Source organism: Cibotium barometz, chromosome 2, assembly GCF_041138505.1.
Source record: "Cibotium barometz isolate CiBa-2024 chromosome 2, ASM4113850v1, whole genome shotgun sequence".
Taxonomy (NCBI): Eukaryota; Viridiplantae; Streptophyta; class Polypodiopsida; order Cyatheales; family Cibotiaceae; genus Cibotium; species Cibotium barometz.
The window spans coordinates 25,833,384-25,977,562 of record NC_141047.1 but is presented as its reverse complement, the minus strand read 5'-3'; the positions used below and the strand labels follow the sequence as shown (position 1 = coordinate 25,977,562).

The window sequence follows — 144,179 nt, the reverse complement described above, 5'->3', positions numbered from 1 at the left end:
AGAGAAAGAAATGGCAAGGAAGAATCCAAAATTCCTTAATCCAAACACGACAAGATAAACTCATTGAACTCTAAAGAAAAAGATATCAACAAGTGAAAATGCCGATGAGATTACACTCATCAAAACATGCAAGCTATAGATAAAAGAAGTTTATCTAGAGAATGACTACACTACAACTTCAAGTGAAGTCAAAAAAATGAAATTGTCTTTGAATGTTGAGGTCAACATGCCAAGTAATGTTAACAAGGCAATAATCTTGAGCCCAAATTATCTGATAAAATAATATATGCGAGGAATCGCTAGCGTCCCATACCACCATGATACCACCCATACATTCCTTACCAATTTGGAACTCCCTGGTATGTCGTCTAGGAAATATGAATAAAATCCTACATGAAAGGAATGAGATGGACTTATCCTAGACTTTCACATACTAAAACATGTCTCTATATACTTGAGACCACATCAAGGAATAACTCTTTCCGAGTACATCATTAGAAAACAATTTGAATTATTGGTGCCTTTCTAATGATAACTACCCAATAAGCATAATAAAGCTAGGGTAGAAAAATAACAATTCACCTAGATACATAAGCAACTAAGTATCTAAGTTGGAATATGTACAAGAGTACAAGGAACATACTCCAAAATTACGTGAAAAAATGAAGGCAAACCCTACCTTCAAAGCACATGATATTATCTAAAAGATCAAAAGATCCTCATAAAACCATGGATAGAAGCATAGAAGCACCTCGAATCCATGAAAATCATAGTTGATCAATAAAAATCAATGCATGCCAACTAATGGTCAGTAATTATGCCAAAAGAAGCATTAAAATTGGTGGGGCCAACTCATCAATCCGGAGTATATGAAGGTGGTGTTCAAACAAAACTCCAAAGTAAGAAAGTGAAACACATGTGTGTAGCACTCATTCAAAACCCCTAGACACAATTGATCTAGGCAGAACCTGATGAGTCCATATAAACTTGGAAATCATCCAATAAAATCCACCAAAACAACTAGATCAACTAACCCATGATAGAATTTGTCTTAGGCTTAGGAAATTAAGCATAGACCACACTTAAACATTCCACCAAACCTATCTTATGGCATTCCAAACCTATATTTTTTCCAAAAAAATTTAGCAAATAAAATTTCCAAAATACCATTGATATTCTAAAAATACCAATTTCTAGGATCTCTAAAAATATTTTCTAGAATATTCCTAATTTCTCCTGAGAATCCCATCGTTCACAAAATTTCCAATTCTGCTTGACAATTCTCAAATCCAATAAAAAATTATAATTTTAATGGATTTTCTAAATTTTTGGGTAAAAAATAGATTTATAAAGGAATTTGAATGATCACTGGTGCCCAAATGGACACACCACATGCCAATCACCAATCCCAGATTTTCCAAAAAAATTTAAAAAACCTTTGTCAAATTTTCTACTAATTTCCAAGAATTTTTTTAAAAAAATTAATTTACCTCAAACTCATTAGAATGCGAATGGTCCAAAAATTTCAAAATCCCAATGGTCTTCCCAGAATATGGAAAGCCAACATTTTTGGGAAAATGAAAAGACAAAAAAAAAATCAGAATGTGAAAGGTCAAAAGTTTTCAGAATCCGAAAGGTCAAAAGATCCCCGAAATTCGGAAGGTCAATAGGTTTCATAGAAATCAAAAAGCCAAAAGACCCCAAGAGAAAAAAAAATCAAAAAATTTCAGAGAAGATTTTTTTTTTAATCTCTTATTTTCTCTTTTTTCCCAAGATTTTTTGAAAAACTTTGAAAGGCTTTTTTTAAATTAAAAAACTCTTTTAAAAAAAAATCAAAAGCTTTAATAAAAGTTTTTTAAAGCTTTAAATTCAAAGCCTATAAAAGAAATTTAATGGGGGGTGGCTTTCTTTTGCCAGGCGGCCAGCAAGCCCCCCCTCCCCGTGTTGCGAAAAGCGTGAGAGAGAGGAGGAGAGCTCCCCTCTCCTCCTCTTCTTCTCCATTCCAACCTTCTCTCTCTCTCCACCCCCTCCTTCTCTATTAAAAGAGAGGAGGATTAAGCTTTAATTGATTTTTAAATCATAATTAAAACTTAATTATGATTAACATTAATCAAAATATGCCTTTTAAGAGGTGTTCACACATGCGTGAGAGAAAAATAGATAAAAATTTCAGTTTTGAGAGGAGAAAAGAATCCCACACACACGGGAGAGAACTCAATGCATCAATTGGCTGCCCCACACTGCATTTCAGCAGAAATTTGGCAGAAATTTTGATAATATCTCCACGGAAATCTCGCCAAAATGTATAAAAATATATATTTTTACCATAAAAATGCTCTAAAGATTTCTAAATAATTAGGAGAAATTCCTAAAAATTATAAAAACTCAGGGAATTCATTCTACCAAAAATATCCGCAATAAAATGTGCGGTATTTTGGTAAAAATTCCATAAATGCTTATTTTAAGCCAAATAATTTAGGAAAAATAGCATTGAACTAATGGAATTCCCCCGCAATGTCAATTCGTCCATTGAATAGAAGAAACACATGTTCCAACTGCCATATCGACAATCCACATGCGTAATCACCAAAATGAAGTAACAAAATAACATTATTATTTAGTAAATATTAAAATCTACTTTAAAGAATGCTAAAAATTGGAATAAGAAAGAAAAAACAACAACAATTAACTAGAGATTGCTCTGATACCATTGTTAAAACCCTAAGATCTCTCTAGATAATTGTCATGCATAAACATGCATAAACCAGGCATAAACTCATCCATGCTCACAAGCCTAATGTGGGTTAGCCTCCTAGTATATGCACATAACAAGAAGGAAGAAGGCAGGCACGAAGATCATAGCGAGAGCTCACTATGCAGCTCACGCAAGTAGTCGAAGGAAAGACCTCCTCAATCATCAGCAGAAGCAGTAGCACATTAGCGAGTGAGATCAGAGAAGAAGCCGTAGACCACATAAAATTTTAGAGATAAGGTTTAGTTTTATCTTTGGTGTAAAGGAGCCCTCCTTAAGAGGCTATTCACATGGACACCATTGAAGCCATCGTCAAACAAAGATTTTGTACATGTACCAACATGGACATCATCTGCATCATGTGGATCATAATCTTTGACATTGACATCATCATCATGTGTGCTGGCACAAACATCACCAATGAAATCTTCATCTCGATAAAAATTATTCTAATAAAAAATGTATAACTCTTGTAAAAGTGGCTAATATGAGCATGCAAGTGGAAGTCTGAAACTAAAGAGAAAAGTCTTTATAAAAACACCGCAACCAAATGAGTATGCGAGTGTGCATAAGCAAAAAAATAAAAGGGAGCATCAAGCAAACATCAACAAAGCAACAAAGAAGCTTCCAACCACTACCCATCTCTTAAACAAAAATTTGTTTAAAAAAAGAATCCTACTTCCTACAAAAAGTTCTTGTAACTACCCTTTGGCACTGATGATGTAGCCAAGGTAGAAGAAATAGCCAAATTTTGTAATCCTACCATGGACGGGAAGCTAGGTCCTCCACACTCCATCGACCGCCGTCACCGTCGGTGCCCTCTGATGACTCTGACTGCCCTCACCGCCAATGTGCTCTGACCACTACGACCGCTAGTGCCCTCCGACCACTCCGACCGCTAGTGCCCTCTGACCTGACCGTCGGTGTCCTCCGACCACTCTGACCACTAGTGCCCTCCAATGACTTCAATATTAAGATATAGGCCTTGGAGCCTTAGTGAACAAGGGTGTAGAAGGTGTGTGGGTGTGAATGGTCCTCCTAAGGGAGCCACCTAACCCTAGGCCACTAGCAAGTCTATTTAAAGGCACATGCCAAAGGCATTTGCAAGGAGCAAGAAGCTTAGCTATATTTTGAGTAACTTAATAAGCAAGATCTTTTCTTGTATTTTGTGAGTCTCTCTCCTCCACATATTTGATCTAGCATAAGCACCACAAAATTCTAACATGGTATCTAGAGCTTGGCAAGATTAGGTCATTTTTTGTGGTGTAGAATAGGTCAACTTTATTCTCTTTTTCTTTGTGGAGCTGAACCTCCTGCCAGTGGAGCAGCTCTAGCAGCTTGTGGAGGCAAGAACTTGGCGTGCTCTCAATTGGGAAAGAGTAGAAGAGATCCGGGCGCTCAGGAGCATACAGCTAATTAGACGATTTCTCTTCTCTTGGCCACGGCATTGCACCTGGTTCAAAGATGGTGCCCGTTTCTGTAGCGCAGTATTTCGTACAGCCATACGCCGTGTGTAGGCGATTGTAGGCTAAGGGGGCTTAGGGCTTTTGAAGCCCATGGTCTCAAGAGTCTACAGTCAGGATCTCAGCCCTAATGGCGGCCTGACGTGCACACTACAGCAAAAAAACCAAGCTGCTCCTGTGAGGAAGCCATGGAAGCTTGCATAAAAGAGTCACAATAATGCTTTCTTTCACTAATCTCCTCTTCTTAGCTTCAAATTTCTTAAGTTCTTCTTGAAGTGTTTTGCTCCAGATTCTCTGATGTTGTGGGCATACACCATGGGGTATTCATAAGCCTCATTGCCATCAAGCTTCATCAACATCTTCAAGTGCACAAAGCTTCTCAAAGTGTGCTTATAAGCACTAATAGTGTTGCTTAACACTAATAATGGTCATAACCATCAAAGGAGGAGGTCTTTAACACTAAGGAGGCTCTTCTTCATCAATATTGGAGGCCGGACACACACCATAAGTGCCACATTATAAGTCTTCATCATCAACCCACTTCTATGCTTACCTTGGCAAGCTTCCAAGGAGAAATGGTGCAACCATAAACCATTGTCTTCATCCCATATAAGCCAAAGAGGTTGAAGTTTTCTGGTTTTTCATCAACAAACTCAGTTCCTTGAGTGGTTTAAAGTTAGGCACATGTAAACTAAGTGCTCATCTTTAATGGTTTTGTGTATCACCCTTGAGGCTCTTGTTTGTAAGAGGCATAGACATGTCATAAGCCATATGCTCTCATTTCCCAAGCCCAAGGCATGTTATTCCGTTGCATATTCAACATTTTCATCTTCTAAGATGAGTTTTAAGGTTGAGCATAGCATCACTAAGTGCTCTACCTTGTTGTTTGTCATGTTTTTAAGCATCTCTTGGCATTGTCTTTGTAAGAGGCATAGGCAACATTATGAGCCATGCCCTCACCTTCTTGAGCCAAGAATGATGTACCTTATTGGTTTGAGCATTTACCTCAACCACTTACTCACTTTCATTAAGCTTGTACATTCAAACCCTAATGGGTATCATGTAACCAACATGCAAAAAAAGTTTTTGTTGTAATCAAGGAGTAGACACTGCCCTTGATCAATCTCTAAGGCAAGTAAGTCAAATTTAGGAATTTTGGGAAATATGCACAATTTTGGGACAATTCTTTGTTAGATCCAATACAATGTTTACTGTGCGATATGCAAGATTTATTATTGGATGTTCTCAACAAGCATTCTTCGTTGTTAGATCCAATACAATGTTTACTGTACGATCTGCAAGATTTATTATTGGATGTTCTCAACAAGCATTTGAATAATGCGATATGATTTATATACTATTGTACATTTGTAACAAGTGTATATGATGTTGGTGGTGGGATGTAAATTTGCCTGCACACCAGGAATTAAGCTTGTTTATATCACATAGCCTCCAGTTGACCATCAAATACAGAAATTTTAACAAAGAAAGGATATTCAATGTAACTTTAAGTTGTAAGAAAGTCTAGGTGATAGAATTAAAAAGATCACCATCTGTATTGAATCAAAATTCTTGAACAATGGGTGAACCATAAATCTAAAAGCTTAAGAAAGCCTTACAATCTGAATAATGATCGAACTATGAGTTTGGTAGCTTCATACAACATTGCTAAAAGATTACAAAGCTAGTTGCCCATATGCTAACAAATTATTCTTGCTCAACTGCACTGACATGTTGATTCAATTGATTCTGTTTGGCCTTCAGTATTATAGCCTTTGGAATCTTGATTTTCTCTGGAAGTCGTCCACCCTTGGGCTTCCATGCCCAAATGATGCAGCTAGTATCTTCCCAGCGCTGAGGATCATTTCGTTCTCTCGCCAATACTTGTTCCAGCAATCCTTATAAACCTCCACATCACTTGCATTCTTCTTCTTTGAAATTGGTGCCCAATATTGTATCTGAACTTGTAGGTAGTTTATCGAGTTGTTGTTTTGATCAACATCACTTGTTGTCACTCCCAACCATATTGGGTAATTTGCATCACAAGGTTGTACAAGCGCAAAATCTCCTTTAGACACATCAAGAGTCGGGTTGAACTCTTCAGCAGGTTTGTTGCGCATTGGACCACAATAATGGTCCTCATTTACATCAAACCCTTCATCTACATTATCCTCCACTTGAAGGTTAAGAGTCTCAGCTTTTTTGCATACACTCCTTGGCCAAAAGTCATAAAATCCAATGTCTTCCCTTGCACTAGGGGTTTGCATGTTTAGCATAAGATTCTCCCAATAGGCAAGGACCGGATTGATCCACTTAGCATAATCACTTTGGTCTCCTTTCTCTTGCAAGTGCTCTTTCCACCAATTGACATGTTTTTAAGGCCCTCCACAACCTTCTCATTTTCCTTAACATACTCAAAGGGTGGCAATACTTTTGGAAAACCTTCAGGAAGCTTGGGTCCTCCCTGGTCATTGCTCTTCCATAACTCTATACCGCTTTCTGGTAACCAGTCAACATTTTTGGGGTGTACTTTGTATTGCATCAAAGGTATTCCATCACTCATATAAAACCTGAATTGCAATGGCTTTGAATGTCCAATCAAGCTATCGGCTCCATCATGTAAGCATCCCTTGACAAAGCCTTTGAAGTCTGCCACCTTTTGTAGGAGAAAGGGTGCTGGATGCATGCTAACACACTCATTAAAGATCTTCATCAAATGTGGAAATGTGAAAATGGTTTGTTTCCTTAACTTCTCAGAGAAGCGACTGAACAATGCATCAATATCTTCATGAGTATGACCAACCATAAGAAAACCGAGCTGCACCATGTCAAACACTCCTCGTGCAACCAATAGGGATAGATAGGCAAATACATAACGGTTCTTATTTTCAGAACCACAATTGTCAAGTTGCAACAACAACGTCCTTGGCAATCTCTTTAAAAATGTCCTTGAATTTGATGGCATTAAACTTGACGCATTTCCATTGCCCCTATCTTGCACATGTGTGTTAGTATGAAAGACTGACTGCATATGTGAAGAACAATTTCCCTCTATATCCACATTTGTTTCTGTCTCTGCATCTGCATCCTCAATGCTCTGCTTGCAATATGCATTTCTCTCCTTCAGTACTTCCATATGCTGATACAGGGCCATAGTAGACAAAACACAATCAAAAAGATCTGTTCGTGGTTCAGCATCTGAGTTTTGTGAGCTCAAGTCACCATACATGTGTTGCTCTCCTCTTTCTAAGTTTCTTAAACATTTTGAGAGAGATGAAATTGTGAAGTTGGGATCACTTGGCCATAACCCCAAGGCAAAGTGACCATAAGCTGTTTGTCCATGTCCATGAGTGAGCATTCCTGTTAAGGATACTGGAAGCCTCTCAACCCCATTGAGAGATTTAGGAACTGGTTTAATTTGTGGTATGGCAGTCTTGCTCTGGTCCATCTTATCATGTATAATACACAAATACCTGTTTGGGTTCATTTCAGAAGAGCTCCTCCAAGCATAGTATAGATTTCTACAACTCATTTGTTTCAACATGTGTGCCCTTCTTTGTGCCATGTATCTGGCACGCTCCTCTTGATTTTTTATGTATCTGGAATGAATAACCCCGCGTGCCTTCCTTGCAGAACCATCAATGAGAAACACTGAAGCACCTTGTTTTAGACCCTCCAATCCTTGAAAAAATCAAAATCTCAATAAGAAAGACTGAAGTGATGTTTTTGCGGTAGTACACAAAACTATAAATGTAATTCAATCTCAACATGAGTTCAGGCTCCAACCAAAGTTTGAATCTCACCTATCAATGCTAATTTGCTAAGAGGCTAGGCTCCATCTAAAGCTTGAGCCTTTGCCTACATATACTTAGTAGGAGGCTCCATGAGGCTCACCATCATATGTTAGTTTGCTACTAGGAGGCTCCAGTTAAAGTTATCATCCTCACTTGCATCATATATTAGTTTGCATATGTTAGCTAGAATGGTAGGCTCCTCCAACAAAAGTTAAAGCCTCACCTGCGGATGCTAGTTCGCTTCTAGGAAGCTGCAAGTAAAGTTTGAACCTGACCCACAGATGCTAGTTTGCTTGGAGGCTCCAACCAAAGTTTGAGCCTCACCTTCATATGCTAGTTTGCTATTAAGAGGTCCCAATTGAAATGATAATCCTCACCTCATGTATATGCTAGTTTCCCAAGAGGTAGGCTTCATCACCCTTTGCATCTGGCCACACCGTTTCATTTTGGGATATTGAGTCAAGATATGGTGTCAATTAGCCATCAATGTTTCATAGCTACAAAAGGCAAAGGTGAGTGGTTACAACAGCAACAAAGGCAAAGAGAAAGCAATAGAGAGAAACTATATGCTAGTGAAGAGAATGTGACATGGAAATGAGCAAATGGACATTGGATTTGAGACTCTTCTCCTTCGTGAGACTCAAACTCAAGTTTGAGCCATTGTGCATTATATAGATTTTAGTTGAATTTTTAATCGCATAGTTCATAAGTATATTTAGGTGTATGGGGAAAGAGGGAAGAAAACAAGAAATCTCAAGCTCAAGGCTCGAACTTGAGTTTGAGCCTTGTCTATTACATAAGTAAGTAGGAATAGAGAGGGAAGCTAGGATAATCCAATAGAACAAGTGGGGTGTGGGTGAAGATGGGTATATAACCAAAAGTGAAAGTAACTATAATCAAAAGACCTGGGACCTGGGCCTGGGCTTGGGCTTGGGCTTGGGGAATGAGCCATTGTGCATTATATAGATTTTAGTTGAATTTTTAATCGCATAGTTTATAAGTATATTTGGGTGTATGAGAAAAATAGGAAAGAAAACAAGAAATCTCAAGTTCAAGGTCAAGCTCAAGGCTCGAACTTGAGTTTGAGCCTTGTCTATTACACAAGTGGGGAAACTAGCCTAATCGCATAGAACAAGTGGGGTGTGGATGAAGATGAGTATATAAGTATATTGGGTGTATGGGAAAAATAGGGAAGAAAACAAGAAATCTCAAGCTCAAGGCTCGAACTTGAGTTCGAGCCTTGTCTATTACACAAGTGGGGAAACTAGCCTAATCCCATAGAACAAGTGGGGTGTGGATGAAGATGAGTATATAAGTATATTGGGTGTATGGGAAAAATAGGGAAGAAAACAAGAAATCTCAAGCTCAAGGCTCGAACTTGAGTTCGAGCCTTGTCTATTACACAAGTGGGGAAACTAGCCTAATCCCATAGAACAAGTGGGGTGTGGATGAAGATGAGTATATAAGTATATTGGGTGTATGGGAAAAATAGGGAAGAAAACAAGAAATCTCAAGCTCAAGGCTCGAACTTGAGTTCGAGCCTTGTCTATTGCACAAGTGGGGAAACTAGCCTAATCCCATAGAACAAGTGGGGTGTGGATGAAGATGAGTATATAACTAAAAGTGAAAGTAACTATTATCAAAAGACCTGGGACCTGGGGCCTGGGCTTGGGCTTGGGCTTGGGCTTGGGCTTGGGCTTGGGGAATGAAACCGAAACCGAAACCAGCTTTCTGCCGGGCCAACCCGGCGCTCCTCCGTCCTCCTCGCATCCGGAGCCGAGTCCGCGCAAATCGAATCTCTCGGCAGCGGCGCAAACTCTGTTCGAACAGCCAGCCTCCGTCGGCGCAAACTCCTCTCGGCGGCGGCGCAAATCGAGCAGCTCCCCCTCCCTTCCTCCGTCGGTGGCGAGCACACCCCCACCTCTCGGCGCAACCAGCTCCCTTCCTCCGTCGGCGGCGAGCACACCCCCCCCTCTCGGCGCAACCAGCTCCCCCTCCTCCGCTGCAGCCACCCTATCTCCCCCTCCCCCCTTCCTCCTCCGTCGGCGCGCACAGAACCCCCCCTCCCTTCCTCCGTTGCAGCCACCCTCTCTCCCCCCCGTTCCTCCTCCGTCGGCGCGCGCAAAACCCCCCCCTCCCTTCCTCCGCTGCAGCCACCCTCTCTCCCCCCTTCCTCCTCTGACGGCGCGGCGCACAGAACCCCCCTCTCCCGGCGCAGCCAGCCTCCCTGACAGCCGCCCCCCCCCCCCCAAAATTCGAATTCAAAAATCCCCCCCCAAAATTCGAATTCAAAAATCCCCCCCAAATTCGAATTCAAAAATTCCCCCCCCAACGAAATTCGAAATTCCCTAAAATTTTTTCGCCTTCTCTCTCTCGGAAAAAATTTCGCCTTTCGCCTTCCCCTTCCCTCGCAAACAACCAGAATCGTCCGACCTCGCCAAAAAAAACCTGCGCACCCGCCTTCATCTTCCCTCATAGAAAAAACGGCCGACCTCTCGTTTCACCCATACAAGAAAACTGCGCGCCCGGGAGCAGCAAAAACTCTCCGCTCCCTGCGTTTCCAGCGCACCCTCTGCAGAGCTTCGTTTCAAACGCACCTTGGAGCAGATCCAGCCCTGCGTTTTCAAGCGCACCTTGGAGCAGATCAAGCCCTGCGTTTCAAGCGCACCCTGGAGCAGATCTCCCTGCAGCCCTGTGTTTCTAGCGGTTTTCTTTCCTCGGATACCTCAAGCATCCGTCAAGATCAAGACTGTGCAACATCGGAGACTTCAGAAAGTAAGTCCTTCTTTAAATGATTGTCTACACTAATATAAACGCTTACTTGAAGTGTGTCATTTGTCGATTGTTGCTCGTCGTAGATTGTTTGCACCACTTGCTGTTCTCTTTTGTATCTTCACATATGTCGAGAACCTGTAAAACTGATCCAAGATAGACTCCACAACTTGGATATAGACTCCACCTTAAGGCTCGAACTTGAGTTGGAGCCTTGGCTCTCGATGCTAGTGTACACCGGCGGCCTTAAGGCTCGAACTTGAGTTGGAGCCTTTGTTCTCCAATCTAGGCCTTAAGGCTCGAACTTGAGTTGGAGCCTTGGCTCTCGATGCTAGTGTACACCGGCATCGAGAGCCAAGGCTCCAACTCAAGTTCGAGCCTTAAGGCCGGTGTACACTAGCATCGAGAGCCAAGGCTCCAACTCAAGTTCGAGCCTTAAGGCCGGTGTACACTAGTAGATTGGAGAACAAAGGCTCCAACTCAAGTTCGAGCCTTAAGGCCGGTGTACACTATAGATTGGAGAACAAAGGCTCCAACTCAAGTTCGAGCCTTAAGGCCGGTGTACACTAGCATCGAGAGCCAAGGCTCGAACTCAAGTTCGAGCCTTAAGGCCGGTGTACACTAGCATCGAGAGCTAGTGTACACCGGCCTTAAGGCTCGAACTTGAGTTGGAGCCTTGGCTCTCGATGCTAGTGTACACCGGCCTTAAGGCTCGAACTTGAGTTGGAGCCTTTGTTCTCCAATCTAGTGTACACCGGCCTTAAGGCTCGAACTTGAGTTGGAGCCTTTGTTCTCCAATCTACTAGTGTACACCGGCCTTAAGGCTCGAACTTGAGTTGGAGCCTTGGCTCTCGATGCTAGTGTACACCGGCCTTAAGGCTCGAACTTGAGTTGGAGCCTTGGCTCTCGATGCTAGTGTACACCGGCATCGAGAGCCAAGGCTCCAACTCAAGTTCGAGCCTTAAGGCCGGTGTACACTAGCATCGAGAGCCAAGGCTCCAACTCAAGTTCGAGCCTTAAGGCCGGTGTACACTAGATTGGAGAACAAAGGCTCCAACTCAAGTTCGAGCCTTAAGGCCGGTGTACACTAGATTGGAGAACAAAGGCTCCAACTCAAGTTCGAGCCTTATGGCCGGTGTACACTAGCATCGAGAGCCAAGGCTCCAACTCAAGTTCGAGCCGTAAGGCCGGTGTACACTAGCGACACCGGCCTTAAGGCTCGAACTTGAGTTGGAGCCTTGATTCTCCAATCTAGTGTACACCGGGGCCTTAAGGCTCGAACTTGAGTTGGAGCCTTGGCTCTCGATGCTAGTGTACACCGGCCTTAAGGCTCGAACTTGAGTTGGAGCCTTTGTTCTCCAATCTAGTGTACACCGGCCTTAAGGCTCGAACTTGAGTTGGAGCCTTGGCTCTCGATGCTAGTGTACACCGGCCTTAAGGCTCGAACTTGAGTTGGAGCCTTTGTTCTCCAATCTAGTGTACACCGGCCTTAAGGCGGCTCGAACTTGAGTTGGAGCCTTGGCTCTCGATGCTAGTGTACACCGGCATCGAGAGCCAAGGCTCCAACTCAAGTTCGAGCCTTAAGGCCGGTGTACACTAGCATCGAGAGCCAAGGCTCCAACTCAAGTTCGAGCCTTAAGGCCGGTGTACACTAGATTGGAGAACAAAGGCTCCAACTCAAGTTCGAGCCTTAAGGCCGGTGTACACTAGTAGATTGGAGAACAAAGGCTCCAACTCAAGTTCGAGCCTTAAGGCCGGTGTACACTAGCATCGAGAGCCAAGGCTCCAACTCAAGTTCGAGCCTTAAGGCCGGTGTACAACTGTTATTCTTTTCATCAGCAAGGTTGACAAGTTTGAGGCCATTGATAAGGTTCTCACAAAAAATGTATTCATCTTAGGATCTAGTGGCCAAAATAGAGAATTCATCGACACAGGCTTTATTGATGGTCTCATCACAGGGTTTTGTCCTGAACAGAGCTATGTTGTAGAGATATATTGTGGTGGAGTTGTGCTAGAGGAGAGCTTGCTAAAGAAGAGACGATGTATTGCTTTATGCAAAGATGATTTGGAAGCGATGGCATTAGAATCAAAGTGCTCTGCTCTTTTAGATGGTCACTCGTCCTTGCAAGAGTGGTGTGGTGCAAGTGGCGGCACAAAAAAGCAAACACTAGATGATGCAGAAAAAGAGAACCTTCAAAATCTTCACATTGATGACCCACCAAGTACAGAGGACGAAGAGGAAGGTGATGATATTGACAACAAAAATGACACAGATGATGATAAAGAAGTTGGGGATGCTACAGACTTTGAAGATGCAGGGCAAAGGAATGAAGAGGACCAAGGGAATGATGCTCTATTCAATGAGGATGCCGAAGACAATTTTGAAGATATTGGAAGGCATGAAAATGATGATGAAGGTGGGAATGGTGACGATATATTGGATTCTGCAAAAGCCATGGAAGCTACAAATGTTGGGGTTGCTATGGCCGTTGAGAAGATTGGGGATACAGATGTCAACAAGGCTTTCCATGCTCATAGCCCATCAAGCTCTCAACCAAAGAAAGGTAGAAAAGTGCATTGATAGTGCTTATTATGAATGTACAACGAATGGTGATCATTGAAAGGAGCTTATCAACAACTAATATTAGCATAGGTTTTGTTCAAAGTGTGGATTTGTTGAAATAATTATTTGTCTTTTAATTAATACATTGGCTTTTTATCCTTTATTTCATGCCAACGTCTAGTACAAATGATGATGCACACTTACTATTAAGAAATTACTCCATATCCTAGTGTAGCAGTGAGGCTCAAAATTAAGTTTGAGCCTAATACAAATGATGACTCACACTTACTATTAAGAAATTACACTTACTCCATATCCTAGTGTAGCGGTGAGGCTCAAACTTAAGTTTCAACCGTACCTCCACTTATGTCCAACCTTGGGGATGTCTTCCAACACAAGGCACAATCTCAAGTTGAGCGATCTTTACGTTGCCCTTGTAAGTGAGGCTCAAACTCAAGTTTGACTCTTATGTTATGGTTCCTAATTCATTATGGTACATCAGTCGAAGTTTAGTAATCTAAGTTTGGATACAAAGTATATGTGTAGATATAAAAATGACTAGTATTGTATTAGCCTTGGTGTATTATTTAAATCCTAAAAGTAATAGCATTTTATTTTAATCTTACAGATATATACAAAGAAGGGAAAGACGAAGATAACATTGCTCAACTAGAACATCATCATGAAAGCCCTACTAGAGAGATCAACTCTCATGATTTAAATGCTAGAAATAATGAAGACAACATGGTGGAGGTAGATCACATCGATGATTCAGCTTTGCAAACATCTTCAAGGCCTTCAAGTGATAGGACTAAAGAGACTAAGGACATTCCTAATTTGCAAGTTAATGTTGAGGTTAGTGAGAATAAAGATAAAGTTAATGAAGAGCTTCAAGAGACTTCTGCAACCAAGGAGAGACAAGAAGAGATTGTTGGACAAATGGTTGAGGCTACATATGCTACAAATAAAGGGAAAATAGTTGAAATCAAGGACTCTGTGGGGGCAGAGGGTGTTGAAGAAATTGATGAGGCTACATATGCTACGAATAAAGAGAGAATAGTTGAAATCAAGGACTCTGTGGTGGCAGAGGGTGCCAAGAAACCTAAAGGTATATCTTTTTCAATAGGATGTTATTTAAGATGATTTATTCAGCAATTTTGTGTGTTAAAAAGTATGTTTCTCAGCGAGAGTTGTTTTTGCAGGTATAGCTACTTCTAACAATCACAAGTTAAGTACGCAAGAAATAGAGCAACGTGTTGAGGAGCTACGTTCCGATACACAAAAGAGTAGGCCTCTAGGAAGTTTATATTCTTTTGAGAGAGATGGAGATAGATTAGTATTTCCATCTTCACCAATCAATAGGGAAATGCAATCAAGTCTAGGAGCCATCGTCATAGATGAGTATGGGAGCATGAAACGAAAGTAAACTTGTGGATGTTTTGTTGTAATTAGCTCTCATTGATAATATAGGATCACTTGTTTTAATATTGTTAAGTATGTAAACACATTAAAGTGTTATCATTCTTCTGTATTGTATGCAGAAAATATTCCTCGTGCAATCACCATAAAGAAACATGCACTTATACTTGATCTTAATGGAGCTTTACTCAACAAGGAAGAGAAGAGGCATCCACAAACAAATTGTATTCGAATTGATATTGGTCGCACCACAGTTGTTATTCGCCCCGGGTGTTTTGAATTTTTGGATGAGATTTGCCAGTACTTTCATGTTGGTATTTGGTCCACCATGCTACACAAGAATGTTTGTGCCTATGTAAACACTCTTGAACAGTATGCACATAAGAAATATCATTTCTTTATGGTGTGGGGACAAGAAGAATGTTATATCCATAATCTTCGAAAAGTGTATAGGCCAGATAAGCCTACTGTTGAGGCTATGTTTAAACCTTTACTCAAGGTTTGGAATCAGTTCCAAGATATTTGTAATAAGAAGAATACATTGCTTATTGATGATAGCCCTTTCAAGGGATGTGTTAATCCAAAAGACAACTGTCTCTTCCCTGAAAGTTTTCAAGGAGGGCACGACTACGTACTGTGCAATGACCTTCTACCCTACCTTTTAAATCTAAATAATACAAATGACATTAGGTCTATTATTTTGCTTAATCGGCTAGGTCAATCTCCTATCACACATGGCCATAATTTATTTATCGATTTTCAAGATGTACTGGAAGAATGGCTCCAATTCACCTCCCTATTTTTGCGAGAAGAAGTGGAAAACTCATCTTCTGCATCTTCACACTTACCATTATATGGTGATAAGCTAAAGTATGTCCAATCAAGAGGGGAAAAAAGAGAAGTAGAATCTATAAGCAAGGATCTAGCAATGTTGGCATCCAAAGCTGGAGTACCATTACTATCCAAAGACCAGCTAAGCTTGTTAAAAGTGTGTTACAAAAGAAGGATTTTGAGTGATCAACACGCTATATGCTACTCGCTTGGGATATGATCGTGGTCATCTCATAAGTGGAGTTGCAGCAAAAACATACATATCAAGGCTACAAAAGGCTTACTTGAGCTTATGGGTAGGATAATGTCTGGTTTCATTAAACATTGAGTGACAGTATAATCAGATTCCAACCTAACCCAAACTAGTTGTTGCTGCAGGTCAAAGGAAACCATTTCTGAGGTCTAAACGTGCAGTTTGAAGTATGGGATCTGCACAAATATCAAGACTTGTTGGGTGCAGAATGTTTGGAGCCAATTTGTATCTAAAAGCCCATAAGATAGACTTAGGCTTTGGCCAAAACAATGTGCTTAGATGGGTTTAATTTTTGGATTGTACGAGCCAAATCTTTACACTATTGTATCAAGAAATCAAATGCCTTCAAACTGACTGTCATTTGATTATCTCTTTTGTCAATATTTGCAATTCGATTGCAATAAAGATGTGTTTGTTTTTTATTGAATATATTGCCTTGTCAAGGTGTAAGGCTATGAATATCATAATAATTTAATTTGGATAGACTCAATTATCTCAATAGTGAAAATCTTTTATACATCATATTCAATAAATTTGATGAAATTTAGCATTGACAATATACTCGCTCTTTTATTTTTTTGGTTGAACTAATGAGGTATTGGAGCATTTGTCTATGAAGGTTTAAGACCATCCATATCATGGATGAATTTATGTTGTTGGTACATAATATATTTATTCAAAATTTTGAATGTACATTAACCAAACATTTTGTTTTCAACAGGATATGTTGAAGCATATAGCTTTGATTTCAAGTGTACAGAAAACTTACTATTGAGGTGGCACCAATCATTGGTGACTTATGTACCTAGAGGCAAAAGAGTTCCACCACCCCCAGATACAATAAGGAAACAAAGAAGAGTATTGATACTTGAACTCAATGGTGTTTTACTTAAGACCATTGAGATGCAACATGGTGATGTATGTCCAGACTGGGCCAAACATATGCATTTTGTGGAAGAGAATACAAGTGTTTGACATTTGATTCGCAAAGATGCATTCACTTTCCTTGATTTTTGTATGCAATGGTTTGAGGTATGGATCTGGAGTACTAATAGACTACAAAGGACTCGATGCATTCTTGAGTTGTGCTTTCCTCGGCACCATCAAAAGTTTAAGGTCGTTAGCAGGGCATGCAGCATGTCAAAAGACGGATCTTCTTATTGGATATCGATTTGTATACCACAAAAACTTAGATGTAGCATGGAGAATTTTTCATGACCTGGATGGAAATAACACACTAATTTTTGATGATACCCTCTACAATGTAATGTGGAATATGCCCGGAACCTACTTGATTTTTCCAAAGATGTGGAATCAAAATATAGAGGAGCTTCAAAGTTTTTTGGGGACAACAATCAGCGCATGGTTACTTGGTTGGATTTATGCAAAGAACAAACGGGAGTATACTTGCAACACTTTAGTAAATGAAGCAGCTTATGATAGAGAAACTTTGTATGTATTGGAGCAATACATGAGAAAACGCTATGTTTGAGATACAATTTGTACTCAATTATTATCTTGACGAAGGGTTTTTGTCTTCGGATAAATTGTAAACTTGAATGTAATAATCTCATTGAATGTAACAAGTGTTCTTTGGCATTATCATCCCATGTTTTTACTTCAATGTCCCTCAAATTTGAGCATATATATCATGATTTATAATCTTGATATAGTGTCTAAGATGGGTTTTTATCTGTGGATCAATCGTAAACTTAGCATATTGTTATTGTCATTGAGATTTACTTTTTGTTTTGTTGTTTCTAACACCACACCCTTTAGAGATCTCTCCTTTCTAAGGTTCCTTTTTATAATGATATTTAGAATTCTTTTGGCAAATTAAATAAACCCCATGTTTTTACTTCAATGTCTCAAAGTGGAGATAGTATTTAACATTATCTTCTTCATATGAAAGGTGTTGTATAATCTCAATTAAGTTTAGTGTCACGTATGTATCTATACAACTACAAACAAATACGCCAAATAGTTGTGTCAAGATATAATTTATTGGCACAAAGAGTGCACCAACAAATAGATGTTAGCTCAAACTACACAAAAATACCGAGTTTCCAACCAATCCTATAAGAAATGGGACTCGAATAATTCCCAAAATTCCTAAATTTGTCTTAAGTGGTAAGACCCTCCCTTTCCCTTTCCCATATAAATCTACCTCATAACCATTACTCTAAAGAAGACCCACATTGCCCATGGAGGAGGTATGGTATGCAGAAAAGCATCAAGCATGTTGAAGGAACATCTATGTGCAAACCACTTAAGCAAGGGTGGCAGCCTTGTTTTGATCATTGTGTGAGAATGGTCAAGGTGGAAAGCATGTGGAAGCAATGGCATGTATGTCCAAAGCATGTCAACTACTACAAGAGGTCAAGCAAGCACAAAGAGTGGGGTGCACCATCATTAAGGTGTACATCTTCATCGTCGACATCAAATAAAGACTTAGATGGTATCATTGTATTAGCCTCTAAGGCTCTAAAAACATAGTTGTAAGTCCTAGATAACCACACCACCATGAACATTCTTGTAAGCCTAATGTTATAAAGGCACATTTTTTTTTCTTTCCATATGTCCAATACCACCCATTCCAAGCACATTTTTTTCATGGTGGCTGGTATTGAGGGGGGGTATTAAGATATAGGCCTTGGAGCCTTAGTGAACAAGGGTGTAGAAGGTGTGTGGGTGTGAATGGTCCTAAGGGAGCCACCTAACCCTAGGCCACTAGTAGCAAGTCTATTTTAAAGGCACATGCCAAAGGCATTTGCAAGGAGCAAGAAGCTTAGTTTTATTTTGAGCAACTTAATAAGCAAGATCTTTTCTTGTATTTTGTGAGTCTCTCTCCTCCACATATTTGATCTAGCATGAGCACCACGAAATTCTAACATTCAACCACCATCACCGCCAGTGTCCTCCGACTACTCCGACCGCCATCACCGTCTTTGCCCTCCAACCGCCAGTGTTCTTCGACCCCTCTGACCGCTGGTCCCCTTCGACATCTCATACATGCATGGACAACTCCGATGGCACTCATGGAGGCAACACCCCTCTCCATTTCCCAAGGTAGGGAGAGATCCTCTTCGAGATCCTGAGCTCCATCTTCCTTTCCCCTCTCCCTTTCCCAAGGCAGGGAGAGATCCTCTTGAGCACCACCCGAGGAGGAGGACACCCACCAAGGAGGAGTTAAGGGGAGCACTCTCTCGACATCATATACACAGTCTCGGACACACTCTCGTAGGGGATGATGCTCTTTGGTGTATCACCTTCATGCTAGCACATTCATTCATTGGAGCCGAGTCTCCCTTGTATCATTCCTTTTGGTATTGTGATTGTAGTGTTGCGCTCTATTGGTGTTTTGTCTATCTCTTTGTGTGAGCAAGGTGAGTGAGGTGTGAGTGGTGTGTGTGGTGTGAGTGAGCCCTGTAGGGGTACTACAGTGCTAGGTGGTGGTTGAAGAGCACGGTAGACAGTGTAGAGCGTAGGTCTTGCATGTCTAGCCAATGAGGTTGACTCATCCTGGCAGGTATACTTCCCTGAGAGGATCCACGCTCCCTTCTCCCCCAACCATAGTGTTTGTGTCGGCTGTCCTCGAGATCCCTAGCGAGAGGACCGGCCGAGTCATCCACACCTACTCTTAGAAGAGACCTCTAGACACCAAAGATAGGTCAAGTCTCTATCAAGGGGGGGACCTCACTCTTAGAGATGACATCTAGGCCTCAAAGATAGGTTACCATTAAGGGGAGGAAGTGCTAAAGTATCACATGAGGCAAAGTTTCTCAAAGCACATAGGGGAATTTAGAAAGTAAAAATTCAAACAACATTTTGTAAAACCTCGTATCCAACCACCTTGAGTAGCCCAAAGCCAAGGCGGGGTGTTAAGAAATATGGTGCCATGGAGCACAAGGAAAGTATCGAGTGAGTGTAAGAAGGCACATCACCAAGTGAGAATTATCCCACATGCAAGAGAAAAGCTAAGTTGTACTCTCCTCATATAAAAGGAAGACATTTCAAGCAATGAAATATAAACACAACATCTCAAGTCTTTTTATGAGTACAAGTTTCTATCTTGTAACCTAACTGAACTTGAGTCTAAACTTAATTAGCACACGCTCATCACAATGAGTCTCCTTCATTTCTATCCACCTTAGATTAGCAATGTCATTAGATCATATTAGTGTGTGATTAGGATGTGTAGTTAGGAGAGCTCAATCCATAGTTTCAACATGGTATTAGAGCTTAGGTCTAGCTCTTCTAATCTACTTCAGTTCATTAGCATTGGATTAAGCTTAAGTTTAAAGAGAGTACGTTAGAGGGTTCCAGTCCTTTTTTCATCATAGCTCCCCTCCTTACTACCTTTGAGATTAGAGAAAGAGTTTCCCATCTGCACATTCTCAAGCTATGGCACTAACTTGGTGTAGCTTCAAGCCATATCATAGTGGAATCTCTTTAGAAATTAGGGAGGTAGAAAGAGAGAGAGAGATAAGGAGAGAGTTGAGGAGGATTTTTGTTCAATGTACCATTCGGTGCATCAACTTTCTCTCCCACCTAATGTAGCAGCAAAAGAACACTATCAAGTGGGTGCAAGCAGCGCACTAAAGAAAACTGTGAGTAGCTGTGCCTCTATAGCATGCAAAAAGAGTAGATCCGAGAGACAAGTCGACAGCAAAGCAACTAAACAAGCAGTAGGAAACTACCATCGCAAGACTCGGATAGCCTGTTAATCGCCTACTAGTAGGCAATGCGACATAGTATAGCATACCAAGCAAGGGGAAGAAACATGGCTGATGGGCACCAGAGAGATGCAATAGCTCATGCACAACAGAATTGACGAGCGAAGAGAGTAGCTCTGATGCACTGTGAGTAGCATCGCGGATAGACACACAGTAGCCCTACAACAAGAAGGAAGAAAGCAAGCGCGATGATGTTAGAGAGAGCTCACTGTGCAGCTCACGCACGTAGTCTAAGGGAAGACCTCCTCTCATCAGCAGAAGCAGCAGCACATTAGCGGGCGACATTAGAGAAGAAGCAATAGACCACATAAAATTTTAGAGATAAGGTTTATTTTTATCTTTGGTGTAAAGGAGCCCTCCTTAAGGGGCTATTCACATGGACACCATTGAAGCCATCGTCAAACAAAAATTTTGTACATGCACCAACATGGACATCATCGGCATCAAGTGGATCACAATCTTTGACACCGACATCATCATCAACATGTGTGTTGGCACGAAAATCACCAATGCAATGTTCTCATCAAAAAATTATAACTCTTGTGAAAGTGGCCAATATGAGCACGCAAGAGGAAGTATGAAACTGAAGAGAAAAGTCTGTAAAAACACCACAACCAAATGAGTATGCGAGTTTGCATAAACAAAAAAAAAGGAGCATCGAGTAAACATCAACGAAGCAATAAACAAGCTTCCAACCACTACCCATCTCTTAAACAAAAATTTGTTTATAAAAAGAATCCTACTTCCCACAAAAAGTGCTTTCTTGTAACTACCCTCTGGCACTAATGATGTAGCCAAGGTAGAAGAAATAGCCAAAATTTGTAGTCCTACTCTTAGAAGAGACCTCTAGATGTCAAAGATAGGTCAAGTCTCTATCAAGGGGGGACCTCACTCTTAGAGATGACCTCTAGGCCTCAAAGATAGGTCAAGTCACCACCATCAAGGGGAGGAAGTGCTAAGGTATCACATGAGGCAAAGTTGCTCTAGCACATAGGGGAATGTAGAAAGTAAAAAGTCAAACAACATTTTGTAAAACCTCACATCCGACCACCTTGAGTAGCCCAAAGACTTGGCACCAAGGAGGGGTGTTGAGAAATATGGTGCCATGGAGCACAAGGAAAGTATGGAGTGAGTGTGAGAAGCACATCACCAAGTGAGAATTATCCCACATGCAAGAGAAAAGCTAGGTTGTACTCTCCTCATATAAAAGGAGGACATTTCAAGCAATGGAATACAAGCACAACATCTCAACTCTTTTTAAGAGTACAAGTTTCCCTCTTGTAACCTAACTGAACTTGAGTCTAAACTTAATTGCACACACTTATCACAATAAGTCTCCTTCATTTCTATCCACCTTAAATTACCATAGTTTCAATAAGAATGAGATTGATACATCCATATGTAGCTCTCATCCACATGTTCTATGTGCACGCTTATGCCATCCATGTCTTCATAAATGCTCACATGCTTTGTGCACGCTTGCACCTTCCATGTGCATATTTTTTGACCATTGACCACCTTTTACATTCATCCATTCACATCCCAAATAACCTTAGCTTGCATCCATTCCAATTTCATAGTAGCCTAAGATTCTTCTACCTTACTCTCACATATATGTACCCCATACATGACATGAGGGGTACAATATTTCAGCACCCCCCCTTGGTGCCCAAATGGGTTTCATCCCAGAAAGGTAATGTGACATACATAGACATGACATTTTCCCCCCAAGAAGGTAATGTGACATACATAGACATGAAATTTCCCCCCCCCCCCTTAATGGAGACACACACATATCACTTAGCCTACGTCATCAGTGTCTAGAGGTGATTATATCAACATAGACATGACATAAAAACATCATCACACATAGAAAACGTGTTCATGTGGAGAATACTCATGAGTTGCCTCCACCATCAAGTTGCTTTGATTCTTCTCCTTGACCAATAATTCTTCTCAAGGTGGCCTACCATGCCACATGTATCACATAGAAGCTTGGGCTTGTTTCGATGATGACATAGGCCATTACATGCCCTATCCTTCCACAATGGTTACATTTGACATTGGATTTGTTAAAGAAAGTAGTCTACATACTGTTTGTTGAGCTTTGTTGTGTACCTTTTAGTTTCTTATCATCTTCAAACAAGGAGGATTCAACACCTTCAAGCATAATATTTGGAAGATAAGTAAGAGTTGTTACCACCCGAAGAAAACTCTTGAGGCATGCTTTTGATTAAGACCGCAATTGCATCTTTCTCATCCTCCACGGGTGCCTTCATACTTGCAAGTTGCATCATAATGCTCTTCATCTTATCTACATGCTCCACAAGTGAGTCTTTGATCTCCATATCAAACCCATAGAACTATATTTTCTTATTTATTTGTTGTGAGTTTTTTTCCCTAGCTCCAAATACTTTCTTTACTCATCCCATGCTTATTTGGCATACTCTTTATTGTTGATGTGATGAATGAAATGACACCAAGACTTAACCCAATGATGGCCATGGCTTTTCTATCTTTATTTATCCATGCTTTGACCTCAACATCACTCCCTTCCTTGAGCTCATCTCCATTTACTAACCCCCAAAGTTCCTTTTGCATGAGTAGGTACATGACTTTTCTTTGCCATGTATGGAATCTTGTATGGAATCCTTTACCTTTAAACTTAAATCCACTAAGATATGAGTAGCCATGGCTCAATGAGAAAGGTCTAATACTCTTACATAGATTTGAACTTGATTTGTGTGCTAATCAACATAAATAACACTAATGATAAATTAACCCTCAAAAATAGTGAGCTAGGAGTAAGGTAGAAGAAGCGTAGGATGTTATTAAATTAGAATGGATGCAAGCTAAGGTTATTTGGGATGTGAATGGATAAATGTAAAAGATGGTCAATGGTCAAAAATTAGGCACATGGAAGTTGCAAGGGTGCATAAGGCATGTGAGCATTTATGAACACATGGATGGCACAAGTGTGCATAGAACATGTGGATGAGACCTCTGGATGTATCAAGGTCATTCTCATCATGAGTATATGATTAGCCTTGATTCATGTCTTGATTATCTTCATTAGTGTTAATAATATGCTCTAACTATGTCTTTTTCCATCTTCCATCCACCATAGCTCTCACTTCTCATGTTTATGCGCCTAATAATCTCATCAAATTCACATCTTTCAACATGGTATCAGAGAAAATGCACCATATCTCATCCCTAGACATCCCAATTGACATTTGATTAGTAGAGAAATTAGTGTTAATCACTTTTTAATTACCCACTAATTACTTTATCCACAAATAAATGGCCAAGAACCACCCTATCGGGGACGACCTGCTATACTGATGATTTGCTTAGCCATTTGCCAAGCCATTTTAGGGTTATATACAGAACATCAAGATGTTAGAACTCATCAGAGGATTTAGAAGAAAATGATGTTGATTGACTGAGAGAAATCAAGGTTGCAATTGAAGCTAGTTGAATTGGGGGAAATCATCATAACTGCTCACTTGATTTGATTCGAAGCAATTCCATTGAGCTCCAGGGGTTTTTGATAGCTCCAAATTGATCTTTAACTTCAAATTGAGCTAAAAATGTAACCTTCTACCTCATTTAGGCATGGATGCTTCTTTCTATTATGGTTAATTAATCTATGATTAAGCTCACTAATCTCCATTATCAATGGCTTATAATCAATCCTATTTGTAGCTATTTCAAATCCTAAAGCTCCTCAAGTTAGAATGAGAAGCCCTCTCATCTTAATTAACCCATACATGTGCCCCACACATCACATGACAGGCACCATATTTTAACAACCTGCGTGTGCATGTCGAAGAAAGAGAGAGGGGGGTAGGAAATAAAATTTCCATTGATTGATAGAGAGAGAGAGAGAGAGAGAGAGAGAGAGAGAGAGAGAGAGAGAGAGAGAGAGAATTTTAACATCGTAGGAACAATTGCAAGATACCGAAATGATCTATCCGAGACGGCGGGAAGTGAAATTCAAACACAATACGTGCTGAATATCAACTGAACTAACCACTTCTGCCACATTCGAGTGGTGGAAGGGTTAGTCCATTTTTGTTTAAAGAGAGAGAGAGAGAGAGAGAGAGAGAGAGAGAGAGAGAGAGAGAGAGAGAGAGAGAGAGAGAGAGAGAGAGAGAGAGAGAGATGCATAGCCATTCTGTGGATGCTTATAGGCCATTATTGGGAAAGGCTCCTCTTAAGGTTAACCAGAATTTCTTAGAGCATACTGTTTCCCATCAATTTATGTTGCAGGTGTTACAAAACTTTTGAGGCCATTTAATCTCTATTGGGGTGTCAGCTTGGGAGTGTTGTATGTTCAATATTCAAAATCATGCTTGCAAGTATGGGATTCATAATGCATCATATTTTAGGGAGAAGTTGTGAAACCTAGAATCGTTGTTGGTTGATTTTCAAAACATGTGGTTCAAGAGGATGGTTCTGCAATCCCTTTAACCAAGACCAAGCTACATTTCTAACAAGCTGTATCAAAAACTTCAAAAGACTCCCACTAATCATGATCTTCTCACCTATACGCATCCACTTTCTCAATTGGTTAGAACCTACCCAACTTATTGGGAAAATTCTTATTGTGAACAGTCCAACAATCATGCAACATTTCTCATTAGAACCAACATAGAATCATATTTTGGGTCCACAAGATCTTGCAGACATGCTTGGTCATACAAAGGGTGGGAATGCATGAACGCAAGAGGAGAGAAAACCCAGCATGTCAAAAAGTAGGCAGACATGAATGCAACAGGAAATGCAGCAAAAAGGAAGGCCATGTCCTGCAAGGACACAAAAAAAAGGGAGGAGGCTCACCTTTCTTGACATTGAGTAGCTATTGATTGGTTATCCCATCAGGTTTTAGTATCACACAAGAATCAATATGTGAGATATAAGCTTATGGCTCAAATGGATGCCCTAATGGATTCTAATTGTCAGTCATATACGTTCTTTGCTCGTTTGCAGCAAAAGCATGCACGTGAGAATATTGTCAGGGTGCAAGATAGGCAAGGAGTATTGATTACTGATCCTACTTATGTTCTAGATGTGTGTATGGACTTTTATTGCCATATTTTGGGTCCACAAGAGGTCATGTCTCTTGCGACTAGAGACTTGGTTCGCCACCAGGTGTATCAGATGTTTCTACAAATGAATTGGATAGAGATATTTTAGCGGATGAGGTGGAAGATGTGTTGAAGTATTTTCCTAAAGGAAAAATTCGAGGATGGGATGGGCTCCCCAATGAGCTTTTCACAAAGGTCCCTCTCGCTTCTATTTTTGGGAGGTGTGGAATATAGGTATCATGCCTACAAGTTGGAAGATTGGGCTTGTATGTTTATTGCCTAAAGTTCCATCCCCAGTTAATCTACGTCAATGGAGACCAATCACATTAATGGGGGCCATGTATAAGATATTTGCAAAGGTCTTAGCCAACAGGTTACAACAATTTCTTCCTACTTTGATTCATGTAAGGAAATATGGATTTTTAAAGGTTGGCATATTTTGCATAATATACTGAATGTACAAATTGGAATTGATTATGCAAGGGCTTCAAGGCAAGAAGTGGTTATGATTCAACTGGATATTGAAAAGGCTTATGATCACGTTACTTGGTCTTTTCTTTCACAGCTTATGCAGGCTATGGGATTTGTCCCTCGCATGTCATCTTTGATTTATACTATTAGCCAACATGCAGTGGCTAGGCTTTTGATTCATGGTGGGGTGACTAAGCCCATTCATTTGACGAGATCGGTCAGATAAGGATGCCCACTTAACCCTCTCTTGTTTGCAATTATTACACATCCAATATTATCTCAACTGGATAGGCTGGTGGAGGATGGTGAAGTTGTAGGGCTACTCTTCCAAAGCAGAGAGTAGATGGTCACAGCCAGGCATTGGTAGATGATTCTTTCATGTTCCTTAAGGCTCAAAGAGATAATATTCAGAAGGCTATGGCTGTTTTGGGATACTTTTGGTCTTGCTTTAGGGTTATACATTAATATGCAAAAATTTGCTTTGATAAGTTGTACTGAGAGAGGTCTACTTGGTTTGGGATGGAATGGACAGATCATATAAAGGGGATGCATCACACGCCACTTGGGTTGATATTGATTCACATGCTTTGTTGGCATGGAGTTTTGCAAGGATAAATGATAAGTTTGTGTATTGGAATCTCAAGGTTGGCCTATGCATTTTTGGCTCAAAGTGGCACAATCCATTATTATTAGCATGATATCTTTTTTCTTGCCTTTATTGCCATAGACAGGCAAAGCTTTGTATCAGATACAATAGCCAATTATATTTATGCTATGGAAAAGAGCAGGAAATAAGCCAAGGCACACGTGGATTTCTTGGGAACATGTTATTACTCCGAAGAGGAGTGGAGGAGCAACCCTATTAGATGTCAAATTACATATGGTCACTACGAGATGGCCTTTATTTGCAAGATAGGTGTGTATCTCAAGAGCCATGGGTGGTAATGGCTAAGGCCCTCATAGAGGAGGCTGCACTTGTGCATGGTAATACCAGGCTTGATGGTACATGATGGTGGAGATGTAGTGAATGGTTCCCCAATAGGTTTAAGTGGTGGCTAAGGCCCTCATAGAGGAGATCGCACTTATGGATGGTAATACCAGGATTGATGGTACATGTTGGGATGTAGTGAATGGTTCCCAATAGGTTCGAGTGGTGGCTTCACCTCTGCTTTCTCATTTGATGATCTCATGGAAGGAGGTATTGGCACACACGAAATGGAAGCCTTGTAGTTGAAGTCTATGGCACGTGAGGTGTTGGCTATTTTACAACTTCTGGAGTGGCCTGACAAATTTGTTGAGCGGCCAAAATTCAATAGAATGGCTAGTTTGGGACTAGTGAGAATTATTGATGCTTTGTTGCCACGTAGAGGCCACTTATTATGTTTTTGAAAAATCCATCAATATTTTTCGGTTCCACGTGGATATGTATAGTTATGAGAAAGGTGAGGGAAGGACTTACACCATTTGGTGGTATTCCTCAGTTGAAGGATTAGATATTTCAAAAGCCTTAGGACATTGTCCAGTGTATAACAAATCAAGTTCACCATATGATGGCGGAAGATAAGCGCTGGATCACGAAGAAGGCTAATAGGGTATGGAACATCCAAAAAAGTAGGGCCTAGTGGAAGGAAGTAATTTTATAGGGCTGGTGGTCTAAGTTCCATATCAAGGGAATGTGTTCCTATGGTGCATGCTAGTTGGAGGTCTACCATTAGGGGACCAATTTTGCGAAAGCGACAGATAATTGTGTGTTTTTTTACCACATGCTTGGAAACATGTCTGTATCTTTTCATTTCATGTCCAGTGGCAAAGAAGGTTTGGGATTTCATTTCTCATGTATAGAGTCCATTCACAGATAGGCTTATAAAGGTTAAAGATGGGATTTTGGGCAAGATTTTGAATGGGCTTGATAACCCAAAACATTCAGTCTTCTTTCATTTTTTTAGGTGGACAAGTTTGTGGCATATCTGGTTTACTAGGAATGCCTTCATATTTGATGCAAAAGTTGGAATTACAACTCACATAGGTCGTATAAAAGGAATACTATTGTAGCAAGTCTCTTCCTTGCGGCGGCGGTTAGCTCATTTGGTGGAGAATGACATAGCTATATATTAGATGAGGGTACTCTGAGCTACACCTGTGGTTCAGAGTAATTAGTGAGGGAAAGCTACTACATCACCTGGTAGCCATGTGGCCATTTGTAAAGTATTTTTTGGTAATATATCTTCTATTACAAAGAGAGAGAGAGAGAGAGAGCGAGAGATTGAGCGATTGCTCAATGTGTGTGAGGGTGAGAAGAAGGGAGATTATATGAAGGCAAGTCCATTCCTCTTCCTTTGCCTCTTCTTGAGCACTTCATATTTACCTTTCCCTTCATCGACCCTTCATCCATGTGCATTTTTCCCCCTTGTAATTTCAACTTTGTCATCCACATGGATTTTGAATTTTTCCACCTTGCATTTTCACCTCCCCTCATCGATGTGACATTTTCTCCCCATTTATAGATCCCCCATTTCTCTATATAAAAGTATATATTTATTTATATAAATGACATAGAAATTTTTGACCAAGGCATGTCTTTAATAGGCAAGTTTTTCTTTAGCATTTTTTAACAAGGAAAATTGCTTGAAAAATAGGGATGACAAACGTCACATTTTTCCTTGCCTCTACACGATACACGATGTACCAAATCAACCTTGGCTAACCAAAGTCTCATGATTTCTTTTTCTCTAGAGATGCACACCCCACAATTGTTAATATAATATAGTACACACACCAATACTTTGATGCTAACAAAATACACCAATTCGTCTTAAGAGCTTTATGATAAACGCTCAAGTTGATAAAACACCACACACACACCACTCCTTGTAGGGGGAAGGGCTATAAATGAATGTTACAAGAGAACACTAATGTCAACAAAGTGCACAATTGTGGCTTGAGAGCTTTGAGATACCATGAGATATCAACAAAACTTAAAGGCCTAAACTAAAACCAAGACACTTAAAGTTCCACATACTCGAAATAGGACCATTTCCACAATTCTGTTTCTTTTCGTGCTAGAATTTGGTAGAGTTGTTGGTAATTTCACCAAAATTTTCTAAATATCAAAAGATTTGGTTGAGAATATTCTTGTTCTTTTAACCTATATGTACCACATATGCACAAACCCTTCTTGACATGATCTTGTTTTTATAACCTATATGTACCACACATGCAGAAACCCTTCTTAACATCATCTCATATGGGTGTGAATGCACACACTTGATTCATATGTAAGGTATGCATGTATTTGTGCATGAATGCATGTGTGTGTGTGTGTTTGTGTGTGTGTGTGTGTGCGCATGTGTGTGTGTGGGTGTGTGTACACGTGCATGTGTGCACACATGAATGTATGCATGCATGTATATATGTATATATATATACATGCATGCATCTACACATGGGTACACATTTACACTTATATATATATATATATATATATATATATATATATATATATATATATATATACATGCATGCATCTACACATGGGTACACATTTACACTTACATGAATACATGTATACAAATACATAATCCTAAATTTTTTTAATTGTTGGTTACACATGCTTGGTTTATGAAAATAATCTCACACATATTTGAAAGAAATTCACTGTTACAAGCACTACACAAGCTTCCATTTGGCATATAGCCATAGATCAAGAGCTTCTCTTCTTTCCTATAGAAGGTGTTAATAAAGGTAAAATGCTTGGATGTTTTGATCTCCCAATGGCTTTCATAGTTTCCAAAATTCATTTTTTTCACCTACAGTGATCCATAGTGAAAGAATGATGAGCACATCCATGCAACAATCAAAGATTACGAAAAAATTACAATGCTTCTTATGAACATATCCCATTGGATATTTTTCTCCAGTATGCAAAATACTCCTATGTCATGTATGAAAGAGTCTCAAATCAAGAGAAAAGAGAGCAATTAATGCAAGTTTTTCATGCCAAATAGCCAGGAGGCATCCAAAAAAGTTATCCTTTTCTCTAGCCTATCTACATGTCATATGAATTTCCTCTCTCTATTTCTCTCATCTCCAAACTTAGCATCTTAGTCACTTCTCACTCATTCATCAGCTTTTAGCTCTCTCTCTCTCTCTCTCTCTCTCTCTCTCTCTCTCTCTCTCTCTCTCTCTCTCTCTACATGTCTTCGTTATCTAGCTCACCACTAGTTATAATAAACATAGATGATGCTATTGATTACGATAAAAGTCTTAAGTAGTCGTGAAATTACTCATCAAAAGTCCTTATATCATGTACATTTGAGAGCTTGGTGGATTATCCCAAGCCTTTTGACTTTATTTAATTCACATTTTCAGCGCAAGCTATCTATATTGTGGGGGAATTACAACCCCCAACATAGATACTATCACAAGTTATCTATATTGTGAGGGAATTAAAACCCCAACATAGATACTATCACTTATTTGATACCAACTTTCGTGATCTCATACATTCTGGGGGAATTACAACCCCAACATAGATACTATCAATTAGTTGATACCCACTTTCATGATATCATATATTGTTATCAATATTGTAGAGGAATGACCATCCCAAACATATATGCTATCAATTAGTTGTTGGCACTAATTTTCATGGTATGAGAAGGCCTCAATGTTTGTGGATAGGATTTTAGCTTATAAGAAAAAGATAAAAAAGCTTTTGTTTGATCAGTTGTTTGGAGGGTGGATCATCATTCTTTCATATAAAGTAGGGAGAAATGAGGATTGTTCTGGGATTTGGTGTGAGGTTTTCATTTTTGTTTCTAAGAGTAGAAAAAGACTAATTTCTATCTATTTGGAAACAAATAGTATAAGAATAAAATGGCACAAGAGAATGATATATCTCTTTTCAATCAAGCTTATTATTAAATGTTGAAACTTTAAAATCTTGAAAAGCCTATTTCATTTAAAACCATGCAAAAGTTGTCAACACAAAGGGGTATCTTTTTTGTTCTAATGCTAGCCACTTTTTTTTTTGAAATACATAAGATAAAGGAAAATCTAAATTAATATGTTAGCTAAAACCTCACAATGCTTTTTCCTATGCACAATAGTTTTTCTTTGGAAGATATGTACTAAAGTTATACTATTGTTAATCCAATTCTAGGATTAACAAGAGCTACCGCCATTATCTTACATCAAGGAGTCACAGTAAATACACCAAAAAGTCATACATTCATCATATGAAGCAATAGTGTCCAAAGCTACAACTTGGATGGGCGCCCGTAATGGTGTGATGGAGTATTTATGGCAATTCCCACTTCAAGAGCATGTGGTAGCAAGATAGGATGAAGTCCTAAGTGATGTACTTCATGGATATATTATGAGAGTAGTAATTGTAATAGCATTAGGCCTCATATAGGCCTAAAGTGCCTAGCCAGCCATAGTTTAAGTGAGTGTGAACACTTATGGCCATGTATATAAGTGAATTTCTCTCATAATACAACATACTCTCCAATTGTGCAATTGAGTCTTGCTTTTGCTAATCCTCTTGCTAATCTCTCTCCCTAATGCATGCTAGTGAGTGTGTGTGAGTGAAGTGAGGTAAGAGGAGGGACGAGGACCTGTAGTGCAACGCAGTGGTGTGACAACGCTCGTGGTGGAGACGCGGTGGAATGGCTTCTCAAGGAGTTGTACAGCTTGGAGACTTTAAGGGTTACGAGCTTGGCCATTGGAAAGATCCTCATGACAGTTGCGGTTCACCAGGTAATCTCTTTTTGGATGTGTTTGAAGGATGGTTAGGGTGAGCCATAACAACTATATTTGTGCACGTTTACTTTTTGTGTGTTTGTATTTTGAAAAAAATACAATTTGAGAGATGGGCCTATATTTTGGGAACTCTCTCTCTCTCTCTCTCTCTCTCTCTCTCTCTCTCTCTCTCTCTCTCTCTCACACACACACACACATTTAAAGGGTTCATTTTCCTAAAGATCTCTCAAGGCTAGAAATCCCACCCTTCTTTTTTTGCACATGTTTAACTTTTATTATTTGTGCTTATATCATGAGAGATTTTTTGGAGAGAGGGGGGCCTATTATTTTAAAAATATAGACTTCTCCCTCTCTCTCTCTCTCTCTCTCTCTCTCTCTCTCTCTCTCTCATCTAAAAGGAGCACACATTTTAAAGCTAGAAATTGCATTCTTTAATTAAGGCACGCTTTGTCAGATCTCACCTTGTTTTTTAAGTCTAGGAAAGAGCCTGACTTGGTAGATATTTACTCAATGTTTCCAAGTGGGATGCAATTTACAAGCATCATTTTGGTTTCCTACACAAAGATCTATGGTAACTTAGAGACCTTCCACATAGGTATACGGATGGGGTCACACAAGAGTAAGCATGGTCCCATGAAATTCAATTGATCTACTTTTGCGATAGGTGATTTTAGATAATTTGGTGACGTTATCACTCAGATTACTACTAGGTGGCAATGGTAAGGGTTTGTAGATTATGGGTTACTAGTGCCCTCTTCCCCCTCTAGTAAAGCTACCTTTTACATCCTAAAAAGGAGGCCTCCTCCCAAGAGCAGCCATGGGGACCCAAGGAGTCCCCTTTGGTTGGATACAATCCCCTTCTAAGGAGGGGACACTTGAGTAAGATACAACCCACTATGGCTACATCTACTCAAATGTCCCCTCCCAAGGAGGGGACATTTGAGTAAGAAGCAACCCACTATGGCTACATCTACGGGTAGATTGTGTATGTCTAAGAAGGTTATTAGTTGATCTTAGTGAGTCTAAGTAGTGACCCACTAGAATTCTCATTGACAATTAGAGTGCTATGACAATGGAACAAATCATGCAAAACGTGAGTCCACTTGACCAAGTTCTCTCGAATTTTTTGGTTTCAAACCGTAGGATTTTGAGTCACAAGTATAGACTCTAATTTGATTTGGAATCCTCCCTTATCTAAAATAATCATGCTAGTCATCCAAAATGTGACTAGGATTGGGTACATAATGTTGAGAAAACGTGGTGCTCATGCTAGATCAAGTGTGTGGAGAGGAGAGACTCAAAAAGTACAAGAACAATATCTTGCTTATTAAGTTGTTTATGAATATAACTAGGCCTTGCTCACATACAAAATGCCTCATGGCCTCACCTTTAAATAGGTGAGCAAGTGGACCTCAAGTCCATTCACACTCACACCCTTCTCTCACCCTTCTACATAACCTTAGTCTCTTAATACCCCCCCTCAATACCAACTATGAAAGAATGGAATAGGTGGTATTGGACATAGGATGCCTTTATAACATTTAGGCGTACAAGGTTTGGAATATAGGTGTGGTTATCTAGGATTTACAAATGTGTTCCTAGAGCCTTAGAGGCTATTACATTGATGCCATCTAAGTCTTTATTTGTTGTCGAGATGAAGATGTACACCTCGATGATGGTGCATTCCACTCTTTGTATTTGCTTGACTTCTTGTAGATGACATGCTTGAGACATACATGCCATTGCTTCCACCACATGCTTTCCACCTTGACCATTCTCACACAATGATGACAAGGCTGCCACCCTTGCTTAAGTGGTTTGCTTTTAGATGGTCCTCCAACATGCTTTATGCTTCCTTGAATAATATATCTCCTCCATGAGTAATGAGGTAGATTTAAATAGGGAAGGGAAAGAGAGGGTCTTACCACTTGCCTTATGGATTGGTCAAGGGCAGTGTCTACTCCACAATTACAATAGCTTTTATGCATGTTGGTTAATGATACCCTTTAGGGTTTGAAGTTACAAGCTTAATGAGTAATTGGTTGAGGTAAATACTCAAACAAATAAGGTTTATCATCTTTGGCTCAAGAAGGAGAGGACATGGCTCATAATGTTGCCAATGCCTCTTATAAAAGTAATGCCAAAAGATGCTTAAAATCATGACAACTAATAAGGTAGATCATTTAGGGATTCTATGCTCAACCTTACAACTCATCTTATACGATGAAAATGCAGAATATGCAGCGGAATGAAATGCCTTGGGCTTGGGAAATGAGAGCATACGGCTTATGGCATGCCTATGCCTCTTACAAACAAGGGCCTCAACTCAAGGGTAATACACAACAACATTGTAAATGATTGGTGATTAACTCACCATTAGTGTTTAATGAGCACATTTGACACTAAAAAGCACATTTTTAGTGTCAAATGACACTTATTTTGGTGATTAACTCACCATTAGTGTTTAATAACACTATTAGTGTTTAAGAACACTTTCCCTTTGCTGGATCAACAGAGTAATTAGTGTTAAACAATACAATTAGTGCTTAAAAGCACACTTTGAAACACTTTGAAAGCTTAAAGTTTGATGTTGATGTTGAAGCTTGACGGGCATGAGGCTTATGGCTACCTCATGTGGATGGGAGCTCTTCAAAATCAAGAGAAAGATCAGCTACAAGCATTCACAACACCATTTGAGTGATTAAAGCAAGGGAGGAATGATTTGAGCAAAAAAAACCTCCAAAAATCAAGCTTTAATGGAAGCTTGAAGGAAAGGAAGAACCCCCGCCTGGTCTTTTGCTTGCAGCCGACGCATGTGTGGACAGTTGAAGCTCAAAGTTGAGCTGTGGCATCTCCACTCATTGGGCTACAATAGCCCTAAGACACCTTGCCTAATGGTGTCCTATAGGTGCCTAATTTTTGTACGGCCAGCGCTACAGCAGCAGGCGGCGAACTCAGTCAACAATGCCGCGAGACGGAGAGTGATTATTCTCAGAAATTGGCCGTACGTTTTGATGCGCCCAGACCTCCTTAACATCTCCCATGTTCACTTATCCACATGATTTTGTCTCTACAAGCTGATAGAAGGCCTCCAATGGAAGAGGGTTGAGCTCCACACAAGAAGGATAAGCAAAAAATGGATATTTTTGACCTATTCTACACCACAAGTGGTTCAAATCACCTAAGCTCTAGGTACCATGTTGAGAAAACGTGGTGCTCATGCTAGATCAAGTGTGTGGAGAGGAGAGACTCAAAAAGTACAAGAACAATATCTTGCTTATTAAGTTGTTTATGAATACAACTAGGCCTTGCTCACATACAAAATGCCTCATGGCCTCACCTTTAAATAGGTGAACAAGTGGACCTCAAGTCCATTCACACTCACACCCTTTTCTCACCCTTCTACATAACCTTAGTCTCTTAATACATAATTCTCGACCAAGCTAAGGTGAAATAAATCATGCACCTCAAGATGGGATAGTAAAAGTAACTAATAAGCATGCTTCTTTAACTTTTTTAGTGATCATACGGTCCAAAGTATCTAGCACCGAGCTTCTTGTATTTTCCCAAGGACATAGAGCTTCTGAATAGCTCTCACTCATCACTCATCATACGGTCCAAAGTTTATGCCTAGGTCTTAGCCCCTCACCCCATGAAACAAATTGCTCTTCCATAACCAAAAAAATAGCCCACACATTCACAAGAACAAAGGCACACAAAAAATATCCTCTTCCTCACCATCCTCACTTTCTCCTTCTTCTTCTATTGATAGAAGAACAAGAAACACAAAGAAATGAGAGCAAGAGGTGTGCCAAACAAGAGAGAGAAAAAGAAGAAGAAGAAGCATGCATATACAGGAGTTGTGCATAACTTCCTTAACCAACTCCCCTCTTTTCCTTTTCTTAATATTAAAAATTGAGTACACATTTGGCATAAGGTCTAAAGACCTTTCATTTTTGCAACTAAACAAACTAAAAAGTATCCTCAAACTTCCAAAAGGAGAACTCACACACACATTAAGGTCATGGCATTAAATTGTGCATACCTGCTAAGATTTCCCATGCCTTCTACAAATGGATTTTACATTGCAAAGGACATAAAATAAGATGGTTTAATAGCCAAAATGCTAAAATTTTATCCATGTAGACCATAAAATTATACCAATAATGCAAAAATTTGGAGGCTGAAATTCCTCCTCCACTTAAATGCGAAAGTCCTTGTGAGCACTTTGAAAAAGAACCTTTGCCTTGGAATTAGCACCTCATGTTGATGAAGAAACCACATCTCTCTATCACTTCTCTTCACTTCTCTCAAACACCACACTTCTCACACTCTTCACTTCAACTCTATCTCATCTTCACTACCAACACTCCTCAAAAACTTTTGCTACTTTCACTTTGAAAGAGCAAGGTAAAGAACTCCTCCAAATACCAACAAGATTACCACAATCTTCAACAATCTATATAATGTGTCACTAACCATGAAGCTCATCATACCATGGATTTGAACCATGGTAAAACTCCCCACAGAAAATTAGAACTTTGAAGCATGCCTCATGTAATAAACATGGAAATGAAGTACTTCCCCACCATATATGTGTATTCCCAAATTTAGAAAGGAGAAAGAGGTTTCATTGAAAGAAAAATAAAGATAATGTATTGGTAATAAGGTTCTTATGTGATGAGTGGGTTGAGTTTTCTTGGACAAGAGAGCATGTAAAAGAAAGCAAGGCCTCCATATGTGCAAGAAAGGATGAAGTTTAACATTTTAGAGACCGACAACTTAGAAAAGACATTCACACCACAAATTTCTTTTAAACTTTAGTTAAGGTTTAATTTTAAACCTTATCTCCTACTCTGAAAATTGTTCTCTGCAAATGGGCCTGTAAAATGCACACTGGCAGCACTCACAACCACGACGATGACCTGCAAGATAACGATGTTGCTAGCGCACAATGCCCATGACTTCTTCTTCTTCTTCTTTTGCTTGGAAGAAACTTATTTGCTCTATGTGTGGCCTTTTCCTATGTCTGATGTGGAAGTCTACGAAGAATAATAAGACGTTGATGGTGATGCCAAAGACGTTCCCGCCGTTAGGAAACATGCAAATTTCTCTACATTGGAATCACCAAGAGCCAAAGATGTGAAATGAAAGATCCTTGCCCCCTCCGCATAACAAATTCAGGGGTGCTAGTAGCAGAAGTAGCACTTCTTGTGCAGGGCAGAGCCTCTCACTCGGGGCCTCGCCCACGGATATCCGCACAAGAGACTAATCCCTCGGTTCTTCCAAAACTAAACCCAGAGAAAAACTTCCCTCGCCCAGAATGCACGGGCGATTCCTCCAGGAAAATCTATACTAACGTAGTTTAGAGCCTTAACTAACCAAACTGATGTGACCGAACCCGTAAGTCACATGGTCAGATCAAGGAAGAGACTTGTACTTGGATCATGGGGAGACCAATGCTTTTTTCCTCATCAAGAGGCACAGCCATTGATTCGTTTCCATAGAACAAGGACTATCTGAGATTTACTTCAACTATCATAACTTAATAGAATTGAGTCTTATTTTGGGGATCCATCAGTCCAGCCTAACCCCATCCAATCCCATGGGTTAGCCAACCGCCCCCAACCACTGTAGTGATAGGATCCATTTAGAAATGTGGTTATGTTTTGCCTCGGGTACATATCATCACATCACATCCACATATCATCACATCACGTTCACATCTATTTACATCACTTCACATCCATTCACATCTACCCAAGTCCACATCACATCACATCTCATCTATCCACATCATATCTCATCCATTCATATCTAACCAGATCCACATCACATCACATCCATCCACATCACATCACATCCATTCACATCTCATTACATCACATTCACATCTCATCACATCTCACCACATCCACTCACATCTCATCACATCCATTCACATCCATCACACCCATCACATCCCACATTCATTCACATCTCATCACATCCATCCTCATCTTATCACATCTCATCACATCCATCCTCATCTTATCACATCTCGTTCACATCCATCCACATCACATCTCATTCATTCCATCCACATGTATCCATATCACACCACATCCATTCACAGCTCATCACATTCAACCACATCCATTCGTTCATTTACATTCATATATATCCACATCCATTCATTCATTCACATGCATATCTATCACATCACATCTCATTCTCATCCATTTACATCACATCACATTCTTTCACATATCATCACATCTCATTCTCATCCATTTACATCACATCACATCCATTTACATCACATCACATCTCATCACATTCACATCCATATCCATTTACATCTCATCCACATCCACATCCATTTACATCTCATCCACATCCACATCCATTTACATCACATCACATCTCATCCAGATCTCATCACATCGCCTCACATCGCATTCACATCTTATCACATCGCATTCACATCTTATTCACATCTCATTCACATCTTATTCACATCTCATTCACATCTTTTCACATCGCATTCACATTTAGTACTATTTTCTACTTTTGATATACCGATGGGACTTTTCTAAGTTTCTGCCAATTGCTTAGCCTAGTTAAAGGTACTTTTTCTCGATGGATATTTTCATATTCTTTCTCAAATTTCTCAAGTGAAATATATTCAATATTCTTCTTTTGAGTAAAAGAGTCATGGGATTTACAAAAATCAATTCAACCCATATTTCCTAGTAAAATTAATAATGCTCAAAATTCCACTTTTGATAAATACTCATAATTTGAATTATGCCAAAAATTTCTCTTTTTTCATTTAATTACTTAGATCTCAAATATCGTGGGAATTCCTCTTTTTGTATAAAAATAAATTTACCAAAAATTTCTCTTTTACCATTTAATTACTTGGATCTCAAATATCATGGGAATTCCTCTTTTTGTATAAAAATAAATTTACCAAAATTTACTCTTTTATCAATTTATTATGCATAATTTTAAAAAAAATATTTCTCATGAATATGATGAAAATCATTCTTTTTGCATAGGATGTCCAATCCTAGAATATGGTAGGAAGTCCTCTTTTAGCATTATGTATAAAAATAAGATGTGTATTATTTTCTAAAAAAATTTACCATAGCTTCGCTGCTATTTACTGATAATTCTCAATTTTTTCCTAAAGAATAAAAGCTTGTAATGAAAATATGATAGTAGTTCCTCTTTTATGCTTAAAATCAAACTATGAATTTAAATCATAATTAAAATTAAACATAACTATGATTATCCTACTAGATTAAGCTAATTCCATTATTTCTCTTTTTCCAAATTGATAGGATAATCTATTTCTCATTTAGAATCAATCAAAGTAGTTTTTAACTATTTATAAATAATCTAAAAGAATTAACCATAATTTTGTTAATACAAAATCATAAAAAATACAATTTTCTTAATCTCTAGTTTATCAAGCCTAGAGTTTAGCTTTGAATTAAGAGGCTATCATTGAGAAGCATCCTTTATTTAGCCATAAAGATGGCTATTCTTTTAGAGAGAGAAATTTACTTAAAGAAAGCATTACAAATAAGCATAAAGATTAACTTTCTCTTAATTAAGCATTAAGACTTTGAGGAAAAGCTTGATTTGAATTAAAACAATCATTTTGAAAGCTTCTCAAGCTTGAGAGGGATTGAAAGATCCCTATCCCCACCGTGCAACGAATTCAGGGATGCTAGCAATGGAAGTAGCACTTCTTACACAGGGCAGGGCTCACTCAAGGCCTCACCCACAGATATCCGGACAAGAGACTAATCCCTTGGTTCTTCCAAAATCGAACCCGAAAAAACTTCCCTCACTCGAAAAGCACGGGCGATTCCTCCAGGATAATTTTACTCTAACGTAGTCAAAAGCCTTAACTAACTGAACTGATCTGACCAAACCCGTAAGTCCCATAGTCAGATCAAGGAAAAGATTGCACTTGGATCATAGAGACCAATGCTTTTTTCCTTATTGAGAGGCACAGTCATTGGTTCTTTTCTATAGAATAATTTTTATCCGGGATTTACTTCATCTATCGTACCATAACAAAATTGAGTCTCATTTTAGAGACTTATCAGTCCAGCCTAACCTCATCCAGTCCCGTGGGTTAGCCAACCGCCCAACCACTGTAGTGATGGGATTCATTTAAAAGAATTTGGTTAGGTTTTGTCCCGACGAGTACCAGGGAAAAGAGTTCCTAGGTCCCCTAGCCAGATATTCATGCAAACTTAAAACTAGTCACACCACTTACACACCCAATATGAAATTGCCTTTTTCATAAAATCAGCTATCTTTAAAACAATCATTTAATGAAACCATAGTGTCACTGATCATAATCCTCCAAAATATATGGTTGAATCCTAATTTCCAATTTTTCCTTCATCAGTGTACCTATGGCATCATTGGCCAGGTCAAAATGGAATCTCGGTTGAAGATCAGCAAGATCAACCAACAGATCTATATAAAAGAGCCATGGACTCATCCGTTGAGGACGAACAAGGTCAATCAACCAAATCCATGCCCGAATTCAAAAAACAACTCTTAGTCCTTGTTCCAATATCTTCCCCGACGCACATGTGGGTATCTTCGGCGACCCAGAGCCCAAGCACCGTATGGTCAGCACCCTCTAGGATCCTTCACAGGTCACCTAGCGCGTCACTCGTAGGTTGCTTCCTTGGTCCCTCATCCACCATATCGGAAGCTCACCATTTAAATCAAACCGAGGCTGGTCAATACCTCAGCCGACCTTGCTACGCGAGACGTCCTCCATTACTCTCCGTCAGTTGTTGCAACTTTATCAGATTAGGTCTCCACATGACCTCATTCACAAGATGGTCAAAATGCTTCCCCAGCATTCTTGACATAAAACAGTCATTTAAAAACGCCATAAATACAGTTTCTATAACGAACTCCCGTCTTTCCGTATTGTTCCACATCAATCCTCATTTATTTCATATGTATTCCCATTCTCATCACATCATTTTCCATCTCATCACATCTTTTCTCATTTATCCGCATCAGATCTCATCCACTCACATCTACCCATATCCACATCTCATCACATCATATTCGTTCACATCACACATCACATCTATCTCCATTTACATCACATCACATTCATTCGTTCATATCCACCACATACATTCTCATAACCATCCCATCACATACATTCTATCCACATTATATCATATCACTTCTATCCACATCATATCTCCTTCATACACATCTCATCTCAATCATCCACATCCATCCAATCGTTCACATGTACGACTACTCACATCTATCCATACATTCATATCCATCACTTCACATCCATATATATTCATGTCACATCACATCACATTCTTTAACATACACATCTATATCCATTCTTCACATACACATTCACATCCATTCTTTCACATACTCATTCACATCTATTCTTCACATACACATTCACATCCATTCTTCACATACACATCCATATCCATTCTTCACATACACATTCACATCCATTCTTTCACATACTCATTCACATCCATTATCATCACATACATTCACTCACATCCCATATCATTCATTTACATCCTGATTCATATGACATCACATCTCATCCATTCATTAACATCCATCTGATTCACATCACATCTCATCACATCTATTTACCTCACATCTCATCACCTCTATTCACATCACATCCATCCATCCATTCATTTACATCTATCTCATTCACATCACATCTCATCACATCTATTCACCTCACATTCTCATCACCTCTATTCACATCACATCTATCAATCCATTCATTCACATCCATCTGATTCACATCACATCTCATCAAATCTATTCACCTCACATCTCATCACCTCTATTCACATCATATCCATCCATCCATTCATTCACGTCTATCTGATTCACATCACATCTCATCACATCTATTCACCTCACATCTCATCACCTCTATTCACATCACATCCATCCATCCATTCATTCACATCCATTTGATTCACATCACATCTCATCACATCTATTCACCTCACATCTCATCACCTCTATTCACATCCATCCATCCATCCATTCATTCACATCCATCTGATTCACATCACATCTCATCACATCTATTCACCTCACATCTCATCACCTCTATTCACATCACATCCATCCATCCATTCATTCACATCCATCTGATTCACATCACATCTCATCACATCTATTCACCTCACATTCTCATCACCTCTATTCACATCACATGCATCCATCCATTCATTCACATCCATCTGATTCACATCACATCTCATCACATTTATTCACCTCACATCTCATCACCTCTATTCACATCACATCCATCCATCCATTCATTCACATCTATCTGATTCACATCACATCTTATCACATCTATTCACCTCACATTCTCATCACCTCTATTCACATCACATCCATCACCTCTATTCACATCACATCCATCCATCCATTCATTCAAATCTATCTGATTCACATCACATCTATTCACCTCATATCTCATCACCTCTATTCACATCACATCCATCCATCCATTCATTCACATCACATCTATTCACCTCACATCTCATCACCTCTATTCACATCACATCCATCCATCCATTCATTCACATCCATCTGATTCACATCACATCTCATCACATCTGTTCACCTCACATCTCATCTCCTCTTCTATTCACATCACATCCATCCATCCATTCATTCACATCTATCTGATTCACATCACATCTCAACACATCTATTCACCTCACATTCTCATCACCTCTATTCACATCACATCCATCCATCCATCCATTCAATCACATCTATTCACCTCACATTCTCATCACCTCTATTCACATCACATCCATCCATCCATTCAATCACATCTATCTGATTCTCATCACATCTATTCTCCTCACATTCTCATCACCTCTATTCACATCACATCCATCCATCTATTCATTCACGACTATCTGATTCACATCACATCTCATCACATCTATTCACCTCACATCTCATCACCTCTATTCACATCACATCCATCCATCCATTCATTCACATCCATCTAATTCACATCACATCTATTCACCTCACATCCATTCATCTCACATCTCATCAGCTCTATTCACATCACATCCATCCATCCATTCATTCACATCTATGTGATTCACATCACATCCATCCATCCATTCATTCATTCACATCTATCTGATTCACATCACATCTCATCACATCTATTCACCTCACATTCTTATCACCTCTATTCACATCACATCCATCCATCCATTCATTCACATCCATTTGATTCTCATCACATCTATTCACCTCACATTCTCATAACCTCTATCCACATCACATCTATTCACATCACATCTCATAACCTCTATTCACATCACATCTATTCACCTCACATTCTCATAACCTCTATCCACATCACATCCATCCATCCATTCATTCACATCACATCTATTCACCTCTATTCACATCACATCTATCCATCCATTCATTCACATCCATCTGATTCACATCACATCTCATCACATCTATTCACCTCACATCTCATCACCTCTATTCACATCACATCTATCCATCCATTCATTCACATCACATCACATCTATCTAATTCACATCTATTCACCTCACATTCTCATCACCTCTATTCACATCACATCCATCCATCCATTCATTCACATCTATCTGTTTCACATCACATCTCATCACATCTACTCACCTCACATTCTCGTCACCTCTATTCACATCTATTCATAGAATTTAAGAGAATTCTAATTTTGATATAAAAATTCTTTATGCATCTATTTATGCATAAAAATCAATTTTAATGGGAATAACACTTTTGAAATTAAAAATAATTCCTTTATAATGAGAATAACACTAAATTGACCAAATGATCTGGAAAATTCTAGAATCAGTTTGCTTGGTTAGAGGCTCACTTTTTCCTATAAATAGAAGCCTCCCCCTTTGTAAAAGCTTAATGGTGTTTATGCAATGTTACTCTGCTCCTGTCCTGAGTCATTTACATTGAATTTTTTAATAATTCAATTGTTTTTGGCCTAATCCTCTCCAAAGTGAATTGGTGGCCACCCTTACTTCAAACAAGAGTAGAACCCTCAATCCCTCAAGCCAAAGGAGAGCTTACAAGCTCTATGTAGGTTAATTTTCTTACTTGTTTAATTTTAAATCTATGGTTTTCTTGATTTTTATGTTTTACAGTAAATTGAATTAAATTCAAATGCTATGCCTTGATAAAAAGGCCACCCCCTTCTCTTCTTTACATTCCAGCCTTTCTTAATCCTAGAAAGATTAACTAAAAGATTAATTAAACTCTTCTTATTGTTTACTCTCTTGAATTTAGAAAATTATGTAGATTAGAGTTCTATGAATCTAATTTGGGTTAATTTAAGTCAATTAAAGAATGATAAAAATGAGAAATGGTCAGCCATATAAAGGAGGTTATGGCAAAATTTTCCAGAATTTTATGGAAAAGAAAGTTTGGTATAGCTCCAATATTCAATTACAAATGACTGAGGGCTTATTTGTAGGTGAGGGAGGCCACTAACCAAGTCCAACTGGGTTCTAGAATTTTTCAAGTTTAGTTTGACTCAATTTGGACAAGATTTGAACCAGTTTAGCTCCCTTTTTGATTTGGTTTGATCCAGGAGAGAGGAGAGATAAAAATATCACAATGTTTTTGAATTAAAACCCTTCCACACATGTGAAAGAGGCACCTACCTCAAGAGTCCCCCTTTCCTTACCAAGGTGTCAAAAATGCGTCATTATTCTAAAATATCTCATTTTTTTAGTAATATCTCATAATTTTTAACTAATAAACCTTGTACTCAATCAACTCTTCATCTTATGTGAGCATTTACTCATTTTTAGGTATTTTCTTTTATTCTTTATATTTATGTCATCCCAACACTTGGATTAATCTAATTGGCCCATTGGAACCTTAATTGGACCACAATCTAAAAATTTCTGAAAATATAGACCCTTAGGCTAAGGTCCCTTATACCATTTTCAATTAATTCCTAATGCACATTGGAAAGTTCATTTTAAACTTCTGTTTCAAAGGAATCCATTTTAGACACCGGGAGAATTTTTATATCCAAAGATATCTCAATTTTGGATTATCTCTCTCTAGACATTTTCTCTCTCTAGGCCAAAACAGGGTAAAACAAGATCTTTCTTCTATTTCAGAGACGGTAATAATTACAAGAACAGAAGGGGAGGTTCTTACACCTTTACACCTCAAAAGTTGGAGGAATCTTACATCCTACCCCACTTAAAAAATGCGAGATGTCCTCATCTCGTAGGTGGAGTATAATCTCTTTCATCTTCTTCTTCTTCAATCACTTCCAGCGTTACTGCCTTGGAAGTGGACGGCCGATTTGGGAACATCTCTCTTTGACTTTCCCTATTCTGAGGTGGAGGTCTTGCATTACTTTGGATTGAAACTAAGGATTGGTTAGAGGGTCTACCTCTGGGATTTCCCTGATTTTGACGGAAAGGAACCTGATTACTCTCGAAGGAAGGAGCTACAGTCTGGAATCTTGGTCTTTAACTTCCCTGCCCCGAAAACCTTGATCCAAAAGGAGTTGGGCAATCCATACTACGACGTCCAAATCCTTGATAGTTATAGCATTTCACTTCTTTGTTCAAGGGTGGAATTTTTGAAGTTTAATTCCAGGGGATTGCGTTCCGGGAAAAGGACCTTTCTTCCATTCTGGAACTTCCCATGTCCTGAGTTTGACCTTGTTGTCTCTTAGGCAGTGGAAAGTTGGAATCACCTTCTAGAGCTAGAAATCTTTTGAAAGATGATGGTGTTGGCTTCGGTGGGACCTTGACATCAAAGGCCTTGGCGAAATCCGTCGCCATCCGCACTGCTTCGGCCATGGAAACTGGCTTGGCAATCTTCACTAGGATATTCAAAGGTTCGTTCAGTCCCTGAATAAACTTGGCCATCAACTGTTTTTCATTCAGCAGTGCAAGTACTTTGAGGAGGAGAGCGAACGCCTGATGATATTCTTCAATAGTTCTACTCCCCTGGGTTATCTCTAATAATTTGTTCATCTTGGTTTCCAAAAAGCTGGGAGGACAGAATCTCTTTCTTAGGTAAATCTTGAGATCATTCCATGTCTGGGTGTTCCGATCCAGACGGTTTGTCTCACAGTGGTTTCTCCAGGCCACTCTAGCTATTTCTACTATCTTCAGCCTTGCAAGAGCTATTTTACTTTTCTCGTTGTACCTGGTGACATCGAAGTATTCTTCCATTGCTTCAATCCACTTCTCCACAGCCTCACCCAAGTTTTTCCCTCCCTTGAAAGGTCCAGGCTGCAATCTATGAAGAGTTTTACGAACATCCGGGTCGAGCTCTTCCTCATCGAGTTGGCGATTAACATTTCTACCACGATGACCTCGATCCATGATCCTATCAATATGAAAATTCTTGTTAAGTCCCTTTTCCCTAAGACGCTCCGGTGAAAAGACCACTTTATTTATAATTCAAATCCGACTTTAGATCCAACTGATTCTGGGGTTCTTTAGAATGGTCAGTCCCCCACAGAATCTTGGGATAAAGATCCCTTCTACAAGAAGAACATACAGAACTCATTACCAAAAAATAATTCATTCATATTCTTATCACAATAATGGTCCATCAAACCGGAAATTCCATCTGAACATTCCTCCATGGGAATTTCAGTTATTCAGGTTCCCTAATTAGATCCACTAGGTCAAAGGCCAAACAGCAACAATCTATCAGCACAATCCACTAATCTCATAGTGATTTGCTGAAGTCATAATCGTCATTCCAGTTACTAACATCATCACTGGGATTCGTCCCAGTGATCTCAATTTGTCATTCCCTAATTAGATCCACTGGGTCAAAGGCCAAACAACAACAATCTATCAGCACAATCCACTAATCTCATAGTGATTTGCTGAAGTCATAATCGTCATTCCAGTTACTAACATCATCACTGGGATTCGTCCCATTCATCCTCATTGTGGCTTTGTTCAACTTATCTCCTTTCAACCAGAATTCGAAAATCATCATCTTTCAATCAGAATCCAAATCAACTCATCAATTCTCAACCAAAATTCTAAAATCATATCAACCAGCATTCGAATTCATCATCTGGATAGAATTTTTGCTTATAATTTCAAAGTCTTAGATTTACTCGTATATATTGCCAGCAAAGAGCTACAGTAATACCCATGGTATATACGGATAATCACAATCCTTGGAGCTATAAGGTAAATACCATCATATCTAGGCCTCAAGCAAGTCAGGGATTCCATATAATTGCGGTACTTCTATCTAAAGACCCACTTTCCAATTTATGAATCTTCATTTTGAATATCAATTTATATAAATTTCATCACACCATTACAATCTTTTACTGGTACTTCATAAATTTTTGTCATTTCTTGCTTTTCGGTTGATCCACTTTAGCCAATTCGCTTTGATACCAGCTGAAAGATGCCTGCCACCTCAACACAACGAATTCGGGGGTTCTAGCAGCAGCAGCAGAAGTAGCACTTCTTGTGTAGGGCAGAGCCTCTCACTCTCGAGGCCTTGCCCATGGATATCTAGACAAGAGACTAATCCCTCGGTTCTTCCAACACCGTACCCAAAAAAATTTCCCTCACCCAAAAAGCATGGGGGATTCCTCTAGGAAAATCTATACTAACGCCATTAAGAGCCTTAACTAACCAAACTGATCTGACCGAACCCGTAAGTCACATGGTCATATCAAGGAAGAGACTTGTACTTGGATTATAGAGACCAACGCTTTTTTCCTCATCAAGAGGCACAGCCGTTGATTCGTTTCCATAGAACAAGGACTATCCGGGATTTACTTCAACTATCGTAACTTAACAAAATTGAGTCTCATTTTTGGGGATCCATCAGTCTAGCCTTACCCCATCCAATCCCATGGGTTAGCCAACCACTATAGTGACAGGATCCATTTAGAAATTTGGTTATGTTTTGCCCCGAGTACCAGAGAAAAGAGTTTCCAGGCCCCCTAGCTGGCGCTTCAAGCAAACTTCAAGATAGTCACACCACTTACACACCCAATATGAAATTGCCTGTTTCACAGATTCAGCTGTCTTCAATGGATTTTAAGCACAGGAAAATGTGGTTCATGCATGAAGACAAAGAGCTATGCTTGGATGGAATTTGTAGCCATGCTTTAACCTTGGTGTCCATGAAGCAAATGAAGAGAGAGTTGAAGAGTTTATGCCTTGTTTACATGCTACAACTCACTCGTCAAGAAGAGGACAATGGGCTGCAAATACATGATAAAGAGATGGATGCCTTGTTGCAAGAGTACAAAGATGTGTTTGAAGTACCCAAATGCTTGCCACCTACTAGAGAAGTTTATCATGCCATAGAGCTTGAGAAGGATGCAAAACTAGTCAATAAGCCTCCTTATAGGTTTTCGAAGGTTGAGCGGGAAGAGGTGGCAAAGCAAGTGGAAGAGCTTTTGGAAATGGGATTCATACAACAAAGCCAATCACCTTTCGCCTCACCGGTTTTGTGAGTGGAAGAAGAAGTATGGATCTTATAGAATGTCCATCGATTATAGGGATTTTAATAAGATCACTATAAAGAATCGATATCCCATTCCAAGGATTGATGATTTACTTGATGAATGGAAAGGAGAAAAATACTTCTCCAAGATAGATCTCAAGTCCGGGTATCATCAAATAAGGATGAAATATGGTGATGAGTTGAAGACGACATTCCAGACTAAACGGGGTCTATTCATGGTTATGCCTTTTGGATTATCAAATGCCCCGGCCACATTTCAAGCTCTCATGAAAAAAGTTTTGAAGCCATTCCTCTACAAATCAGTTTTGGTCTTCTTTGATGACATACTTATGTATAGCAAGTTAAGGGAAGAGCACTTGATGCATGTGTTGGTCTTCTTTGATGACATACTTATGTATAGCAAGTCAAGGGAAGAGCACTTGATGCATGTGGAGCAAGTGTTGGAGGTATTGAGGGAGCACAAGTTGTTGGAGGTATTGAGGGAGCACAAGTTGTTTGCCAAGCAAAGCAAGTGCACCTTTATGTCACAAGAAGTGGAATACTAGGGTCACATTGTGGAATACTAGTGGAATACTAGTGGAATACTTAATGCACGTGGAGCAAGTGTTGGAGGTATTGAGGGAGCACAAGTTGTTTGCCAAGCAAAGCAAGTGCACCTTTATGTCACAAGAAGTGGAATACTAGGGTGACATTGTGAGCAATGATGGTATTAAGATGGATCCCAAGAAGGTACAATGTGTGAAAGAGTGGCCTACACCATCTAACACTATTCAATTGAGGGGATTTTTAGGATTATCATCCTTCTATCTGAGGTTTATACGCTATTATGCTCACATGGCAGCCCCACTTACTGATAGGCTTAAGAAGGAAGCATTTTTTTGGGATGCCGTGGTCGATAAGAGATTTCAAGAGCTCAAGCAAGCACTCATTTCATCTCCAATATTGGTTTGCCCTGATTTTTCTAAGACTTTCACTATACGAGCTGATGGCAAGTGGGAGAGGAATTTATGCCATGCTATATCAACAACATAGGGTAGTTGCTTATGAGGGTAGAAAGCTCGCCGAGAAGAAGAGGGAGCTTCATGTGTATGATCAAGAAATTTTGGCCATTTTGCATGCCATAAAGAAATGCCATCACTATTTGTATGGTGGGCATTTCAAAGTAAGGACCGATCATCGAGTACTCCAATTTTTCCTCACCCAACAAAACCTTTCTCCGAAGCAAAAGAGATGGCTTGCTACCTTACAAAATTATGATTTCGAGATCTCTTACATGGTGGGAAAGGATAATGTTGTGGTGGATGCACTTTCTAGGATGTGGGCTTGCACTCTACATGCTATTTTGGAGGTGTTTTATGATTGGATTCCTGAGATACAAGAGGAGTATTTGGTGGATGACATGGCTAGTCCAATGTTTCAGAAATTACAGCAAGGGTTATGTGATGGATATCCACATTTTGAGGTGCGTAATGAATTGCTTTGGTACAAAGGAAAGGTCTATTTGGTTCCTCATAGCCATGGATTTCATCACCGGGTTGCCCACTACTAAGCAAGGGTGGAATAGCATCTATGTGGTACTGTATAGACTAACAAAAGTGGCTCAACAATTTATGGAGCATGTGTTTAGGTTGCATGGAATGCCAAAGCAAGTGGTGAGAAATAGGGATGTCAAGTTCATGAGCCATTTTTGGAAGAGTGTCTTTGATTCCATGGGACTACACTCACTCCAAGTACAGCCTATCATCCACAAATGGATGGCCAAACCGAGAGGGTGAACAAGTGGCTTGAAATCTATTTGAGACACTATTGTTATGACACCCAATCTTCATAGGATAAATGGCTGCACTTAGCTGAATTTTGCCATAACAATACCTATCACATGAGTATTGGTATGTCTCCATTTGAAGCCATGTATGGGTATAAGGTGCATGTGCCTTCCATTGCATTCAATGAGAAAAAGGTGAATCCTCAAGCCAAAGAGGAGATTGAGAAGATGTGCGCAATATTGCAAAGGTGCAAGGATAACATGGCTAAGGCACAAAACCAAATGAAGCAATATGCCAATGAATTGAGGAAGCATGTAGAGTTCAAGGAAGGGGATTATGTATTCCTAAGAATCCCTAAGTCAAGGTATGCTTCGTTGAAGGGAGACACCAATACAAAGCTTGCTCATCGCTTTTATGGATCATACAAGGTGTTGAGAGGATTGGTGAAGTAGCCTATCAATTGTTGTTACCTTCTACCACAAGGATCCACAATGTGTTTCATGTGTCACATTTGAAGAAGTATATGGGTCCTCAATTGGAAGTAATTGAAGAATTGCCTCCAATGGATGAAGAGGGAATTATTTAATATAGGGCGAAGAAGGTGATTGGAATGAGGGAAAGACACCTTCGTATAATGAAGTACCTTGTGAAGTGGAGAGGCTTGCCTAATGAAGAAGCTTCTTGGCAGTTGGAAGGCTTCATGAAAGACTATCCGGAGCTTCTACAAGCAATGAATCAAAGTGGATGAAGGGTACAACTGTTTGGTATTTTTGGACACCTATTTGCATGGATTTGGATGATGATATGAAGGATGCCATTGCTGTAAATTTACTGTATGGACAGCCATGGTCATTGGTATACTTCACTACTCATTAATCAAGTTTAACAAGACTCTGTGGGCTTATGGATATCATAGAGGGTAGTCCATATGTACATCACATAAGTGGGCATCTCTATGTGGAGTTTTCTTGTGTAAGGCATTTTTGGAATTGCAACAAATGTACTTACACATTCATGAGGGAAGTAAAGAAGAATTCATACAGCCCATACATTACTCCATACATGGTTTCGAGGATGAAACCTTTGGGTGGGGATGGTTTGTTAATCAAAGGGGCTTGAGTTTATACATAAGGAGAGGCTCATAAGTATGAGGCCTAACATTAATGAGTGTGAAACGGTGGACAAGTATATAAGTGAATATTGTATTAGGGTGTTAACTCACTTTTGACTAATGAAATCTACTTCTTGGAGCTCCATGCTTCTATGGCTATGGTGGTACTCCCTTGAGTGCATGTGGTACTCCATCACTCATGAGTGCATGTGGTACTCCATTATGAGTAAAATCTTTCTCTCTTTCTCTCACTATCATTATGAAAGGGGCTTGAGTTTGTACATAAGGAGAGGTTCATAGGCATGGTTATAGCTGGGCAAGTATGAGGCCCAATATTAATGAGTGTGAAACGGTGGGCAAGTATATTGTATTAGCGTCTTAACTCACTTTTGACTAATGAAATCATACTTTTTGGAGCTCCATGCTTCTATGGCTATGGTGGTACTCCCTTGAGTGCACGTGGTACTCCATCATGAGTGCATGTGGTACTCCATTATGAGTGCAATCTTTCTCTCTTTCTCTCACCATCATTAAAGAAAGGTTCGCGGGAGACACCAGATAAGAGGCGTTAGCTTTACCACTAGTGTTAAAACCCTAAGATCTCTCTAGATAATTGTTATGCATAAACATGCATAAATCAGGCATAAACTCAACCACCCAACCACCCCCGAGCCCAAGGGATGCACACATGAATCATAAATGAAATACATCATACCTCTACCTTGATGTCCCATACCATCAAGAGTCCCATACCATCAAGAGGTATAACTCAATCCAATAGCATGTAGCTATACTGTGAAATGGTAGGTGAGTAGATATGGATCTCTACACAAGAGACCATAGCATAAGCCTCCAAGCCTCCAAGCCTCCCTTGAGTGTGCCCCATGCCCCTATTAGGAGGGCCCTCAAGTGACTCCTGACTTTCCATTTCCCATGTGTGACCCTTGGATGTCTAACCCTAACCTTAACCCTTAAGGTTAGTCCTAACCCATGCTCCACTAGAGCTTGTTCTCATGCTCCCATGCTCACAAGCCTAATGGGGGTTAGCCTCCTAGTATATGCACACATAATGTGCATATAACATACTTCCCCTCTCTCAAAACATTGCACTCTTACAATGAAAAGAAGGAGAACTGCGCTGAACAATCTCAACTGACTCCCAAGTCGAATTCCCTATCTTTCCACCTAATTTTAACCTCAAGGATTAGTCAACTACAAAGTTTCCTTTCCTTGAATTCAAAAACCTTATCAGGTTCATGTGGAACATAGGATAAATCTTCGACTTCAACGAGTTCTTAAGGAGTAACTGTGTTATCCTCACCTCCTAGTTTCCCTTTCAATCTATTGATATGAAAGACTGGATGAACTCTAACATGTGGAGGTAGTTTTAAGTTCAAACGCAACCATGCCAATCCGATGTATAACTTGAAAATGGACCACAATATCTAGGAGATAAACTCGAGCACTTTCCCATTGACAAAGTCTGAAAATCTTTAGGAACATTAAAATAAACCAACGCTCCTGGTTTAAAAGACTGAGATGAGCATCCCCTATCAGTATAAAATCGTACTCTATCCTGAGCACTCCTGATAGAATCCCGAGCTTCGATCAGCATTTCCTGTATAAAATCGTACTCTATCCTGAGCACTCCTGATAGAATCCCGAGCTTCGGTCAGCATTTCCTGTATATTACGCAAGAAATCCCTCGATGCATCAAGCTCAATGTCTTGAAGACCAACATCAATAGGTGCCCAGGGTTAATACCCATACATAAGTATGCACAGACTAAAACCAATAGCCGTATATTTAAAATTGTTATAGGCAAATTCCATCATTGGAAGATATTTTTCCCAATATGATGATTTTCTAGAGACATATGCATGAAGCATATACTCTACAATCTGATTCATACACTCTGTTTGCCCATCAGACTACTGCGGCGGATGATCAGAGCAATTCACATTCAAAGTAATTTCCTCGTTGTAAAACATTCGGAATAAAGTAGGAAAACATGGCATTATAATAGCAGAAACCAGGGATTCATTGGCGCCCCGACATACCCACATCTGCATATGGAATAATCGACATCCCGAGTTACCCATATCAACATAGAGAGTCATCAGCGTCTCGATGAGTCACATATGTCCATCCGTAATAATAAACAATCAGGTTGACTATATAAATCACCTAAAGTACGGAACTAGAGAAAGAAATGCCAACAAAGAACACCATATTGGGGAATATGAGAATTTCCCATAAGTTTGGGACACGTGGTCAAAACTTTGGATTTGCCATAACTTGAACACCATTACTCCAAATTGTGCGCTTTAAAGCTTAATAGATCCCTCTTTTCAAGCGCTTTCCAATGATAGGTCACATGATAGGGTTTTGAGAAACTTATAGACATGTTAATCGGGTCCCACCTTTTTAGTATTACAAAAATGGGACTTGGGAGATTCCCAAACTCACGAATATGGTGTTAAAGGAAGAATCCAAATTTCCTTGTCCGAACACAACAAGATAAACTTGTTTGAACTCTAAAGAAAGAGATTTCAACAAGTGAAAATGCCGATGAGATTACTCTCATCAAAACATGCAGGCTATAGATAAAAGAAGTTTATCTAGAGAATGCCCACACTATAACTTCTAGTGAATTTAGAAAATGAGATTGTCTTTGAATGTTGAGGACAACATGCTAAGTGATGTAAGCAAAGCAACAATCTTGAGCCCAAATTATCCCATAAGATAATATATGTGAGGAATCACTAACGTCCCATACCACCATGATACCACCCATACATACCTTAACAATTTGAAACTCCCTAGTATGCCGTCTAGGAAATATGAATAAAATCTTGTATAAAAGGAATAAGATGGCCTTATCCAGACTTTCACATACTAAACCTGTCTCTATATACTTGAGACTACATCAAGGAATAACTCCTTCCGATGAGTACATCATTAGAAAAGAAATTAAATTATTGGCGTCTTTCTTATGATAACTTTCCAAAACACAATAAAGTTAGGGTAGAAAAATAACTCACCTAGATATATAAGCAACTAGGTATCCAAGTTGGAATATGTACAAGAGTATAAGAAATATACTCCAAAATTACGTGCAAAAAACGAAGGCAAATGCTACCTTCAAAGCACATGTAATTATTCAAAAGATCAAAATATCCTTACAAAACCATGGATAAAAGCATAGAAGCTCCTTAAATCCATGAAAACCATAGTTGATCATAAAAATTAATGCATACCATCTAATGGACATCAATCATGCCAAGAGAAGCATTAAAATTGGTGGCCAACTCATCAATCCGGAGTATATGAACATTGTGTCGTTCAAGCAAAACTCCAAAGTAAGCAAGTGAAACACATGTGTATAGCACTCAATTAAAAAAAAACCCTAGACACAAGTGATCTAGGCTGAGTCTATATAAAACTTGGAAAACATCCAATAAAAATCCACCAAAACAAACCGATCAACTAACCCATGATAGAATTTGTCTTAGGCTTAAGAAGTTAAGCACAAACCACACTTAAACAAGTGCAAAATAAGTTATCATGGAAAAGTGTCAAAAGTGAAACAGATTTGAACGCAAATTATAGCCATCAAAAGAAATTAAGGAACATGTCCAAAAAGAATGGCTAAAAACAATGGTTAAAAAATCATGAATACATCGTTTAGAATTAATCCAAACATAAGTATCCATTAATATGAGATATAATCATATTAATAATATGCGAATAATCCGCATCTATCTAATGTCAGCATGAGAAAACGTACTTCAACATTAAATAACCCTCGAAAATATTAAATTCTCGAGAAAAAGAATTATTATGATTTTTTCCTAATTTTCCCTAATTTTCTAGGGCCTCAAAATATAATAATTTTGAATTCCACCAAACTTATCTTATGGCATTCCAAACCTATATATTTCCAGAATATTTTTAGCAATTTGATTTGCCAAAATACCATTGATATTTTAAAAATATCAATTTTTTTAGGATTTCTAAAAATAATTTCTAGAATATTCCTAATTTCTCTTGAGAATCCCATCATTCACGAAATTTACAATTCCACCCGACAATTCTCAAATCCAATGAAAAATTTTAATTTTAATGGATTTTTTAATTTTTTGGGTCAAAAAATATATTTTAAAGGAATTTGAATGATCACGGGCGCCCGAATGGACACACCACATGCCAAACACCAACCCCACATTTTTCCAAAATTTAAAATAACCTTTGTCTAATTTTTCACTAATTTTTAGGAATTTTTTTGAAATTTTTAAATTACCCCGAATGCATTTAGAATACGAACGGTCAAAAAAATTTCGAAATTCCAATGCTTTTCTCGGAATACGGAAAGCCAAAAGTTTCTTGGGAAAATGAAAAGACAAAAAATCGAAATGTGAAAGGTCAAAAGTTTCCGGAATATGGAAGGTCAAAAGTTTTTCCGGAATTTGGAAAGCCAAAAGGTTTCGGGAAAACGGAAAGCCAAAGGTTTTCCAGAAGATGAAAAGCCAAAAAGTTTCAAGAAGAAATTTTCAGAAATTTTTCAGAAAATTTTTATCTCAAATTTCACATTTTCTGGCTTTTTTCCAAGCTTTTTTTGAAAAAGATTTCAAAAGCTTTTTTTTAATAATAAAAAACTTATTTTTTAAAAAAATAAAAAAATAAATAAGCTTTAATTAAGCTTTGTAAAGGTTTTGATTTTTTTAGGGGGGGCGTTTTTTTTCTGCCGGCTGGCTGCAGTGCCCCCCCTGTCTGCGCGCAAGGAAGGAGAGAGGGAGAGAGTAAGAAAAAAAACTCCCTCCTCTCCTTCTTCTCCCCTCTTTCCTCTCCTTCTTCTCCCTTCCATTCTCTTTCCTCCCCTCTCTCTCTCTCTCTGTTAATCAGAGAGATTAACTTTACTCTTTGATTAAAATTTATTATTAAACAATACTTAATCATAATTAACATTAATTATGATTAATGTTTAAAAAATCATTTTTAAGAGAATTTCTCACAAAAAAAGAAGGAAAAATCAGATTTGAGAGGCGGAGAGAGTCCCGCACACACGGGAGAGTATTTCATGCATCAACACGCTGTCCCCTATTGAATTTTAGTAGAAAATTGACAGAAATTTGATCGCATTCCTGCGGGAAAAACTCGCAAAAATGTATAAAATTATATTTTTAATCATAAAAATGTAAAAAAAATTCCTAAAAATTAGAAAAAAATTCCTAAAAATTTTAAAAATTTAGGGAATCCATTCTACCAAAATAATCCACCATAAAATATGTGGTATTTTTGTAAAAAATTCCATTAATGCTTATTTTAAACCATAAAAAATAGAAAAAAATAGCATTAAACTCACAGAATTTCCCCGCAACGTCGATTCGTCCATTGAATTGAAGTAACACACATTCCAGTCCCCATATCGACGATCCACGTATGCAATTCATCAACACAAATCAACAAAATAACATTTTTATTAGTAAATATTAAAATTTACTTTAAAAAATCAACAACAATTAAATAGAGATTGCTTTGATACCACTATTAAAACCCTAAGATCTCTTTAGATAATTGTTATGCATAAACATGCATAAAATCAACCACCCAACCACCCTCGAGCCCAAGGGATGCACACATGAATCATAAATGAAATACATCATACCTCTACCTTGATGTCCCATACCATCAAGAGATATAACTCAATCCAATAGCATGTAGCTATTTATGTGAAATGGTAGGTGAGTAGATATGGACCTCTACACAAGAGACCATAGCATAAGCCTCCAAGCCCCCAAGCCTCCAAGCCTCCCTTGAGTGTGTCCCATGCCCCTATATTATATAGGAGGGCCCTCAAGTGACTCTTGACTATCCATTTCCCATGTGTGACCCTTGGATGCCTGACCCTAATCTTAACCCTTAAGGTTAGTCCTAACCCATACTCCACTAGAGCTTGTTCCCATGCTCCCATGCTCACAAGCCTCATGTGGGTTAGCCTCCTAGTATATGCACACATAATGTGCATATAACAACTAGCCTACTCTGCATTGGTTGGGGAAAGGCTAGAGCAAGTTGTCCAACGTTGTGGAGGCAATGCTCAAGTAGCCGTTAAGAACCGGCCCTAAACCAAGTGTGATACGCAAGCTAAGGGATTCAATCTATATAGAACCCCAAGTAGAGAAATTAGGTTTGTTAGGTATAACATTACCCACTTTTGAGGCTAGGCATGTGGGTTCAACCGTCTCGACCTACCATGCCCTAGATGTGGGCTCATCCTTCTCAGCCTACCACATCCTGATCCAATCCAAACTCATGGACTTGTGCTGTCAAGAAAGAATCCAAATCATAACATATCACTCTCTACTATCCATCCGTCTCGATAATGATACCAGTATAACCATAGCAGCGTATGCATGAGTAGGATGATTGTCTAATAAAACAGCAACAAAGATAAATAATGAAAAACCATAACACAATTTGACCAATCCTCTTTTCCCAGTTCGGAACTAGTCCAACCATACTTCGTTCTAGCACGAGGAACACAATCTCTTAATGTACTGGCAGTTTCATGTACACCCTCATGTCCCCCTTAGGCTGTGGTCTCATATGGGCACTCATAATCATTCTGTAAAATGAGCATTAGTGCTTGTGCCGTACACATACTTACACACTCACCTAAAGATATATCTACTCCCACTGGTCTCTGCCCTGTTAGTCTCAATCTTGGGTATCACCACACCCACACATACGCACACTTCTAGCCCCTCTCCCTCGCTCCCTGCCTTGGTCTTGCCCAGCTCACAATTGACACACATACCTTTCCCATACCACACTTATCTAACATAGACCTACAAAGCCACACACTCCCATGCATACTCCATTTTGGTACACGCACATATTCTTGTGCATATGCAACACCATGCACACTCACACCTATGATACACACACATTGACGATGCACACACATACCTATTGGGTACACACCCACACACATAAGGCTGCATCCACACATGCATGGCATACACGCACACACGGTGCATGCAAATACACATTAAGCACACACATGCACACTGTGCCCACACACACATAAGGTTGCACCCATATATGCATGGCATACATGCACACACGCATATGGTCATACACTTCCACATGTGCTAGATGCACACATGCTCGCATGCATGCATGTATTATGCGGAGGTCTTTGAATCTAAGTATAAGGGGAATGTTGCAAATAGATGGAATGTGGGAGAAACTAAGCCATCTACTTTCAGTCCAAATGTAGTAAAATGGCCAACTTCTACCTCTTCAACACCTTATGTACCTCGTGCAAGCTTCACTCCAACTTCTACTCCCATACAACGATATCCTAGTGTGTATGGACAGCCAAGAAATGTGAAATGGAGTGTTTCTATGGCCAAACCGCCTCTCAAGAGTGATGCCAAATCTTCTTCCCTTCAAGGCAAAGTGATAAAGCAATTGTCACAAGCGGAGATGAAGAAGAAGAGGAAGAAATGCGTTTGCTTCCTTTGCAAAGAGAAATGGAGTCCTGAGTATGAAAAGGTTTGCAACGCAAAGGAGGTGAGAGCTAACATGATCTTTGAGGTGGTTGAAGATGAAGAGGTACCATCGGATTATGTGGATGAGGTTGAATTTCAAGATTGTGCAAATGAGGTGATAGAAGAGCCTACTCTTGACCCTTCTCAAGAGTTTCCTTTTGATCCGGGTGGAGAGGATTGGGTAGAAGTTGAAACAAAAAAAAAGACAGCCATGCTTTGTGCCATTTCACAAGAAGCTAAAGCTGGATGCAAAGGTTCCAACACTTTGAGGCTTTGGTGGGGAAGATTGGGGGTGGATCCATTCATATATTGATTCGGGGAACACACATAGTTTTGTGTGTTCCCCGAATGGTGGGGAAGATTGGGGGTGGATCCATTCATATATTGATTCGGGGAACACACATAGTTTTGTGAACTCTAAATTAATAAATTCTTTGAAACTATGCCCAATAGAGATGATGAAGCCTTTAAAAGTGGAGGTTGCAAATGGATAGCATGAGCTGAGCAAGAGTTGGGTTGCACCAAGGATTTCTTTGTCTTCCGAATATGCCTATGATGCCCATTTGATTGTGCTTGATATGGGCCCCATTGATGTGGTGCTTGGATGTGATTGGTTGCACACTTTGGGTAGATTCTCAATGGATTTTAAGCACATGAAAATGTGGTTCATGCATGAAGACAAAGAGCTATGCTTGGATGGAATTTGTAGCCATGCTTTAACCTTGATGTCCATGAAGCAAATGAAGAGAGAGTTGAAGAGTTTATGCCTTGTTAACATGCTACAACTCACTCGTCAAGAAGAGGACAATGGGCTGCAAATACATGATAAAGAGATGGATGCCTTGTTGTTGCAAGAGTACAAAGATGTGTTTGAAGCACCCAAATGCTTGCCACCTACTAGAGAAGTTGATCATGCCATAGAGCTTGAGAAGGATGCAAAACCAGTCAATAAGCCTCCTTATAGGTTTTTGAAGGTTGAGCGGGAAGAGGTGGCAAAGCAAGTGGAAGAGCTTTTGGAAATGGGATTCATACAACCAAGCCAATCACCTTTCGCCTCACCGGTTTTGTTGGTGGAAGAAGAAGTATGGATCTTATAGAATGTCCATCGATTATAGGGATTTTAATAAGATCACTATAAAGAATCGATATCCCATTCCAAGGATTGATGATTTACTTGATGAATGGAAAGGAGAAAAATACTTCTCCAAGATAGATCTCAAGTCCGGGTATCATCAAATAAGGATGAAATATGGTGATGAGTTGAAGACGACATTCCAGACTGAACGGGGTCTATTTCAATTCATGGTTATGCCTTTTGGATTATCAAATGCCCCGGCCACATTTCAAGCTCTCATGAAAAAGGTTTTGAAGCCATTCCTCTCATCAAATCAGATTTGAGAGGCGGAGAGAGTCCCACGCACACGGGAGAGTATTTCATGCATCAACACGCTGTCCCCTACTGAATTTCAGTAGAAAATCGACAGAAATTTGATCGCATTCTCGCGGGAAAAACCTGCAAAAATGTATAAAAATATATTTTTAATCATAAAAATGCTCAAAAAATTCCTAAAAAATTAGGAAAAAATTCCTAAAAACTCTAGAAATTTAGGGAATCCATTCTACCAAAATAATCCACCATAAAATATGTGGTATTTTTGTGAAAAATTCCATTAATGCTTATTTTAAACCATAAAAAATAGAAAAAAATAGCATTAAACTCACGGAATTCCCCCGCAACGTCGATTCGTCCATTTAATTGAAGTAACACGCATTCCAGTCACCATATCGACGATCCACGTGCAATTCATCAACACAAATCAACAAAATGGACCTCTACACAAGAGACCATAGCATAAGCCTCCAAGCCCCCAAGCCTCCAAGCCTCCCTCGCGAGTGTGCCCCATGCCCCTATTATATAGGAAGGCCCTCAAGTGACTCTTGACTTTCCATTTCCCATGTGTAACCCTTGGATGCCTGACCCTAACCTTAATCCTTAAGGTTAGTCCTAACCCATGCTCCACTAGAGCTTGTTCCCATGCTCCCATACTCACAAGCCTAATGTGGGTTAGCCTCCTAGTATATGCACACATAATGTGCATATAATAACTAGCCTACTCTGCATTGGTTGGGGAAAGGCTAGAGCAAGTTGTCCAACGTTGTGGAGGCAATGCTCAAGTGGCCGTTAAGAACCGGCCCTAAACCAAGTGTGATACGCAAGCTAAGGGATCCAATCTATGTATAACCCCAAGTAGAGAAATTAGGTTTGTTAGGTATAACATTACCCACTTTTGAGGCTAGGCATGTGGGTTCACCCGTCTCGACCTACCATGCCCTGTGGATGTGGGCTCATCCTTCTCAGCCTACCACATCCTGATCCAATCCAAACTCATGGACCTGTGCTGTCAAGAAAGAATCCAAATCATAACATAGCACTCTCTACTATCCATCCGTCTCGATAATGATACCACTATAACCATAGCAGCGTATGCATGAGTAGGATGATTGTCTAATAAAACAGCAACAAAGATAAATAATGAAAAACCATAACACAATTTGACGGATCCTCTTTTCCCAGTTCGGAACTAGTCCAACCATACTTCGTTCTAGCACGAGGAACACAATCTCTTAATGTACTGGCAGTTTCATGTACACCCTCATGTCCCCCTTAGGCTGTGGTCTCATACGGGCACTCATAATCATTCTGTAAAATGAGCATTAGTGCTTGTGCCGTACACATACTTACACACTCACCTAAAGATATATCTACTCCCACTGGTCTCTGCCCTGCTAGTCTCAATCTTGGGTATCACCACACCCACACATACACACACTTCTAGCTCCTCTCCCTCTCTCCCTGTCTTGGTCTTGCCCAGCTCACAATTGACACACATACCTTTCCCATACCACACTCATCTAACATAGACCTACAAAGCCACACACTCCCATGCATACTCCATTTTGGTACACGCACATATTCTTGTGCATATGCAGCACCATGCACACTCACACCTACGATACACACACATTGACGATGCACACACATACCTATTGGGTACACACCCACACACATAAGGCTGCATCCACACATGCATGGCATACACGCACACACGGTGCATGCAAATACTCATTAAGCACACACATGCACACTGTGCCCACACACACATAAGGTTGCACCCATATATGCATGGCATACATGCACACATGCATATGGTCATACACTTCCACATGTGCTAGATGCACACATGCTCGCATGCATGCATGTTTTCCCCCCTACTACTAACGATTACGCTCGGTCCAACACACACTCTGTCTCCCATGCTTTTTTCTATCGCCTTGTTGGTACCCCTCACCATCAGAGTTGCCGCTCTCTCTCTCTCTCTCGCTTGTTCTTGCTTTCCTCTTGGGGGCTATGCCTTGCCCACGACCTCTTCTTCCTCTTTGTCTCGGTTTCCCCCTGCCAGGCATGCGAACCCTTTCCCTGTTAAAAAAATCTTGGGACCCTATATTGAGCCCTCTTCCCATGCAACCCCAACCTTTCCCGCGCTATATTGGATAGCTTTTGGGGAGAAAGCTATCCGAGTTGGTCTCTCTCCCGCGCACGCATAAACAATATAACACACACACACACGCGCCAACTCTCTCCCGCGCACGCATAAACAATATAACACACACACACACGCGCGCGCAGATTTATTTTTGCATTTGCATTTGGAGTCTAGAGGAGTTAAATAAGGGCTTTCTCTGTCCGGGCGGCCGTTGTGAACAGGCCCTAAAACGCAAGCTAAGGGCTATATAGAAGCCCAAGCGCTGCACAGAAGAGAACTTACTGAGTTTTACTGTATTGAGTTTTGTCTCAGCAGGACGAAGATGGGAGGAGGCAACGATGGATACGCGTACAAGGGTTCGGGCACGAACGCGCAGGGCAACCACTACTGCGCCCGCGACCATGGGCCTTCCGCGCCCAACCAGAACGCCTACCACTACTCCAACCAGAACGGCTCCTACTACTACTCCAACCCCAACGGCTCCACCTACTACAACAGCGGCAAGGGCTACGCCGCTTACAACCCACCTTCTTCATCATCCGCCCCCACCAAGAAGTGATTGCAGCTGCCTAAGGTGAGCCCTCCCTCCTCCCCTGTTTTTGTGTCCTTGCAGGACATGGCCTTCCTTTTTGCTGCATTGCCTGTTGCGTTCATGTCTACCTACTTTTTGACATGCTCGGTTCTCTCTCCTCTCGCGTTCACGAATTCCCACCCTTTGTATGAGGATATGGGTAGTCATGGGGCTTACCCCGTTTTTGGCCCCCCAACATCTATGTCGGTTGGTTCTAATGAGAAATGTTTCATGATTGTTGGATGGCTGTCATTTGCCCAACAAGTTGGGTAGGTTCTAACCGGTTGAGAAAGTGGATGGCTGCAGGTGAGAAGATGATGATTAGTGGGAGTCTTCTGAAGTTTTTGATACAGCTTGCTGATAGATCAGAAATGTAGCTTGGTCTTGGTTATAGGGATTGCTTCTTATGTGACAAAGTATGTATGGGTACATTGTAGTTGGCACTGACATTATCTCCTCAATGCAATGCTATGTCTTTGGTAATGCGACATGGTTCAGTGGTCACAATAGGTTTTGCAGTGCCCTATTTGTCTGATGCATTCTTATTGTAGTTCATCTTTCTTCAAGTGCCATGCGTTACTTGTCCTTTGCTTATGCGGACAGGCTGTGTGGGTTGCTAGCAAGACAACTGTGTGTGTGTGTGTGTGTGGTATGTGTGTGGCTTACTGGTCTCTTTTATCATCTTATATCCAGAATACTGGTGCAATCAGGATATTGTCCCTACGCGCATGATTTATTTTTGCAAATTGAGGTGGTAATGTTATGGGATATGCGAGGTCTCCAGCCACAAAAGCATGCATGGCATAAGCATTCAATCTCGGGTGCATAAACATTAAGTCTTCATCAGTAGATGGGAGAAAAGGCAGACGGGTGATACAAGTGAAAGTTTTATTAATGTTATGTGAAATGCCATGATAGCTGGTCACTGCCGAAATCTTTAACAGGCCGTGCATTTCTTATTAAAAATCAAGGTGAAAGGGAAAGGTGAAGCATTTGAACACCTTCAAGACGGATGTGGGGGCCTTCGAATGATGCAAAAACGCAGATGGGTGCCTTTACATGATGCAGATGGGTGCCTTTACTTGCTGCTGATGCTTTACTGGAGTGGTACAAGCCAAGCACTGATGACAGCTTGTGAGAAGCTTTGCTTGAGGACTTCTGAATGTTGTGAAGGGTCCTCAGGAATAGGGGCCGATGAAGGTGGATGTTACCTCCTCTCATAAAATGCAAGTGCCTTTCTCCTATTGTATCTTGGATAGTTTGCTTGGAAGTGCATTGCTAGAAGTGTATGTCAAATGCGGTGCATTACAAGGTAAGTAATACTTGGATACATTTCTTGAGTCTCTGTTGCTAGATGTTTATGGCAAATGTGGTGCACTACAAAGGCACAAGTGAGCAAGGCATAGAGACGGACAAAGTACATGATGCTGAGATCCCAAGAATGGGGTTTCTAGGAAGAGCCATGCAATTGTATTATGCCAAAATGCCAAATGTGATGCACTTGGCCTCATTGTGCATTGGAGGATGAAGACTTTCCTCCTAGTCCAAATGTCACCAAATTTCTCTTCTCAAATTTGCTTTTGAACTTAGTAATCTGTCAATTTTACTAGAACGTATTTTGAGTATCAGCTTAATGATAGTTATTGTAATCGATTTATCAAACAAAGGGGAGAATCAAAATTTGCTTTACAGAATTTTGTCGACAACAAGTGCATGCACTTGAATGTTTGGAAATGAAGCAGCACAAGGGTCTGTCCATCCTTAACTCTCATTCAAAAAGCTGGTGGTAGCATATAAGCAGCCAAAAAGGACATAGAAATACATGTTGAGGTAATGAGACAAGGGATGTTAAGAACGGTGTTGTGCTTGGCGATAGGTTTGCCAAATTACATGTGTTAAACTTACAATTACTTGTTTTTGCATTTCTAAAACATGTAGCAGCAGAGGATCACCTAAACACGGTAGAGACACATGTTTGCACACTAGCTACTAGTGTGACTTCTATTTCCTGTGCTTACTTCAAGCCATTCCCATCAAATACATGTTGAGACACATGTTTGCACACTAGCTACTAGTGTGACTTCTATTTCCTGTGCTTACTTCAAGCCATTCCCATCAAATACATGTTGAGAGCTCATGCGTGCATGAGCATTGGGGTGGTGTCGGCTCATTGAACAATGAGCGAGAGGGTTTTCATAATGGTAGTCCATTATCAGAACATGGGTCGGAAGATGGTCAGTCAATACCCTAATTAATAGTGAACAAAGTGGAGAGAGTTTTCATAATGGTCTATGTAATGCATGCTTACTACAAAACCTTGCAAATGCATGTCTTCATGGAGAGGTAAATCTCGTTGATTTGGATGCAGATGTAGAGGATGGCCAAGACCCAGATGAGTAAGTATTGAAGGAGTCCGAGGCAAGGTTGCTATAATTTCTCACATCAACATCATGTAGGGTATGTTGGCATCCTAAACCTCTTTATACCAAGGCCTCATCCAGGGGCTTGATTCTTAACAACTCTGCCTACATAATTGCCTCTGCTCTTAAACTGTGTAACATTTTCCTTGTTAACCTCCTTGAGTAGTGTGTGGTAGAATTTCCCACACTCTACCTCCTTCAATAGTTTGTGGTATGGATATATCATGGGAGGAACCATAGCATTTATAACACGTTCGAAGCAAGTAAAAGGCTTGGACATAAAGAATTTGTGCAAGTTTGTGCATTGAAAGAGACAAGCGATGTCATTAGAATCAATGATCTTAGCCTAACCCTTGAAGGAAAGGCGGGTCAGTGGTTTAGACAAGTATCCATACTAGAAAAAGCTAGCTTCACTTGGCTCAAAGCGGCATTTGTCAAGGCACACACTAAGATTGGCCCTAAGTGGAGCCCTTAGATGCATCTCTAAAAAGCAAAGCAAGAAGAAGGAGAATCTACTCGTGAGTATATCATGAGACTAATGCACCTAAGCTCTCGTTTGCAAGCCGGTACGTAAGTTTAGCAATGCTAATATTTTGAATAGGTTGCTCGTTGGCCTTAGAAACCCTAAAGTGAACAAAGGACTAATGTTGCACCAAGACAAGATGTGGGAGTCTGGAAATGGAAAAGTTTCTTTTCTTTGAAGATAACCTAGAGGTTGCTCAACCCCTTCTAGATTCCACCATTCTGAATAGCTTAGTCCCGTGCACCTCCACACCTGGCAACCAAACCATCAAGAAAACCCTAGCACCCAAACTGCTCACATGGAATGACCTAAACACACATGATTTAGTTGAACTTGTAGCTCCGAAGACCTATGAGCATATGAGCAACTCACACACACCACACAAATTCAAGAAAGGAGATGGGGGGGAGGGAGGGATCTTGCAATGTTTTTAATAACATTCATCAATAAACAATTAGCTTTTGATTAGCCCCACAACCCCACCTTTATTCACATTCCTTCTAGCCTTCTCCTTAGCTTTCCTTACACTCATTTTCCCTTTCACCTTTCTCCAACTTCCCTCTCCTGCAAAATCCCCATCATTCCCCACAATCCCTTTTCATTTATCCTGTACGTGGAATGTTAAGGGGATTAAGGGAAAAAAAGAAGAGCGTTTCTTTTTAGGGTTTAGTCAAGGAATGGGGTTTGTCTATATTGGCTATTCAGGAACATAATTTTTGTGGGCCTAAAATTTTGAGAAAGGATAGGTTTAAGGATTGGGTTGTAATGTATGGGGGTGTGAATGGAGGGTTTACTGGAGTCATGACCATTGTTAAAAGCTATTTAAATCCTAAGATCATAGCTAATCATCCTAATGGGAGAATTTTGGTTGTTGAAATGGTTTTGGAAGGGGAGAGGATTTGTATAATTAATACCTATGGGGCTTATAATCATAAGGTGAGGAGTGGGATGTGGGAATGGATAGCTAATTTAAATTTTCAGTGTCACTATATATTTATGGGGGACTTCAATATGGTTGAGAAACAAAGGGATAGATGTGGGGGGAGCACTGTATTGATGGAACAAGAGAAGATGAAGTGGAAGGGCTGAGAGGAAAATTAGGCCTAAGGATGGATGGGAGATGGGTGATTGGGGCTCAGATCCTGGGCACACCTATTTTAGATTGCAATACTTTGGGTCATCATCCAGATTAGATAGGGTTTTCTTTAGCCAACAAGTTGTGTGGGTTCCTCATACTCTCAAAATATTTGTGGATTCTAGTACTGCATTGTCTTATCACTTGCCCCTCAAATGGGGATGGCATATAATGGGTTTGGAAGAAGCTAAGCCAAATAAGTTTCCTACTAGGAAACTAAGGGTAAACAACTTGCTTCTACAGGATGACCTATTTGTCAATCAGAGTGAAGAGGCAATAGAGATACTTAAAAGTAGAGTTAACATGCAAGGATCTTGGAGGACTTTTCCCAATGAAATGCAAGGTATAATTGGGGGGTTGGGAAATTGAGAGCTGAGGAAAGAAGATAAGATAGAAAGAGATGGGGTGATCTATTAGAATCTTTGCAGAAAAAGAGGCAGGTTGGGAAACTAACTGTTGAAGAGACAACTTGGTATTTCAAGTGTCAAGCTGGGTTAAAGAGTGAAGATGAGAAATGCACCATGACGGAGGAAATTAGATATAAATGGAAAATTTTCAACAACAAAAGGAAGCAAGATGGGTACTTGTTTAAGCTGCCTAGGAGGTTGAAGGGTAAGGAGGTGATAGGTAGGGTCATGGATGAAAATGGATAGGAAATGAAAGGGACGAGGTTAATAGCCAAGAAATGGGTGGAGCATTTGGGGTCAACCCTTAGCCTTAAGGAAGACTACTCAATTAGAAGGTTCCAAGCTGAGACCAAACTACTAGAGCAAGTTAACAGGAGATTGGACCCTAATAGGGCTAAATGGCTAGAAAGAGATATCGAGCTAGAGGAATGCTGAGATGCCCTTCTAAAGTTGGGGAGAGAGAAATCTCTTGGATGGGATGGACTATCTGTGGAGTTCTTCATTGCTTTTTGGCCTTCTTTAAAGAAATTTGTATGGAGAATGTGTAGAAATGCCTTTAAAACAAGTAATTTGGATAAGGACTTAAAGGAAGGGTTGGTGAAGCTTATTTCTAAATAGAATGAATTTAATCATTGGAGGCCTATTACATCGTTGACTATTATATACAAAATCTTGGCTAAAATCATTGCTATTAGAATTACCCCTATCCTTTAGGAGATCATATTTGAGAAACAGCATGGATTTATAAAAGGAAGGTCTATATATCACAATATTTATGTTGCTATGCTGGGAAGAGATGTGGCCTTGAGGACTAAGCAAAAATGCATTCTCTTGCAGCTAGACTTGGAGAAGGCCTATGATAGGGTTCATTAGTCATTTGTGGCTAGAGTGATGGAAAACATGGGGTTCGTTTTCAGAATGGCTTCTTGTATATACACCCATACCTTGGGAGGAAACTCCAAATTATTGTTGAATGGGAGGGTGGTGGGGGGTTTAAGGTAAACAAGTCAATTAGACAGGCCTGTCCTCTTGCTCCTTTATTATTTGCTATAGCTTCTCATCTCCTAATTGTGGCTTTAGACCTTTGCTTGAGGGGTGGGTAACGAAGCTAAAGTTGAGCAATGGAGAACAATTGGTCATTCAATGCCTTAAAGATGATTCTTTACTTTTTTGGGAGCTGATAATGACAATGCTAGATTGGCCTTAAGCATTATACAAAAGTTTAATGATGCCTCTAGCTCAAAATGTAATATTCACAAGTCTAAATTAATCAACCTCTTTGAGGAAAATGATTTTGAATGAGAAATATTAGGGTGTGAGGAGGTGAAGAGGGGTCAAATTGTTAGATACTTAGAGGTCCCTTTTGGGGTTAAGGTGACCAACAAACAGTTAACAGACTGGGCAGCACTGGACAGATTCTTTTTGAAACTACAAAACCTTGCAAATTCATGTCTTCATGGAGAGGTAAATCTCGCTGATTTGGATACAGATGTAGAGGATGGCTAAGACCCAGATGAGTAAGTATTAAAGGAGTATGAGACAAGGTTTCTATCACTTCTCACGTCAACATCATGCAGGGTATGTTGGCATCCTAAACCTCTTTGCACCAAGGCCTCATCAAGGGGCTTCATTCTCAACAACTCTGCCTACATAAGTGCCTCTACTCTTAAATTGTGTAACATTTTCCTTGTTAACCTCCTTGAGTGGTGTGTGGTAAAATTTTCCACACTCTACCTCCTTCAATAGTTTGTGGTATGGATGTATCATAGCCTCTTGGGAGGAACCATAGCATTTATAACATGTTTGAAGCAAGTAAAAGGCTTTGACATAAAGAATACATGGAATCTCTAGAAAACAACGTTTACTTGATTATTGAGAGAGAGAGAGAGAGAGAGAGAGAGAGAGAGAGAGAGAGAGAGAGAGAGAGAGAGAGAGAGAGAGAGAGAGAGAGAGAGAGAGTGATGGAGGAAAATGGTGCTTATATTCAACCGAACAAGAATGTGGGATTCATGATAACAAGCTGTAGATAGGTGGGAGACACATGTAACAAGAATGTGGGATTAATGATAACAAGTTGTAGACATGTGGGAGACATATGTAACAATAATGTGGTATTCATGATAGCAAGCTACAAACAGGTGGGAGCCACATGTAGCAAGAATGTGGCACTCAGGATAACAAGCTATAGGCGAGAGGCACCTGTAAAACTAGTGAGTAAAATGAGTGATGTAAGAGAGAGAGAGAGAGAGAGAGAGAGAGAGAGAGAGAGAGAGAGAGAGAGAGAGAGAGAGAGAGAGAGAGAGAGAGAGAGAGAGAGAGGAGAGGGAGGGAGGGAGGGAGGGAGAGAGAGAGAGAGAGAGAGAGAGAGAGAGAGAGAGAGAGAGAGAGAGAGAGAGAGAGAGAGAGAGAGAGAGAGAGGTGACGAGTATGCTTGAATTATTACATAAAGTTCTTAATACAAATGCATTTGGTGGAGCAGTATTTTTGGATCCAAGTGAATTAATCAATTACCCATGAGTGCTTAATCAATGGACAGGCACCTAATCTGGTTCTCCTCATGCAACATTCCCCTCTACATTACATTCCCTTGGGAAGGCACCTAATCTGGTCCCCCTCTCTCCCCTTTCCTCTCACACTTGACCAATCTAGACTTGAGCCATCCTCTAGTATTGTTTGGTTAACTAGAGTTGCAGATTTGATCCCCATGCACTTACACATCTACCTTCCAAGAACATGAGGTGTCCCCTAGCTATGATGGTTTGTGACACCAAAAAGTGCACTTGCCATGCCCACGGGATATAGATCACCCTGAGATGGAGATTATGTAGCACACTAGGACTAAGGGGTAGTGTACCCCATATGCCACTCCCTATAGTGTACCCCATATGCCACTCCCTATAGGGTATAAAACTCCAAGGCTACGAATGCACATAAAATTTTTGACCCCACTCCTTATAGGGTATGCAACTCTAGGGCTATGAATGCACATACACTTGCAAATTCGGTGCCCATGCACTTGCACATCTACCTGTCGTCGCCAAGAACGTGAGGTCTGTCCTAGCTATGATGGTTGTGACACCAAAAACTGCACTTGCTATGCCCACGGCTTGTCATTTGAAATGATTCAAATTGAAAGGGTGTTAGGAAGAGAGTCTATAGCACAGCTACCCGTGCTTGCAACCACACCAAGTCTAGCTACTTTAGTAGTAGAGACCCTTAAGGCTCAACCAAACAAAGCAATGCAAATTACTAAGCTTGTGAGAAATACACTAGCACAAGTGACCTCCTGCACCACATTGAGTGCTTTGTGCAAGTTTGAACATTGAAAGAGACAAGTGATGTTATTAGAATCAATGATCTTAGCCTAACCCTTGAAGGAAAGGCAGGTCAATGGTTTAGACAAGTATCCATACTAGAAAAAGCTAGCTTCCCCTGGCTCAAAGCGGCATTTGTCAAGGCACACACTAAGATTGGCCCTAAGTGGAGGCCTAAGATGCATCTCTACAAAGAAAAGCAAGAAGAAGGAGACTCTACTCGTGGGTATATCATGAGACTAATGCACCTAAACCCTCGTTGGCAAGCCAGTACATAAGTTTAGCGATGCTAATATTTTGAATAGATTTCTCATTGGCCTTAGAAACCCTACTGTAGAAAGGACTAATGTTGCACCAAGACAAGACGTGGAAGTCGACTAATGTTGCACCAAGACAAGACGTGGAAGTCTAGAAATGGAAAATTTTATCTTCTTTGAAGATAACCTAGAGGTTGCTCAACCCCTCCTAGATTACACCATTCTGAATAGCTCATTCTCGTGCACCTCCACAGCTGGCAACCAAACCATCAAGAAAACCCTAGCACCCAAACTGATCACATGGAATGACCTAAACACACATGATGTAGCTGAGCCTTTAGCTTTGAAGAATGAGCATATGAGAAACACACACTTAGGAAAGAAGATGGGAGGAACGGAGGGATTTTGCAATGTTTTTAATAGCATTCACTCATTAGTAAACAATTAGCTTTTGCCTCTAGTACGACATTGCAGTAGCTATATTTTGGAAGGAGATACAATTTATATGCATGCTTGGTGTGCTCTGTGTGTGTGTGCACATGAGAGAGAGAGAGAGAGAGAGAGAGAGAGAGAGAGAGAGAGAGAGAGAGAGAGAGAGTCACATGTGCTGAAAGAAGTGAATTTGATGAGAGTATTGAGCACATAAACATGAGAAGTGAGCGCATAAACATGAGAGAGAGAGAGAGAGAGAGAGAGAGAGAGAGAGAGAGAGAGAGAGAGTCACATGTGCTGAAAGAAGTGAATTTGATGAGAGTATTGAGCGCATAAACATGAGAAGTGAGAGCTATGGTGGGTGGAAGATGGAAAAATAGTATCAACACTAATGAAGATAATCAAGATATGAATCAAGTCTAGTCACATACAATTTGCATTATGAGAATTTTTGAGAAATATGGTGCCATGGAGGAAAGTATGGAGTGAGATCAAAAGATGCAGCAACACAATAGTAGGCGGCATCAGAGAAGAAGTCGTAAACCACGTAAAATTTTAGAGATAAGATTTAGTTTTATCTCTGGTGTAAAGGATCCCTCTTTAAGAGTCTATTCATATGGAAACCATTTAAGCCATCGTTGAACATAGATTTTGTACATGCACCAACATGGACATCATTGGCATCATGTGGATCACAATCTTTGACATCGATATCATCATCAACATGTGTGCCGGCTCAAACATCACCAATGCAATCTTCATCAATAAAAAAATGTTCTCATAAAAAGTGTATTACTATTGTAAAAGTGGCCAATATGAGCACACAAGAGGAAGTCTTAAACTGAAGAGAAAAGTCTTTGTAAAAACACTGCAACCAAATGAGTATGCGAGTGTGCAAAATTTTTTTTTAAAGGGAGCATCAAGTAAACATCAACAAAGCAACAAAGAAGCTTCCAACCACTACCCATCTCTTAAACAAACGCTTTTTTTTTAAAGAATCCTACTTCCTACAAAAAGTGCTTGTAACTACCCTCTAGCACTAATGATGTAGCCAAGGTAGAAGAAATAGCCAAAATTTGTAATCCTACTCTTAGAAGAGACCTCTAGACCTCAAAGATAGGTCAAGTCTCTATCAAGGGAGGGCCTCACTCTTAGAGATGACCTCTAGGCCTCAAAGATAGGTCAAGTCACCATCAAGGGGAGGAAGTGCTAAAGTAGCACATGTGAGGCAAAGTTGCTCACAACACAAGGGAATGTAGAAAGTGAAAAGTCAAACAACATTTTGTAAAACCTCGATGGAGCACAAGTATGGAGTGTGAGAAGGCATCACCAAGTGGGAATTATCCCACATGCAAGAGAAAAGCTAAGTTGTACTGTCCTCGTATAAAAGGAGGACATTTCAAGCAATGGAATACAAGCACAACATCTCAAGTCTTTTTATGAGCACAAGTTTCCATCTTGTAACCTAACTAAACTTAAGTATAAACTTAATTATTAGCACACACTCATCACCAATGAGTCTCCTTCATTTCTATCCACCTTGGATTAGCAATGTCATTAGATCATATTAGTGTGTGATTAGGATGTATAGTTAGGAGAGCTCGATCCATAGTTTCAACATGGTATCAACGCTTAAGCCTAGCTCTTCTAATCTACTTTAGTTCATTATTAGCATTGGATTAAGCTTAAGTTAGAGAGTACATTAGACGGTTTTCCAAATTAGGATTGCAGTCCTTTTTTCATCATAGCTCCCCTCCTTGCTGCCTTTGAGATTAGAGAAAGAGTTCCTCATCTGTACATTCTCAAGCTATAGCACTAACTTGGTGTAGCTTCAAGCCATATCATAGTGGACTCTCTTTAGACATTAGGGAGGTAGAAAGAGAGAGAGATAATGAGAGAGTTGAGGAGGAGTTTTGTTCAGTGTACCATTCGGTGCATCAACTTTCTCTCCCACCTGATGTAACAGCAAAGAACTCCATCAAGTGCGTGCAAGCAGCGCACAAAAGAAAACGGTGAGCAGTCGTGCCTCTATAGCACGCAGAAAGAGTAGATCTGAGAGACAATTGGCAGTAGTAGATCCGAGAGACAAGTCCATAGCAGAGCAACTAAACAAGCAGTAGGAAACTGCCATTGCGAGACTCGGATAGCATGTTAATCACCTAGTAGGCAGCGCAATATAATACAACATATAAAGCAAGGGGAAGAAATCTGCGTGACGGGCACTAGAGAGAGAAGCAGTAGCTCATGTACAACAAAATTGACGAGCGAAGAGAGTAGCTGATGCACTTTGAGTAGCATCGCCAACAGCCACACAGTACCACTAGTAGTCGTGTAGCATGCAAGAAGTGTTAAAACCCTAACATCTCTCTAGATAATGTTTGTGCATAAAATTCATAAAGCAGGCATAAACTCATCCACCCAACCACCCCCGAGCCCAAGGGATGCACACATGAATTACAATGAAGTACCTCATAGCTTAACCTTGATGTCCCATACCATCAAGAGATATGACTTCATTCCAGCAACATATAGCTCTAGTGTGAAATGGTAGGTGAGTAGATACAATCCCCTACACAAGAGAACATCCCTTGAGTGTGCTCCATGCCCCTATTATATAGGAGGGCCCTCAAGTGACTCTTCACTCTCCATTTCCCATGTGTGACCCTTGGATGCCTGACCCTAACCTCAACCCTTAAGGTTAGCCCTAACTCGTGCTGCACTAAAGCTTGTTCCCATGCTCACAAGCCTAATGTGGGTTAGCCTCCTCAGATTGCGGCGGATGATCAGAGGAACTCATACTCACGGTAGTTTTCTTGATGTAAACCATTCGGGAAAAAAGGAGGAATACATGGCATTATAAACGGCAGGAACCATGGATCCATCGACAGCCCGATGTGCCCACATCTGCACAGGGAATTATCGGTGTCCCGAGTTACCTATATCAACATAGGGAGTCACCAACGTCTCGATGAATCACATATGTACATCCATAAACCATCAGGTGGATTGTATAAATCACCTAAAGGATGGAACTAGAGAAACAAATGCCAACAAAGGAATCCTTAATCCGAACACAACAAGATAAACTCATTGAACTCTAAAGAAAAAGATTTCAAGAAGTGAAAATGCCGACGAGATTACACTCATCAAAACATGCAAGCTATAGATAAAAGAAGTTTATCTATAGAATGACTACACTACAACTTCAAGTGAAGTCAAAAAAATGAGATTGTCTTTGAATGTTGAGGTCAACATGCCAAGTAATGTTAACAAGGCAATAATCTTGAGCCCAAATTATCTGATAAAATAATATATGCAAGGAATCGCTAGCGTCCCATACCACCCATACATTTCTTACCAATTTGGAACTCCCTACTATGTTGTCTAGGAAATATGAATAAAATCCTGCATAAAAGGAATGAGATGGACTTATCCTAGACTTTCACATACTAAAACATGTCTCTATATACTTGAGACCACATCAAGGAATAACTCTTTCCGAGTACATCATTAAAAAACAATTTGAATTATTGGTGCCTTTCTAATGATAACTACCCAATAAGCATAATAAAGGTAGGGTAGAAAAATAACAATTCACCTAGATACATAAGCAACTAAGTATCTAAGTTGGAATATGTACAAGAGTACAAGGAACACACTCCAAAATTACGTGCAAAAATGAAGGCAAACCCTACCTTCAAAGCACATGATATTATCTAAAAGATCAAAAGATCCTCATAAAACCATGGATAGAAGCATAGAAGCACCTCGAATCCATGAAAATCATAGTTGATCATAAAAATCAATGCATGCCAACTAATGGTCATTAATTATGCCAAAAGAAGCATTAAAATTGGTGGCCAACTCATCAATCCGGAGTATATGAACGTGGTGTTGTTCAAACAAAACTCCAAAGTAAGAAAGTGAAACACATGTGTGTAGCACTCATTCAAAACCCCTAGACACAATTGATCTAGGTAGAACCTGATGAGTCCATATAAAACTTGGAAACCATCCAATAAAATCCACCAAAACAACTAGATCAACTAACCCATGATAGAATTTGTCTTAGGCTTAGGAAATTAAGCATAGACCACACTTAAACATTCCACCAAACCTATCTTATGGCATTCCAAACCTATATTTTTCCAAAAAAAATTAGCAAATAAATTTTTCAAAATACCATTGATATTCTAAAAATACCAATTTCTAGGATCTAAAAATATTTTCTAGAATATTCCTAATTTCTCATGAGAATCCCATCATTCACAAAATTTCCAATTCCGCTCGACAATTCTCAAATCCAATAAAAATTTATAATTTTAATGGATTTTCTAATTTTTTGGGTAAAAAATAGATTTATAAAGGAATTTGAATGATCACTGGTGCCCGAATGGACACACCACATGCCAATCACCAATCCCAGATTTTCTAAAAATTTTAAAAAACCTTTGTCAAATTTTCTACTAATTTCCAAGAATTTTTTGAAAATTTTAATTTACCTCAAACTCATTAGAATGCGAATGGTCCCAAAATTTCAGAATCCCAATGGTCTTCCCAGAATTTTTTAATGGGGGTGGCTTTTTTTTGCCAGGCGGCCAGCAAGCCCCCCCCCTCCCCATGTTGCGAAAAGTGTGAGAGAGAGAGGAGGAGAGCTCCTCTCTCCTCCCCTTCTTCTCCATTCCAACCTTCTCTCTCTCTCTCCACCCCCTCCTTCTCTGTTAACAGAGAGGAGGAAATATGAATAAAATCCTGCATAAAAGGAATGAGATGGACTTATCCTAGACTTTCACATACTAAAACATGTCTCTATATACTTGAGACCACATCAAGGAATAACTCTTTCCGAGTACATCATTAGAAAACAATTTGAATTATTGGTGCCTTTCTAATGATAACTACCCAATAAGCATAATAAAGCTAGGGTAGAAAAATAACAATTCACCTAGATACATAAGCAACTAAGTATCTAAGTTGGAATATGTACAAGAGTACAAGGAACATACTCCAAAATTACGTGAAAAAATGAAGGCAAACCCTACCTTCAAAGCACATGATATTATCTAAAAGATCAAAAGATCCTCATAAAACCATGGATAGAAGCATAGAAGCACCTCGAATCCATGAAAATCATAGTTGATCAATAAAAATCAATGCATGCCAACTAATGGTCAGTAATTATGCCAAAAGAAGCATTAAAATTGGTGGGGCCAACTCATCAATCCGGAGTATATGAAGGTGGTGTTATTCAAACAAAACTCCAAAGTAAGAAAGTGAAACACATGTGTGTAGCACTCATTCAAAACCCCTAGACACAATTGATCTAGGCAGAACCTGATGAGTCCATATAAACTTGGAAACCATCCAATAAAATCCACCAAAACAACTAGATCAACTAACCCATGATAGAATTTGTCTTAGGCTTAGGAAATTAAGCATAGACCACACTTAAACATTCCACCAAACCTATCTTATGGCATTCCAAACGTATATTTTTCCCAAAAAAAAATTAGCAAATAAAATTTCCAAAATACCATTGATATTCTAAAAATACCAATTTCTAGGATCTCTAAAAATATTTTCTAGAATATTCCTAATTTCTCCTGAGAATCCCATCATTCACAAAATTTCCAATTCTGCTCGACAATTCTCAAATCCAATAAAAATTTATAATTTTAATGGATTTTCTAATTTTTTGGGTAAAGAATAGATTTATAAAGGAATTTGAATGATCACTGGTGCCCAAATGGACACACCACATGCCAATCACCAATCCCATATTTTCCAAAAAAATTTAAAAAACCTTTGTCAAATTTTCTACTAATTTCCAAGAATTTTTAAAAAAAATTTAATTTACCTCAAACTCATTAGAATGCGAATGGTCCAAAAATTTCAAAATCCCAATGGTCTTCCCAGAATATGGAAAGCCAACATTTTTGGGAAAATGAAAAGACAAAAAAAATCAGAATGTGAAAGGTCAAAAGTTTTCAGAATCCGAAAGGTCAAAAGATCCCCGAAATTCGGAAGGTCAATAGGTTTTATAGAAATCAAAAAGCCAAAAGACCCCAAGAGAAAAAAAAATCAAAAAATTTCAGAGAAGATTTTTTTAAAATCTCTTATCATCACCTCTATTCACATCACATCCATCCATCCATTCATTCACATCTATCTGATTCACATCAGATCTATTCCCCTCACAACTCATCACCTCTATTCACATCACATCCATCCATCCATTCATTCACATCCATTTGATTCACATCACATCTCATCAAATCTACTCACCTCACATCTCATCACCTCTATTCACATCACATCCATCCATCCATTCATTCACATCTATCTGATTCACATCACATCTCATCACACATCTCATCACCTCTATTCACATCACATCCATCCATCCATTTATTCACATCCATTTGATTCACATCACATCTAATCACATCTATTCACCTCACATCTCATCACATCCATCCATCCATTCATTCACATCCATCTGATTCACATCACATCTCATCACATCTATTCACCTCACATCTCACATCACCTCTATTCACATCACATCCATCCATCCATTCATTCACATATATCTGATTCACATTCACATCTATCTGATTCACATCACATCTCATCACATCTATTCACCTCACATTCTCATCACCTCTATTCACATCACATCCATCCATCCATTCATTCACATCCATCCGATTCACATCACATCTCATCACATTTATTCACCTCACATCTCATCACCTCTATTCACATCACATCACATCCATCCATTCATTCACATCTATATGATTCACATCACATCTATTCACATCACATCCATCCATTCATTCATTCACATCTATATGATTCACATCACATCTATTCACATCTATTCATCTCACATTCTCATCACCTCTATTCACATCACATCCATCACCTCTATTCACATCACATCCATCCATCCATTCATTCACATCTATCTGATTCACATCACATCTCATCACATCTATTCACCTCACATCTCATCACCTCTATTCACATCACATCCATCCATCCATTCATTCACATCCATCTGATTCACATCACATCTATTCACCTCACATCTCATCACCTCTATTCACATCACATCCATCCATCCATTCATTCACATCCATCTGATTCACATCACATCTATTCAACTCACATCTCATCACCTCTATTCACATCACATCCATCCATCCATTCATTCACATCCATCTGATTCACATCACATCTATTCACCTCACATCTCATCACCTCTATTCACATCACATCCATCCATCCATTCATTCACATCTATCTGATTCACATCACATCTCAACACATCTATTCACCTCACATTCTCATCACCTCTATTCACATCACATCCATCCATCCATTCATTTACATCTATCTGATTCTCATCACATCTATTCTCCTCACATTCTCATCACCTCTATTCACATCACATCCATCCATCCATTCATTCACATCTATTTGATTCACATCACATCTCATCACATCTATTCACCTCACATCTCATCACCTCTATTCACATCACATCCATCAATCCATTTATTCACATCCATCTGATTCACATCACATCTCATCACCTCTATTCACATCACATCCATCCATCCATTCATTCACATCACATCTATTCACATCACATCCATCCATCCATTCATTCACATCTATCTGATTCACATCACATCTCATCACATATATTCACCTCACATTCTCATCACCTCTATTCAAATCACATCCATCCATCCATTCATTCACATCTATTTGATTCACATCACATCTCATCACATCTATTCACCTCACATTCTCATAACCTCTATTCACCTCACATTCTCATCACCTCTATTCACATCACATCCATCCATCCATTCATTCACATCCATGTGATTCACATCACATCTCATCACATCTATTCACCTCACATCTATTCACCTCACATCTCATCACCTCTATTCACATCACATCCATCCATCCATTCATTCACATCTATCTGATTCACATCACATCTGATTCACATCACATCTCATCACATCTATTCACCTCACATTCTCATCACCTCTATTCACATCACATCCATCCATCCATTCATTCACATCTATCTGATTTACATCACATCTCATCACATCTACTCACCTCACATTCTCATCACCTCTATTCACATCTATTCATAGAATTTAAACATAGAACTTAAGAGAATTCTAATTTTGATATAAAAATTCTTTATGCATCTATTTATGCATAAAAATCAATTTTAATGGGAATAACACTTTTGAAATAAAAATAATTCCTTTATGCATCTTTCTATGCATAAAAATCAATTTTAATGAGAATAACACTTTTGAAATAAAAATAATTCCTTTATGCATCTTTCAATGCAAAAAAATGAATTTTAATGAGAATAACACTTTTGAAATAAAAATAATTCCTTTATGCATCTTTCTATGCATAAAAATCAATTTTAATGAGAATAACACTTTTGAAATAAAAATAATTCCTTTATGCATCTTTCTATGCATAAAAATCAATTTTAATTAGAATAACACTTTTGAAATAAAAATAATTCTTTTATGTATCTTTCTATGCATAAAAATCAATTTTAATAATTAATATCAGTGATATCCATGCATATTCATAGGTGAATATGTACATGGAGTAATCAGAATATTTCTTTTAGATGCAAAAATGGTGGGAATTACTCTTTTGGAATAACATAAAAATAAACTTTCTTTTCCATAAAATTCTGGAAAATTTTGCCATAACCTCCTTTGTATGATTGACCATTTCTCATTTTTATCATTCTTTAGTTAACTTAAATTAACCCAAATTAGATTCATAGAACTCTAATCTACATAATTTTCTAAATTCAAGAGAGTAAATAATAAAAAGAGTTTAATTAATCCTTTAGTTAATCTTTCTAGGATTAAGAAAGGCTGAAATGTAAAGAAGAGAAGGGGGTGGCCTTTTCATCAAGGCATAGCATTTGAATTTAATTCAATTTACTGTAAAACATAAAAATCAAGAAAACCATAGATTTAAAATTAAACAAGTAAGAAAATTAACTTACATAGAGCTTGTAAGCTCTCCTTTGGCTTGAGGGATTGAGGGTTCTACTCTTGTTTGAAGTAAGGGTGGCCACCAATTCACTTTGGAGAGGATTAGGCCAAAAATAATTGAATTATTAAAAAATTCAATGTAAATGGCTCAGGACAGGAGCAGAGTAACAGTGCATAAACACCATTAAGCTTTTACAAAGGGGGAGGCTTCTATTTATAGGAAAAAGTGAGCCTCTAACCAAGCAAACTGATTCTAGAATTTTTCAGATCATTTTGGTCAATTTTTTACCATTTTTGGGTCAGTTTAGCTTACTTTTTGGATCTAGTTGAAACAGGAGAGAGGAGAGATGAAAATATCTCATTATTTTTTAGTTTAAAACTCCTCCACACATGTGAAATAGGTGCCTCCTTCATGAGGGGAGATCCCCACACTAAGGTGTCAAAAATGCATCATTTCCTCTAAATATCTCTTAATTTATAACTAATAAACCTTGTACTCAGTCAACTCTTCATCTTATGTGAGAATTTACTCATTTTTGGGGGTTTTTCTATTATTCTTTAATTTATCTCCTCCCTACGTTTGGATTAATCTTATTGGTCCATAGGAAAGTTAATTGGACCATAATCCAAATTTTTTTAAAAATCTGGGCCCTTAGGCTAAGGTTCTTTTACCTATTTTCAATTAATTCCAATTGCACATTGGAAAGTTCTTTTTGAATTTTTGTTTCACGGAAACCATTTTAGACACTAGGAGGATTTTTATATCCAAAAATATCTCAATTTTGAATTACCTCCCTCTAGACATTTTCTCTCTCCAGGCCAAAACAGGATCTTTCTTTTATTTCAGAGAGGGGAATAATTATAAGATCAGAAGGGGAGGTTCTTATACCTGCACATCTCAAAAGCTTGAGGGAGGGATCTTACAGGGATTGAGAACAAGAAAGTTATTGAGAGAAATTGGAAGAAACCATAAAATTTGATTTTACCTCCAAGTTTGGCTTGATTCTCTAATTGCAATGAAGTCCCCTAATCATTTTGAAAGCTTCTCAAGCTTGAGAGGGATTGAGAAGAAGAAAGTTATTAAGAGAAATTTAAAAAAACCATAAATTTGATTTTACCTCCAAGTTTAGCTTGATTCTCTAATTGTAATAGTGAAGCTCCCGACCAATCAATTGGTCCACCAAGAGGAGAATTGCAACTCTAAGAGTTGTTGTAGAGAGAGAGAGAGCTCCAAGCTCCCAAAGAGAGAGAAAAATTTAAGGGATAATAAAAAATATGACTATTTTAATATAATACTGGCATGGTATAGCTCCAATATTAAATTATAAATGAATGAGGGTCTATTTATAGGTGAGGGAGGCCACTAAACAAGTCCAATTGGGTTCTAGAATTTTCTAGGTTCAGTTTGACTCAATTTGGACAAGATTTGGACCAGTTTGGCTCGCTTTTTTATTTGGTTTGATCCAGGAGAGAGGAGAGATAAAAATATCATAATTTTTTTGAATTAAAAACCCTTCCACACATGTGAAAGATGCGCCTACCTCAAGAGTCCCCCTTTCCTTACCAAGGTGTAATGCATCATTATTCTAAATTTTCTTATTTTTTTAGTAATATCTCATAATTTTTAACTAATAAACCTTGTACTCAGTCAACTCTTTATCTTATGTGAGCATTTACTCAATTTTGGGTATTTTCTTTTATTCTTTGGATTTATCTCATCCCAACACTTGGATTAATCCAGTTGGCCCATTGGAACCTTAATTAGACCATAATCTAAAAATTTTCGAAAATGTAGACCCTTAGACTAAGGTCCCTTATACCATTTTTTATTAATTCTTAATGCACATTGGAAGGTTCATTTTTAACTTCTGTTTCAGGGGAATCCATTTTAGACACTAGGAGGATTTTTATATCCAAAGATATCTCAATTTTGGATTATCTCTCTCTAGATATTTTCTCTCTCTAGACATTTTCTCTCCCTAGGCCAAAACAGGGTAAAACAAGATCTTTCTTCTATTTCAGAGAGGGGGATAATTACAAGAACAAAAGGGGAGGTTCTTACATCTTTACACCTCAAAAGCTGGAGGGAGGAATCTTACATGACAGACAAGATTACACTTCCCAAGTTCAAAGGGGTGAACACAACACAGAGGAATTGGAAGAATGGACTAGCAAGATGGAGATGTTCTTTGCATTGTACCCCCGTGAGAAAGAAGACAAAGTATAATTTTTCGTGTTTCATTTGGAAGATTATGCTCATTCATGGTGGCGGTTTACTCAACATGAAGGTTTGCATTTTGACACTTGGGAAAGCATTCAAAGATGCCATGCTTCAAAACTTCACATCTCCATTGGAACGGGCTCAATTGGTGGGACAATGGTATGACTTGGAGCAAAAGGGAAGTTCAGTCAAGGAATATAGAAATCAATTTAGGAAGCTTTCCATGTTTGTTGGAGGAATGAATGAATACAACAAAATGGTGAAGTACATACATGGAATGCAGTCCTCACTTGGAGCTGATGTGAAGGCTCAAAGACCTCAAACTTTGCAAGAGGCCATGTATTATGCGGAGGTCTTTGAATCTAAGTATAAGGGGAATGTTGCAAATAGATGGAATGTGGGAGAAACTAAGCCATCTACTTTCAGTCCAAATGCAGTAAAATGGCCAACTTCTACCTCTTCAACACCTTATGTACCTTGTGCAAGCTTCACTCCAACTTCTACTCCCATACAACGATATCCTAGTGTGTATGCACAGCCAAGAAGGGTAGATTCTCAATGGATTTTAAGCACATGAAAATGTGGTTCATGCATTAAGACAAAGAGTTATGCTTGGATGGAATTTGTAGCCATGCTTTAACCTTGGTGTCCATGAAGCAAATGAAGAGAGAGTTGAAGAGTTTATGCCTTGTTTACATGCTACAACTCACTCGTCACTCAAGAACAGGACAATGGACTGCAAATACATGATAAAGAGATGGATGCCTTGTTGCAAGAGTACAAAGATGTCTTTGAAGCACCCAAATGCTTGCCACCTACTAGAGAAGTTGATCATGCCATAGAGCTTGAGAAGGATGCAAAACCAGTCAATAAGCCTCCTTATAGGTATTCGAAGGTTGAGCGGGAAGAGGTGAGCTTTTGGAAATGGGATTCATACAACCAAGCCAATCACCTTTCGCCTCACCGGTTTTGTTGGTGGAAGAAGAAGTATGGATCTTATAGAATGTCCATCGATTATAGGGATTTTAATAAGATCACTATAAAGAATCGATATCCCATTCCAAGGATTGATGATTTACTTGATGAATGGAAAGGAGAAAAATACTTCTCCAAGATAGATCTCAAGTCCGGGTATCATCAAATAAGGATGAAATATGGTGATGAGTTGAAGACGACATTCCAGACTGAACGGGGTCTATTTCAATTCATGGTTATGCCTTTTGGATTATCAAATGCCCCGGCCACATTTCAAGCTCTCATGAAAAAAGTTTTGAAGCCATTCCTCTACAAATCAGTTTTGGTCTTCTTTGATGACATACTTATGTATAGCAAGTCAAGGGAAGAGCACTTGATGCATGTGTTGGTCTTCTTTGATGACATACTTATGTATAGCAAGTCAAGGGAAGAGCACTTGATGCATGTGGAGCAAGTGTTGGAGGTATTGAGGGAGCACAAGTTGTTTGCCAAGCAAAGCAAGTGCACCTTTATGTCACAAGAAGTGGAATACTAGGGTCACATTGTGAGCAATGATGGTATTAAGATGGATCCCAAGAAGATACAATGTGTGAAAGAGTGGCCTACACCATCTAACACTACTCAATTGAGGGGATTTTTGGGATTATCATCCTTCTATCTGAGGTTTATACGCCATTATGCTCACATGGCAGCCCCACTTACCGATAGGCTTAAGAAGGAAGCATTTTTTTGGGATGTCGTGGCCGATAAGAGCTTTCAAGAGCTCAAGCAAGCACTCATTTCATCTCCAATATTGGTTTGCCCTAATTTTTCTAAGCCTTTCACTATACGGGCTGATGGCAAGTGGGAGAGGAATTGGTGCCATGCTATATCAAGAACATAGGGTAGTTGCTTATGAGAGTAGAAAGCGCACCGAGAAGAAGAGGGAGCTTCATGTGTATGATCAAGAAATGTTGGCCATTTTGCATGCCAAGAAATGGCATCACTAATTGTATGGTGGGACCGATCATCGAGTACTCCAATTTTTTCTCACCCAACAAAACCTTTCTCCCAAGCAAAAGAGATGGCTTGCTACCTTACAAAATTATGATTTCGAGATCTCTTACATGGTGGGAAAGGATAATGTTGTGGTGGATGCACTTTCTAGGATGTGGGCTTGCACTCTACATGCTATTTTGGAGGTGCATTATGATTGGATTCCTGAGATACAAGAGGAGTATTTGGTGGATGACATGGCTAGTCCAATGTTTCAGAAATTACAGCAAGGGTTATATGATGAATATCCACATTTTGAGGTACGTAATGGATTGCTTTGGTAGCTTTGGTACAAAGGAAAGATCTATTTGGTTCCTCACTCATCCTTCAAGCATGGCTGCCAGTGCAGACATTCAGGAAGGTTGGCAAAGGTGAAAGCTGGCGAGGAGACAAAGGATAGTGGCCGCCTTGTGATCCACGGGGTGTGACTGAGAAAGAGACGCCTGGCTGAGGCGCCTGTAGAGACAGGCTCGTTTGTTTGAGGTCCCAGGCGTAAGGGGTTGTCGCCTAGAGCGAGGTAGCTAGTGATTTTACATCTACGAGAGCTGGCTGGAGACTTCTGAAGACAAGCGAAGGTGCGTGAAGCAGCGTAGTTGCCGCCTTATGGTGAGACGGGCTGGTGATAGCTGCAGTGGAAGAGTTGCAGGCGAGAGGGCTGGTCATTCTGAGGGAGCCGCCTAGCAGTGAGCAGCTGGGCGTGTGCAGTGAAAAAGACAGGAGAGAGCCTTAGAAGAGGCTGTGTGAAGAGGCGTAGCTGGGAGCTACAGCGAGCAGACACACAAAGAAGGTTGAAGCCGCCTCGTGGAGATAAAAACGTGCTGGTGAGTCTGCAGGCGCCAAAGGAGTGGTGGCCGCCTGGTCGATGAAGGGTCGCCTTAACAGTGACTAGGTGTAGAGGCTAGAGAGCTGTGGAGTGGTTGCGTGTGTGAAGCACTGGGTGTGTGAGGCGAGAAGACAACTGGGGGAGCCGCCTAGGAGATGTTACTGCGGCTAGTGGCTAGTAGCAACAGATAGGTGGGGGTGGCTAAAGCAAGCAGAGAGTTCCAGCCAAGAAGTGGTCAGCGAATATCGTGTTTGCTCATAGGTGCACGGCGAGCATTCCACAGGTTCTTTGTACCCAGCCTAATGTGGTAATCTTGTGCCTTCTTTGTACACAACGCCTTATATATATTCATACTGTTGTGGTTATACTGAGAAGAGGATTTCTTCCACCAAAAATGGTGTCCGATGCTGACCACGCCAGAGAGATGGTGTGTGTGTGTGTTTGATTGGTGTGCACGGGTGTGCGTGTGGGAGTAAGCATGAGTGTGTGCCATGACTGGACAAGCTGGGCATCAGTGAGCCGGGTGTGTGCATTGATGTGTACTCGGGAAAGTCTGTAGAAGAGTGCAGTGAAGAGAGTGGATTGGTGAATCAAGTGAATGGGTATCTGTGTGAGTTCAATTTTGGATGGCAACCTGTGTGGGCTCTTGTCTATGTGTTTAATGTGAAGGAGTGATTTTGTGGGTGGTTTGGGAAGGGTGAAGTGTGAAGATTGAACTGTGTTGTGTTGGGGATTGTGGTGCCCCATTGTCTATGGTTTCGGCTGTTGCAGGAGAGGATACGTTGAGCCACCGAGCTCCGACCTCAATGACCTGGCCATTCCCATAGGTTGAGAGTGATTTCTGTTTCCAGCATTGTGCTGGTGGTGCCCCTTGTGTTTGTTGTGTCTTCCAAGGCTGCTGGGTAGGTAGCTATAGAGGCATTTCTTCTTTTCCCAGCCTCCCGACAGCGGGTTATTTGGGAGTGTTCAAGAATTATGATAAGACACAGAAGAATTTCTTTTGGAAAGGACTTTGGAAGGACGTGCATGACTATGTGCAAAAGTGTTTGCCTTGCCAACAAAACAAGGATCCAAATCAATTGCCGGGTGGATTGTTGCAACCATTGCCTATTCCGGAAGGAAAGTGGACCCACATAGCCATGGATTTCATCACCGGGCTGCCCACTATTAAGCAAGGGTGGAATAGCATCTATGTGGTACTGTATAGACTAACAAAGGCGGCTCATTTCATACCCACAAAGGTGCAATATACAGCTTCTATGGTGGCTCAACAATTTATGGAGCATGTGTTTAGGTTGCATGGAATGCCAAAGCAAGTGGTGAGAAATAGGGATGTCAAGTTCATGAGCTATTTTTGGAAGAGTGTCTGTGATTCCATGGGGACTACACTCACTCCAAGTACAGCCTATCATCCACAAATGGATGGCCAAACCGAGAGGGCGAACAAGTGGCTTGAAATCTATTTGAGACACTATTGTTATGACACCCAATCTTCATGGGATAAATGGCTGCACTTAGCTTAATTTTGCCATAACAATACCTATCACATGAGTATTGGTATGTCTCCATTTGAAGCCATGTATGGGTATAAGGTGCATGTGCCTTCCATTGCATTCAATGAGAAAAAGGTGAATCCTCAAGCCAAAGAGGAGATTGAGAAGATCTGTGCAATATTGCAAAGGTGCAAGGATAACATGGCTAAGGCACAAAACCAAATGAAGCAATATGCCGATGAATCGAGGAAGCATGTAGAGTTCAAGGAAGGGGATTATGTATTCCTAAGAATCCCTAAGTCAAGGTATGCTTCGTTGAAGGGAGACACCAATACAAAGCTTGCTCATCGCTTTTATGGATCATACAAGGTGTTGAGAAGGATTGGTGAAGTAGCCTATCAATTGTTGTTACCTTCTACCACAAGGATCCACAATGTGTTTCATGTGTCACATTTGAAGAAGTATATGGGTCCTCAATTGGAAGTAATGGATGAAGAGGGAATGATTTAATATAGGGCGGAGAAGGTGATTGGAATGAGGGAAAGACACCTTCGTATAATGAAGTACCTTGTGAAGTGGAGAGGCTTGCCTAATGAAGAAGCTTCTTGGCAGTCCGAAGGCTTCATGAAAGACTATCCGGAGCTTCTACAAGCAATGAATCAAAGTGGATGAAGTGTACAACTGTTTGGTATTTTTGGACACCTATTTGCATGGATTTGGATGATGATATGAAGGATGCCATTGCTGTAAATTTACTGTATGGACAGCCATGGTCATTGGTATACTTCACTACTCATTAATCAAGTTTAACAAGACTCTGTGGGCTTATGGATATCATAGAGGGCAGTCCATATGTACATCAAATAAGCAGGCATCTCTATGTGGAGTTTTCTTGTGTAAGGCTTTTTTGGAATTGCAACAAATGTACTTACACATTCATGATGAGGGAAGTCAAGATGAATTCATACAGCCCATACATTACTCCATACATGGTTTCGAGGACGAAACCTTTGGGTGGGGATGGTTTGTAATGAAAGGGGCTTGAGTTTATACATAAGGAGAGGCTCATGGGAATGGTTATGGCTGGGCAAGTATGAGGCCTAATATTAATGAGTGTGAAACGGTGGACGAAACCTTTGGGTGGGGATGGTTTGTAATGAAAGGGGTTTGAGTTTATACATAAGGAGAGGCTCATGGGAATGGTTATGGCTGGGCAAGTATGAGGCCTAATATTAATGAGTGTGAAACGGTGGACAAGTATATAAGTGAATATTGTATTAGGGTCTTAACTCACTTTTGACTAATGAAATCTACTTCTTGGAGCTCCATGCTTCTATGGCTATGGTGGTACTCCCTTGAGTGCATGTGGTACTCCATCATGAGTGCATGTGGTACTCCATTATGAGTGCAATCTTTCTCTCTTTCTCTCACCATCATTATGAAAGGGGCTTGAGTTTGTACATAAGGAGAGGTTCATAGGCATGGTTATAGCTGGGCAAGTATGAGGCCCAATATTAAAATGAGTGTGAAACGGTGGGCAAGTATATAAGTGAATATTGTATTAGGGTCTTAACTCACTTTTGACTAATGAAATCATACTTTTTGGAGCTCCATGCTTCTATGGCTATGGTGGTATCCCCTTGAGTGCACGTGGTACTCCATCATGAGTACATGTGGTACTCCATTATGAGTGCAATCTTTCTCTCTTTCTCTCACCATTATTACAGAAAGGTTCGCGGGAGACACCACGTAAGAGGCGTTAGCTTTACCACTAGCCTGCTCTGCATTGGTTGGGGAAAGGCTAGAGCAAGTTGTCCAACGTTGTGGAGGCAATGCTCACGTGGCCGTTAACAACCGGCCCTAAACCAAGTGTGATATGCATGCATGTTTTCCCCCCTAACGATTACGCTCGGTCCAACACATACTCTGTCTCCCTTGCTTTTTTCTATCGCCTTGTTGGTACCCCTCACCATCAGAGTTGCCGCTCTGTCTCTCTCTCGCTTGCTGTCGCGCTCCCGAGCCGTAGCTCTCTATCATCGCGCTCTTGTTGTTGTGCCCTCCATGACTCCTTCCTATCTTTCTTTGTGGGCTATGCCTTGCCCACGACCTCTTCTTCCTCTTTGTCTCGGTTTCCCCCTGCTAGGCAGTACCCTCGCATGTTCACCACCCTTTCCCTGTTTGAAAAATCTTGGGACCCTATATTGAGCCCTCTTCCCATGCAACCCCAACCTTTCCCGCGCTATATTGGATAGCTTTTGGGAGAAAGCTATCCAAGTTGGTCTCTCTCCCGCGCACGCATAAACAATATAACACACACACACACACGTGCGCATATTTATTTTTGCATCCAAAGTAGAGGATATGCATTTGGAGTCTAGAGGATCTGTCCGGGCGGCCGTTGTGAACAGGCCCTAAAATGCAAGCTAAGGGCTATATAGAAGCCCAAGTGCTGCATAGAAGAGAACTTATGGAGTTTTGTCTCAGCAGGACGAAGATGGGAGGAGGCAAGGATGGATACGCGTACAAGGGTTCGGGCACGAACGCGCAGGGCAACCACTACTGCGCCCGCGACCATGGGCCTTCCGCGCCCAACCAGAACGCCTACCACTACTCCAACCAGAACGGCTCCTACTACTACTCCAACCCCAACGGCTCCACCTACTACAACAGCGGCAAGGGCTACGCCGTTTACAACCCACCTTGTTCATCATCCGCCCCCACCTTCTTCATCTACTCCAACCCCAACGGCTCCACCTACTACAACAGCGGCAAGGGTACGCCGTTTACAACCCACCTTCTTCATCATCCGCCCCCACCAAGAAGTGATTGCAGCTGCCTAAGGTGAGTCCTCCCTCCTCCCCTGTTTTTGTGTCCTTGCAGGACATGGCCTTCCTTTTTGCTGCATTGCCTGTTGCGTTCATGTCTACCTATTTTTTGACATGCTCGGTTCTCTCTCCTCTCGCGTTCACGAATTCCCACCCTTTGTATGACCAAGCAAGTCTGCAGGATATGGGTAGTCATGGGGCTTACCCCGTTTTTGGCCCCCCAACATCTATGTCGATTGGTTCTAATGAGAAATGTTTCATGATTGTTGGATGGCTGTCATTTGCCCAACAAGTTGGGTAGGTTCTAACCGGTTGAGAAAGTGGATGGCTGCAGGTGAGAAGATGATGATTAGTGGGAGTCTTCTGAAGTTTTTGATACAGCTTGCTGATAGATCAGAAATGTAGCTTGGTCTTGGTTATAGGGATTGCTTCTTATGTGACAAAGTATGTATGGGTACATTGTAGTTGGCACTGACATTATCTCCTCAATGCAATGCTATGTCTTTGGTAATGCGACATGGTTCAGTGGTCACAATAGGTTTTGCAGTGCCCTATTTGTCTGATGCATTCTTATTGTGGTAATAAGACCAACACTCTTCACAAAACAAAAACAGTTCAGAGCAATAGGCCTTCTACACAAGTTCAGGAAGAGGACGAGGTAGAGGAGGCCGTGGACGCGGTCAAGGAGGTGGCTGAACAGGTAATCAGAATTATGGACAGCAGCAGCAGCAACAACAGTCCCAGAATACACAACAACAACAACAACAACACGCAGGTGGAAGAGGAAAATTCAGAGGCGGCAGGGGGAGTCAAAGAGGCCGTGGAAATTGGCAAAGGCAATATAATGATGCACGTGAATGCTATAATTGTGGTAAGCCTGGACATGTGCAGGCAGAATGTTATAAGAAGCAGGCTGACATGCAAAATGGGAAAGTGCAGCAAAACAACTATGCATCCTCAAGCAGAAATAATGAGGATAATGAAAGGTTGTTTGTTATGCAGCATGTCGTGAATGCCATGTGTGAAAATGTTGATGCAGCATAAACAGATGATGTATGGTATGTGGATTTAGGTGCTTCGAACCACATGACAAGTCATGGGAAGTGGTTCAAGGAGATGAAAAACCCGGAAAGACCAGGTTTTGTGGAAATAGGGGATGACACTGCTCATCTAATTGCCCATGTTGGAGATGTGCCATTGTCTATGCAGGATGGCAAAGTGAAGTATCTTGCAGATGTACTTCACGTTCCGAACATAATAAAAAATCTGGTTTCAGTTGGCCAGATGATTGAGCAGGGTTTGCAGGTTCAGTTTAACCCTAATGGTTGTTATGTTGAAGACTTTAAAGACAAGTGCAGGTTGGTTGCAAAAGGCAACAGAGTGGGCAGAATGTTTACGTTGAATGTAGACATGCCTAAAATGAGTGCTGCGATGTTTGCAAATGGTTCAGGGATTGTTGCAGACACGGACATTTGGCATAAAAGAATTGGACATGTGAATGTGCAGAGAATGAAGTCTATGCAGACTAAAGGAATTGTGACAGGGCTGCCAAAATTTAAAGTGGAAGGTATGCAGAGAGTATGTGAAGCATGCCAATTTGGGAAGCAAACAAAGCATGTGTTTCCACGTAACAGATATGTGAGCACAAATGCACTAGATGTTGTGCATTCAGATGTATGGGGTCCTACGAAGACCATGTCTATGGGAGGCTACAGGTATTATGTGACTTTCATTGATGACCACACAAGAAAAGTGTGGGTATATTTCATGAAGGAGAAGAGTGAGGTGTTCACTCACTTTCAGAATTTTTGTTTTGTGAAGAGTGTTGGTCTTATTACCACAAAGCATGGCTGTCTTTTTTTTTGTTTCAACTTCTACCCAATCCTCTCCACCCGGATCAAAAGGAAACTCTTGAGAAGGGTCAAGAGTAGGCTCTTCTATCACCTCATTTGCACAATCTTGAAATTCAACCTCATCCACATAATCCGATGGTACCTCTTCATCTTCAACCACCTCAAAGATCATGTTAGCTCTCACCTCCTTTGCATTGCAAACCTTTTCATACTCAGGACTCCATTTCTCTTTGCAAAGGAAGCAAACACCTTTCTTCCTCTTCTTCTTCATCTCCGCTTGTGACAATTGCTTTAACACTTTGCCTTGAAGGGAAGAAGATTTGGCATCACTCTTGAGAGGTGGTTTGTCCATAGAAACACTCCATTTCACATTTCTTGGCTGTCCATACACACTAGGATATCATTGTATGGGAGTAGAAGTTGGAGTGAAGCTTGCACGAGGTACATAAGGTGTTGAAGAGGTAGAAGTTGGCCATTTTACTACATTTGGACTGAAAGTAGATGGCTTAGTTTCTCCCACATTCCATCTATTTGCAACATTCCCCTTATACTTAGATTCAAAGACCTCCACATAATACATGGTCTCTTGCAAAGTTTGAGGTCTTTGAGCCTTCACATCAACTCCAAGTGAGGACTGCAATCCATGTATGTACTTCACCATTTTGTTGTATTCATTCATTCCTCCAACAAACATGGAAAGCTTCCTAAATTGGTTTCTATATTCCTTGACTGAACTTCCCTTTTGCTCCAAGTCATACCATTGTCCCACCAATTGAGCCCGTTCCAATGGAGATGTGAAGTTTTGAAACATGGCATCTTTAAATGCTTCCCAAGTGTCAAAATGCAAACCTTCATGTTGAGTAAACCGCCACCATGAATGGGCATAATCTTCCAAATGAAGCACGAAAAATTGTACTTTGTCTTCTTTCTCACTGGGGTACAATGCAAAGAACGTCTCCATCTTACTAGTCCATTCTTCCAATTCCTCCGTGAACTTGGGAAGTGTAATCTTGTCTTTCATGTAAGATTCCTCCCTCTAGCTTTTGAGGTGTAAAGATGTAAGAACCTCCCCTTCTGTTCTTGTAATTATTCCCCTCTCTGAAATAGAAGAAAGATCTTGTTTTACCCTGTTTTGGCCTAGAGAGAGAAAATATCTAGAGAGAGATAATCCAAAATTGAGATATAAAAATCCTCCTAGTGTCTAAAATGGATTCCCCTGAAATAGAAGTTAAAAATGAACCTTCCAATGTGCATTAGGAATTAATTGAAAATGGTATAAGGGACCTTAGTCTAAGGGTCTACATTTTCAGAAATTTTTAGATTATGGTCCAACTAAGGTTCCAATGGGCCAATTGGATTAATCCAAGTGTTAGGATGAGATAAATCCAAAGAATAAAAGAAAATACCCAAAATTGAGTAAATGCTCATATAAGATGAAGAGTTGACTGAGTACAAGTTTTATTAGTTAAAAATTATGAGATATTACAAGGGACTCTTGAGGTAGGCGCATCTTTCACATGTGTGGAAGGATTTTTAATTTAAAAAAATTGTGATATTTTTATCTCTCCTCTCTCCTGGATCAAACCAAATAAAAAAGCGAGCCAAACTGGTCCAAATCTTGTCCAAATTGAGTCAAACTGAACCAAGAAAATTCTAGAACCCAATTGGACTTGTTTAGTTTCCTCCCTCACCTATAAATAGACCCTCATTCATTTATAATTTAATATTGGAGCTATACCATGCCAATATTATATTAAAATAGTCATATTTTCTATTATCCCTTAAATTTTCCTCTCTTGGGAGCTTGGAGCTCTCTCTCTCTACAACAACTCTTGGAGTTGCTCTTCTCCTCTTGATGGACCAATTGATTGGTCGGGGGCTTCACTACAATTAGAGAACCAAGCTAAACTTGAAGGTAAAATTAAATTTATGGTTTTTTTAATAACTTTCTTCTTCTCAATCCCTCTCAAGCTTGAGAAGCTTTCAAAATGATTGTTTTAATTCAAATCAAGCTTTTCCTTAAAGTCTTAATGCTTAATTAAGAGAAAGTTAATCTTTATGCTTATTTGTAATGCTTTCTTTAAGTAAATCTCTCTCTCTAAAAGAATAGCCATCTCTATGGCTAAATCCCTTGAAAAAGGATGCTTCTCAATGATAGTCTCTTAATTCAAAGCTAAACTCTTGTATTTTTATGATTTTGTGTTAACAAAATAATGGTTAGATTATTTATAAGTAGTTAAAAACTACTTTGATTGATTCTAAATGAGAAATAGATTATCCTATCAATTTGGAAAAAGAGAAATAATGGAATTAGATTAATCTAGTGAGATAATCATAGTTATGTTTAATTTTATGGTTAAAATTATGATTTAAATTCATAGTTTGATTTTAAGCATAAAAGAGGAACTAATATCATATTTTCGTTACAAGCTTTTATTCTTTAGGAAAAATTTGAGAATTATCAATAATAGTAGCAGCGAAGCTATAGTAAAATTTTTAGAAAATAATACATATCTTATTTTTATGCATAATGCTAAAAGAGGACTTCCTACCATATTCTAGGATTCGACATCCTATGCAAAAAGAATGATTTTCAACATATTCATGAGAAATAATTTTTTTATAATTATGTACAATTAATTGATTATGAGAAAAGAGTAAATTTTGGTAAATTTATTTTTATACAAAAAGAGAAATTCCCATGATATTTGAGATCCAAGTAATTAAATGGTAAAAGAGGAATTTTTTGTAAATTTATTTTTATACAAAAAGAGGAATTCCCATGATATTTGAGATCCAAGTAATTAAATGGTAAAAGATGAACTTTTGGTAAAGGCCCTGTACCCAACTCCCTAGGCAACTTAACTAGCTTCAAAATAATTACCCTTATCACAATAACTACCTTAGTGGAAGCCTTCTAGACTCCTCTTATTTCAACTAATTGAGTTTCTTTGATGTTTCCAACAATAAACTAAGTGGTTCTATTCCTCCATCCCTCTCCCACTTTGATAAGACCTCATTTTATTAGAACAATCTTCTACGTGGCCAACCTCTCGATGCAACATGCTCACTTAATAAACCAAAGCATAGCAAGTCTAGCCTAGGGTTTAAAATAGGGAAATTGTGGTTTATATCATAGTGGCCTTATTGTACTAGGTAAGCTATTATATATGAAAGAAAGAAAGACCAAAACAATATTGTGAAGCACTCTCCTTAAAGTGATAAAGGTAGTAGAAAATGAGTAGAAAATCCAATTTGAAGCTTGCAAGAAAAAGCTTTGAGGGCATAAAAATTAAGGACACAAGCCCTATGGCTAAATCTAAGAATAAATTATTCACATAAGAGGTATCTTGTCACAACACTGATGAAAAAGGAAATCTTGAATTTATTGAGGTTGAGAATAGAAGGTTTGAGTTATAAAACCCTCTTTTGCTGAGATTTTGGGACAGTGAATCTTGGGAATTTCTTATAAAGAAATCTTGGAAGGAGGGTTAGCAGTGGTCATCAAGTGACTTAGGCTCATAAATCATTGTAAGTTAATGTACACAAAATTGAGGACTATTTTTCATTTCATGTCCATGATGCCACAATCAATAGTTTTGTCAGTATGATTAACTTAGTCATGTTGGGGGTGGTAACTCCTTAAGAATGTATGATACCATGAAAATTAGTGCCAACTAATTGATAGCATATATGTTTGGGGTGGTCATTCCTCTACAATATTGATAACAATCTATGATATCATGAAAGTGGGTATCAACTAATTGATAGTATCTATGTTGGGGTTGTAATTCCCCCATAGTGTATGAGATCATGAAAGTTGGTATCAACTAAGTGATAGTATCTATGTTGGGGTTTTAATTCCCTCACAATATAGATAACTTGTGATAGTATCTATGTTGGGGGTTGTAATTCCCCCACAATATAGATAGCTTGTGCTGAAAATGTGAATTAAATAAAGTCAAAAGGCTTGGGATAATCCACCAAGCTCTCAAATGTACATGATATAAGGACTTTTGATGAGTGATTTCACGACTACTTATTAAGACTTTTATCGTAATCAATAACATCATCTATGTTTATTATAACTAGCGCGGTGAGCTACATAGCGGAGAGAGAGAGAGAGAGAGAGAGAGAGAGAGAGAGAGAGTCAAAAGGCTTGGGATAATCCACCAAGCTCTCAAATGTACATGATATAAGGACTTTTGATGAGTGATTGCACGACTACTCAAGACTTTTATTGTAATCAATAACATCATCTACGTTTATTATAACTAGAGGTGAGCTAGATAACGAAGACATGGAGAGAGAGAGAGAGAGAGAGAGAGAGAGAGAGAGAGAGAGAGAGAGAGAGAGAGAGAGAGAGAGCTAAAAGCTGATGAATGAGTGAGAAGTGTCTAAGATGCTAAGTTTGGAGATGAGAGAAATAGAGAGAGGAAATTCATATGACATGTGGATAGGCTAGAGAAAAGGATAAATTTTTTGGATGCCTCTTGGATATTTGGCATGAAAAACTTGCATTAATTGCTCTCTTTTCTCTTGATTTGAGACTCTTTCATACATGACGTAGGAGTATTTTGCATACTGGAGAAAAATATCCAATGGGATATGTTCATAAGAAGCGTTGTAATTTTTTCGTAATCTTTGATTGTTGCATGAATGTGCTCATCATTCTTTCACTATGGATCATTGTAGGTGAAAAAAATGCATTTTGGAAACTATGAAAGCCATTGGGAGATCAAAACATCCAAGCATTTTACCTTTATTGACACCTTCTATAGGAAAGAAGAGAAGCTCTTGATCTATGGCTATATGCCAAATGGAAGCTTGTGTAGTGCTTGTAACGGTGAATTTCTTTCAAATATGTGTGAGATTATTTTCATGAACCAAGCATAAGTGTAACCAACAATTAAAAAAATTTAGGATTATGTATTTGTATACATGTATTCATGTAAGTGTAAATGTGTACCCATGTGTAGATGCATGCATGTATATATATATATATATATATATATATATATATATATATATATATATATATACACATGCGTGCACACATGCACGTGTACACACACCCACACACACACATGCATTCATGCACAAATACATGCATACCTTACATATGAATCAAGTGTGTGCATTCACACCCATATGAGATGATGTTAAGAAGGGTTTGTGCATGTGTGGTACATATAGGTTATAAAAACAAGATCATGTCAAGAAGGGTTTGTGCATGTGTGGTACATATAGGTTATAAAAACAAGATCATGTCAAGAAGGGTTTGTGCATGTGTGGTACATATAGGTTAAAAGAACAAAAATATTCTCAACCAAATCTTTTGATATTTAGATAATTTTGGTGAAATTACCAACAACTCTACCAAATTCTAGCACGAAAAGAAATGGAATTGTGGAAATGGCCCTATTTTGAGTGTGTGGAACTTCAAGTGTCTTGTTTTTAGTTTAGGCCTTTAAGTTTTGTTGATATCTCATGGTATCTCAAAGCTCTCAAGCCACAATTGTGCACTTTGTTGACATTAGTGTTCTCTTGTAACATTCATTTATAGCCCTTCTCCCTACAAGGAGTGGTGTGTGTGTGGTATTTTATCAACTTGAGCGTTTATCATAAAGCTCTTAAGACGAATTGGTGTATTTTGTTAGCATCAAAGTATTGGTGTGTGTACTATATTATATTAACAATTGTGGGGTGTGCATCTCTAGAGAAAACATTACAAAATCCCTCCGTCCCTCCCATCTCCTTTCCTACATGTGTGTGTGTGTGTGTGTTTCTCATATGCTCATTCTTCAAAGCTAAAAGCTCAGCTACATGGTTTGGTTGCCAGCTGTGGAGGTGCACGGGAATGAGCTATTCAGAATGGTGGAATCTAGGAGGGGTTGAGCAACCTCTAGGTTAGATTCAAAGAAGAGAAAATTTTCCATTTCTAGAAATATTAGCATCGCTAAACTTACATACTGGCTTGCCAACGAGGGTTTAGGTGCATTAGTCTCATGATATACCCACGAGTAGAGTCTCCTTCTTCTTGCTTTTCTTTGTAGAGATGCATCTTAGGCCTCCACTTAGGGCCAATCTTAGTGTGTGCCTTAACAAATGCCGCTTTGAGCCAGGTGAAGCTAGCTTTTTCTAGTATGGATACTTGTCTAAACCATTGACTCGCCTTTCCTTCAAGGGTTAGGCTAAGATCATTGATTCTAATAACATCACTTGTCTCTTTCAATGTTCAAACTTGCACAAAGCACTCAATGTGGTGCAGGAGGTCACTTGTGCTAGTGTATTTCTCACAAGCTTAGTAATTTGCATTGCTTTGTTTGGTTGAGCCTTAAGGGTCTCTACTACTAAAGTAGCGGTTGGGGGTAAAGGCCCCTGGTTATTGGGGGTAAAGGCCCCTGTGTATGGGTATTTAGCCCGTTATATATAAATGGAAGAAAAGAAAGATAAGGTAGTATTAGCTACCACCAAAATACGGGTCGTCTCCTCCTGCTTCGCTCTCTCTCTCTCTCTGTCTCAACTGGTATCAGAGCCTAGTGAGCTGGGTGTGTGCGCTTGCCGGTGTGCGGAGCCGGTCGTCGTCGCCGTCATCGCCTCGTGAGAGGAGCTTTCGGCCATGAAAGCTCGAAGAGCTTAGTTCGCGGAGGAGAGGAGATCTAGAGAGGCTGCCTTGCCTGATTGTGTGAGCTCTCGTAGCTCGTGGAGCTTGCACTTGCAGATCTGCAAGAGCGGAGTCAGCCGGGAGCCTTGGTGGTGCTTGCGGCATAGCCAGCGTGGGAACGCCTCTTCTCAGGCTTATCCACAGTGTGCTCTGGAGAGTGCGCAGAGGAGTGCAGCCGGCTGAGGTAAGAGAATCATGGTGCCAACATGCAGACAGCAGTGAAGAGGTAACCTTCTTACCCTCCCCTCCTTACGTGACAGAGCTGTGAGAAGAGCGTTATAGCATGTAGAGCTGTGGACAACCGTAAGTAGTCGGGCTGCTCTGTAGCGTGGAGGCGTGAGAGGAGCTGACCTGTAGTGGGCCGTTACAGCATGTGGGTGTGAAGAACCAGGCCGGCTGTGGCATCCAAGCGCCTTCTTCATCATGTTCGGGCTGCTCATGGTGTTACTATGCATATCGTACAGAGGGCTGTAAGCATGTTGAAGGCTTCTAGGGTTGGCCGAGGGCTTTTGTAGAAGCTGTGGGCTCTCATGTGGAGTATGTCTCATGGGAGAAGCTTGGAGTAGCGTTTCTTCATGGAAGGAAACAATGGGCTGCCACCCACAGAGTCTTACAATCAATGAGAGGCAAAAGTTGCAGTTTGCAGCTTGCAAAGCCTGCTTCTGACCTGAATATCTTTCCGACTGTAAAGAATTCAGTCTAGGTCTGAACTGGACAATTTGCGACCATTAAACAGGCTACAAGTTTGCTTTTGACAGCCGGTTCATTTGAATTATGCATCACAAGTTATAAGGTCTGCAAGAAGACAGCAAAAAAGTTGCAGCCTGCACAATGTTTTAGCTACATTTTGGATGTCATATGCCATGATGGGTCAATGCAAATTGTATGCAAGGATTATGCACTTGTTGCTGAAGGTTTTGGCAATCATGGCGTTCTTGAACAAGCATGGAGTGGCAAGAAGCCCTCTTACAATCACTTGCGCATATTTGGGTGTGAGGCATTTGCACATGTGCCAAAAGAGCTTCGAAAGAAGCTAGATCCGAAATCTAAGAAATGCATCTTTCTAGGTTATGGTGAAAGTGGAGGGATGGGATATCGTCTCTGGGATTCAAAAGGCAAGAAGATCATACGTAGCCATGATGTGGTCTTCAATGAGAAGAAGATGAATAAGACACCCATCAAACATGTGGAAATGCGCAAAGTCACCTTTCAGGATGTTAATTTGCTGGCACATGATGGTAGAAGGCAAGTTGTTCATGCACCAAATGTGGAAGCCAGCTGTGGAGGTGCACGGGACTGAGCTATTCAGAATGGTGGAATCTAGAAGGGGTTGAGCAACCTCTAGGTTATCTTCAAAGAAAAGAAACTTTTCCATTTCCAGACTCCCACATCTTGTCTTGGTGCAACATTAGTCCTTTGTTCACTTTAGGGTTTCTAAGGCCAACGAGCAACCTATTCAAAATATTAGCATTGCTAAACTTACGTACTGGCTTGCAAACGAGAGTTTAGGTGCATTAGTCTCATGATATACTCACGAGTAGATTCTCCTTCTTCTTGCTTTGCTTTTTAGAGATGCATCTAAGGGCTCCACATAGGGCCAATCTTAGTGTGTGCCTTGACAAATGCCGCTTTGAGCCAGGTGAAGCTAGCTTTTTCTAGTATGGATACTTGTCTAAACCACTGACCCGCCTTTCCTTCAAGGGTTAGGCTAAGATCATTGATTCTAATGACATCGCTTGTCTCTTTCAATGCACAAACTTGCACAAAGCACTCAATGTGGTGCACGAGGTCACTTGTGCTATTGTATAATCTCACAAGCTTAGCAATTTGCACTTGAGCCTTTAAGGGTCTCTACTAGTAAAGTAGCTAGACTTGGTGTGGTTGCAAGCATGGGTAGGTGTGCCTTGACAAATGCCGCTTTGAGCCAGGTGAAGCTAGCTTTTTCTAGTATGGATACTTGTCTAAACCACTGACCCGCCTTTCCTTCAAGGGTTAGGCTAAGATCATTGATTCTAATGACATCGCTTGTCTCTTTCAATGCACAAACTTGCACAAAGCACTCAATGTGGTGCACGAGGTCACTTGTGCTATTGTATAATCTCACAAGCTTAGCAATTTGCACTTGAGCCTTTAAGGGTCTCTACTAGTAAAGTAGCTAGACTTGGTGTGGTTGCAAGCATGGGTAGGTGTGCTATAGTCTCTCTTCCTAACACCCTTTCCATTTGAGTCATTTCAAATGACAAGCCTACCTTCAGGTGTGCGACCTATGAGGCATGAAGCACCCGTGACTTGGCTAGGAAGCAAGGGGTCTCGATGCAAGTCCAAGTGGGGTCAACAAGAGTATGTGCATTCGTAGCCATGGAGTTGCATACCCTATAAGGAGTGGCATATGGGGTCCACTACCCATTAGTCCTAGTGTGTTTGGTGATCTCCATCTCATGGTGATCTATATCCCATGGGCGTGGCAAGTGCAGTTTTTGGTGTCACAACCATCATAGTTGGGGGGAGACCTCAAGTTCTTGGCAGGTAGATGTGCAAGTGCACAAGCACCGAATCTTCAAGTATATGTGCATTCATAGCCCTAGAGTTGCACACCCTATAAGGAGTGGGGTCAGAAAGTTTATGTGCATTCGTAGCCCTGGAGTTGTATACCCTATAACGAGTGGCATATGGGGTCCACTACCCATTAGTCCTAGTGTGTTTCGTGATCTCCATCTCATGGTGATCTATATCCCGTGGGCATGGCAAGTGCATTTTGTGCTGTCACAACCATCATAACTAGGGAACAACACCTCACGTTCTTGGCAGGTAGATGTGCAAGTGCATGGGCATCGAATTTGCAACTTTAGTTAACCAAACAATGCTAGAGGATTTCTCAAATCTAGATTGGTCAAGTGTGAGAGGAAAAGAGAAGAGAGAGGAGAGGAAAGGGGGGAAAGGGGGGAAAGGGGGGAGAGGAGGCCAGATTAGGTGCCTGTCCAAGGGAATATAATGAGTCGTAGAGGGGAATGCAGCAAGAGGAGAACTAGATTAGATGCTTGCCCATCGAGTAAGCACTCATTGGTGATTGATTAATTCACATGGATCCAAAAATATTGCTTTACCAAATGCATTTGTATCAAGAAATTTATGTAATAATTCAAGCATGTTCGTTTCCTCTCTCTCTCTCTCTCTCTCTCTCTCTCTCTCTCACACACACACACACACACATTACTCATTTTACTCACTAGTTTTACCGGTGCCTCCTGTCTGTCAGTAGTTTGTTATCATGAATACCACATTCTTGTTATATGTGCCTCCCACCTGTTAGTAGCTCGTTATCATGAATACCACATTCTTGTTACATGTGCCTCCCACATGTCTGTAGCTTGTTATCATTCTTGCTCGGTTGAATATAACTACCAGTTTCCTCCGTCTCCATCTCTCTCTCTCTCTCTCTCTCTCTCTCTCTCTCTCTCTCTCTCTCTCTCTCTCTCTCTCTCAATAATCAAGCAAACGTTGTTTTCTAGAGATTCCATGTATTCTTTATGTCAAAGCCTTTTACTTGCTTCGAACGTGTTATAAATGCTATGGTTCCTCCCAAGAGTCAAAGCAAACGTTGTTTTCTAGAGATTCCATGTAGTCTTTATGTCAAAGCCTTTTACTTGCTTCGAACGTGTTAAAAATGCTATGGTTCCTCCCAAGAGGCTATGATATATCCATACCACAAACTATTGAAGGAGGTAGAGTGTGGGAAATTTTACCACACACTACTCAAGGAGGTTAACAAGGAAAATGTTACATAGTTTAAGAGCAGAGGCAATTATGTAGGCAGAGTTGTTAAGAATCAAGCCCCTGGATGAGGCCTTGGTATAAAGAGGTTTAGGATGCCAACATACCCTGCATGATGTTGATGTGAGAAATTATAGCAACCTTGCCTCAGACTCTTCAATACTTACTCATCTGGGTCTTGGCCATCCTCTACATCTACATCCAAATCAACGAGATTTACCTCTCCATGAAGACATGCATTTGCAAGGTTTTGTAGTAAGCATGCATTACATAGACCATTATGAAAACTCTCTCCACTTTGTTCACTATTAATTAGGGTATTGACTGACCATCTTCTGGCCCATGTTATGATAATGGACTACTATTATGAAAACCCTCTCGCTCATTGTTCAATGAGCCGACACCACCACCAATGCTCATGCACGCATGAGCTCTCAACATGTATTTGACGGGAATGGGTTGAAGTAAGCACAGGAAATAGAAGTCACACTAGTAGCTAGTGTGCAAACATGTGTCTCTACCATGTTTAGGTGATCCTCTGCTGCTACATGTTTTAGAAATGCAAAAACAAGTAATTGTAAGTTTAACACATGTAATTTGGCAAACCTATCGCCAAGCACAACACCGTTCTTAACATCCCTTGTCTCATTACCTCAACGTGTATTTCTATGTCCTTTTTGGCTGCTTATATTCTACCACCAGCTTTTTGAATGAGAGTTAAGGATGGACAGACCCTTATGTTGCTTCATTTCAAAACATTCACGTGCCTGCACTTGTTGTCGACAAAATTCTGTAAAGCAAATTTTGATTCTCCCCTTTGTTTGATAAATCGATGACAATAACTATCATTAAGCTGATACTCAAAATACGTTCTAGTAAAATTGACAGATTACTAAGTTCAAAATCAAATTCGAGAAGAGAAATTTGGTGACATTCAAGAAATTTATGTAATAATTCAAGCATGTTCATTTCCTCTCTCTCTCTCTCTCTCTCTCTCTCTCTCTCTCTCTCTCTCTCACACACACACACACACACACACATACACATTACTCATTTTACTCACTAGTTTTACGGGTGCCTCCCGCCTGTCAGTAGTTTGTTATCATGAATACCACATTCTTGTTATATGTGCCTCCCACCTGTTAGTAGCTTGTTATCATGAATACCACATTCTTGTTACATGTGCCTCCACATGTCTGTAGCTTGTTATCATTCTTGCTCGGTTGAATATAAGCACCAGTTTCCTCCGTCTCCATCTCTCTCTCTCTCCCTCTCTCCCTCTCTCTCTCTCTCAATAATCAAGCAAACGTTGTTTTCTAGAGATTCCATGTATTCTTTATGTCAAAGCCTTTTACTTGCTTCAAACGTGTTATAAATGCTATGGTTCCTCCCAAGAGGCTATGATATATCCATACCACAAACTATTGAAGGAGGTAGAGTGTGGGAAATTTTACCACACTACTCAAGGAGGTTAACAAGGAAAATGTTACACAGTTTAAGAGCAGAGACACTTATGTAGGTAGAGTTGTTAAGAATCAAGCCCTTGGATGCGGCCTTGGTATATAAAGAGGTTTAGGATGCCAACATACCCTGCATGATGTTGATGTGAAAAATTATAGCAACCTTGCCTCAGACTCCTTCAATACTTACTCATCTGGGTCTTGGCCATCCTCTACATCTGCATCCAAATCAACGAGATTTACCTCTCCATGAAGACATGCATTTGCAAGGTTTTGTAGTAAGCATGCATTACATAGACCATTATGAAAACTCTCTCCACTTTGTTCACTATTAATTAGGGTATTGACTGACCATCTTCTGGCCCATGTTCTGATAATGGACTACCATTATGAAAACCCTCTCGCTCATTGTTCAATGAGCCGACACCACCACCAATGCTCATGCACCCATGAGCTCTCAACATGTACTTGATGGGAATGGCTTGAAGTAAGCACAGGAAATAGAAGTCACACTAGTAGCTAGTGTGCAAACATGTGTCTCTACCATGTTTAGGTGATCCTCTACTGCTACATGTTTTAGAAATGCAAAAACAAGTAATTGTAAGTTTAACACATGTAATTTGGCAAACCTATCGCCAAGCACAACACCGTTCTTAACATCCCTTGTCTCATTACCTCAACATGTATTTCTATGTCCTTTTTGGCTGCTTATATGCTACCACTAGCTTTTTGAATGAGAGTTAAGGATGGACATACCCTTGTGTTGCTTCATTTCAAAACATTCAAGTGCATGCACTTGTTGTCGACAAAATTCTGTAAAGCAAATTTTGATTCTCCCCTTTGTTTGATAAATCGATTACAATAACTATCATTAAGCTGATACTCAAAATACGTTCTAGTAAAATTGACAGATTACTAAGTTCAAAATCAAATTTGAGAAGAGAAATTTGGTGACATTCAAGATTTAAAAACAAGGTAATATGTGAGAATAGGTAATTTTGTCCCACCCCCATTTGAAAATGGCTTACCAAGTTGAGTATTTTTGTGTCTATATTTGCTTCACTACCAAACACTAAGAGTGCATGCACATGCTACTGGTCAAATCACGTGACTCGCGCATTGCAAGAAACAACATTTTGAATGAGAATGTCATCAAACACTTCCTAAGTCTTAGCAATTGCACTTCATTCGAATACAGCACCAATTCCATTGGACTAGGAGGAAAGTCTTCATCCTCCAATGCACAATGAGGTCACACTTTTTCCTTTCCAAGTGCATCACATTTGGCATTTTGGCATAATACAATTGCATGGCTCTTCCTAGAAACCCCATTCTTGGGATCTCAGCATCATGTACTTTGTCCGTCTCTATGCCTTGCTCACTTGTGCCTTTGTAGTGCACCACATTTGCCATAAACATCTAGCAACAGAGACTCAAGAAATGTATCCAAGTATTACTTACCTTGTAATGCACCACATTTGACATACACTTCTAGCAATGCACTTCCAAGCAAACTATCCAAGATACAATAGGAGAAAGGCACTTGCATTTTATGAGAGGAGGTAACATCCACCTTCATCGGCCCCTATTCCTGAGGACCCTTCACAACATTCAGAAGTCCTCAAGCAAAGCTTCTCACAAGCTGTCATCAGTGCTTGGCTTGTACCACTCCAGTAAAGCATCAGCAGCAAGTAAAGGCACCCATCTGCATCATGTAAAGGCACCCATCTGCGTTTTTGCATCATTCAAAGGCCCCCACATCCGTCTTGAAGGTGTTCAAATGCTTCACCTTTCCCTTTCACCTTGATTTTTAATAAGAAATGCACGGCCTGTTAAAAATTTCGGCAGTGACCAGCTATCATGGCATTTCACATAACATTAATAAAACTTTCACTTGTATCACCCGTCTGCCTTTTCTCCCATCTACTGATGAAGACTTAATGTTTATGCACCCGAGATTGAATGCTTATGCCATGCATGCTTTTGTGGCTGGAGACCTCGCATATCCCATAACATTACCACCTCAATTTGCAAAAATAAATCATGCGCGTAGGGACAATATCCTGATTGCACCAGTATTCTGGATATAAGATGATAAAAGAGACCAGTAAGCCACACACATACCACACACACACACACACACAGTTGTCTTGCTAGCAACCCACACAGCCTGTCCGCATAAGCAAAGGACAAGTAACGCATGGCACTTGAAGAAAGATGAACTACAATAAGAATGCATCAGACAAATAGGGCACTGCAAAACCTATTGTGACCACTGAACCATGTCGCATTACCAAAGACATAGCATTGCATTGAGGAGATAATGTCAGTGCCAACTACAATGTACCCATACATACTTTGTCACATAAGAAGCAATCCCTATAACCAAGACCAAGCTACATTTCTGATCTATCAGCAAGCTGTATCAAAAACTTCAGAAGACTCCCACTAATCATCATCTTCTCACCTGCAGCCATCCACTTTCTCAACCGGTTAGAACCTACCCAACTTGTTGGGCAAATGACAGCCATCCAACAATCATGAAACATTTCTCATTAGAACCAACCGACATAGATGTTGGGGGGCCAAAAACGGGGTAAGCCCCATGACTACCCATATCCTCATACAAAGGGTGGGAATTCGTGAACGCGAGAGGAGAGAGAACCGAGCATGTCAAAAAGTAGGTAGACATGAACGCAACAGGCAATGCAGCAAAAAGGAAGGCCATGTCCTGCAAGGACACAAAAACAGGGGAGGAGGGAGGGCTCACCTTAGGCAGCTGCAATCACTTCTTGGTGGGGGCGGATGATGAAGAAGGTGGGTTGTAAGCGGCGTAGCCCTTGCCGCTGTTGTAGTAGGTGGAGCCGTTGGGGTTGGAGTAGTAGTAGGAGCCGTTCTGGTTGGAGTAGTGGTAGGCGTTCTGGTTGGGCGCGGAAGGCCCATGGTCGCGGGCGCAGTAGTGGTTGCCCTGCGCGTTCGTGCCCGAACCCTTGTACGCGTATCCATCGTTGCCTCCTCCCATCTTCGTCCTGCTGAGACAAAACTCAATACAGTAAAACTCAGTAAGTTCTCTTCTGTGCAGCGCTTGGGCTTCTATATAGCCCTTAGCTTGCGTTTTAGGGCCTGTTCACAACGGCCGCCCGGACAGAGAAAGCCCTTATTTAACTCCTCTAGACTCCAAATGCAAATGCAAAAATAAATCTGCGCGCGCGTGTGTGTGTGTTATATTGTTTATGCGTGCGCGGGAGAGAGTTGGCGCGTGTGTGTGTGTGTTATATTGTTTATGCGTGCGCGGGAGAGAGACCAACTCGGATAGCTTTCTCCCCAAAAGCTATCCAATATAGCGCGGGAAAGGTTGGGGTTGCATGGGAAGAGGGCTCAATATAGGGTCCCAAGATTTTTTTAACAGGGAAAGGGTTCGCATGCCTGGCAGGGGGAAACCGAGACAAAGAGGAAGAAGAGGTCGTGGGCAAGGCATAGCCCCCAAGAGGAAAGCAAGAAAGATAGGAAGGAGTCGTGGAGGGCACAACAATAAGAGCGCGATGATAGAGAGCTACGGCTCGAGAGCGCGACAGCAGCAAGCGAGAGAGAGAGACAGAGACAGAGCGGCAACTCTGATGGTGAGGGGTACCAACAAGGCGATAGAAAAAAGCATGGTGAGGGGTACCAACAAGGCGATAGAAAAAAGCATGGGAGACAGAGTGTGTGTTGGACCGAGCGTAATCGTTAGTAGTAGGGGGGAAAACATGCATGCATGCGAGCATGTGTGCATCTAGCACATGTGGAAGTGTATGACCATATGCATGTGTGCATGTATGCCATGCATATATGGGTGCAACCTTATGTGTGTGTGGGCACAGTGTGCATGTGTGTGCTTAATGAGTATTTGCATGCACCGTGTGTGCGTGTATGCCATGCATGTGTGGATGCAGCCTTATGTCTGTGGGTGTGTACCCAATAGGTATGTGTGTGCATCGTCAATGTGTGTGTATCGTAGGTGTGAGTGTGCATGGTGCTGCATATGCACAAGAATATGTGCGTGTACCAAAATGGAGTATGCACGGGAGTGTGTGTCTTTGTAGGTCTATGTTAGATGAGTGTGGTATGGGGAAGGTATGTGTGTCAATTGTGAGCTGGGCAAGACCAAGACAGGGAGAGAGGGAGAGGAGCTAGAAGTGTGTGTATGTGTGGGTGTGGTGATACCCAAGATTGAGACTAGCAGGGCAGAGACCAGTGGGAGTAGATATATCTTTAGGTGAGTGTGTAAGTATGTGTACGGCACAAGCACTAATGCTCATTTTACAGAATGATTATGAGTGCCCGTATGAGACCACAGCCTAAGGGGGACATGAGGGTGTACATGAAACTGCCACATGAAACTGCCAGTACATTAAGAGATTGTGTTCCTCGTGCTAGAACGAAGTATGGTTGGACTAGTTCCGAATTGGGAACAGAGGATCAGTCAAATTGTGTTATGGTTTTTCATTATTTATCTTTGTTGCTGTTTTATTAGACAATCATCCTACTCATGCATACGCTGCTATGGTTATACTAGTATCATTATCGAGACGGATGTACGTTTTCTCGTGCTGACATTAGATAGATGCGGGTTATTCGCATATTATTAATACGATTATATCTCATATTAATGGATATTTATGTTTGGATTAATTCTAAACGATGTATTCATGATTTTTTGCCATTGTTTAGCCATTCTTTTTGGACATGTTCCTTAATTTCTTTTTATGGCTATAATTTGCGTTCAAAGTGTGTTTCACCTTTGACACTTTTCCATGATAACTTATTTTGTACTTGTTTAAGTGTGGTTTGTGCTTAATTTCTTAATCCTAAGAGAAATTCTATCATGGGTTAGTTGATCGGTTTGTTTTAGTGGATTTTTGTTGGATGTTTTCCAAGTTTTATATGGACTCATTAGGTTCTGCCTAGATCGCTTGTGTCTAGGGGTTCTTTTTTTTATTGAGTGCTACACACATGTGTTTCACTTGCTTACTTTGGAGTTTTGCTTGAACGATACAATGTTCATATACTCCGGATTGATGAGTTGGCCACCAATTTTAATGCTTCCCTTGGCATGATTAATGTCCATTAGGTGGTATGTATTGATTTTTATGATCAACTATGGTTTTCATGGATTTAAGGAGCTTTTATGCTTTTATCCATGGTTTTATAAGGATCTTTTGATCTTTTGAATAATTACATGTGCTTTGAAGGTAGCATTTGCCTTCGTTTTTTGCACGTAATTTTGGAGTATATTTCTTATACTCTTGTACATATTCCAACTTGTATACCTAGTTGCTTATATATCTAGGTGAGTTATTTTTCTACCCTTACTTTATTGTGTTTTGGGTAGTTATCATTAGAAAGGCGCCAATAATTTAATTTCTTTTCTAATGATGTACTCGTCGGGAAGGAGTTATTCCTTGATGTAGTCTCAAGTATATAGAGATAGGTTTAGTATGTGAAAGTCTGGATAAGGCCATCTTATTTCTTTTATACAGGATTTTATTCATATTTTCTAGACGGCATACTAGGGAGTTTCAAATTGTTAAGGTATGTATGGGTGGTATCATGGTGGTATGGGACGCTAGTAATCCCTCACATATATTATCTTATGAGATAATTTGGACTCAAGATTATTGCTTTGCTTACATCACTTAGCATGTTGTTCTCAACATTCAAAGACAATCTCATTTTCTAAATTCACTAGAGTTATAGTGTGGGCATTCTCTAGATAAACTTCTTTTATCTACAACCTGCATGTTTTAATGAGAGTAATCTCATCTATAGCTTGCATGTTTTGATGAGAGTTATCTCATCGGCATTTTCACTTGTTGAAATCTCTTTCTTTAGAGTTCAAACAAGTTTATCTTGTTGTGTTCGGATAAGGAAATTTGGATTCTTCCTTTGTTGGCATTTCTTTCTCTAGTTCCGTACTTTAGGTGATTTATATAGTCAACCTGATTTTACGGATGGACATATGTGACTCATCGAGACGCTAATGACTCTCTATGTTGATATGGGTAACTCGGGACATCGATTATTCCATATGCAGATGTGGGTATGTCGGGGTGCCGATGAATCCCTAGTTTCTACTGTTATAATGCCATGTTTTTCTACTTTATTCCGAATGTTTTACAACGAGGAAGTTACTTTGAATATGAATTGCTCTGCATCCGCAGTAGTTTGATGGGCAAACAGAGTGTATGAATCAGATTGTAGAGTATATGCTTCATGCATATGTCTCGAAAGTACTCGAGTTTATCTCCTAGATATTGTGGTCCATTTTCGAGTTATACATCGGATTGGCACGGTTGCGTTTGAACTTAAAACTACCTCCACATGTTAGAGTTCATCCAGTCTTTCATATCAATAGATTGAAAGGGAAACTCGGAGGTGAGGATAACACAGTTACTCCTCAAGAACTCGTTGAAGTCGAAGATTTATCCTATGTTCCACATGAACCTGATAAGGTTCTTGAATTCAAGGAAAGGAAACTTTGTAGTTGACTAATCCTTGAGGTTAAAATTAGGTGAAAAGATAGGGAATTCAACTTGGGAGTCAGTTGAGATTGTTCAGTGCAGTTCTCCTTCTTTTCATTGCAAGAGTGCAATGTTTTGAGAGAGGGAAGTATGTTATATGCACATTATGTGTGAATATACTAGGAGGCTAACCCACATTAGGCTTGTGAGCATGGGAGCATGATGGGTTAGGACTAACCTTAAGGGTTAAGGTTAGGGTCAGGCATCCAAGGGTCACACATGGGAAATGGAAAGTCAAGAGTCACTTGAGGGCCCTCCTATATAATAGGGGCATGGGGCACACTCAAGGGAGGCTTGGAGGCTTGGGGGCTTGGAGGCTTATGCTATGGTCTCTTGTGTAGAGGTCCATATCTACTCACCTACCATTTCACACTATAGCTACATGCTATTGGATTGAGTTATACCTCTTGATGGTATGGGACATCAAGGTAGAGGTATGATGTATTTTATTTATGATTCATGTGTGCATCCCTTGAGCTCGGGGGTGGTTGGGTGGTTGAGTTAATCCTGATTTATGCATGTTTATGCATAACAATTATCTAGAGAGATCTTAGGGTTTTAACACTAGTGGTAAAGCTAACGCCTCTTATGTGGTGTCTCCCACGAACCTTTCTGTAATGATGGTGAGAGAAAGAGAGAAAGATTGCACTCATAATGGAGTACCACATGCACTCATGATGGAGTACCACGTGCACTCAAGGGAGTACCACCATAGCCATAGAAGCATGGAGCTCCAAAAAGTACGATTTCATTAGTCAAAAGTGAGTTAAGACCCTAATAGAATATTCATTTATATACTTGCCCACCGTTTCACACTCATTAATATTGGGCCTCATACTTACCCACCTATAACCATGCCTATGAACCTCTCCTTATGTACAAACTCAAGCCCCTTTCATAATGATGGTGGTGAGAGAAAGAGAGAAAGATTGCACTCATAATGGAGAACCACATGCACTCATGCTGGAGTACCACATGCACTCAAGGGAGTACCACCATAGCCATAGAAGCATGGAGCTCCAAGAAGTAGATTTCATTAGTCAAAAGTGAGTTAAGACCCTAATACAATATTCACTTATATACTTGTCCACCGTTTCACACTCATTAATATTAGGCCTCATACTTGCCCGGCCATAACCATTCCCATGAGCCTCTCCTTATGTATAAACTCAAGCCCCTTTCATTACAAACCATCCCCACCCAAAGGTTTCATCCTCGAAACCATGTATGGAGTAATGTATGGGCTGTATGAATTCTTCTTGACTTCCCTGATGAATGTGTAAGTACATTTGTTGCAATTCCAAAAATGCCTTACATAAGAAAACTCCACATAGAGATGCCCGCTTATTTGATATACATATGGACTGCCCTCTACGATATCCATAAGCCCACAGAGTCTTGTTAAACTTGATTAATGAGTAGTGAAGTATACCAATGACCATGGCTGTCCATACAGTAAATTTACAGCAATGACATCCTTCATATCATCATCCAAATCCATGCAAATAGGTGTCCAAAAATACCAAACAGTTGTACACTTCATCCACTTTGATTCATTGCTTGTAGAAGCTCCGGATAGTCTTTCATGAAGCCTTCGGACTGCCAAGAAGCTTCTTCATTAGGCAAGCCTCTCCACTTCACAAGGTACTTCATTATACGAAGGTGTCTTTCCCTCATTCCAATCACCTTCTCCGCCCTATATTAAATAATTCCCTCTTCATCCATTGGAGGAAATTCATCAATTACTTCCAATTGATGAACCCATATACTTCTTCAAATGTGACACATGAAACACATTGTGGATCCTTGTGGTAGAAGGTAACAACAATTGATAGGCTACTTCACCAATCCTTCTCAACACCTTGTATGATCCATGAAAGCGATGAGCAAGCTTTGTATTGGTGTCTCCCTTCAACGAAGCATACCTTGACTTAGGGATTCTTAGGAATACATAATCCTCTTCGTTGAACTCTACATGCTTCCTCGATTCATCGGCATATTGCTTTATTTGGTTTTGTGCCTTAGCCATGTTATCCTTGCACCTTTGCAATATTGCACACATCTTCTCAATCTCCTCTTTGGCTTGAGGATTCACCTTTTTCTCATTGAATGCAATGGAAGGCACATGCACCTTATACCCATACATGGCTTCAAATGGAGACATACCAATACTCATGTGATAGGTATTGTTATGGCAAAATTCAGCTAAGTGCAGCCATTTATCCCATGAAGATTGGGTGTCATAACAATAGTGTCTCAAATAGATTTCAAGCCACTTGTTCACCCTCTCGGTTTGGCCATCCATTTGTGGACGATAGGCTATACTTGGAGTGAGTGTAGTCCCCATGGAATCAAAGACACTCTTCCACCAAAAATGGCTCATGAACTTGACATCCCTATTTCTCACCACTTGCTTTGGCATTCCATGCAACCTAAACACATGCTCCATAAATTGTTGAGCCACCATAGAAGCTGTATATTGCACCTTTGTGGGTATGAAATGAGTCGCCTTTGTTAGTCTATACAGTACCACATAGATGCTATTCCACCCTTGCTTAGTAGTAGGCAGCTCGGTGATGAAATCCATGGCTATGTGGGTCCACTTTCCTTGCGGAATAGGCAATGGTTGCAACAATCCACCTGGAAATTGATTTGGATCCTTGTTTTGTTGGCAAGGCAAACACTTGCACATAGTCATACACGTTCTTCCAAAGTCCTTTCCAAAAGAAATTCTTGTGTGTCTTATCATAAGTCTTGAACACTCCCAAATAACCTGCCACCATTGGTGAAGAGTGCATCTCTTGTAGGATTTTCAGCTGAGGAACCAAATAGACCTTTGGACTTTGTACCAAAGCAATTCATTACGTACCTCAAAATGTGGATATTCACATCACATACCCTTGCTATAATTTCTGAATCAGCCCGTATAGTGAAAGGCTTAGAAAAATCAGGGCAAACCAATATTGGAGATGAAATGAGTGCTTGCTTGAGCTCTTGAAAGCTCTTATCGGCCACGACATCCCAAAAAACTACTTCCTTCTTAAGCCTATCGGTAACTGGGGCTGCCATGTGAGCATAATGGCGTATAAACCTCAGATAGAAGGATGATAATCCCAAAAATCTCCTCAATTGAGTAGTGTTAGATGGTGTAGGCCACTCTTTCACACATTGTACCTTCTTGGGATCCATCTTATTACCATCATTGCTCACAATGTGACCCTAGTATTCCACTTCTTGTGACATAAAGGTGCACTTGCTTTGCTTGGCAAACAACTTGTGCTCCCTCAATACCTCCAACACTTGCTCCACAAGTGCTCTTCCCTTGACTTGCAATACATAAGTATGTCATCAAAGAAGACCAACACATGCATCAAGTGCTCTTCCCTTGACTTGCTATACATAAGTATGTCATCAAAGAAGACCAAAACTGATTTGTAGAGGAATGGCTTCAAAACTTTTTTCATGAGAGCTTGAGATAGATGTGATGTGTGATGTGAACAAATATGATGTGATGAGATGTGGATATGGGTAGATGTGAGTGGATGAGATCTGATGCGGATAAATGAGAAAAGATGTGATGGGATGGAAAATGATGTGATGAGATGGAAAATGATGTGATGAGAATGGGAATACATATGAAATAAATGAGGATTGATGTGGAACAATATGGAAAGACGGGAGTTCGTTATAGAAACTGTATTTATGACGTTTTTAAATGACTGTTTTATGTCAAGAATACTGGGGAAGCATTTTGACCGTCTTGTGAATGAGGTCATGTGGAGACCTAATCTGATAAAGTTGCAACAACTGACGGAGAGTCAATGGAGGACGTCTTGCGTAGCAAGGTCGGCTAAGGTCTTGACTAGCCTTGGTTCGATTTGAATGGTGAGCTTCCGGTATGGTGGATGAGGGACCAAGGAAGCAGCCTATGAGTGATGCGCTAGGTGACCTGTGAAGGATCCTAGAGGGTGCTGACCATACGGTGCTTGGGCTTTGGGTCACTGAAATTCTCACACGTGCGTCGGGGAAGATATTGGAACAAGGACTAAGAGTTGTTTTCTGAATTCAGGCTTGGATCTGGTTGATTGACCTTGCTAGTCCTCAACAGATGAGTCCATGGATCTTTTATATGGATCTGTTGGTTGATCTTGCTGATCTTCAACGGAGATTCTATTTTGATTTTTATAAGTGAAAATATTTCCGGTTACTATGAGCTAGGAACTATCGAAAAGGCCCCTGAGTGGACAGGTGGTGAGCGTTCTGGCCAATGATGCCATAGGTACACCGATGAAGAAAAAATTAGAAATTAGGATTCAACCGGATATTTTGGAGGATTATGATTAGTGACACTATGGTTTCATTAAATGATTGTTTTAAAGACAGCTGATTCTATGAAAAAGGGAATTTCATATTGGGTGTGTAAGTGGTGTGACTAGTTTGAAGTTTGCATGAATATCCGGCTAGGGGACTTGGGAACTCTTTTCCCTGGTACCCAGGACAAAACCTAACCAAATTCTTTTAAATGGATCCCATCACTACAGTGGTTGGGCAGTTGGCTAACCCACAGAACTGGATGGGGTTAGGCTAGACTGATGGGTCCTTAAAATGAGACTCAATTCTGTTATGGTACGATAGATGAAGTAAATCCCGGATAAAAATTGTTCTATGGAAAAGAATCAACGGCTGTGCCTCTCAATAAGGAAAAAAGCATTTGTCTCTATGATCCAAGTGCAATCTTTTCCTTGATCTGACTATGGGACTTACGGGTTCGGTCAGATCAGTTCAGTTAGTTAAGGCTTTTGACTTACGGGTTCGGTCAGATCAGTTCAGTTAGTTAAGGCTTTTGACTACGTTAGAGTAAAATTATCCTGGAGGAATCGCCCGTGCTTTTCGGGTGAGGGAAGTTTTTCCGAGTTCGGTTTTGGAAGAACCGAGGGATTAGTCTCTTGTCCGGATATCCGTGGGCGAGGCCCCAAGTGAGGGACCCTGCCCCGTGCAAGAAGTGCTACTTTCGCTGATAGCATCCCTGAATTCGTTGCGCGGTGGGGACATGGATCTTTCAATCCCTCTCAAGCTCGAGAAGCTTTCAAAATGATTGTTTTAATTCAAATCAAGCTTTCCCTTAAAGTCTTAATGCTTAATTAAGAGAAAGTTAATCTTTATGCTTGTTATGCTTTCTTTAAGTAAATTTCTCTCTCTAAAAGAATAGCCATCTTTATGGCTAAATCCCTTGAAAAAGGATGCTTCTCAATGATAGTCTCTTAATTCAAAGCTAAACTCTAGGCTTGATAAACTAGAGATTAAGAAAATTATATTTTTATGATTTTGTGTTAACAAAATTATGGTTAATTCTTTTAGATTATTTATAAGTAGTTAAAAACTACTTTGATTGATTCTAAATGAGAAAATCAATTTGGGAAAAGAGAAATAATGGAATTAGCTTAATCTAGTGGGATAATCATAGTTATATTTAATTTTATGGTTAAAATTATGATTTAAATTCATAGTTTGATTTTAAGCATAAAAGAGGAACTACTATCATATTTTCATTACAAGCTTTTATTCTTTAGGAAAAAATTGAGAATTATCAGTAATAGCAGTGAAGCTATGGCAAATTTTTTAGAAAATAATACATATCTTATTTTTATACATAATGCTAAAAGAGGACTTCCTACCATATTCTAGGATTAGACATTCTATGCAAAAAGAATGATTTTCATCATATTCATGAGAAATAATTTTTTTAAATTATGCATAATTAATTCATTATGAGAAAAGAGTAAATTTTGGTAAATTTATTTTCATATAAAAAGAGGAATTCCCATGATATTTGAGATCCAAGTAATTAAATGGTAAAAGAGGAATTTTTCGGTAAATTTATTTTTATACAAAAAGAGGAATTCCCATGATATTTGAGATCCAAGTAATTAAATCGAAAAAGAGAAATTTTTTGGCATAATTCAAATTATGAGTATTTATCAAAAGTGAAATTTTGAGCATTATTAATTTTACTATAGAAAATATGGGTAGAATTGATTTTTGTAAATCCCATGAATCTTTTACTCAAAAGAAGAATATTGAATATATTTCACTTGAGAAATTTGAGAAAGAATATGAAAATATCCATCGAGAAAAAGTACCTTTAACTAGGCCAAGCAATTGGCAGAAACTTAGAAAAGTCCCATCGGTATCGAAAGTAGAAAATAGTACTAAATGTGAATGCGATGTGAATAAGATGTGAATGCGATGTGAATAAGATGTGAATGCGATGTGATAAGATGGGAATGCGATGTGATAAGATGTGAGTGGATGTGATGAGATCTGGATGAGATGTGATGTGATGTAAATGGATGTGGATGTGAATGTGATGAGATGTGAATAAGATGTGATAATATGTGAAAGGATGTGATGTGATGTAAATGGATGAGAATGAGATGTGATGATATGTGAAAGAATGTGATGTGATGTAAATGGATGAGAATGAGATGTGATGTGATAGATATGCATGTGAATGAATGAATGGATGTGGATATATATGAATGTAAATGAACAAATGGATGTGGTTGAATGTGATGAGCTGTGAATGGATGTGGTGTGATATGGATATATGTGGATGGAATGAATGAGATGTGATGTGGATGGATGTGAACGAGATGTGATAAGATGAGGATGGATGTGACGAGATGTGATAAGATGAGGATGGATGTGACGAGATGTGAATGAATGTGGGATGTGAGTGGGTGTGATGGATGTGATGAGATGCGAGTGGATGTGGTGAGATGTGATGAGATGTGAATGTGATGTAATGAGATGTGAATGGATGTGATGTGATGTGCGTCTGGTTAGATATGAATGGATGAGATATGATGTGGATAGATGAGATGTGATGTGGTGTGGACTTGGGTAGATGTGAATGGATGTGAAGTGATGTAAATAGATGTGATGTGATGTGATGATATGTGGATGTGATGTGATGATATGTACCCGAGGCAAAACATAACCGAATTTCTAAATGGATTCTATCACTACAGTGGTTGGTGGGTGGGCGGTTGGCTAACCCATGGGATTGGATGGGGTTAGGCTGGACTGATAGATCCCCAAAATAAGACTCAATTCTGTTAAGTTATGATAGTTGAAGTAAATCTCGGATAGTACTTGTTCTATGGAAACAAATCAATGGCTATGCCTCTTGATGAGGAAAAAAGCATTGGTCTCCATGATCCAAGTACAAGTCTCTTCCTTGATCTGACCATGTGACTTACGGGTTCGTTCACATCAGTTTGGTTAGTTAAGACTCTAAACTACGTTAGTATAGATTTTCCTGGAGGAATCGCCCGTGCTTTCTGGGTGAGGGAAGTTTTTCTCCGGGTTTAGTTTTGGAAAAACCGAGGGATAAGTCTCTTGTGCGGATATCCGTGGGCGAGGCCCCGAGTGAGAGACTCTGCCCTGCGCAGTGCTACTTCTGCTACTAGCACCCCCGAATTTGTTGCGCGGAGGGGGCAAGGATCTTTCATTTCACATCTTTGGCTCTTGGTGATTCCAATGTAGAGAAATTTGCATGTTTCATAACGGGAACAACAACGTCTTTGGCATCACCATCAACGTCTTATTATTCTTCGTGGACTTCCAAATCAGACATAGGAAAAGGCCACACATAGAGCAAATAAGTTTCTTCCAAGCAAAAGAAGAAGAAGAAGAAGTCATGGGCATTGTGCGCTAGCAACATCATTATCTTGCAGGTCATTGTCGTGGTTGTGAGCGCTGCCAGTGTGCATTTTACAGGCCCATTTGTAGAGAACAACTTTCAGAGTAGGAGATAAGGTTTAAAATTAAACCTTAACTAAAGTTTAAAAGAAACTTGTGGTGTGAATGTCTTTTCTAAGTTGTCGGTCTCTAAAATGTTAAACTTCATCCTTTCTTGCACATATGCAGGCCTTGCTTTCTTTTACATGCTCTCTTGTCCAAGAAAACTCAACCCACTCATCACATAAGAACCTTATTACCAATACATTATCTTTATTTTTCTTTCAATGAAACCTCTTTCTCCTTTCTAAATTTGGGAATACACATATATGGGGGGGAAGAACTTCATTTCCATGTTTATTATGAGGCATGCTTCAAAGTTCTAATTTTTTGTGGGGATTTTTACCATGGTTCAAATCCATGGTAAGATGAGCTTCATGGTTAGTGACACATTATATAGATTGTTAAAGATTGTGGTAATCTTGTTGGTATTTGGAGGAGTTCTTTACCTTGCTCTTTCAAAGTGAAAGTAGCAAAAGTTTTTGAGGAGTGTTGGTATTGAAGATGAGATAGAGTTGAAGTGAAGAGTGCGAGAAGTGTGGTGTTTGAGGAGAGAAGTGAAGAGAAGTGATAGAGAGATGTGGTTTCTTCATCAACATGAGGTGCTAATTCCAAGGCAAAGGTTCTTTTTCAAAGTGCTCACAAGGACTTTCGCATTTAAGTGGAGTATATATATATAGAGGAATTTCAGCCTCCAAATTTCTACATTATTGGCATAATTTTATGGTCTACATGGATAAAATTTTAGCATTTTGGCTATTAAACCATCTTATTTTATGTCCTTTGCAATGTAAAATCCATTTGTAAAAGGCATGGGAAATATTAGCAGGTATGCACAATTTAATGCCATGACCTTAATGTGTGTGTGAGTTCTCCTTTTGGAAGTTTGAGGATACTTTTTAGTTTGTTTAGTTGCAAAAATGAAAGGTCTTTAGACCTTATGCCAAATGTGTACTCAATTTTTAATATTAAGAAAAGGAAAAGAGGGGAGTTGGTTAAGGAAGTTATGCACAACTCCTGTATATGCATGCTTCTTCTTCTTCTTCTTCTCTCTCTTGGTTGGCACACCTCTTGCTCTCATTTCTTTGTGTTTCTTGTTCTTCTATCAATGGAAGAAGAAGGAGAAAGTGAGGATGGTGAGGAAGAGGATATTTTTTGTGTGCCTTTGTTCTTGTGAATGTGTGGGCTATTTTCTCGGTTATGGAAGAGCAATTTGTTTCATGGTGAGGGGCTAAGACCTAGGCATAAACTTTGGACCGTATGATGAGTGATGAGTGAGGGCTGTTCAAAAGCTCTATGTCTTTGGGGAAATACAAGAAGCTCGATGCTAAATACTTTGGACCGTATGATCACTAAAAAGTTAAAGAAGCATGCTTATTAGTTACTTTTACTATCCCATCTTGAGGTACATGATTTATTTCACCTTAGCTTGGTCGAGAATTATGTACCCAATCCTAGTCACATTTTGGATGACTAGCATTATTATTTCAAATAAGGGAGGATTCCAAATCAAATTAGAGTATACTTGTGACTCAAAATCCTACGGTTTGAAACCAAAAAATTTGAGAGAACCTGGTCAAGTGGACTCACGTTTTGCATGATTTGTTCCATTGTCATAGCACTCTAATTGTCAATGAGAATTCTAGTGGACTCACTAAGATCAGCTAATAACCTTCTTAGATATACACAATCTACCCGTAGATGTAGCCATAGTGGGTTGCTTCTTACTCAAATGTCCCCTCCTTGGGAGGGGACATTTGAGTAGATGTAGCCATAGTGGGTTGTATCTTACTCAAGTGTCCCGTCCTTAGAAGGGGATTGTATCCAACCAAAGGGGACTCCTTGGGTCCCCATGGCTGCTCTTGGGAAGGAGGCCTCCTTTTCAAGATGTAAAAGGTAGCTTTACACTTTTTGTAGGAAGTAGGATTCTTTTAAAAAAAAAGCTTTTGTTTAAGAGATGGGTAGTAGCTTCTTTTTTGCTTTGTTGATGTTTACTTGATGCTCCCTTTTTTTAAAAAACTTATGCACACTCGCATACTTATTTGGTTGCAGTGTTTTTACAAAGACTTTTCTCTTCAGTTTCAGAGTTCCTCTTGTGTGCTCATATTGGCCACTTTTACAATAGTTACACTTTTTATGAGAACATTTTTTTATTGATGAAGATTGCATTGGTGATGTTTGAGCCAGCACACATGTTGATGATGATATCGATGTCAAAGATTGTGATCCACATGATGCCGATGATGTCCATGTTGGTGCATGTACAAAATCTATGTTCAACGATGGCTTAAATGCATGTGAATAGACTCTTAAGGAGGGATCCTTTACACCAGAGATAAAACTAAATCTTATCTCTAAAATTTTATGTGGTTTACGACTTCTTCTCTGATGCCGACTGCTATTGTGTTGCTGCATCTTCTGATGAGGAGGTCTTTCCTTCGACTACTTGCGTGAGCTGCACAGTGAGCTCTCTCTATCATCACCATGCCTGCCTTCTTCCTTCTTGCATGCTACATGACTACTAGTGATGATACAGGGCTACTATGTGGTTGTTGGGCAATACTACTCACAGTGCATCAGCTACTCTCTTCGCTCATCAATTCTGCTGTGCATGAGCTACTTCTTCTCTGTGGTGCCTGTCAACGTTTCTTCCCCTTCCTTTGTATGCTATATTATGTTGCGCTGCCTACTAGGCGATTAACAAGCTATATTATGTTGCACTACCTACTAGGTGATTAACAGGCTATCCGAGTCTCGCGATGGAAGTTTCCTACTCCTTGTTTAAATGCTCTATTGTCAACTTGTCTCTCGGATCTACTACTGTCCACTTGTCTCTCGGATCTACTCTTTCTACGTGCTACAGAGGTATGAATGCTCACAATTTTCTTTTGCGCACGTTGCTTGCACCCACTTGATGGCGTTGTCTGCTACATCAGGTGGGAGAGAAAGTTGATGCACCGAATGGTACACTGAACAAAAAATCCTCCTCAACTGTCTCCTTATCTCTCTCTCTTTCTACCTCCCTAATGTCTAAAGAGAGTCCACTATGATATGGCTTGAAGCTACACCAAGTTAGTGCTAAAGCTTGAGAATGTGTAGATGGGGAACTCTTTCTCTAATTTCGAAAAGGCAGGAGGGGAGCTATGATGAAAAAGGACTGGAACCCTAATTTGGAAAACTCTCTAAAGTACTCTCTTAAACTTAAGCTTAATCAAATGCTAATGAACTTAAGTAGATTAGAATAGCTAGACCTAAGCTCTAATACCATGTTGAAACTATGGATCAAGCTCTCCTAACTACACATCTTAACTAATATGATCTAATGACATTGAGATAATCCAAGGTGGATAGAAATGAAGGAGACTCATTGTGAGTGTGTGCTAATTAAGTTTAGACTCAAGTTCGGTTAGGTTACAAGATAGAAACTTGTACTTATAAAAAGACTTGATATGTTGTACTTGTAATCCATTACTTGAAATGTCCTCCTTTTATATAAGGAGAGTACAACTTAGCTTTTCTCTTGCATGTGGGATAATTCCCACTTGGTGATGTGCCTTCTTACACTCACTTCATACTTTCCTTGTGCTCCATGGCACCATATTTCTCAAAAATTCTCATAATGCAAATTGTGAGTATGTGACTAGACGATTCATATCTTGATTATCTTCATTAGTGTTGATACTATTTTTCCATAATGCAAATTGTGAGTATGTGACTAGACTTGATTCATATCTTGATTATCTTCATTAGTGTTGATACTATTTTTCCATCTTCCACCCACCATAGCTCTCACTTCTCATGTTTATGCGCTCATCAATACTCTCATCAAATTCACTTCTTTCAGCACATGTGACTCTCTCTCTCTCTCTCTCTCTCTCTCTCTCTCTCTCTCTCTCTCTCTCTCTCTCTCTCTCTCTCTCTCTCTCTCTCTCTCTCTCTCTCTCATGTGCACACACACACAGATCACACCAAGCATGCATATAAATTGTATCTCCTTCCAAAATATAGCTACTGCAATGTCGTACTAGAGGCAAAAGCTAATTGTTTACTAATGAATGCTATTAAAAACATTACAAAATCCCTCCATCCCTCCCATCTCCTTTCCTACATGTGTGTGTGTGTGTGTGTGTTTCTCATATGCTCATTCTTCAAAGTTAAAAGCTCAGCTACATCATGTGTGTTTAGGTCATTCCATGTGATCAGTTTGGGTGCTAGGGTTTTCTTGATGGTTTGGTTGCCAGCTGTGGAGGTGCACGGGAATGAGCTATTCAGAATGGTGGAATCTAGGAGGGGTTGAGCAACCTCTAGGTTATCTTCAAAGAAGAGAAAATTTTCCATTTCTAGACTTCCACGTCTTGTCTTGGTGCAACATTAGTCCTTTCTACAGTAGGGTTTCTAAGGCCCATGAGAAATCTATTCAAAATATTAGCATCGCTAAACTTACGTATTGGCTTGCCAATGAGGGTTTAGGTGCATTAGTCTCATGATATACCCACGAGTAGAGTCTCCTTCTTCTTGTCTTTCTTTGTAGAGATGCATCTTAGGCCTCCACTTAGGGCCAATCTTAGTGTGTGCCTTGACAAATGCCGCTTTGAGCCAGGTGAAGCTAGCTTTTTCTAGTATGGATACTTGTCTAAACCATTGACCCGCCTTTCCGTCAAGGGTTAGGCTAAGATCATTGATTCTAATAACACCACTTGTCTCTCTCAATGTTCAAACTTGCACAAAGCACTCAATGTGGTGGAGCAGGTCACTTGTGCTAGTGTATTTCTCACAAGCTTAGTAATTTGCATTGCTTTGTTTGGTTGAGCCTTAAGGGTCTCCACTACTAAAGTAGCTAGACTTGGTGTGGTTGCAAGCATGGGTAGCTGTGCTATAGACTCTCTTCCTAACACCCTTTCAATTTGAATCATTTCAAATGACAAGCCGTGGGCATAGCAAGTGCAGTTTTTGTTGTCACAACCATCATAGCTAGGACAGACCTCAGGTTCTTGGCGGCAGGTAGATGTGCAAGTGCATGGGCACCGAATCTACAAGTGTATGTGCATTCGTAGCCCTAGAGTTGCATACGCTATAAGGAGTGGGGTCAAAAATTTTATGTGAATTCGTAGCCTTGGAGTTTTATACCCTATAAGGAGTGGCATATGGGGTACACTACCCCTTAGTCCTAGTGTGTTACGTAATCTCCATCTCAAGGTGATCTATATCTCGTGGGCATGGCAAGTGCAGTTTTTGGTGTCACAACCATCATAGCTGGGGGACACCTCATGTTCTTGGAAGGTAGATGTGTTAGTGCACGGGGATCAAATCTGCAACTCTAGTTAACCAAACAATACTAGCGGATGGCTCAAGTCTAGATTGGTCAAGTGTGAGAGGAAAAGTGAAGAGAAAGGAGAGGAAAGGGGAGAGAGGGGGACCAGATTAGGTGCCTGCCCAAGGGAATGTAATGAGTCACAAAGGGGAATGTTGCATGAGGAGAACCGGATTAGGTGCCTGTCCATTGATTAAGCACTCATGGGTGATTGATTAATTCACTTGGATCCAAAAATACTACTCCACCAAATAAATTTGTATTAAGAACTTTATGTAATAAATCAAGCATGCTCGTCACCCCTCTCTCTCTCTCTCTCTCTCTCTCTCTCTCTCTCTCTCTCTCTCTCTCTCTCTCTCTCTCTCTCTCTCTCTCTCTCTCTCTCTCTAAATAATCAAGTAAACGTTGTTTTCTAGAGATTCCATGTATTCTTTATGTCAAAGCCTTTTACTTGCTTCAAACATGTTATAAATGCTATGGTTCCTCCCAAGAGGCTATGATACATCCATACCACAAACTATTGAAGGAGGTAGAGTGTGGAAAATTTTACCACACACCACTCAAGGAGGTTAACAAGGAAAATGTTACAAAATTTAAGAGTAGAGGCACTTATGTAGGCAGAGTTGTTGAGAATGAAGCCCCTTGATGAGGCCTTGGTACAAAGAGGTTTAGGATGCCAACATACCCTGCATGATGTTGACGTGAGAAGTGATAGAAACCTTGTCTCATACTCCTTTAATACTTACTCATCTGGGTCTTAGCCATCCTCTACATCTGTATCCAAATCAGCGAGATTTACCTCTCCATGAAGACATGAATTTGCAAGGTTTTGTAGTTTCAAAAAGAATCTGTCCAGTGCCCAGTCTGTTAACTGTTTGTTGGTCACCTTAACCCCAAAAGGGACCTCTAAGTATCTAACAATTTGACCCCTCTTCACCTCCTCAAACCCCAATATTTCTCAGTCAAAATCATTTTCCTCAAAGAGGCTGATTAATTTAGACTTGTGAATATTTCATTTTGAGCTAGAGGCATCAGTAAACTTTTGTATAATGCTTAAGGCCAATCTAGCATTGTCATTATCAGCTCCCAAAAAAGTAAAGAATCATCTTTAAGGCATTGAATGACCAATTATTCTCCATTGCTCAACTTTAGCCTGGTTACCCACCCCTCAAGCAAAGGCATGTTCTAAAGCCACAATTAGGAGATGAGAAGCTATAGCAAATAATAAAGGAGCAAGAGGACAGGCCTGTCTAATTGACCTGTTTACCTCAAACCCCCCACCACCCTCCCATTCAACAATAATTTGGAGTTTCCTCCCAAGGTATGGGTGTATATACAAGAAGCCATTCTGAAAACAAACCCCATTTTTTCCATCACTGTAGCCACAAATGACCAATGAACCCTATCATAGGCCTTCTCCAAGTCCTAGCTGCAAGAGAATGCATTTTTGCTTAGTCCTCAGGGCCACATCTCTCCCTAGCATAGCAACATAAGTATTGTGATATATAGACCTTCCTTTTATAAATCCATGCTGTTTCTCAAATATGATCTCCTAAAGGATAGGGGTAATTTTAATAGCAATGATTTTAGCCAAGATTTTGTATATAATAGTCAACAATGTAATAGGCCTCCAATGATTAAATTCATTCTATTTAGACATAAGGTTCACCAACCCTTCCTTTAAGTCCTTATCCAAATTACTTGTTTTAAAGGCATTTCTACACATTCTCCATACAAATTTCTTTAAAGAAGGCCAAAAAGCAAATTAAGAACTCCACAGATAGTCCATCCCATCCAAGAGATTTCTCTCTCCCCAACTTTAGAAGGGCATCTCAGCATTCCTCTAGCTCGATATCTCTTTCCAGCCATTTAGCCCTAGTAGGGTCCAATCTCCTGTTAACTTGCTCTAGTAGTTTGGTCTCAGCTTGGAACCTTCTAATTGAGTAGTCTTCCTTAAGGCTAAGGGTTGACCCCAAATGCTCCACCCACCATTTCTTGGCTATTAACCTCGTCCCTTTCTTGGCTATTAACCTCGTCCCTTTCATTTCCTATCCATTTTCATCCGCGACCCTACCTATCACCTCCTTACCCTTCAACCTCCTAAGCAGCTTAAACAAGTACCCATCTGGCTTCCTTTTGTTGTTGAAAATTTTTCATTTATATCTAATTTCCTCCGTCATGCTGCATTTCTCATCTTCACTCTTTAACCCAGCTTGACACTTGAAATACCAAGTTCTCTCTTCAACAGTTAGTTTCCCAACCCGCCTCTTTTTCTGCAAAGATTCTAATAGATCACCCCATCTCTTTCTTTCCTATCTTCTTTCCTTAGCTCTCAGTTTCCCAACCCCCCTAATTATACCTTGCATTTCATTGGGAAAAGTCCTCCAAGATCCTTGCATGTTACCTCTCCTTTTAAGTATCTCTATTGCCTCTTCAGTCTGACTAACAAGTCTGACTGACAAATAGGTCATCCTTTAGAAGCAAGTTGTTTACCCTTAGTTTCCTAGTAGGAAACTTATTTGGCTCAGCTTCTTCCAAACCCATTATATGCCATCCCCATTTGAGGGGCATGTGATAAGACAATGCAGTACTAGAATCCACAAACATTCTGAGAGTATGAGGAACCCACACAGCTTGTTGGCTAAAGAAAACCCTATCTAATCTGGATGATGACCCAAAGTATTGCAATCTAAAATAGGTGTGCCCAAGATCTGAGCCCCAATCACCCATCTCCCATCCATCCTTAGGCCTAATCTCCCTCTCAGCCCTTCCCACTTCATCTTCTCTTGTTCCATCAATACAGTGCTCCCCCCACATCTATCCCTCTGTTTCTCAACCGTATTGAAGTCCCCCATAAATATATAGTGACCCTGAAAATTTAAATTAGCTATCCATTCCCACATCCCACTCCTCACCTTATGATTATGAGCGCCCCATTCCCACATCCCACTCCTCACCTTATGATTATGAGCCCCATTCCCACGTCCCACTCCTCACCTTATGATTATGAGCCCCATAGGTATTAATTATACAAATCCTCTCCCCTTCCAAAACCATTTCCACAACCAAAATTCTCCCATTAGGATGATTAGCTATGATCTTAGGATTTAAATAGCTTTTAACAATGGTCATGACTCCACTAAACCCTCCATTCACACCCCCATACATTACAGCCCAATCCTTAAACCTATCCTTTCTCAAAATTTTGGGCCCACAAAAATTATGTTCCTGAATAGCCAATATAGACAAACCCCATTCCTTGACTAAACCCTAAAAAGAAACGCTCTTCTTTTTTTCCCTTGATCCCCTTAACATTCCACGTACAGGATAAATGAAAAGGGATTGTGGGGAATGATGGGGATTTTGCAGGAGAGGGAAGTTGGAGAAAGGTGAAAGGGAAAATGAGTGTAAGGAAAGCTAAGGAGAAGGCTAGAAGGAATGTGAATAAAGGTGGGGTTGTGGGGCTGATCAAAAGCGAATTGTTTATTGATGAATGTTATTAAAAACATTGCAAGATCCCTCCCTCCCTCCCATCTCCTTTCTTGAATTTGTGTGGTGTGTGTGAGTTGCTCATATGCTCATAGGTCTTCGGAGCTACAAGTTCAACTAAATCATGTGTGTTTAGGTCATTCCATGTGAGCAGTTTGGGTGCTAGGGTTTTCATGATGGTTTGGTTGCCAGCTGTGGAGGTGCATGGGACTGAGCTATTCAGAATGGTGGAATCTAGAAGGGGTTGAGCAACCTCTAGGTTATCTTCAAAGAAAAGAAACTTTTCCATTTCCAGACTCCCACATCTTGTCTTGGTGCAACATTAGTCCTTTGTTCACTTTAGGGTTTCTAAGGCCAACGAGCAACCTATTCAAAATATTAGCATTGCTAAACTTACGTACTGGCTTGCAAACGAGAGTTTAGGTGCATTAGTCTCATGATATACTCACGAGTAGATTCTCCTTCTTCTTGATTTGCTTTTTAGAGATGCATCTAAGGGCTCCACTTAGGGCCAATCTTAGTGTGTGCCTTGACAAATGCCGCTTTGAGCCAAGTGAAGCTAGCTTTTTCTAGTATGGATACTTGTCTAAACCACTGACCCGCCTTTCCTTCAAGGGTTAGGCTAAGATCATTGATTCTAATGACATCGCTTGTCTCTTTCAATGCACAAACTTGCACAAAGCACTCAATGTGGTGCACGAGGTCACTTGTGCTATTGTATAATCTCACAAGCTTAGCATTTTGCATTGCTTTGTTTGGTTGAGCCTTTAAGGGTCTCTACTACTAAAGTAGCTAGACTTGGTGTGGTTGCAAGCATGGGTAGGTGTGCTATAGTCTCTCTTCCTAACACCCTTTCCATTTGAGTCATTTCAAATGACAAGCCTGCCTTCGGGTGTGCGACCTATGAGGCATGAAGCACCAGTGACTTGGCTAAGAAGCAAGGGGTCTCGATGCAAGTCCAAGTGGGGTCAACAAGAGTATGTGCATTCGTAGCCATGGAGTTGCATACCCTATAAGGAGTGGCATATGGGGTCCACTACCCATTAGTCCTAGTGTGTTTGGTGATCTCCATCTCATGGCGATCTATATCCCATGGGTGTGGCAAGTGCAGTTTTTGGTGTCACAACCACATAGTTGGGGGGAGACCTCAGGTTCTTGGGCAGGTAGATGTGCAAGTGCACAAGCACCGAATCTTCAAGTATATGTGCATTCATAGCCCTAGAGTTGCACACCCTATAAGGAGTGGGGTCAGAAAGTTTATGTGCATTCGTAGCCCTGGAGTTGTATACCCTATAACGAGTGGCGTATGGGGTCCACTACCCATTAGTCCTCGTGTGTTTCGTGATCTCCATCTCATGGTGATCTGTATCCCGTGGGCATGGCAAGTGCATTTTGTGTTGTCACAACCATCATAGCTGGGGAACACCTCACGTTCTTGGCAGGTAGATGTGCAAGTGCACGGGCATCGAATTTGCAACTTTAGTTAACCAAACAATGCTAGAGGATTTCTCAAATCTAGATTGGTCAAGTGTGAGAGGAAAAGAGAAGAGAGAGGAGAGGAAAGGGGGGAGAGGAGGACCAGATTAGGTGCCTGTCCAAGGGAATGTAATGAGTCGTAGAGGGGAATGCAGCAGGAGGAGAACTAGATTAGATGCTTGCCCATCGATTAAGCACCAATTGGTGATTGATTAATTCACTTGGATCCAAAAATATTGCTATACCAAATGCATTTGTATCAAGAAATTTATGTAATAATTCAAGCATGTTCGTTTCCTCTCTCTCTCTCTCTCTCTCTCTCTCTCTCTCTCTCTCTCTCTCTCTCTCACACACACACACACACACACACATACACATTACTCATTTTACTCACTAGTTTTACGGGTGCCTCCCGCCTGTCAGTAGTTTGTTATCATGAATACCACATTCTTGTTATATGTGCCTCCCACCTGTTAGTAGCTTGTTATCATGAATACCACATTCTTGTTATATGTGCCTCCACATGTCTGTAGCTTGTTATCATTCTTGCTCGGTTGAATATAAGCACCAGTTTCCTCCGTCTCCATCTCTCTCTCTCTCCCTCTCTCCCTCTCTCTCTCTCTCAATAATCAAGCAAACGTTGTTTTCTAGAGATTCCATGTATTCTTTATGTCAAATCCTTTTACTTGCTTCAAACGTGTTATAAATGCTATGGTTCCTCCCAAGAGGCTATGATATATCCATACCACAAACTATTGAAGGAGGTAGAGTGTGGGCACACACTACTCAAGGAGGTTAACAAGGAAAATGTTACACAGTTTAAGAGCAGAGGCACTTATGTAGGTAGAGTTGTTAAGAATCAAGCCCTTGGATGCGGCCTTGGTATATAAAGAGGTTTAGGATGCCAACATACCCTGCATGATGTTGATGTGAAAAATTATAGCAACCTTGCCTCAGACTCCTTCAATACTTACTCATCTGGGTCTTGGCCATCCTCTACATCTGCATCCAAATCAACGAGATTTACCTCTCCATGAAGACATGCATTTGCAAGGTTTTGTAGTAAGCATGCATTACATGGACCATAATGAAAACTCTCTCCACTTTGTTCACTATTAATTAGGGTATTGACTGACCATCTTCCGGCCCATGTTCTGATAATGGACTACCATTATGAAAACCCTCTCGCTCATTGTTCAATGAGCCGACACCACCACCAATGCTCATGCACCCATGAGCTCTCAACATGTACTTGATGGGAATGGCTTGAAGTAAGCACAGGAAATAGAAGTCACACTAGTAGCTAGTGTGCAAACATGTGTCTCTACCATGTTTAGGTGATCCTCTGCTGCTACATGTTTTAGAAATGCAAAAACAAGTAATTGTAAGTTTAACACATGTAATTTGGCAAACCTATCGCCAAGCACAACACCGTTCTTAACATCCCTTGTCTCATTACCTCAACATGTATTTCTATGTCCTTTTTGGCTGCTTATATGCTACCACCAGCTTTTTGAATGAGAGCTAAGGATGGACAGACCCTTGTGCTGCTTCATTTCAAAACATTCAAGTGCATGCACTTGTTGTCGCCAAAATTCTGTAAAGCAAATTTTGATTCTCCCCTTTGTTTGATAAATCGATTACAATAACTATCATTAAGCTGATACTCAAAATACGTTCTAGTAAAATTGACAGATTACTAAGTTCAAAATCAAATTTGAGAAGAGAAATTTGGTGACATTCAAGATTTAAAAACAAGGTAATATGTGAGAATAGGTAATTTTGTCCCACCCCCATTTGAAAATGGCTTACCAAGTTGAGTATTTTTGTGTCTATATTTGCTTCATTTCCAAACACTAAGAGTGCATGCACATGCTACTGGTCAAATCACGTGACTCGCGCATTGCAAGAAACAACATTTTGAATGAGAATGTCATCAAACACTTCCTAAGGCTTAGCAATTGCACTTCATTCGAATACAGCACCAATTCCATTGGACTAGGAGGAAAGTCTTCATCCTCCAATGCACAATGAGGTCACACTTTTTCCTTTCCAAGTGCATCACATTTGGCATTTTGGCATAATACAATTGCATGGCTCTTCCTAGAAACCCCATTCTTGGGATCTCAGCATCATGTACTTTGTCCGTCTCTATGCCTTGCTCACTTGTGCCTTTGTAGTGCACCACATTTGCCATAAACATCTAGCAACAGAGACTCAAGAAATGTATCCAAGTATTACTTACCTTGTAATGCACCACATTTGACATACACTTCTAGCAATGCACTTCCAAGCAAACTATCCAAGATACAATAGGAGAAAGGCACTTGCATTTTATGAGAGGAGGTAACATCCACCTTCATCGGCCCCTATTCCTGAGGACCCTTCACAACATTCAGAAGTCCTCAAGCAAAGCTTCTCACAAGCTGTCATCAGTGCTTGGCTTGTACCACTCCAGTAAAGCATCAGCAGCAAGTAAAGGCACCCATCTGCATCATGTAAAGGCACCCATCTGCGTTTTTGCATCATTCAAAGGCCCCCACATCCGTCTTGAAGGTGTTCAAATGCTTCACCTTTCCCTTTCACCTTGATTTTTAATAAGAAATGCACGGCCTGTTAAAAATTTCGGCAGTGACCAGCTATCATGGCATTTCACATAACATTAATAAAACTTTCACTTGTATCACCCGTCTGCCTTTTCTCCCATCTACTGATGAAGACTTAATGTTTATGCACCCGAGATTGAATGCTTATGCCATGCATGCTTTTGTGGCTGGAGACCTCGCATATCCCATAACATTACCACCTCAATTTGCAAAAATAAATCATGCGCGTAGGGACAATATCCTGATTGCACCAGTATTCTGGATATAAGATGATAAAAGAGACCAGTAAGCCACACACATACCACACACACACACACACACAGTTGTCTTGCTAGCAACCCACACAGCCTGTCCGCATAAGCAAAGGACAAGTAACGCATGGCACTTGAAGAAAGATGAACTACAATAAGAATGCATCAGACAAATAGGGCACTGCAAAACCTATTGTGACCACTGAACCATGTCGCATTACCAAAGACATAGCATTGCATTGAGGAGATAATGTCAGTGCCAACTACAATGTACCCATACATACTTTGTCACATAAGAAGCAATCCCTATAACCAAGACCAAGCTACATTTCTGATCTATCAGCAAGCTGTATCAAAAACTTCAGAAGACTCCCACTAATCATCATCTTCTCACCTGCAGCCATCCACTTTCTCAACCGGTTAGAACCTACCCAACTTGTTGGGCAAATGACAGCCATCCAACAATCATGAAACATTTCTCATTAGAACCAACCGACATAGATGTTGGGGGGCCAAAAACGGGGTAAGCCCCATGACTACCCATATCCTCATACAAAGGGTGGGAATTCGTGAACGCGAGAGGAGAGAGAACCGAGCATGTCAAAAAGTAGGTAGACATGAACGCAACAGGCAATGCAGCAAAAAGGAAGGCCATGTCCTGCAAGGACACAAAAACAGGGGAGGAGGGAGGGCTCACCTTAGGCAGCTGCAATCACTTCTTGGTGGGGGCGGATGATGAAGAAGGTGGGTTGTAAGCGGCGTAGCCCTTGCCGCTGTTGTAGTAGGTGGAGCCGTTGGGGTTGGAGTAGTAGTAGGAGCCGTTCTGGTTGGAGTAGTGGTAGGCGTTCTGGTTGGGCGCGGAAGGCCCATGGTCGCGGGCGCAGTAGTGGTTGCCCTGCGCGTTCGTGCCCGAACCCTTGTACGCGTATCCATCGTTGCCTCCTCCCATCTTCGTCCTGCTGAGACAAAACTCAATACAGTAAAACTCAGTAAGTTCTCTTCTGTGCAGCGCTTGGGCTTCTATATAGCCCTTAGCTTGCGTTTTAGGGCCTGTTCACAACGGCCGCCCGGACAGAGAAAGCCCTTATTTAACTCCTCTAGACTCCAAATGCAAATGCAAAAATAAATCTGCGCGCGCGTGTGTGTGTGTGTTATATTGTTTATGCGTGCGCGGGAGAGAGACCAACTTGGATAGCTTTCTCCCCAAAAGCTATCCAATATAGCGCGGGAAAGGTTGGGGTTGCATGGGAAGAGGGCTCAATATAGGGTCCCAAGATTTTTTTAACAGGGAAATGGTTCGCATGCCTGGCAGGGGGAAACCGAGACAAAGAGGAAGAAGAGGTCGTGGGCAAGGCATAGCCCACACGAGGAAAGCAAGAAAGATAGGAAGGAGTCGTGGAGGGCACAACAACAAGAGCGCGATGATAGAGAGCTACGGCTCGAGAGCGCGACAGCAGCAAGCGAGAGAGAGAGACAGAGACAGAGCGGCAACTCTGATGGTGAGGGGTACCAACAAGGCGATAGAAAAAAGCATGGTGAGGGGTACCAACAAGGCGATAGATGTTGTATTATGAGAGAAATTCACTTATATACATGGCCATCAGTGTTCACACTCACTTAAACTATGGCTGACTAGGCACTTTAGGCCTATATGAGGCCTAATGCTATTACAATTACTACTCTCATAATATATCCATGAAGTACATCACTTAGGACTTCATCCTATCTTGCTACCACATGCTCTTGAAGTGGGAATTGCCATAAATACTCCGTCACACCATTACGGGCGCCCATCCAAGTTGTAGCTTTGGACACTATTGCTTCATATGATGAATGTATGACCCTTTGGTGTATTTACCGTGACTCCTTGATGTAAGATAATGGCGGTAGCTCTTGTTAATCCTAGAATTGGATTAACAATAGTATAACTTTAGTACATATCTTCCAAAGAAAAACTATTGTGCATAGGAAAAAGCATTGTGAGGTTTTAGCTAACATATTAATTTAGATTTTCCTTTATCTTATGTATTTCAAAAAAAATGGCTAGCATTAGAACAAAAGAGATACCCCTTTGTGTTGACAACTTTTGCATGGTTTTAAATGAAATAGGCTTTTCAAGATTTTAAAGTTTCCACATTTAATAATAAGCTTGATTGAAAAGAGATATATCATTCTCTTGTGCCATTTTATTCTTATACTATTTGTTTCCAAATAGATAGAAATTAGTCTTTTTCTACTCTTAGAAACAAAGATGAAAACCTCACACCAAATCCAAGAACAATCCTCATTTCTCCCTACTTTATATGAAAGAATGATGATCCACCCTCCAAACAACCGATCAAACAAAAGCTTTTTTATCTTTTTCTTATAAGCTAAAATCCCATCCACAAACATTGAGGCCTTCTCAAGGTAAGCCAAAAAAACAAGGCACAGAGGTTAAATATGGTATTGTCAATAAGAAAGAATGGGAGGACCTCACAAGTTCTATCAATTTTTGCAATGTTGCTTGTTTTTGGATATTTTAAGGAATAAAACATGAAAGGAAGAACGCTTCATTAAACAACAATCCTTACCCACCCTTTATTTCCAACCCTTGGTTATATGCCTCAGCTTATCCTTGGTCTGGTTAGATATCCAAAATGGCCAATTAAAATTAAGAATAAAGGAATAAAAAGCGGGTTAAAAATAGAAAAATAATGTTACAAATCCTAAAAAGTAAGGTTAATCTCTCTAGATTTCTGGTCGAACACTATGTTAAAAGGAAATGTGTATGTAATGTAGATAAAGTTTCTTTTGCATAGTGACGGCACTAAAGCTAATGCTAGCGACTAGTTATTTAGTGTCCTCATCCCCTTTCCCCCCCCCCCCGCCCCCCCCATTTGACGATACTATGGATAGCGGTTGTGACACAAGATGATTACTCTTTCAAACATAGAAAATGATCTTTTTTGGTATTGCCTTATATCGAGCTTATACCAATATATAGTGTAGGATAGGATTTTTGTCCTGATACTTAGCAAAACATAGGATGAAGATAGTTACTTCAAATTTTTTTCTTTTTCTTTGGCATGTGCTTAGAGTAAAGGTGGCTATGATTTGCTACTTCAAGAAGGAGACTTGGGAAATTAAGTGCTAGTGTTTAGCATTCATTAATTATTATCTCATTTGATTAATTAATTTTGGGGCTACTAACTATATCATTAGCCCTGCTAGCTTTAATTTATTAAATCAATTGAGTTTTACTTATTATTAGGCCAGATGATGGATCTTCTCTCTTTCTATTTATGAGATTAGCAGACCCTACTAATAAGAGAGAGAGAGAGAGAGAGAGAGAGAGAGGTGACGAGCATGCTTGAATTATTACATAAAGTTCTTAATACAAATGCATTTGGTGGAGCAGTATTTTTGGATCCAAGTGAATTAATCAATCACCCATGAGTGCTTAATCAATGGACAGGCACCTAATCTGGTTCTCCTCATGCAACATTCCCCTCTGTGACTCATTACATTCCCTTGGGCAAGCACCTAATCTGGTCCCCCTCTCTCCCCTTTCCTCTCCTCTCTCTTCACTTTTCCTCTCACACTTGACCAATCTAGACTTGAGCCATCCTCTAGTATTGTTTGGTTAACTAGAGTTGCAGATTTGATCCCTGTGCACTTACACATCTACCTTCCAATAACATGATGTGTCCCCCAGCTATGATGGTTGTGACACCAAAAACTGCACTTGCCATGCCCACGGGATATAGATCACCCTGAGATGGAGATTACGTAACACACTAGGACTAAGGGGTAGTGTACCCCATATGCCACTCCTTATAGGGTATAAAACTCCAAGGCTATGAATGCACATAAAATTTCTGACCCCACTCCTTATAGGGTATGCAACTCTAGGGCTACGAATGCACATACACTTGCAGATTTGGTGCCCATGCACTTGCACATCTACCTGCTGCCAAGAACGTGAGGTCTGTCCTAGCTATGATGGTTGTGACACCAAAAACTGCACTTGATATGCCCACGGCTTGTCATTTGAAATGATTCAAATTTAAAGGGTGTTAGGAAGAGAGTCTATAGCACAACTACCCATGCTTGCTACCACACCAAGTCTAGCTACTGAGACACAGAGAGAGAGAGAGAGAGCGACGCAGGAGGAGATGACCCGTATTTTGGTGGTAGCTAATACTACCTTATCTTTCTTTTCTTCCATTTATATATAATGGGCTAAATACCCATATACAGGGGCCTTTACCCCCAACAATTTCCCACTTAAAGGCCAATGTGGCTCTAAGCGAGAGTGGTACATTCGAGAATAGTGCTCACCCAATGCCCATCATCTCTCTGAGACATGCGAATCTTTCAGATGCTAAACCCTTCGTCAGAAGGTCTGCAGGATTATCATCCGTATGCACCTTGACAAGCTCAAGCCGCTTGTCCTCAAGTACCTCTCTGATGAAATGATACTTGACCTCTATGTGCTTGGTCTTTGCATGAAAGATCGGATTTCGTGCCAACTGTATAGCACTCATACTATCACTATGCAACACAGGAGTATCAACTGTAACTCCCAAATCTCCCACTAGCCGACTAAGCCAAATGGCTTCCTTGGACGCCTCTCTGTGGCTGCAATATACTCAGCCTCTGTAGTAGAAAGTGAAACACACTTCTGTGCACGTGACATCCATGACACTGCACCGCTAGCAAAGATAAACACATAGCCAGAAGTAGACCTCCTCGTGTCAAGGTGACCTGCATAATCTGCATCTGTGTAGCCCAATACACATGCATCTTGTCTACCAAAGCATATGCACATCTCTTGCGTACCTTGCAAGTAACGCATCAAACCCTTCACTGCCTCCCAATGCTTCTTACCTGGATTTGCCATGTACCTGCTAACAACTCCCACTGCAAATGCAATGTTGGGCCTCGTAGCTATCATAGCATACATCAAACTGCCAACTGCTGATGCATAAGGAACCTTAGCCATCTCGGCCTTCTCACCATCTGACTTCAGACAATCTTTATGGCTGAGTTTCACATATGGAGGAAGAGGAGTGCTCAATGCTTTCCCCCCCGCCATATTGAAACGCTTAAGCACTTTGCCGACATACTCTTTCTGGGATAACCATAAGAGTCCTTGCTTTCTGTCACGCGTAATGCGCATGCCCAAAATGTGTCTTGCATCTCCCAAGTCCTTCATGTCAAATGCCTCATGCAACTTGGCCCGAATACCATCTAGCTCATAGCTATTCCTGCTAGCAAGTAGCATATCATCCACATATAGAATGAGTATAAATAGACTGCCATCTGCGGCCTTCTTGGTGTAAAGACAGTGATCTGACTCACTCCGCCTAAAATGCTGAGATCTCATGAATGCATCAAACTTGTGATACCATTCCCTGGGTGCCTGCTTAAGACCATATAGGCTCTTCTTAAGCTTGCATACCAGCTGCGGCCTTCTTGGTGTAAAGACAGTGATCTGACTCACTCCGCCTAAAATGTTGAGATCTCATGAATGCATCAAACTTGTGATACCATTCCCTCGGTGCCTGCTTAAGACCATATAGGCTCTTCTTAAGCTTGCATACCATCTGCGGCCTTCTTGGTGTAAAGACAGTGATCTGACTCACTGCGCCTAAAATGCTGAGATCTCATGAATGCATCAAACTTGTGATACCATTCCCTGGGTGCCTACTTAAGACCATATAGGCTCTTCTTAAGCTTGCATACCAGCTTCTCTCTGCCTTTTTGCACAAAACCCTCAGGCTACTGCATGTAGATGTCCTCATGCAAGTCACCATGAAGAAACGCAGTCTTGACATCCATCTGCTTTAACTCCATGTCATCTTTAGCTACCAAGCCAAGCACACATCTGAGTGTAGTCATCTTCACGACTGGCGAGAAGATCTCATCAAAGTCCACACCCTTTTCCTGCTTGAATCCCTTGGCAACTAACCACGCCGTATACTTAGGCCTTATACTTAGGCACTGCATCACCTAGGACTTTCATCTTGAACACCCACTTGCATGGGAGCGCATGCTTCTCTCTAGGCAAAGAAACAAGATCCCACGTATCATTCTTTCTGAGTGAATCAATCTCTGACTGCATAGCAAGCTCCCACTTGCGCTTGTCATCATGAAGCATAGCCTCTTTGTAGCATGACGGTTCTCTGCAGTCAGTCAACATAACATAGTCTGTGCCGCCTGGCACAAATCTATCTAGCGGTCTAGAGATTGTGGTTGACCGTCTCAAAGGCATGTCAACTTGTTGTCCATCATGCATATCAGCCATATCCTGCTCATCACGTCCACCAATTGATGAACTATCATCTTCCCTTTGTTGTGAACCACTGGGAATACCTGGCTGTACCACATTTGGTGCATGAACAACTTGCCTTCTACCATCATGTGCCAGCGGATTAACATCCTGAAAGGTGACTCTGCGCATTTCCACATGTTTGATGGGTGTCTTATGCATCTTCTTCTCATTGAAGACCACATCATGGCTGCGTATGATCTTCTTGCCTTCTGGATCCCAAAGACGATATCCCATCTCTCCACTTTCACCATAACCCAGAAAGATGCATTTCTTAGATTTCGGATCTAGCTTCTTTCGAAGCTCTTTTGGCACATGTGCAAATGCCTCACACCCAAATATGCGCAAGTGATTGTAAGAGGGCTTCTTGCCACTCCATGCCTGTTCAGGAACGCCATGATTCAAATTCTTATTCGGTGATCTGTTTATCACATGCACTGCAGTCTTCAATGCCTTAGCCCAAAATCCACCTGACAAGCTAGCATGAGAAAGCATACACTGCATCCTCTCCTGAATAGTCCGGTTCTTTCTCTCTGCAACTCCATTCTGAGCTGGAGTACGAGGAGTGGTAAGCTCCCTCTTTATGCCACGTGTGTCACAGAAATGTCGAAACTCATCAGAGACATATTCTCCACCATTATCAGTCTGCAAGCATTTAAGCTTTCCATCTGACTAATTATCAACCAAAGCCAACCATTTCTGAAACACATTGAATACATCACTCTTACGAGCCATAGGATAAGTCCAAACTTTCCTGGTTGCATCGTCAATGAATGTGACAAAATATTCAGCCCCTCCGATATAGCGTCCCACATTTGGCACCTCTCACCAAAACCATAGAGCCCTTTTGAATCTTCCAACTTTGAGATCCAAATATAGTATGATAACCACTATCATCCAACTGACCAGCCGATATAAGACTCTTAGTCAGTTTGGGTACATGACGTACATTCTTCATAGTAAATGACGAACCATTTGCAAATGAGAACTTAATGTCCCCTGCTCCCACTATGTCACATGCATAGTTGTTTCCAAGATGAACACAGCCATGCATTCCACTATCATAGGTGCTGAACCAATCCCTATGGGGAGTGACATGAAATGAAGCACCTGAATCTAGGATCCAATCCTGAGAATATCCATCATCGGATGTAGTAAGCGCTTCTGCAGGTAGGCATGACATGAAAAGTATCTCAGTGTCACTACTATCAGTGGTGACTGCATTGATTTCCTCAATCTTTGCTTTCCCTTTCCTGTCATCATCTTTTGGTCCGTCGTCATTCTTCTTTGCATTCTTTTTCTTCTTTTTTTGCTCTCTTTTCCATGCATAACAGTCACGCTCTCTTTTGGTCCGTCGTCATTCTTCTTTGCATCCTTTTTCTTCTCTTTTTGCTCTCTTTTCCATGCATAACAGTCACGCTTGATGTGCCCCTTCTTGCCACAATGATGGCACTCAATATCCTTGCAACTGCGTGACTTACTGCGAGACCTGCCTCTTTCTGTAGACTTCCCCCTGAACTGCCATCTACCATGGTCAACATTGAGAGCTGCATCTTGCTTGCCATGATCTACAGACTTCTTTCTGATCTCTTCTATAAGCAAGCTACTACCCACAACATCATCAAAGTTCAGTACTCCACCAGGTGCAAAGTTACTGATAGCAGTGCGGAAAGTATCCCATGATGATGGCAATGAACATAAGAGAAATATCGCCTTCATCTCCGCATCAAAATTCAGCTTCTGTGCTTAAAGCTGACTGAAGATGATATTGAATTCATCAAAATTCAGCTTCTGTGCTTGAAGTTGACTGAAGATGGTATTGAATTCATTCAAGTGCGATGCAATGGATCCACCCTCTTTCATCTGCAGCTCAAATAACTGTTTCATGAGATAGACTTTGTTGGAGGCAGTCTCTTTCTCATATGTGGAACATAGCTTCATCCACAGCTCATGCGTAGTCTTCTCATTTACCACTGTAAAGTACACTGACTCAGCAAGATGAAGTCTGACAGTAGACTTTGCTAAGGCATCCAACTCATTCCAACCCTCTGCATCCATATCTGCAGGCTTAGTAGTTATCCCCTTCAAGGGCTTCAACTGCTTCTTCTAAATGAGCACATCCTGAATCTTCTCTTTCCAGAGCAAGAAGTTCGTACCATCAAACTTCTTGATGTTGCACAATTCGATCTCTGAATGCGACGAAGACATGATGTACAACACCAATGGCAAATATCACAGATTTTGAAAAATTTGGGCAGAGTTTCCCCTGCAAAACCTCAGTATCCACCTCAAACCGTATGCCAAAATCACTATCCAAGTGTCACAGAAGACAGATGCATAAACCAATGCGTACTGTCACATCAAGCAGGCATGTGTGCTGACATCCACTAGCATGTAACCAACTGCCAAAACTGATGTACCTGCACCTGCAAGAAAAGTATGCACGCTCACTAGAATGAGAGAGCCGAAAAGAGAGTGTTGATGTAGGCAAGCAGCCGGAAGCTGATTTGCTAACCAAAAAACACTCTATCCCGCACTTAAACCAGTGCCAAAACCTTCAGCAACAAGTGCATAATCCTTGCATACAATTTGCATTGACCCATCATGGCATATGACATCCAAAATGTAGCTAAAACATTGTGCAGGCTGTAACTTTTTTGCTGTCTTGCATACCTTATAACTTGTGATGCATAATTCAGATGAACCGGCTGTCAAAAGAAGACTTGTAGCCTGTTTAATGGTCACAAACTGTCCAGTTCAGACCTAGACTGAATTCTTTATAGTCGAAAAGATATTCAGGTCAGAACCAGGCTTTGCAAGCTGCAAACTGCAACTTTTGCCTCTCATTGATTGTAAGACTCTGTGGCAGCCCATTGTTTCCTTCCATGAAGAAACGCTACGCCAAGCTTCTCCCATGAGACATACTCCACATGAGAGCCCACAGCTTCTACGAAAGCCCTCGGCCAACCCTAGAAGCCTTCAACATGCTTACAGCCCTCTGTACGGTATGCATAGTAACACCATAAGCAGCCCAAACGTGATGAAGAAGGCGCTTGGATGCCAGCCGGCCTGGTTCTTCACACCCACATGCTGTTCGGTGCATAAACGGCCCACTACAGGTCAGCTCCTCTCACGCCTCCACGCTACAGAGCAGCCCGACTACTTACGGTTGTCCACAGCTCTACATGCTGTAGCGCTCTTCTCACAGCTGTCACGTAAGGAAGGGAGGGTGAGAAGGTTACCTCTTCACTGATGTCTGCACGTTGGGCTTTGCACCACGATTCTCTTACCTCAGCCGGTTGCACTCCTCTGCGCACTCTCCAGAGCACACTGTGGATAAGGCTGAGAAGAGGCGTTCCCATGCTCGCTATGCCGCAAGCGCCACCAAGGCTCTCGGGCGGCTGACTCCGCTCTTGCAGATCTGCAAGTGCAAGCTCCACGAGCTACGAGAGCTCACACAATCGGGCAAGGCAGCCTCTCCGGATCTCCTCTCCGCGAACTAAGCTCTTCGAGCTTCCATGGCCGGAAGCTCCTCTCGCGAGGCGATGACGACGACGACGACCGGCTCCGCACACCGGCAAGCACACACACCCAGTTCACCAGGCTCTGATACCAGTTGAGACAGAGAGAGAGAGCGAAGCAGGAGGAGATGACCCGTATTTTGGTGGTAGCTAATACTACCTTATCTTTCTTTTCTTCCATTTATATATAATGGGCTAAATACCCATATACAGGGGCCTTTACCCCCAACAACCAAGGGCCTTTACCCCCAATAGCTACTTTAGTAGTAGAGACCCTTAAGGCTCAACCAAACAAAGCAATGCAAATTACTAAGCTTGTGAGAAATACACTAGCACAAGTGACCTCCTGCACCACATTGAGTGCTTTGTGCAAGTTTGAACATTGAAAGAGACAAGTGATATTAGAATCAGTGATCTTAGCCTAACCCTTGAACGAAAGGCGGGTCAATGGTTTAGACAAGTATCCATACTAGAAAAAGCTAGCTTCACCTGGCTCAAAGCGGCATTTGTCAAGGCACACACTAAGATTGGCCCTAAGTGGAGGCCTAAGATGCATCTCTACAAAGAAAAGCAAGAAGAAGGAGACTCTACTCGTGGGTATATCATGAGACTAATGCACCTAAACCCTCGTTGGCAAGCCAGTACGTAAGTTTAGCGATGCTAATATTTCTAGAAATGGAAAATTTTCTCTTCTTTGAAGATAACCTAGAGGTTGCTCAACCCCTCCTAGATTCCACCATTCTGAATAGCTCATTTCCGTGCACCTCCACAGCTGGCAACCATCAAGAAAACCCTAGCACCCAAACTGATCACATGGAATGACCTAAACACACATGATGTAGCTGAGCTTTTAGCTTTGAAGAATGAGCATATGAGAAACACACACACACACACACACACACACATGTAGGAAAGGAGATGGGAGGGACGGAGGGATTTTGTAATGTTTTTAATAGCATTCATTAGTAAACAATTAGCTCTTGCCTCTAGTATGACATTACAGTAGCTATATTTTGGAAGGAGATACAATTTATATGTATGCTTGGTGTGCTCTGTGTGTGTGTGCACATGAGAGAGAGAGAGAGAGAGAGAGAGAGAGAGAGAGAGAGAGAGAGAGAGAGAGTCACATGTGCTGAAAGAAGTGAATTTGATGAGAGTATTGAGCGCATAAACATGAGAAGTGAGAGCTATGGTGGGTGGAAGATGGAAAAATAGTATCAACACTAATGAAGATAATCAAGATATGAATCAAGTCTAGTCACATACAACTTGCATTATGAGAATTTTTGAGAAATATGGTACCATGGAGCAGAAGGAAAGTATGGAGTGAGTGTAAGAAGGCACATCACCAAGTGGGAATTATCCCACATGCAAGAGAAAAGCTAAGTTGTACACTGCTCATATAAAAGGAGGACATTTCAAGTAATGAATTACAAGTACAACATCTCCAGTCTTTTTATAAGTACAAGTTTCTATCTTGTAACCTAACTGAACTTGAGTCTAAACTTAATTAGCACACACTCACAATGAGTTTCCTTCACTTCTATCCACCTTGGATTATCAATGTCATTAGATCATATTAGTGTGTGATTAAGATGTGTAGTTAGGAGAGCTTGATCCATAGTTTCAACATGGTATTAGAGCTTAGGTCTAGCTATTCTAATCTACTTAAGTTCATTAGCATTTGATTAAGCTTAAGTTTAAGAGAGTACATTAGAGGGTTTTCCAAATTAGGGTTCTAGTCCTTTTTCATCATAGCTCCCCTCCTTGCTGCCTTCGAAATTAGAGAAAGAGTTCCCCATCTGCACATTCTCAAGCTTTAGCACTAACTTGGTGTAGCTTCAAGCCATATCATAGTGGACTCTCTTTAGACATTAGGGAGGTAGAAAGAGAGAGAGAGATAAGGAGACAGTTGAGGAGGATTTTTGTTCAGTGTACCATTTGGTGCATCAACTTTCTCTCCCACCTAATGTAGCAGCAAACAACGCCATCAAGTGGGTGCAAGCAACGCACAAAAGAAAATTGTGAGCATTTGTACCTCTGTAGCACGTAGAAAGAGTAGATCCGAGAGACAAGTGGGCAGTAGTAGATTCGAGAGACAAGTCGACAATAGAGCATTTAAACAAGCAGTAGGAAACTTCCATCACGAGACTCAGATAGCCTGTTAATCGCCTAGTAGGCAGCGCAACATAATATAGCATACAAAGGAAGGGTTGCCAACAACCACATACTAGCCCTGTATCATCACTAGCAGTCATGTAGCATGCAAGAAGGAGGAAGGCAGTCATGGTGATGATAGAGAGAGCTCACTGTGCAGCTCACGCAAATAGTCGAAGGAAAGACCTCCTAAGCAGAAGATGTAACAACACAATAGCAGGCGGCATCAGAGAAGTCGTAAACCACGTAAAATTTTAGAGATAAGATTTAGTTTTATCTCTAGTGTAAAGGATCCCTCCTTAAGAGTCTATTCACATGGAAACCATTTAAGCCATCGTTGAACATAGATTTTGTACATGCACCAACATGGACATCATCGGCATCATGTGGATCACAATCTTTGACATCAATATCATCATCAACATGTGTGCCGGCTCAAACATCACCAATGCAATCTTCATCAACAAAAAAATGTTCTCATAAAAAGTGTAAAAGTGGCCAATATGAGCACACAAGAGGAAGTCTTAAACTGAAGAGAAAAGTCTTTGTAAAAACACTACAACCAAATGACTATGCGAGTGTGCAATTTTTTTTTTTAAAGGGAGCATCAAGTAAACATCAACAAAGCAACAAAGAAGCTTCCAACCACTACCCATCTCTTAAATAAAATCTTTTTTTTTTAAGAATCCTACTTCCTACAAAAAGTGCTTGTAACTACCCTCTAGCACTAATGATGTAGCCAAGGTAGAAGAAATAGCCAAAATTTGTAATCCTACTCTTAGAAGAGACCTCTAGACCTCAAAGATAGGTCAAGTCTCTATCAAGGGAGGGCCTCACTCTTAGAGATGACCTCTAGGCCTCAAAGATAGGTCAAGTCACCATCAAGGGGAGGGAAGTGCTAAAGTAGCACATGAGGCAAAGTTGCTCACAACACAGGGGAATGTAGAAAGTGAAAAGTCA

At 40.3% G+C, this 144,179-nt stretch overlaps 4 long non-coding RNA genes across 6 annotated transcripts; 2 read left to right on the top strand and 2 right to left on the bottom strand.

Annotated features, from left to right (window-relative positions):
• Positions 1–25,110: 25,110 nt before the first annotated feature.
• On the bottom strand, positions 25,111–106,806 carry LOC147640863 (uncharacterized). 2 transcript variants are annotated; one of them, XR_015268521.1, is made up of 2 exons: positions 106,500–106,806; positions 25,111–25,133 (listed from the first exon to the last, which is right to left on the bottom strand). It is a non-coding gene; the product is annotated as an uncharacterized LOC147640863 (long non-coding RNA). The 2 variants fall into 2 exon arrangements; XR_015268517.1 differs by lacking the exon at positions 25,111–25,133 and adding an exon at positions 106,020–106,196 and having other exon boundaries at positions 106,500–106,804.
• Positions 62,394–64,107, top strand: LOC147640865 (uncharacterized). 2 transcript variants are annotated; one of them, XR_015268516.1, is made up of 3 exons: positions 62,737–63,050; positions 63,354–63,917; positions 64,093–64,107. It is a non-coding gene; the product is annotated as an uncharacterized LOC147640865 (long non-coding RNA). The 2 variants fall into 2 exon arrangements; XR_015268515.1 differs by lacking the exon at positions 64,093–64,107 and having other exon boundaries at positions 62,394–63,050; positions 63,354–63,530.
• Positions 89,626–90,513, top strand: LOC147640864 (uncharacterized). Its single transcript, XR_015267479.1, has 3 exons — positions 89,626–89,852; positions 89,948–89,994; positions 90,313–90,513. It is a non-coding gene; the product is annotated as an uncharacterized LOC147640864 (long non-coding RNA).
• A 24,636-nt stretch (positions 106,807–131,442) lies between the features above and the next one.
• LOC147640862 (uncharacterized) lies at positions 131,443–132,227 on the bottom strand. The gene is made up of 2 exons (XR_015268512.1): positions 131,923–132,227; positions 131,443–131,619 (listed from the first exon to the last, which is right to left on the bottom strand). It is a non-coding gene; the product is annotated as an uncharacterized LOC147640862 (long non-coding RNA).
• Positions 132,228–144,179: the final 11,952 nt, after the last annotated feature.